This window comes from Melospiza georgiana, chromosome 9 (genome assembly GCF_028018845.1).
Source record: "Melospiza georgiana isolate bMelGeo1 chromosome 9, bMelGeo1.pri, whole genome shotgun sequence".
Taxonomy (NCBI): Eukaryota; Metazoa; Chordata; class Aves; order Passeriformes; family Passerellidae; genus Melospiza; species Melospiza georgiana.
The window spans coordinates 10,223,631-10,345,526 of NC_080438.1; the positions used below are offsets into that span (position 1 = coordinate 10,223,631).

General features: G+C 40.0%; 2 protein-coding genes across 2 annotated transcripts; one reads left to right on the forward strand and one right to left on the reverse strand.

The window, feature by feature from the left end:
• Nucleotides 1-18,012: 18,012 nt before the first annotated feature.
• ATP6V1G3 (ATPase H+ transporting V1 subunit G3) lies at nucleotides 18,013-29,144 on the reverse strand. Its single transcript, XM_058030390.1, has 3 exons — nucleotides 29,063-29,144; nucleotides 21,676-21,776; nucleotides 18,013-18,444 (listed from the first exon to the last, which is right to left on the reverse strand). The coding sequence occupies exons 1-3, from the start codon at nucleotides 29,142-29,144 to the stop codon at nucleotides 18,271-18,273; spliced, it is 357 nt and encodes a 118-aa protein (XP_057886373.1). The 3' UTR covers nucleotides 18,013-18,270.
• Nucleotides 29,145-52,285: 23,141 nt separating this feature from the next.
• PTPRC (protein tyrosine phosphatase receptor type C) lies at nucleotides 52,286-108,276 on the forward strand. Its single transcript, XM_058030192.1, has 28 exons — nucleotides 52,286-52,360; nucleotides 84,704-84,736; nucleotides 87,558-87,590; nucleotides 87,825-88,052; nucleotides 88,591-88,728; nucleotides 89,551-89,694; nucleotides 90,329-90,463; nucleotides 90,988-91,146; nucleotides 93,197-93,393; nucleotides 95,083-95,143; nucleotides 95,805-95,913; nucleotides 96,756-96,787; nucleotides 97,941-98,056; nucleotides 98,580-98,670; nucleotides 98,767-98,843; nucleotides 99,071-99,107; nucleotides 99,519-99,616; nucleotides 100,491-100,616; nucleotides 102,024-102,181; nucleotides 102,563-102,698; nucleotides 103,238-103,387; nucleotides 103,832-103,922; nucleotides 104,267-104,400; nucleotides 105,240-105,374; nucleotides 105,688-105,810; nucleotides 106,244-106,422; nucleotides 107,086-107,221; nucleotides 107,982-108,276. Exons 1-28 carry the CDS (start codon nucleotides 52,294-52,296, stop codon nucleotides 108,252-108,254), a joined length of 3,396 nt encoding a protein of 1,131 aa, XP_057886175.1. The 5' UTR covers nucleotides 52,286-52,293; the 3' UTR covers nucleotides 108,255-108,276.
• The last annotated feature ends 13,620 nt before the right edge of the window (nucleotides 108,277-121,896 follow it).

The window sequence follows — 121,896 nt, forward strand, 5'->3', positions numbered from 1 at the left end:
GAGCAATAGATATCCTGTTTATTTTAATCAGTGTTAAGAAGAAAACATTTGAAATAGGAAAATTAGACAGTGACTATTAAATTGGCATTTTGCCTCTACTGACTTGCCAGAAAAAATATTGGTTCTGCTAACAAACCCAAAGGCAAAAAGAACAGGTGACTTACCTGCTGTCACTCAGCAGGTGAAAACCAGAGATGAGGCACTCGTTGTCCTAAACCCATGCCCAGTCCATTAGCTCAAGCTTCCTGACATGTAGGCTGTTAGCAGAGACAGATAATGGGAGGAAGAAAAAAATCTGATGATTCATTATTTGTATCTGCCTAATCTTTTCCAGGACAGAAAAGCCTTTCGCTCCTTAGGACTTGTCTGCAAAGAGGTATTTGCTGTTATGATTCTGGCAGTATAATAATTATATTGCATTCAAAGCAATTTAGTCTGAACTGCAGATAACTACTTCAGTACTAAGAGTTGCAGCAGTGTGACTGTAGCAGGTTAGTGCCCTGTTACAGGCAGGATAATTGCCTCAGTAAATCTCCCCCATGTTGACAGACCTTTAGACAAGCAGAGTGTTTCCCATAAGTGGCCACATTTCAGAGCACTGACTTGCCCCCAGTGCCAGTGACACTGACAGTTGATTTTTGAGCAGTGGTTTATGCAGACACCCCTGAAGCAGCACGTGGCTGGATTTCACACCCACTGCGTGGTGTATGGTTGGGTGCCTTGCTTTGGGAATTGGGCAAAGCAAATGCATACAATGTGCTCCATAGGACAAACCAGTACAGAGGCACAGCTCTTTTGCACCAAGTGATTTTCCAGTACTTTTTGCACCAGAGGAAAGGTTGCAGTGTGTCCATTTTATTTGAATGCACAGAGGATGCTGGAGGCTGGATCCTTTGCTCCTGTAAATAGATGTTTCTCCATTCTCTTTGATGCCTTTATGTTACACTGTCACTTGATAATTGGTTTAATTCTCTGGCAAAAATCTATAAAAGCCTTCTACTTTTGCAAGTGAACACTAAGTAACTGTACCAGTTCAAAAATAGCTTAATATGAACACTAAGAACCCTTCCTCTGCTAATCACAAACATACCTGAGTTTAGTTACATGTATATTTGTATTCTCCTATCAGTGGAGTTTTTGGGAACAGTAGTGTTTGAGATGACCTGGGCTGGATATCTGTGCTGGCACCCTTAGCTGCCCTGTGCAGCAGTGCTGCCCTGCTCAGCAGTGCAACCTGCCACATCCTGCCAGACTCCAGAGAGTCGTGTGCCTCAGTTCTGGGATGGTTATTGCCTGATGTGCCGGCCTGATGGAACTTGTTATCCTCTTCAAATGGCGTCTACTCCAGCAGGGAGAAGGAAGGTGCAATATTTAGAGCTGCTGTGTCCCTCAAAGTACTGCTTTTTGGGGTGTTCATGTGGTGGAATAAGTGGAACCTTGTGGATGATTGCTGGAGGCTGCTGGGCAGCTGGAGTTTATGGTGACGTGCTGGGGGATGCAGCTGCAGCCAGAGTGCTGCTCACCATTGACTGCTGCGCTGTGCTGGGGCAGGGACACCAGCCCCAGCCCCCTGGGCTTCTGTCCCCCAGGAGCTCCCCCACAGCCTTGTTCCTCACCAAAGTCAGCAGGCAGAAATGTGTGACTTCAGCAGGTACTGGACCATGCAAAGCCACTCAGTGCTAGAATATTTGCATTTTGTTGTTCGGTGCCGTTAGAGCAGATCTCGCCCCATCACCTTTATTACTGAAAAATGTAGCCATTTGATTTGAATATCACATTTCCTCTTCTGATTGTTAAGCCATTCCTAAAATAGACTTGGAAACCAATTTGCAGTTTTGTCCCTGGAGCTCTTACACTGCTTGTGGGACAAAGGGCTTTGTGTCAAAGAGATCTCTACCTCCAGCACCAGGCTCAAAGAAAAAATGATAATAAAACACTTTAAGGAATGCATTTCACAGTTTATCCTTGGTGTGAATTGTTTCTTACACTGTGAACTTTTTGGACTGTAGGGCTGAAAATTTTCCTTCAAGTCTGTCATGGTTTACAACCAATAAAGATCTCAGAGCAGACATGGCAAAGCTTCTGCTCTGAACTCCAGAGAACGTGGAAATGGAACTCTAATGAGTCCGTCTGTCCTGTGACAGCTTTCCCAGCAAAACAACAAACTGGCCATGCTCTGGTTGAGGACTGGAAACCCTGAGGGGATACTAATATGGCATGTACTCACTTCCTGATTAACCATACCTGCTGAAAAAGCTTTTTTGTTCTTGGGATCTTATGAATTGCTCCAGTCTGAAGGATTATATTACAGAGCAGTTCATCAGTATGGCATTTCCTGGAACATATTTAAAGAAATATGGTGCAAGTGCATATATTGGCATAAAATCTTCAACCTTCGTGTAAATGAAATATTACCAAACCCAGAAAACAACCCCTACAAAGAAAAAAAGCCCCAAACCATTAATGGTCTCTGAGGTGTCTAAAACTAGGTGTGGACTAGGTCATAAAGTGCATTTTGTTAGTATGATACTTTCAGCTTTCTTCTGAAATCAGTTCAAATTGCTGTTATACAGCTTTATGTTTCTGGCTTAATGCTGACATTAGCTCAGTGTTCCATTCGAGGACTTAGATGCTTCTTTGCAATGAAATGCAGAATTTTGACAGGTTGTCCACAGCTCTGTGGTCGCACATTTTTAAGGTGTCCATGCCTCTCAGGTTGAATTCAGTAGACTCTGGTATTATTCTGAGGGAGAGCTCCTATGGTTTTGTGAATATAGTTCAACCCTCTGGCTGTTCCACAGCCTGGATACCTTTGGAGAATTGTTGTATAACTAGCAGGTAGATATGAAGCCTTCTGAGGCTGGTGGGATTTGTTTTCTTCACCTTCTGTGGATGTCTGTGCTGCCAGGTGACTTCTTTCCTCCTGTGCCTTGTGCAGCCCTGCAAGAGGAGGTGCAGTAAAGCAAGGGCAGCTGCAGAGGTGAAGGAGCATGGGTTGGGAAGGGCTCTGGAGGGACTGTGTGTTTTGGAGCACAGAATGCAGACAGAGAACTTAAAAACATTTTCAGACTAGTTATAAATCAAAATATGTAAGTAAGCTCTTGAGAGAAGGTCCAGCAAGCAAAGAGCTGTTCACAAAGAAATATCTGCGATAATTTTAAACTGAGGGAACGGAAGAGAGCTGTGGGTTTGGTGTGGTTGCTTATCACCAGGGATAGAGGCTAAATTGCAATACAATCTGATTGATTCAGCCTTGTTTTCTTCATGTGAAATATTAATGAAAATTCACACATACCATGTTTACATTTGTCAGATAAAATTCTCCCAGAATTACTTAGCTGCACTTCTAAGGGCTGAGCAGCAGTGCTTACAGTGAAAATACTGCTTCGGGCTCCAGACCAGTCATTGCAGCTCCCTAATATTATAGAAGCTGCCTAAACAGCAAGCAGCTGCAGGTACAGGAAAACTGGCAGTGTCAGCAGTTCAGAAAGCCATGGAGTGGTGCTAAAGGCATGTCCCTCTCTGCTGAGGTGTGGTGGTGGCAGCAGGGGGGTGCCAGCCTCACGATTCCCCCATGGGGAGCAGAAGCTGTGCGGAGGGACACGTGCTCTGGAGGTCTTGAAAACGTGTTTCAGTCACTAGCCTAATTACAGCATTTCTGGCTAAACAGAATCCCCAGTGATACCCTACTAGTGACAGAAATGATGTTCATTTTCCAAAGCCATGCCAGAGAATTTATTTTTCTCCTTTTAAGCAGCTAGTTTTAAAAGGATTGTATCCAACTTGATGCTGGGAGCAAATTGCATAGAAAACCTGTTTTAGTGAGGAGAAAAGTAAAGGGAAACAGTCCCTTATTGATAACGAATGAAGTAAATGTGAATGAATGAAATAAATTATTTAATACTGCTGCTGATTACTTTTTCCTTGCAACTGCATTGTGTAACATCAGCTCCTTGTTTGTTTGAGCAGAGCAGCAGCTGCAGCTGGTGTATTTCAGGCTGACTCCCAAGCAGGTGGTGGCTCCTGTTTTGTAACTTTCTCTTCTGTTTTAAGCAGGCACAGGATGCTGTTTTAGTGAAGATGTTGAGCATGGTCTACGGACACTTTGGCACCAATTGAAGATCATTTTTTGTACTGGTGGCAGTTAGAGGCCTCATGTTTAAACTAAGACTCCACAATCCTTGATATCATGAAAACATAAGTGTCTTCCTTCTACATGGGCACAGCCCTGTGACCATGGAAAGCATCAGAGGAACCTCCTTGCAAGCTCAGAGGTTTGGCAATGGAACATTGGCAACAGGACTGTGCCAGTTGTCTGTGGCCTTTCCTGCCCTGATATTTTGAAAGTAAGTAAATAATGAGGAGGAGCAGGAGGATGGATTCATACCTGAATGGATTCATACCTGAAGCTCTTTGGAAACTGGGGCACAGAGAGACTGCCTACAAATACAGTTAGTTTTCTAATATTAAATAATTACTATTGTCACTTCCATTTTACAGGCAAGAGATGGAGAAGCTATGTAAAAATGCAAGCTTACCATTGCAGTGTTTTTCACAGAGCTGAAAGCAGATCACAAGACCCCTGAGTGTAGTACCAAGCTGAGGGATGGTCTGAAGAGGCAGGGAGGTAGTGGCAGCACACCATCAGAAGAGGCATCCAGAGCTGTAAAGTGAGCAGTGCCCATCATCCCCATGCATTACTGAATCAAAAGGAGCCAGGAACTTCACAAACCTACAGTCAGCCTGAACCATTGATCCACAGAAGTAAATGTTTTTTATTCAATATAAGGAAGAAGTAAGTTACTGTAATTGTATCTTGAACTTATTTGCTAAGACTTTGAAATGTTGTTGTTCAGTCTTACATAGTCATTGTGCCATTCACAGCGCAAATCTGGGCAAGGCAATATCAAGGCTTAAGTTTTCCATCTGACTCAGACCAGGAGTTCGTCTTAATGTCTGAAGCAAAGGTGCCTTCCCTCTGGTCTGGGAGAATATGGTAGCTATCAGGCTGCTACAGAGCAGACCTCTAGTTTTTCCTTTTTCCCCACAGTTCTTTCCCTGTCTGTGGAAAACTTAGCTTTACCCTGGCACTAGGCCTGGAATTGAGGTTGTGTCTCTCAGGTGACAATCCAAAATCTCTCATTTCTGTCCTCCCAGCCAAAATATCTGCCATGGGTCCATGTAAGCACAGAAGAGCATGAAAAGCATCTGGAGGAAAAGATGCTCATGTAGAGGGCTCTGCCACGGTGGTTTGGGTGCACTGTTGAAAGGGCAGGTGTGGGTTCAGGGTGCCTCCTGTCCTTTGGAAGAACGGAGTTATTACCAAGTGTGTAAGTGGCCTACACATCTCCTTTGATTTATAGCAAGCAATTATTTTCCTTTCTTTTTACCACTTGGAAGTGAAGTACACTAGCACAGCAGAAGGGCAGGCGAGAGTTATGCTGTTTACGGAAAGAAAAAGTTAAAAAGAGTTGAATTCCAAGCAATTCTACTGTTGTTTTCCAGCCCAGTTTTCAGACTGGAAACTGGCTGAAAAGTGACAGTGCAGCTGGACATGAGGTTGTATGGCCCACGATTTTTAGAAGAGCCACAAGCGATTTTGCAGCTTTTCCATCAGACAGTTGGTACAGACGGCAAGACTTCCACAGGGATTTGCTCCAGGTCTTCCCCTGTGCCTCTTGCAGGTACCATGGGGAAGCCTGGAATAGCTGAGCCTCGGGGATGATTTAATTCCTTGCTTCTGCCCTGTCATTTAATCTCCATTGTTCTGCCTTTTCCCTGTGAATATGGCTTCTGACAGTATGTTTGCTGCCTTCTCCATCAAGATCACTTGTGCCTTGCTCTGGGGACAAGTGACATAAAGCCCTTCTTGCTCAACAAGCGAGGCCCCTTGTGCTGCCAGTACAGAGCTCTGACTGAATGCAAAACCCAAGCTGGTATTGCTCATACTTAATCAATTGTGTCACTGCTGAGGTATTGGTAATTCCTGTGCCTGCTAGGCAGGCTGGGAAAATAGTAAGGAATGGTCAGGAAGAAAAATCACTTTGCAACAACCAGACGTGCAGAGTCTGAAGTGGCAAAAATTTATGGCATCTGCTTCTTGGGCCTGAGACAAGATGACTCCATGCAATGCAAGGTAAGCTCGTCTTTCTACTTTTGTGCTGCTTTCCTCTCTAAATCTCAAACATCAGAGTTTTCACTTCAGTGCCATGGATGAAACTGTTGATTGAATGCTCTCTTCTGTTGGGAAAATATTTGTTTTTTGCGTGGTAGAACTATTGCTTCTCAGAGCAATACTTGTTTACTGAACATTTTAATTATTGCTTATTGAGAACAGGATAAATGGAGCTTGAAGTCCATAGCACTAAAGTTATCCACAGAGAGCCTAACTGTGCCTGTTACTGTGCTTAGATGATGTCAGCAGCATACCATTTACCTAACCCATAAATGTCACTGATGTGATTTGTGCTGCTGAAGAAGATTTGGGGAGAAATTCTAACACGCAGTGAAAGAAAGAAACCTTTAAGGAACAGATGGACAGGCAGGATTTTCACACTCACTGTTCATATATAAGAGCACAGAGAAGCCCATATTTAAGGCAGCAGATTTCTGCTGGGGGTGAGCACATCTTGCACATCCTTTGGCACCTGTGCCAAGGAACCACCTTCCCATGGCAGGCTGTGCCCACAGCAAAGCCCTGTGTGAGCCTGGTGGGCCTGAAGAGGTGCCAAGTGGGTGCCAGCTCCATGTCTGCCAAAAGAGTTATCCTGCCAGCAGGGGTAGAGATGGCATGGCTGGGCCAGGGGAAGGGCAGATACCCAGACACACCAAACTGCTCCTTTGAGCAGAGCTTGCTCCTGCCTCTGCTGGAGCTATGGGCTCATGCTGTGCTTTTTCAGGGATGTAGGGCACTGGTGAGGGACAAGGGGAAGCTGCCTCTACCAGCCTTTGAATTCCAAGTAGAAATTTTGCTGTTTGAGAGGAAGAAAAAAGTCTTGCAAACTCTTGTGCCCTGCCTGCTCTCAGCCTGTGGTTCCCTGGGTGGGCTCTGGACAGAGTCACTTGTGACTCTGAACCTGTGCTGCAGCAGCATCTGCAACTCTGCCTGCAGCTTCTCCTCTGAGCTCCCTGCTGTGCAGCCCCTGGGTCCCCCTTCCAGCCCAGGGGACACCTTCTACTCCAGAGGTGCTGTAGAGGGCAAGGGGAGGTCAGAAGGAAAGCTGGGATATTTTTGATTTTTTTATTTTTTACAGTCTCACAGTCAGCCATGAGACAATGTAGGTCAGTGCAGGGCAAGGCTGGGGACATTATAGGTGTAGCTGCTCTTTGTGCATCAGGGTGTCACACAGCATGTTCCACAGCCTGTTTTATTTTTGGAGGGGTAGCATGAGGGGAAAGTTACACCCTCTGAATTTAATTCTTGATTTATGTGTGTCAAGTTGGGTGTATGTTTTTTTCCTTCTGCTTTCCCCCCTCCTTTTAGGGGATGAATTTATACTTCTTTCTGGTCTCCATCCTGTTTGATGAATTCATGGTGCCATCTGCTGATTAGAGATGGAATTAGCACGGAGCTCTCGTCTGGGATAGCATTCTGCACTACAGTTCAAAATAGAATTTAATTGTGATTAAACAACATTTTTAAACATGGAAAGCACACAATGCATGGACTTTCTTTTTCTCACCAGAAAAGCTCAGCACCTCTAAATTGCCTTGACTGCTTTGGCATATATTCCTGTCTGTGGAGGAGCTGGAATAAGATCTGTACCTCCAAAATGTCATTCTAAAAGCACAGTGGAGGCCAAAGGATTTCTCCTTGCCCCTGTGCTCAGAGCATTTGTATACTTTTGCCCCTGCTCCTCCTCTCAGACTGAGAAATAGGTCTCAAAAATATTTGAGCTTTTTGTAAAAAGGGAAGATCATGTTTTTTCCCTTTTTTAAAAAAACAGCAGTAACAAAACCCAGCAGAGCAAAATGTATGCTTTGAATTTGTTTGTGAAGCAGACAAATTCTTTCCCCTTTTATTTGAAATCAGCAATATTATGCAATATGATCACACATGCAAATCTGCAACTTAGAAACCCCAAACAAACAAACCACCAGTGAGTGAGGAAAAATTGATCTTGTCTTTACATAGATTATTTCTAAATTTCAGATTTCCAAAAGCTTCAAATCTCTTGACTGGGAAACAAATAATTTGCCAGTTCTACTGATGGTACATGAACAGGGATGAGCTTTGCTCCTGCAGATCTCTCCTCCAGCTGTCTCGTGCTATGATTGTCTTTCCTGAGCTGACTGCTCCTTCTCTCCCAAGCTATCTATTTCTCCTGAAGCAGCCAGCTCTTCAGGAGTTTTATTCCTGTCCCCGGGCAGATGCACAGCATCGCCAACCTGGCAGTCAACCTGGAAAACAGGGTATGGGGCTAGAGTAAGGGATCCAGGACACCTCCCATCCCCAGGTGGCTGTTGTCTTTTGACAGGCTCTCTATGAAGAGTGAGCAATAGAAAATGTGTGGGAATCAAGGGGAAACATCTTTAAAAAATATATGTATTTCACAGAAAGCAGAAGAGCTGAGAGGCTTAATTGAGATACTTTTGGCTTTGCTTCTGAAGTATCTGGTTATTTTTTCATTAGAAGAAAACACAAAATGTATCCAAAATGGCAAACATTTTCCACATAGGCTTTTAAAGTACAGTCCCCTTTCTGTCCTTTTTCTGTAAGCACAGTGATTGCTCATAATAGCTTGCCTGTGTTCCTAAGGTTAATAGATAAAATAGATAAGAGATAATAGTGTTCCATGTAGCGGTGCTTTAGGGAATACTGTGAATATTGAGGTAATTGGGGAAGTCTGTAATGGGGAACAGGGGGTCACTGAAGAGAAGTCAAGGTAAGATTAGAAAAGCTGAGCTGCAGATCTCAGGAATACTTGATAAAGGTCAGAACTAGAGGCCACCGGATCACTTTCTCTTGAAATACAGAGTCAAATGAAAAAAGGAGAGGGTAGGACTAGAGCAGCACCCATTATTTCTGACATCTAATTATTGTATACATATTGTTATTTTAATAGGATTAGCCAGCAGTAGTGGTAAAGCAGAAGTCCCTTCCCTTTATATACCTGAGAGATTAGTCAGCCTACCAGCAGTGCAGTGTCATGCTTAGAGATGGGCATAAAAGATGATGGATTGGTTAAGAAATAACTTTGATGGTTTCCTTATCTCTTTGTACAATTAGGTTCAACTTTGAACAAGCTGTTAATGGCAGGTGGTGGTGAGCCAGCTACAAGTTAAGAACAGGCTTGAATTATGCTATAAATGGACAACCAGTATTTACATGAAGAATGTTTGGAATTTGGATGGTCGTTATTTTTAATCCAGGTCAGACTTGTTAAATTAAAGTCTTTCAGTTAAAAACAATGCAAATGGGATTTTTTTATAATGGGCCTTTTTAATCCCACCCCAGGGATAAACACATGGAATATTTTTTGCTTTCTAGTAAGTGTAAGAGGGACAAGTTAGAATTACCTATGGCTTCTCAGTTTAAAATGTTCCTCAGTCATTCTGTTGTATCAAAGCCCATACAAACTCTGTTGTTTAATTGGAATAATTTGTGTTTGATGACTCCTGGGTACCACAGCCATGGAGCAGGACTGCAGTGAGGCTGGGACTTGGAGCTGAGGTCAGAAGGGTTGGATGGTTTGTGTCTGCAGGAGTTGGTAGCACAATGTGGCAAAAGATGAATGGGGAAGTCAGAACACAAAGAAACAGAGATGCTGTTAGGTAGTAGCTTCAAAACACAATTCTTTTTTGCCATGCTCTTTTGGTAGGACTACTAGGAGTGTAGAGAAGGAAAATGAAGCAATGTGATGTGTGTCTATGATGAATTCCTGTTAAAGAAGGAGAAAGCATCAAGATAATTATTTGGAAAAGTAATTAGAGGATATTGGAAACTGGAAGCATAACTTAAGTGGAAATTAAGGACGTTATGGTGGGAATAAATTAGGGTATACATTAGACATAAAGAAAAGCAGATTGCATTTTGTGTGAGAAAAATCTTGGCCTGATGAAAGTGATAAGCCAGGAAAGTTTTGGAGTGCCTTATATTTTTGGTTTTTTTCACTCTTCACAGTGGTACTAGTGGCTGTGCCAAAGAGACTAACCAAAAAATCATTACTACAGTATGCCTGCACTCCCTTGGTGAGATACATATGCTTAATTTGAGCAGAGATCCTGTGAAAGGCAGATGAAATCTGTGTACAGGATTATGAAGAGATGACTTCAAGTTTTTCAGTTAAGTCAGCAGCGTGATCTTTGTAAATAAGCCTTCTCTGCCTCGTTTTATTAGAACAAATACACAAAAAATATAGGGTACCCCATTGGTGTGTGACAGCCCCCACTGTGCAAAGGAGCTGGATATTGCACATCTAGCAATTTCCTTAGGGCAGTAGCCTGAGGCTTTAAGTCAAGAACTGGACCTCCTACAAACCCATGCTGTTGGAGTGTGCCTCCTCTCGTTTATAGGTCTGTGTTAACATTACTCTTCAATTCCCAGCTCTTCCATAGACACGCTGAAGTCTGAACACCAGGAGCAGCCTGTAAGGTCAGCAAATGCCTCTGTCTGTGCCACTGATGTTCTTTTCTCCACAAGCATTTGTAAGCACTGCAGTGCCAGCTCCTGGGCTGACTCCTGCCCTTGGCTGCTCTTGGTGCTCTGCATGCTCCAGTCTTACACGAGCTGCTGAAGGGAAGCAGGGCACTGAAACACAAACTCAGGCAGCTCATGCACCTTCACACTGATCTTCACCTTATGTGGACCTGAATTTACCTGGCAAAGGAATAGTTAAAAGACTTGGAGCCAGTTGCAGATGAGTGAGAAAACAAAGAGGCTCATTAAACTTTATGTCTGCAAGTCAACTGTAAACTGAATAGTGCCATTTTTCTTAATGCTTTGAATTTTAATTGCATGCTGTCTTTACTAGTAAACATTTAATCTTACCTTTTCCACATGGAAACAGAGAATGAATCTCAAGTTTAATTTAAAAGCTGCACAAGATTTTGAGGAGCTGGCATCCATGTTAGTATGTAGGATACAAGTTTGCTCTTCATTTCAAGGACAAGGAAGATATTTTCACTCTGAAGTACATCAGGGACTTGATTTTACTATCCACAAAGCAATTAGTATATTAGTAGATATGACTATATTTGGTGTTTGCTGACAAGTCCACATGCTTCTGTGCACAACATATTTTCTTCTGAATACAACATTCTTCTTAACCACCAAAGAGTACAAATATTGGTCTTAGTGCTTGAGCAAGTCACATATCAAACAAGTGAATCATTCCTAAACACCATGCTTTACTGTGGAATTGCTGAATTTCTGTGCAGATCAAAGCTGTGACAAATTTTCATGTTTCACTGAACACGGCTGTACCCATTTGTTCTGTTCAAGCAGACTTGGTACAGAGAGTATTGCAGTGTGCTTCAGAATGAGTTCTCTTCATTAAAGCTATTAAAGCTATTCACATTGAAAATAATAGAGCACAATTTTAAGCTTGAGCTGATTGAAAAAGTTTTCATGGAAAGTCCTCTCAGAAAGTACCAGTTTTCCTGAGAGGCACTCCCACTTTGAAATTCTCTTTAGTTCTCTGGTGTACCCTGCAGCCTGTGTCATTGACAGTGGGCTATTTTGGGCAGCAGAGAGCCTGCACACAGACCTGGCACAAACTGTGACCATGCACTCATCCTTCTTGTGCCTTCTTAGGCTGGTGACTCCCTCCATCACAAGGTGTTTTTCTTACTGAATCTAGTTAGGAGCAACAGCATCAGCAGAGCAGCAGATGTGCTGGGACATTGAGCAACAGCACAGAAAGTGCCTCAGCTGGATGCAGAGCTCACAGATTTTCACAAACCTGTGTTGATTGCTACCCTGTTGGTATCATCTGATTTACAGAGATTCCCAGTAGCTGACAGTCAGGCCTTTGGTGGTTTTCTCACAATAGTTCTACAAAAACAAAAGTTTGGAAGGGATATTTCCAGGTCTAAAATCCTTTATGATGAATATTGGCTCTGTTAGGTAGTGATTAAGTGGAAACTGGTGAATCACTAAGGCTTGAATTTGACACAAAAAAGTAGAAAAGTAGTTTTTGTTTATTTTTCCAAGGTAGATATATACTTCTGTTCAGAAAGAGAAGCCGAATGAATAATGAAAATTACTTGAACTTCTTGAATACAAAGGATACATATGGGATGTATATATTTGCTCATATACATAAATGTATCAGTCAAAACTGTAGAAGTTAGTAGGAATTGGAAATGAGTGTACTTATGGAAGTGGGTGAGGATTCTCCAGACTCTTTACCTTGGAGTAAATTATTGTCTCAATGTCACTTTTGTGGGTGACTCCAAAGGATATGGAAGAAAAATGGTTTAAAAACAGGAGAAAAGTGCTGAATGCTGATTTGCTTACTCCAGAGCTGAATGGAAAAGGCATTAGGGAAAATACTCTGAATCGATTTGGCAGCCTGTGCCATAAGAAACATTACCCATAGCACATGCAGACAGAGCAGTTAAATGTCAAGAGGAAACAATACTTTGTTTTTTCCTTGAAACTCATCTTAGTAGATATGTTGTTAAGAAGTGTAAATCTGTTATAAGACACAATTATTTCACTTATTAAACATTCTTTGCTTATGCTAACAGCTGGGAAACCATGTGTAAGAGGTAAAACATATCCTCCTGATGCCTGAGGAGCCAGGTGTTTGGAAAGTCAAGGCTGTGTGTTCATGGGCTGGTAGAAACAGCAATGTTGGTGTGGGGTGCAGGGCAGCCACTCTTGGAGAAGAGACGTGGATCAGAATTCATGGCAGGAGCAATTCTGAGCACCCACATGCCCTGGCAGTCTGTCCTTGCTGCTACATCTCACTTCTGTACTTGGAGCTGCTTCCACACTTCACCTTTATTCCATTTAAAACACAGGTGTGAGTCATCCTGCTGCCAGCAATGGGACTGCTCATTTCCCGTGAGTAAGTCTGCATGGAAACAACACTGACACAAAATGCTAGATTTATTTGCCAAAGACACACATGGTTAGATTACATTTATGTTAGATATCTCTTTTTTCTACCCGTCTCTTTTCTACCATAAATCAGTGCCACAGGATTGTTAAATAAATATTTACATGAAATACATAGAGAAGGTTATACAAATTAGGTTATATTGACATTGATGATCTGTTTTATATTAATATTTATGCTCTTTGGTTTGTTACAGGTGAATTATAAATACTGTGTTTCTTAAAGCTAGGTTTATTTAATAGCAAGTTTTGAGGTAATTTTCCTGGCATATTTTGTGGAAAGCTTGTTTTTGGAGCACAACTCTACTCAAAAATCCTGTATTTCCAAAAGTGATAGGGAAATTTGGTAGCATATTGGAGTCTGATGCCCCTGGAAATCAATCAGATCTGGGGCCAGAGGAACTTCCAGGAATCACCCAGGGTCAGGTAGTTCAGTTGTGGCATATCTTTCATAAAATTAATGAGAAATCTCAGTAAGTTAATAAGCTTGCAAGTCATCAGATTTTCCACATGCAGTCATGTAGTGCAAATGCAATAGAGTGTATTAATAGTACTCCAATGTAACATTTTCCAAGTGTTTTGTAGTAATACTGGTTGGGTCATGTACTTCTAACAAGCATTAATGTTCCTTGGGGAAGACTCAGAGTATAAGTGCCTTGTAGTACCATAAAATGTGGAATAATCAAATCTGTGAAGGACAGGCCACAGTGAAGCTGACAGGAATGCATGATGCTTGTGTATTGTGGAACACACATCCCCTCTATTTCAATGAGGATCTGGAGGAAATTATTTTGAAGAATATGCATTGTATACATTAAGCAGAATGTAATTTCACATAATGCTCAAATTTCCTACTTAATCAACATGTGGCCGTGGAGGGCTTCCAGAATAGAAAAGACCTGGAATTGCTGCTGTTACCCCAAAATCTTTGCCCGGTGTCCTTTGCTCCCCTTGTGTTTATTTTCAATAGCACCAGGCTCTGCACTGAGTTGTTGGACAGTCAGGGCCAGAGTTTGGAGAAGGTGATGCTGAGGTGCCACATGGGTACCATTTCCATCAGTTAGTCTTTTGGTGAGGACATGCTAGAGTGCGAGCCTGACTTGTGGCTGAGGCTGAACAAGAATTGTGTCTTGACAACATTTGGTTAGTCTGCATGCTGTTATTTTGAGAAAAAAACAAACCTATAGTTGAAAGATGCATCCAGTTAAGAGAAGTTCCAGGTGAACATAATGTATTTGCATTGATGGACCATTGGGGTAAGGTTGATTCTTCCTTTTGTAAGAACTGTTCAACTGTTCCTATGTCTTTAATTGATGGCAGAATTACCTAATAGCTAACAGCCAGTGCTGCTGCAAATGACTTTATAGCCTAACAATGTCTTTAAATTTCAGCCCCAGACTCAGTCTGATGTCTGACCAAATTTGTGCCCAAAGTTTGACCCTGTCCCCTGCTGCAGGGATGCCCAATATATCCTTACACATAGACATCTTCCCTGCTTTGTCTGCACTTAAGGATGCTTCTGGGCAAGGCTGTGTGTGAAAGTATGGATCTGCAGGTTCACATCTCCTGTGACTGTATGTCATGGCAGTCAGTTGCCACCTGCCCTGTGGTGGTTCCTGAGCTCTGCAACAGCAGAGCATCCTGTCCCAACTTAGAGGGAAACATTCCTCACAGCCCTGGAGCTACAAAATCTTTTAAGTCAGGGACTGAAATATTTTGTTCTGTTAAAACTTCATACACACACACTTATACCCTACATATGATGATTTACAAGAACAACTTATGTTTTACAGATTGCATGAACTTCCAAGTATATTTTAATATGGAAACATTTCAGTTAATATCATAATCCATGTAATGGATTAACATCTGGTTCTGATTTCCCAAACCTCGGCTTCCAAACTCTTCAGAAATTAATGGGAAAGTCAGTAGACAACTTCAGCACAGAGTGTAGTATTAATTCTTCATGTCTGTTTCATTTTACTTTATTTAGACTTGAAAGATATTCTGTCTTACTGGCATGAGTTCAGAGATCTGCCCTCATCACCCATGAATGGGAACCACATCACTACATCCTCATATATTATAACTCAAAGGAGAATTTTGAGGGAGAACAGCCAGAGAAATTCAGCCCAATCCATGTCACGAGCTGTATGAAACAGTTCTTGTACTTTCCACTGGTATGAGCCTTTGTTGTTATTTATGACCTAGTTGTTAATTGAGATACTTGAATCAGCAGATTTAGAATTTATTTATTAAAGAAGTCTTCATTTCCCAATAGAAAGAGCCTTATTAACCCCTGTCCTGTAAGCCAGTGAAGAACTGGGCCAATCTAGAAAATTCAGGTTTGTTGTTTCAGTCCTAATATGTCACACTATGGAAGATTTGCAGTTGATTTCAATGGTAATTATGAAACAAAAGAGGAAGGTTTATATAAGTGCTATCTGTGTGTGGCTTTCTGTGTCTTAAAATCTGTTTGTGTTGTGACGTGAGATATTGCCATTTTGTTTGGCAACTGCATTGGTGCATACTAGGTAATACAGTGTCAGGACACTGTGAGTACTGGGGGCTCCCATGGGTCTGGGAATATCCCCAGGAGATGAAAGGGCATTTGTAATCATCCCTGGTAGGTGACTGCTAATTCAGAGTAACCATTTTAACCTTTCTTTTATGCATTAAAAATTTTTGAAATTAACCATCCTTTTTTTCCTTTTGCATGGAACAATTTTTTGCCATTAGCATGAGTATGTAACTGTCACATACAAGGTATTTTGTGCCCTTATAAACTCAGCATGTGCTTTTTTGGCACTCCAATATTCCCTTGCTGCAGCTGGTAATTTATGTTCTTCATTCAATATAATCTTGCCAAATTATATGAAGTCTAGTTTGACCCTTCCCTCTGTACATCTAAAAGTGATGGTATGAGCAATTTTTTTATGTCCAGAAGTAGGACTGAATGTAGAGGAGAGTAAATTCTCAGAGTGCTAAATGCTCTCAGATTTGTATCTTGAGATCAAAGACCTAATCTTATCAAATTAATTCCTTTTTCCTGAGTGGTAGCCACGGAGTAGCCAGAGTTCAAGAACATAATCATGTTCAAAAAAGTTTCATAACCTAAGACATGGTGAGTACCTCAGGTATGCAGGTGATAACAAGGATACATGGCTGTGACTGCAGGGCAGAGGATATTTAAATAAGAGATGTGTCCCTGGCCATTAGGACCAGAAGGGTAGACAGCCTTGAAGGCTTTGCAAGAGAAGCAGTTGGTGAGAGAAGACAGATTTTGGCAAGAATGAGGGAGAGAGGGATTGTAATAAAAAGAAGCAGGGAAACAAGGAAGACAAAGCTTTATTCCATGTAACTTGGGTTGCTGCCCACCAGGCTGTGGCAATTTTGCTCTCACCATAGGGAGGTGGGAGTGTTTTATCCCATGCAGTTGCCAGTGGGAGCTCCATTGCTTCAGTTCTGCAGCTGAACCTGCAACATTTCTGTATGTTTAGAAGTGAGAGCTGGAGGCAAGGGTGCTGAGGTAGCCCAGAGGGAACAGAGCAGTCTGAGCACTGCAGTGAGACCCTGTGAGGTGTTAGTGTTCACCTGGTGACTCTTTAGGCTCACAGATCTGTGTTTCACAGCTGAGCACTGCACTGGGGCTGCAGCCATGACCCAAGCTGGAGGCATGTGCCCCTGGGCTGTGAGACAGTCCTGACTGTCCCCAGCTGTGCAGGAAGGTGCCTGCATTGGGTCCTGCACATGGGCTGGCACTGGAGTGCCTACATCCTCTCAGTAAATCAAAGCCTATCACACATTGATTCAAAGCCCTCCTAAATAAATGAGCCTTTCAGCTGATGTCAATAGGATTTCTAGTTTCTTTCCCATTCCTCAGCATCCTTGGGTCCCCAGGGAATATAATCAAGCACAGGAGACTGTAACAATCAGGGCTTGGAGATTATGTGGTATCCAGGCACAGCCTTGAGGAGTTGTGTTTGCTGACATTAGGTTGACTACAGCTTTACGGTCATTTTACACATGACAGCACATCAACTCTGTAAACCTTGCTGGAACAGGAGATTGCCTATGACTAGCTGCTGTGAAATGGAAATGATTTCTCTGTCTCTACATGGACTGAAAATCATGGCTGCTGTTTGCTAGTCATTGCCATTTCTCAAGCTTCTAATTTAGTGTAATTTTGTAGTGGAGACAAGGCATTAAAGGAGCTCACAGTGCAGGTGTGTATCAGATCCCCACTTGATCAGTGCCTCCCATCAGACTGAATGGGCTTCACCTTGAGAGCACAGATCATATTGTATTTTCACAACTTCAGCAGAATTTATTCCAAGGGAAATCTGTGCTCCTGCACAGAGAAGTATTACCCAAGGTTGCTTAGGGTAACAGAAATGAGCTGTAGCTGATGTGATTTCTGGTGGACAACCTGTGGATTCAGGATTTAGCATAACTGGTGTAGAGTTTGAGTCCTTGGGTTCCTGTGCTTTCAGGGAAACTGTATGGAAATAATACATGTGCTAGCCTGCCCTTTGCACCATAGCAATTTTGTAAATAATGATTATGCCTGTTCTCATTTTTCAGATTTAACAAAGCTATATAAAGTTTGTGGTGCAGTTAAATTTTAGTATAATAATTTAAGTATGGATTTAAGCATAGTTTTGTACAAGTTAACTACATTTTGCTTTAAGCCAGCATAGAAAAATTGAAATGCTTTGACCTATTATTTTTGACCAAAATCAAATGTTCCTGTATGGTCCATAACCTGACCACTCCATGTGTCACAAGAAAAACAGAAATGTTCCATTTTTGTTTTTTGTGATATTCTACTTCACATGACTTGAAGCGCAGTAAAGATTAGGATAAACAGACTTTATGCAACATAATATCCAAGTACAGAACATTTTATAAGACAAAAGGAACAAAGACTCACACTGAAAACCTGCTGGTGCCAAATAATCATTTATTTTGCTGTTGTTGACTTGTCCCTGCCTAAATGACAGGGGCTTAGCCACAGGAAACAATATTTCAACAAATGCTTGTGAAACCCTGTATAATTCCTGTCACATCAAAAGCCTGTGTGAAATTGTGTGCTTTTGGCTTCAGTGCTCTTTTTTCTCACACATACAGAAACAATAGATGAGAAAGTATTTATGCTTATCAAGAAAGAAGGCTACTTTGCTTTGCAAACACATCAATGAATCTTAAACTGCAGGTCTGAAGTTTGGGTGAATTTCAGGGCTGATGTCAAATATTGTGCTCAAGAGCTTTTTCATCATGCTCTCCATGTTCTTGTGGTAGCTGCTTGTGAGGTTTCGGATGGCTTCTGTTGTTTGCTCTTCTATTTTGGCAGAGAAGTTACCTTGGGAGCCCATTACCTGAAAAGCAGAAGACCTCTGAGCAAAATGAGAGGTTATATATAACCATGTTTATTGTACTTTTCTTCATCATGTAGCACAAGCATAACACAAACACATAATAGTGCCTCTGAACCATGAGGGTTTGATCTGGGTTCAACTGGAGGCATAAAAACAGGATTAAAGGCAACTCTCATATGCTCATTAGCAATGGGAATCTCCCTATGTAATGAAAGTTTCCCAGCTCGCTGTGGGAAAAACATTGTGTATGTTTTGTCTTTTATATGGCTCATTTTAATTTGGTTTCTATTTTAATGACTAGGCAGCTAAGTTCTATCACTGTGTGCCTTCGTTTGGCCTCACTGAGAGTGCCTGTGAGTGCAGCTAAGGACCAAACATGGAAAAGCCTTCCTGAAAATGCATAATTACAGTTTCAGAGTACTTGAAATGTCTTCAGCAGTTAGTGATGTATAACCCTCAACAGGCCTCAGACAAGGTCTTTTAATGTTACATTTTCTTATCTGGCGAAATACCAGACAGCTTCTGGCACAGTTAATATCAGGACATTCGCTTAGAATTTAATTGACTCTGGACTCACTGAACATTTTAGCAAGGTTATGTTATAAACAGATGCACACGTTCCAAATCTGTGACTTTGCTCCCTCCTCCCCCACTGCCCCAACATCCCTTGAATTCTTCCCTTATGGAAAAGTCCTTCAGATACCAGCAGAGAAACTGATTTCCAGCTAAAGAATTCCATGTGGAGAGAAGAAGACATTTCTGCATGCTGGCAGAGTAAGAAAGGAATAAGTAACACATTGTTCTTGTTTCTGCCACGGTTCTCTGGGGTGGACTAGCAGGTGGAGCTAACCTGTGGTATATTAGTGGGGTACCTAGAGCATGACCAGAAACAAAGGAGGGGTCATTGGCTCTATTTCCCATGTGATTTCAGCCCAACTTAGCCCTTAAAAGAAAGAAAAGCATCTTTTGCATAGGCCACCTTCCCTTTTCCATTTATCAGTACCTGGCAACATAGTAAGACATTTGTCCATAATCCACACGTAAACCATTTTTCAGTTTGGAAGAAATGTAGGTTGTAGACATAATAGTAAGTATTGGGAAGGGATTATAGTTTTCTATAATATCTATTTTTAGCTGACATTTTATTAAAACTTTTAGACAAGTTGCAAGGGTTGCATGTGGGAAAGGTTGTACAGCTTAGACCAGATTTATGGAACTGAATTTTTCCACTGGGGAAAGTAACTTTCTAGAGATCCCAGATGGTTGCATGTTATCCAGCGACTGAATAGTTTTGAAAAGTCTCAAGAAAAGTATTATAATTTTAAGAGGAGCCTCTACAGACCCGCTTTCTTGGCTCATGCTAATGTTGTCATTTGAGATAGTAAACTCTTACACTTCTATGTGTTTTCCCTCTCTTCTTCAGCTTCTGAGTTTGAGGACATTTTTCTTGCAGAATGCAGGCAATGCTCTGCTTGGTTTATGATTTTTGCTGACCTTGAAGGTTTTTCCCTTATTTTTCCCATACATACTTTATGCTAGTGTAATTTCAAAGCTGCTAAAATATTACATTGGCTCCAAAGCCACAAGAAAATTCAGAACTAGGCTGCACATCTCTAGAGTTAGGTGACCTCAATGAGTGAAAAAACAAAACTGGTTTGAGATTCAGGCAAAAAATTTTGCATGTTTTGAAAAGAGATTTTGCGTATTGTCATTCTAACCTCAATATTTATTTTTCTGTTGTTGTTCTTAATTATGGATGGATATGAAGCCTCTCATAGTATAAGAAAATTTCCTCCTCTTTGGATACAAGTGACGCAAAGTATGAGGAAGGATGGCATTAGAGGAGACTGTGACAGAGAATTAAAAATCCTTGTGTCCAAATACCCAAGAAAGTAAACTGAACCAGGCATCAGAGCTCCCCCTACACTGCCCTGCTGGAGCTCCTGGCTGCCTCCAGACACAGGTTAATAATGATGGCATTTGTCTGGGAAGGTGAATGTTCGACATAATGGGGTCAGGGAACGTGGAGGAGGACTGCAAGTATCTTGTACAACATGCTGTCATTTGAGGAGCAATATGTGCTCTGTCCTGCTCATGTGAAACCTTCCGTCGACAAATAGTGGCCTTTCCCTGCAGCTTTAATTTGGTTGTGGTGAAAAAAATGGAGTTGACAAAAAAGCAGCATCTTTACTCTTCTGCTATCAGGACCTAGAACAAGAACTCTGGCTTGACTGAAAAGGTGAACAAATGTTAGAGGTATTTATACTTTATTTTGGTATCAGTAAACAACAGAAACTGTACACTTAAGACATTTTTATCTGGCCTTTGTGACAGTGTGTCTGGGGGTTGGCAGGGTATGATACCAATACTTTGTGTGTATAGATGTTCCTAAGGGTTGTGATCCCTGCCAGAAAATGTTGTATGTAAAGTGTGACTGAAATGACAGGTTGGTAAAACAGATTTTGTTTGACCTCTTTGGCTTTTTTTTGCTTTTTGTGCCTGCTTTTGCACAAAACTTTCCTTGTCATTGCATGATACAACCTGGGAAGAAAAAAACAAGACCAAGAATGTAGGAGGAAGGTCACCTGGTGAAAAGAGAATGGTTTGTGAATTTCATGGAAATACTAGAGAAAAATTCAAGATGCCATAAATGTATAAAATGGGTTTATTCAGATAGGAAAATGTATAAAATGGGTTTTTTCAGATAGGAAAATATCGAGTCAGACCACTTTGACTATAGAAACAGTGAAAACCTCTGAAGTTTTGGTGACTTCAGTTGACAAGGGATGTAGTCTTATATGTAATGAAAAGAGACAGCTGAAGTGGAACAGAAATGGAAAGAAACATTTTAAACTTTTGTTTTTACTGACACATCCATGTTAGTGAATCCTCCAGTTTCAGGACAGGAATTATGTCTGTCTGTGGTTATAGAAAAAGGACCTAAAAGTATTTTTCCTTAAGGGACATACATCTTCAAAGCATAAACATGAACCAAATATGCAATCTGGACCATTTTAGTGGCGAATGTCCACAATTTCTTCTACAAATGCATTCAAAGCCTGTGAAAAAGTCCAAATGAAGCATATAGACACTGCAGATGACACATCCTGTGTTTAATCAGTATGACCACACTGGTTTGCACGAGTCTCCAGGTAATACTCTTGGAAGCAATTTGGTTTACCATTGAGCAGTTTGGTAAGACAAAAGAACACACACAGGTTTCTTACTTACATTTGTTTCCTTGTTTCTAAATTCCTTCTCCCTCTGTAGTCTGTAGTGGTCTATCTCAGCTGTGGCTTCTTCCTTGGCCTGCTTCAGCCTTTTACCCTTTCCTAGAGGGGCAAGAAAGAGGCCTTTATTTCATACCTTCCCTGTATCCCCAAAGATGAATCTCTCTAAATCAGAGATACTTTAGCTGCCATAGTAGAACACTGACTTTGCTGAAAGTCTTGTCCATTGGATTTATTTGCACAAGAATGGTCAAAAGAGACAAAGTGATTTATTCAGAATACCTTTTGACTGCAAGCAAGGGGTCATGCAAGTACCCCTCTTCTGAAACTAACTTCTGTGCAAAAGCACACCTCAAGTGAAGAGCTTCTTGATTTACTGATAACAGAAGTCTTTCTGCAAGTAGACATCTTTTTGCAACACAAATGCCTTTTTTTCTAATCACAGCTTGGTGTTTAAATAAATATCTATCTTTTCTTCATCAGCAATAGCAGCATCCAGATAACAGATTTTAGTTGTCACGGATGGGAAAAGACATTATTCTGTAAGATTTCCTGTATTGATTGGTTGCCAGAATCCCTTCATCCCACACCAACTGGATTCTGCTTAGAGCTGGCAGATATCCAAAACAATGCAAGATGTCTTAACCACTACCAAACTGAGTTGCAACTTTCAAGCTTTGTCCTTTCTTCCCCCACTCTTTTCTACTAACCTTTGTTAAAAGCAGAGGTGGGTGACTAAGAGAAGGAGGTCAATTCTTTGCCAGTGCACAGAAACCATGAAAGGGATTCAATGTTTTTTTGCTTTTCATTTTAAACAAGAAGGAGATCTGTAAAGTGACATTTCAGGGTGTGGTGGAAACTAGAGCCTTCCTCCTCACCAGGCATGCTTGCATACCTAATTCTGTTTGCTGTGAATAGTTTGTTTTAGGTAAAACACTACGGGCTCGTCAAATCAAGAGCGTGTAAGTCACTGCAGGACTGGACATAAGATCCTTCCTGGATCTAGCAGGGTTGTCATGTAAAGAACAAGAGTAAATAGTTTGATGGAAATGTGATGTTTAAGGTTCTACATAAAGGAGCTGGCAAGCTTGTCATAAAACCCCTGTGGGCTTCTCTGTCATTTATAAAGTCAGTAAAGTTGCATGGAACTCCTCAGGTCCTCAGGATTCTGCTGCACTACCTTGTGAGGAAACAGTAATTTTCTAAGTGTACACCTCTTGCATGGAATGTTGGTATGCTATACTTGATTCCTGGGCTGGTGCTGATTTTTGGGGTCTCTTTCTGCTGTACAGCTAGAATTTTAGGAGTGGGAGGAATACGGTTGGTCCCTTTTCTTAACAAGAGAAATATCTTCAGTGGCTGAAAAATTGCTTAGTTGCTTAAATTAGGATATCACAAGAATATGAGAGTGGCAGCCTAGGCAGCTGAAAGAGCCATCTTGATCTCTTGTGGCACACTGATTTATTTACTTAAGATAACAACCTATTTAACACCACTGAGCAATACAAACTTTTTTTTTAGGCTCTTAATTCAAGCACAGAAGACAAAAGATACCTTTTATCCTTTCCTGAAATCCTACAAAACATTCTCTGTCTAGACTAGGAAGACGAACATAAATATTTCTCATTTTCTTTCTCCAAGCTGTTACACTGGTTTGGTTACATCTGAGCTGGGCTTCTCAAGCCTTATCAGGAGTGTCATATAGCAACTTGCTCCCACTGAGCATGGCATAATGAGGAAGCTGAAGCTTGGGAGGAAGACTGTTTTAATACATCTGAGAATCAGCAAAAGCCTGGGTAAAATACCTGATTCAGCAGGAAATTACTTCTCCAGCTGATTGCTCCTTCCAAAATAATTATCTGCAGATGGGTGAGTAGAAGCAGAGAGATGCACAACATGGGAATTACTTTTTAAATCTTGATTCCTGGACTGTTGGCTTACTGTGGAACCTTGGGGGTGGCATGTACACAGGCTTTCTACAGGAAGGAGCAGCCTACTGAGGAACCACATAGCTTTATTGACTCCCGGTCCATCAGTGCAGGGCTCTCACGTGGGGGAAATTATATTTCTCAGAGTCCTTCTCCCTTGAGCCACTGTGCTTATGTATGAAGGAGAGACAGGCTGTTTTAAACCTAGTGGGTACTTTTCCAGAGTTTGTATTTGTTTGAAAAAGGCTGATTTCCCCCAGCTTCTCCCACTCACTGTATGAAGTGTTGGGACCAGGATGAGCAAACTGACAGATCTGTGTAAGAGCCTGACATAAGTCTGGACAACAAAATTTGGAACCAGGTTCAAGTCTGTATTTTGAAATTTCCCTTATTCTCCTCTCCAAATTTGGAGCTGATCAGCCTTTTTGTAGAGTTTCCACTTTGTAGGAGTGGAGCTGAGGGGTGATTCTCTGGAGCTGGCAGTCAGGGGGAGTGACTACGATGAAGCTTTGCCAATTTCACCAGCTGAGGAACTGGATCTCTATAGCAAATTAAATTATTTCAAAATCAGTGGGATTTTAATTTCAAATTCCATCTGGGGGGCCATCTGTAGTAAATATGTTGCATATTTGGCCACCAGATAGATAAATATATCCATTTAAAATACAGAAAATGGAAAGAGATTAAGTATAAAACAACGGTTCAGTTGCCTCTGACAATGTAGACAGTGAACCAAAGAGTGTATATATACACACATACGTGTCAGCTCTTGACAGTGCTCTGGTGTAAGCACAATACATAGGGTGTCACTGGAGGGTGGCAGCCATTTCATTTTTCCATGATGCCTTTAGGATTGGCACAGCAGGAACCTGCTGCTTCCTATTTAATTAAGTGGAAAAGCTGTGAGTAAATTACTGCTAGTCCAACAACGTTGTGGACAGAATCGGCAACTGCCAACATATGCGATGGTGCATATGCTGCACCTGATTAAGTTAAGCAGAAACTAGAGCTTAACCTGCTGTTCCACTAGGGACAAACCAAAATTAATTAATCAGTCTGTTGTTAACCACTTGTCTGCTACCGTAGCTGTGCAATACAGGACCGCCTTTTCAAAGCCTTACTGATCTGCTGGGCTGGTTCTCTGCAGAGCACAGCCGAGCTGAAATCAACCCTTACACACTGAAGGGGATGGTGGAGCACTGAAATTTGGCCAAAATCATGCAAAAAGAGGGAAAGAAGTGCTGGAGGATGGGCAAACTAGCCTGGGCCTATGACATTTCCTCAGGATCATTGAGGTGAGGTACAGAAAACCCCAAATTTGAAGAGATTTTTTGCCACAAAGGTCATGCTGTGGGAGCCAGGATTGCTGGCCCTCTGTCCCTCCTTCCATCCTTGAAGATGGGGAGCAGCAAAGCAGCTGTGCTATGCCTGGTTTCCTTGTCCACAGCCTATAAATTTTTAGGCATTGTGTTAAATTGGCCAAATTTAAAAAAACTTACTGTGACCAATCAGCACTGTACAGGATTTTCTTGCCTAACATGGCAAGGGGTTATTAGCATAGAGAAAGGCTGTATTCTTCTTTCTAGGTATTTCTATGATGTTCATTAAACACTTTGCTCTGGTTAGATCCACAAGAACTGGTGTCTTTTAGGTTGTTGGAGTATTTTAGATCTTGTAAAAAAGACAGTAGGAGGCAAAAATGTTGCATTCTAATTTGTTCAAACACTAAGTTATCTTACTTTCCAAAAACTGCAATGCTAAAATTGGAGTTTTGTTTTCAAACATACCATCTAGGCTCCTAGCTGAATTTCTGCATAGAAATCAAGTCGTTTGAAGAAGCTGCCAAAAATTAATCATATTTTCTTAAAATAGAACCATTTCAGTTGTCTTTGGTAAATTGTCTGGAAAATGGGATTTGGGGATGTGCATTGTGACAAAACAATTTTGTACTTTTAATAAAATAGAGTAGAGGCAGCTGAACATTATGTATAGCTTTCTCAGTAGATAAAATATGTCTTGGATATTGTCCAAGAGAGCGCCATGGATATAATTCTGTTTACAATATCTTATTTTGATTAACATTTGGTTTTAATCTGTTTTTTTATAATCTTTCATCTGAGTTTTCTTTTTATTAGGCATGAGAAATTCAAGGGAATATATAAAAATCTATAGGAGAACAAGTTTTGCTAAGCCCAGTGTTCATGACACATTGTTTCCCTTGTTTTACCCAAAAGGATTTTCAGGAATTGATGTCTTGGCGCTGACAATGCTCAGTTATTCTGGGATCTAAATTGTGCTTAAAGTAAAAATTATAGATAAAGCAGCACCATGTTCAAATTGTCACAGGATTGCAGACTGGTTTGGCTTGTGTTTAATCAATCTAATAATTTCAGCCTTGCACATGTTCATTTAATTGATTATTTAAATATTAACAATTTTTCAGGTATAAATGATATCAGCTAATGATATCATGCCAGAAAAAGGGTATTGAGCAAGAAGTAAGAAAAAGCATGTACAGAGGATCTTTAACATAATATTTTTCTTTTGTTTTGTGTGTATCACTATAATTTTATTCACTGATTTTTTTCAGTTACTTCAAGTGGCTTTTGCATTACTAACAACTGCACATATGTCAGCAAAAGCTAGGCCCATTAACTGTTTATATACAATATTATGTGTGTTCACACTACATTTTGATTGGTTATGTGAGTATCAACTGTAAACACGGAAGGCTTTGCATCAGGGTAGTTTTGCCAGTCCCATTTCCTTGCAAATGCCTTTTCCTGGTGTGTCCCAGGAAGAAGCTGCCAGCTGCTGTCCCAGTGCCAGCACAGCAGCCAGACCCACGGTGCAGTGGTGTTGTGCAATGCCTGCTTGGGGTGACAGACGAGGTCACAGGGCTGGGAGGGCTCAGTGCTTTCCCTGGCAGCCCAGAGCTGCAGAGCAGGCCCTGAGCAGCAGCTGCTGATCCCAGCTGGAGCCAGGTGGATCTGAGCTGCCCATGCTGGGGTGAAGCAGCACCTCCCTCCTTGCTCCACCCAGCTGAGTGTGCACAGGTCAGCCAACTGCACTGCACAGATCTGTTGCATTTCATGTATTGCTTTTCCGCTTAGCTTTTATGCTCAGAGACAAACTCTGCAATCCTTTGTTTTGATCTAACTGCAGAATCAATGTGGGGAAGACACTGCTGAAGTAACTCCAACTTAGAATAGCCAGACTTATCTCTAAAATAATCCCTTTTGCCCTTGTCCCACAGTATTTAACTTATGCTGGCATAGTTATCTAAGGTGGTGTAGTGACAGTGGTATGAAAATATTTTAATCAGGGACAACATGGGCAGTTTGTTTTGTAGCTTCACTGCAAGCTTCTTTCAATGTTGAATATAATGGTTGTCCAGGTATCTTTATGCTGATTACTTACAGATTACCTTTAACGCTTGGTTTAGAACAAAATCCAGGGTGGATTTATTTAAACTGTTTGCCCTTGATCAACGATTTTTGGAAATTCTTGAGGTTTTTCATGGAATCACACTGAAGTGCTGAGGCTGGAAGGAGTCCATGGGACACACTTCCTGATGGAAGCAAGGGCAGCTTGATTGGGGCCATATCCAGTGGGTTTTGAATGTCTCTGAGAATGGAGATTCCCCAGCGTCTGGGCAGTCTGTTGCTCCCTCACAGTCACTGGGTTGTTTTGTTATGTTTAAATTTGTGTATTGAAACTTTAATTTTCCTTAATAATTTTTATAAATGCAAAAAATTATGATTTTAAAAGTAATAGAAAAGAAAGCCATAGTGATGATCTATTTTTACTCTGAATAATTTTACTGATAGCAAAATTCTTAATAGCTGTTTTTCTGTAGCTGGTTAATAACTCCTACTGGTGTGTTAGTGTTGAGGTAAACACTGGTAGTGGTTTAATTCAAGTTTCTGACTCAGAAGGGTGTGAAGATACTTTATCTGTAAGAAATCCTGTTTTTATCACAAGCACTCCAAATGAGGCTGAGGTGGTGACAAGGGAATGTGTCTTTTGCAGAGTAGAGTAAATGCATCCATAACTGTGTCTGGATTCTGTAAGACATTCATCTTTGGTCATCAATTTTATGTTATAATTTCTCTTTTCATTTTTGGAGTTTCTTAATTTATGGATTCATCCTTTTTAAATGACCGTTGTAGAAAAAGCTAAAGTGACTCTTCTGGTTTAAAAACAAACACAAATCAAATCAAAGCCACAAAAAACCCCCTCCAAACCCAAAAGTAATCCACTTCAAGCTAAGACCTGATTCTGTAGTCTGTGTTCAGGCCAAACTCCTTCCACTGAGGCTGTGGCTTTCCAGGTAGTGTTCCCTCTTGATTTGAGGGGCAGTGTTTCCTTTGCCCTACATGAGAAGGGAAAAACCATCCCTCCCAGAGCTCCTAGTTTGGCTGTGGAAGAGGTCAAAACACTACTTAACTATCCCTTGCCTTCAGGTTTCTGCCTGAGAGTTCTGTTTTATGAAGGTGGGAGGATTTGCTTTAATCTCTACTGTCTGCAAGGCACAGGCAGTGCCTGGGTGCTTAGTGAGGGGACTTGCCTTTCTATTTATTTTTGTGTGCTGCTGTTCAAATTGATACATCACACTAAAGATTAATGAGCATACAACAATGCTGATTCACATGCAGAAGGGATAGGGAAACTATACAAATTATTCTGTTTAGCTTCCATTTCTCCACGGAAAACAATATTCCTTTAATTGTGCTCTTGCTCCACATGACATCAGTGACATCCATTTTCTTTGTATTCTGCTGCTGGTTTCTGAAGCAAGATCACTCCAGAAAACAGCATTAATATTCCAGTGCTAGTGCAGGTCAATGACTCATGTGGTTGTACCTGCACTCAGGAGAATAATTGCTTGTACCATGTAATAAAACTTCTGTGAATGATCTATTACAGTACTGAGAGTGCTCACGGTTTTACTGTGACTTTGATTACTATCAGGGTGTTGAAGTCTCCCCTTAGTTTTCATATAATTTTTTGAAGCCCAGCTTCAATTAGGAGACAAGTTACTGGATTTTGCAAGTAAGGAGGAAGACCAAAAACTCTTAGCAAAACCTATTAAGAAAAGTAAAGAGTTTGGAGTCTAGTCCTCCAGAGCTGGCAGCCAAAGGCATGTAAGATTTTAATTTAAATAGCAAGGCAGTAATGGCATTAACAACACTGAGATAAAGGAAAAACAAATGCAGCTGACAGGATGAATATAACAAAGAAAACATTTTTTAATGTTTTAAGGCACATGTACACGTAGACACAAGCACAGGGGATTTTAAGCAAACTCTGAATATTCAGGCTTGAGTAAGTGCCTGGCTGCAGTCAAGGCACAGCACTAGTGCATGTATACAGATGAAATAATCTTTTTCTGTGAGCTACTGTTATTCTGAAGGGCTTGCACTTGAGAAGTACAGTAAAACCAGGCCAACTACTTACTTTTTTTGGCTTCCTCCAGTTTGTCCTTGGCACGTTTTTCTGCCTGCAAAAGCTGCTGGATTCCCTGAGACTGGCTGGTCATGCTGCTTGCTGGGGCTGGTGAACTTCTGTGGAGACTGGAGCTCAGAGGGAGTTTTATACAGCTGCCAGGCTCTTCCTTGTGTTTTTTGTTCTGTGTGTTATTGCAACAAGCTTCCAGATTGTACCAACCCAGCTGGCTGTGCCTGGATTGCTGCTGGGCACACAGGCCTGGGAGTGCAGTCAGAAAAACACAGCAGTGAGGCTGAAGGGAATGTCCTCCTCTCCTCAGGGTCACAGAAAACTTGAATCTCTGATTAACACATTGGGGCAAAAAAGAGCACTTCAGATGGCTTGTATTTTAACGGGGATTTTTTTTGTTTAGGCTCTTATTTCTGAAGCAGAATACAGTTAATCTTGTCTAGGAACTGAGGGGAAAACCATTTTCTTGGAATTTCCTTTAAATAAAACTTCCCCTCAAAGTGAAAAATCAAGTTCAGTTAACAATTAATTTTGGTTGAACACCAATAACTGCTTGCAGGCCTCTGTTTAATGTTACTTCTCAACAGTACTTATTGGGCTTTTCACTCTAAAAAAATATACAATAGGAATGAATTCACTGGGGACTAAAGTTTAAAAAAGCATTTAGTGATTGAGGTATGCTCTGCCTTGTAATCTGCCATGATGGAGGTGAGTGGAGATGAGATGGACTGAGAAACTCTGGGATTAGCTCTAAGACCCAGACTTTTGCAAGGTATGAATGGTGGGCTTGGTTTTACTTTCAAGTCATAATGCACACAACAGTCAAATGAATGCCTGTGCATGACTGTAAATGCACATCCCATTCCCTACAGAAGGGAAGAGTGGTTTGTGAGCTACTGCATGAGGAAGCAGCATGTTCATCTTCTGAATCCTCATAAAAAAAAAAAAAAAAACAAAAAATCCCAGCTGTTACAGGTACTTCAGCCATTGCATAGGAGAGGGACATGTCATGTTGCATAATTAAGATAGATTTATTTTTTGTAAAAAAATACCTCACAGCATGAGTAAAGTTTATTTATTTCAGGTTCTTGATAAAGCTCTGCCAGGACTGGAGATGACCTCCTGATATAAAAGTTTTTTTCATGCTGCAATTCTATACACATAGTTATATATTTATACATGTGATACAATTTCTGCATATATTATAAAATATATTTATATAAAAATTATTTGGTGCTCTCTGTTAATGGCTCTTATTCTAGGGCCCTTTGTTTTCTGGGGCTTCCCAGGGCAGCTGTGTCATGCTGCTACTTTGCTGTGCTAGGCTGTTACCTGTTCCTGATGAGGAAATATGTTTTTTTCCCCTGCCAAATAGCTGTAGGTTTGAGAGAAAATGGAAGGAGAACCCTCTGGCCCTATTATTGTCTTTGGCAGTGCTCTGAAGGACAGCAGCACTGAGACCTGGAAAAGGAATTTGTTTTGGTTTTTGTTCTATTGTTTCTGTGCTATTGCAAAGTCAAATTTCACTCAAGCTCCGCCTTTCTTACAGTGTACCAAACACTGCGTTTATTTCTCAAACACTGAGTTTATTTCTTCATCCAGGAGCTGCGTGACATGTTTGCTTATCTCCAGCACTGAAACCAGAGGTTCACTCTAACTGCAGGACAGCAGACATGGCACTGTTTTTAGAAGATTTTAATGCGTAGCCTTGAAGTTTATTTTATTCAGACACAGAAGAAATGATGATCAATTCTACAGAAAATGTAGAAACTGTAGGGTTAGGAAGCCATTTGCCACTGTGATTCAGCTACCAGTGATATTACTGGCAGAGAAAAGCAGAAGTGGAAAATGAAAATAAAAAATGAAGAGATCTGGTTTACTTGGGGCAGGAAACTTGAGCTTCGAACTTTAAAGCAGAAGTTACTTAAAAATTAAATAGGAAGTGGAAATGTCAGGCTTGTCTCAGACATCAAAAGTAAATCCCTTTCCAGGCAAAGGGTCTCGTCAAGCAAATCTCACTGCTGCGAGAAATGTTACAGAACTACTGGCAAATTAAACTGCTTCAGTTTCTGGACTTGGCTGAAAACATTATGGGTGAGACCCTTTGAATCTTCAGAGCAGTTCTCAATAATTATAGTATTTGGGCATCACTAATGATCTGAATTTTGACATTTACAATCTATTAATTAATTTTTCATAGAAAATGATTCTATATGATGAATTTTTAAGGAAAAAAGATACAATCTTCAAGAGACTATAAAGTTCTTCCATTGTGAAAAAATTAATATATTCCTTAGGCAGATCATTTGAGCTGCATATGTCACAGTTCACATTTTTAATATTTTTCTGAATTTAAAAAAAGTCTCAGTTTATAATTTTCCTTGTGGCTGGTTTCCATACAGTGGGGTGGCATGCCATGCTGGCCCTCACGGCATCAGGCAGGTAGTGGCACACATCTGCAGGGGAGAAGATGATAATTTATTTTGGCTGGTGCTCATACACATTTTGTTAGACTCCACACGAAGTACTGCCACTCAGAGCTAATTTCAAAGCTTGTCTGATGATGCTGGCGATGACCTCAGATTATGCTGACATGGCACCTCTATGTATCCCACCTCATGGATAATTCATTAAAATAAAGTAGGTTAAGCCATGGACTGGCCAAACAGGCTCCTACTTCATCACACAAACCAGTAAGAAACTTCTCTGTGTTGTAGTTGCTGGCTTTCTTTCCAAGTCAGCTCCAGACTCATTTAATTAGAAAAGAGAAGCTGATGTGGTGACTGGCGATGGGGGCAGGAGAGGTGTTAGTTACCAAAGTGAAAGAGGACAGAAAAGGAGTTTTTTTTTAAAGTCTCTTTTTTCTTCTCAGCATTTTGTCTATCTATCTTGGCCTCTAGAATTTCCTGAGCCTTTTCTGGTTATCCCAACAGACAGAAAGGGAAAAATGGGCTCAGTTCTGGCATTCTTACTCCTTCAAAGCAAAGCTGTAGAACAAGAGCTCTTGAAGACTGTTACAAGGGATAAGAGACCCTGCTGAGCTCTCCCTGCTGACCCACAGCTTGAACAGCAGAAACACTCTAAATCAGGCATTTAGAGTTTAGATGCAGGCTGTGCAGCTGCTATTTTATCTCTGCAGTGGGAAGGCCAGGGCCAGTGGCTGAATTCACCCCAGGTAATTTAGATTATTTGGAAAAAATCTGTTTGCTGTAACTCAGATTGAGCCTTATCTAGCATGAGTTTACCACCTTCTCAATCCACTTGCTACTGAGCAGCCAAGGTAATGCTGTGGCATCCTTTTATTGTGGTTTAAGTGTGCACAGACTCTCCTGTATGTAGGAGGGCAGCAGGCAGAGTTTCCACTGAAATGTGTTGAACTTGAAGGTCTCCCATGCACTGTCTCTGTGGCTGTACTTCCCAAGGCAAACACTTGAAATCTCTTTTTTTATAATTAGGAACCAAATTCTTTCCAAATGAGCTGCTATGACTGCTAAGTAGCACACTGCTCAGGATGCAGATGTTGATTCACTGATAAAGCCTAAAGATCAGCAGTGTGTCAGGCAGGGCAGCTGCCTTGGGTGCTTTTTTGGGTTTGTGTGCCTTTTGTTTCGTTGCTCTAGAAAGGCCTAAGTGAGGAAAAGCAGGGTGCACACCTGCATGGCTTCTGCAGCACGGTGGGGGCTGTTCCTCCTGAAAATGGAGCACCTTCTGATGCAGTAGGATCTGTCAGGCTGAGAAAGAGAGATGGGCTCCTGTTAGCATCAGTAGCAAAAGCTCTTTGTACACAAGCATGGTTAAGTATGCAGTGAAAACCATCACACATATCTGAAAATTCTGGCCTTTTCTCTCTGAATTCAAGACCCCTGCTTGCTTACATTAGAAGAAAAAGTTATGAAGTTTGTACTGAAGTTGTAATCATGTCTGCAAGCTAAGATTCTTTCTGCAGCCATTTTCTGACACTGAGAGTTTCACTCTGATGACCTCACCACAGCTGACTTCAGCAGCCTGAATTTCACGCATCAGCCTGAAAAATATGGGAACAAAAAGGTATGCAAAGATGAATAAATATTAAAATATTGCTAGAGGCAGCTTGCTGCCACACTGTCTGGGTGAACTTATTGACTGCTGGCCAAGTCTGCAACACAGCTCCAGCTTCAGCTGGTGTAGCACTCTGATGACCCTATACTGAACACATACTTTAAACCAGCTCATTTTTTCCTAAATTTGGCCTGTGTCTTAATGGAAATAATTTTTTTTTGCAACTATAGGAGGTTTCACATTCAGAGACAGCCAGTGTGAGCTGTATATTTAATAAATTTTCCTAAAAATCTCTTCAACATCCAGGAAGAAAGAATAAAGAAAGTGTCCTTTTAATAACTCTCACTACCCATGTGAAAATTTAGGTAAAGCAAATATTAATTTTAAAAAAGTGCAAAAGAAACTGCAGCAGAAAAAAAGCCATAGTTTCTGTGTCTGTAACTTCCAGGTTAATTTATAATTTCACTGTCATTATGGTTGTGGTTATTTCCTATTCTCAGTTTATGGCGTGATCACCTCAGCCAGCAGATCACATACTCCCCCACAGTGGCATGGAGGAGAGAATCACAAGTGCAACAGTGTGAAAATGTGTGCGTCACGGTATAAAAGCAGTTTTAAAATGAGGGGAAAGGGTAGGAGGACACAAACTGACCAACAAGAAGTCATTTCTGACCTCCCACAAGCACAGCAGTGCCTAGCCCGCCTCCAAAGAGGGAATTCTGAGGAAGGGCCAAACCCCAGCTCTGTGGCTGAGCTGGCACTACGTGACACCCCTTTGGTCAGCCCGTGCTGCTGTCCTGGCTGTGCCCACTCCCAGTTTCCTGCCAGCCCCATGGGACACAGAGCTGAGGAGCAGAGAAAGCCTTGACACACTGCAAGCTCTGTTCAGCAACACCTCCAACACTGGTGTGCTATCAGCACAATTTGAGCTGCAGGCTGGCAAGGTGCAGGTTGCAATGAAGCAATTAACTCCACTGCAGCCAGCCCCAGCACACAGCTTCATTGCAAGGAGTTTTCTTTTTTTTTTTCTTTCCTTAGTGCAGCTATTTGCTGTCTTCTTTCCCATTCTTCTGCACCATGACAGTGCCTCTTCCCTTATTACATCCTCTCTATGATTCTTCACATTGCTGCCTTTCCCAAAAGCAGTTTGTAACGTCATCAGTGTATTTGTGCACCCAGGCAGGCAGGGAGGGGAAGTGGGGAGCCATGTAAGTATATTTTAAACTGTGTAGGCTAACCAACAACTCATATCCGTGTCACAGCTCAACATTCACTTGAAGAAAACTGAGTGTACTATATCAGAAAAGTTCAGCTCTGTCTCAATTTAGACTTGACAAGATCAACAAAGATACCACAAAGAAAATAGTTCAGCTTTGCAGCGTAGAGGAGCTGAACCTATGGTCCTCTGCATTGTACTTAAGTGCTGTTGCTTTGTGTATAGCTTAAGATTGTTTAATAAATTTTCTAACTTGTAACACTACTTTAATTTTCTACTCAGTCTTTTCACTGTATTTCATTCCAGCTCTGAGCAACACCAGCTTAAACTAAAAGTGAGAAAAAGGAGTAAGAATTTCCTTTCTTGTAGTGAAAGTATTAATACCTCTAATAGGAAGAAGGAAAGCTTTATTTGGAAAGGTAAGAGAGAAAAGATGGGATGGAAAAAATGAGAAATACTGGTAACCTTTCCCTTAAGACTAGAGTGGAAGTTGCTTTAGCTAAGGTAGTCTGTACATTTTCCTGATGTTATTCTGATACAATTCTGAAGGTGAATGGGGTGTTTTTCTCCTTACTTTGTAAAATCAATTTTTAATTAGTGCTCCCAAACACTAACATGTACATGTATTTGTGTTAGTACATGTGAGTACTGAGATTTAAAAATCTCTACTCCACCACTTTCCAGTGACCTCTAGGATTTTTGGTGCAATTAAAAAAAAATAAAAATAGAACTTATCCTCCCTTTTTAAAAGAAATCAGAACATTAACTAATTTTAGCCTATCCACCACTTTACATCACATCTCTGGTATTTCTGTTCTTGTTTCTCTTGCTTGTCATGTGGCTGTGAGAGTAGTGAGTCTTGTCTCAGGCAGTTCCTCATTTTAGAGGGGGAAGGATTTGTGTAGTGCAGTGCAAATACTTTTTTTTTTTTCCTTTTTTTGTCATTCTCTTGGTAGCTCGTAGGGACTTGGGTTTTCCTCTGCAGAACGTAATTCTGCCGGTGAGGATCTCTGTATGATTTAACGTAGAGTCTCTCACAGACTTGAAAAAAGGTCAGAATTCACGATCAGTTCTGCTTTTCTTTCAAACACTTCACTTGCCAGTACCGTCAGAGTTTATGAAGCACCACTATAGCGTGTTAAACATGTCCGAAACCTGGCCGCCCACACGGCTGCGTGCGGGCTATGGCTGCGCCTCCCGCCTGGCCTTCCCCGGCCCCGGGCGCCCTTCCCGCTCGGCCCCCGCCTGGGGCCGGCCCGCTGGGGAGGGAAGGCAGGGAAGGCAGCCTGGGGCCGGCCCGCTGGGGAGGGAAGGCCGGGAAGGCAGCCTAGAGCCGGCCCGCTGGGGAGAGAAGGCCGGGAAGGCAGCCTGGGGCCGGCCCGCTGGGGAGGGAAGGCCGGGAAGGCAGCCTGGGGCCGGCCTGCTGGGGAGGGAAGGCAGCCTGGGGCCCGCCCGCTGGGGAGGAGCGGGCAGGGAGGGCAGCAGCCTGGGGAGGAGCGGGCAGGGAAGGCGGACAGAGCCGCGGCCGGGCCGGGCTGGGCTGCCGGCGCTGGGAGCGGGGTGGCACCGGAGCCGCCGGGGAAGCGGGGCCCTCACAGCGCCTCCGTGCAGGAAGGACCCGCCTCGGCTCCGGGCTGTGCTTCAGCCCGGGCTTGTTTGAAATTGTCCTTGGCTGGGATGGGAAGTAACAGGAGTGGTGATCCCGAGATAGGTCAGAGGTGGTTGGTGTCATTGTCGTGGAATAGACTGAAAAAGGTGCATTTCTGACAATAATTGTGCTTACAACGGTGAACCGTGGAGCCTGGGCCACCATGGAAGAGCTCCCTGTGGGCCTTCCTCAGCTCCTGTGCGGGGAGTTTGGCTCTGTATTTCTGTGGTTATGGCACAAAAGTTCTAGGGGTCAAACTTTGTCTGGGAGAACAAAGAGAAACAAAAGATTTTATAGAAGAACATTTTGGAAGATCCTAGGGAATATTTTCTGGCTCTGCAGAGAGCCACAGGATTTTTGCTATCACACAGCATTTAAAGGGGAGCCTCACTGCTGTCTGTGCTATTTTGAAGTCATAACAACAACAAGCTGAATGACTTAAAAAAAAATTTTTTTAATATGAAAGGGAACTTCATTTACATACAGTTAATGTTACTATGAAAAGTTTGCTCTAGTAAATATGGGTTCTGGTAGGAGCTGCTGGAATCAAAAATAAAGGCAAACTATTATCAATTTGGCAATTCTGAGCAGCTGCCTATTTTATCTTTTAAATAAATGCCTGGATTTTGGTTTTGTTTGAGAAAAAATTTGAATTAGGCTACTATGAAAGCACAAAAGTATTCTCCCTATTTCTGTCTGAGGATACTGTGAATATTTGCACTGCTCTTTTTTGACGCTATGGGTAATGGCAGAAGCAGCATGGATTAAACCTTTCTCACAGAGCATGGCATAGACTGTAATAGAAGTCTCTCAAAAAAAATAATTGCTTTGAAAAACCTCAAAAGATACATTAAAAAAGAGGTTTCATGCTTATGGTTATGGTAACCCTTGATAAAAGCTACACAGTGTTGGCTCTCAAAACACTCTTGAAATTAAATTAAATCCATTGAAATTCTTTAGTAAAGGCCTAAGAAGTGATAGCTTTTATTCTGTCAGTGTGCCCTACTGGATCTTTCCCTTCCAAGCCACCTGAGATCCTCCTCTTAATAGCAGAGATGATTGTAGATATGTGTCCCAGAATCCACAGCATTACAGCAGTTCATCTGTCCATTTCACTTCTCCCCCTTTTTGAGGTAGGGGTGAGCACTGTATGCAAAGTACTGAGAGTCTCAGAAATTACTCTTTTTCTCCCTCTTTCTGGCCACTTGACTCCTCTTTGCCTTCAGAACAAAACCAGCTCTGCTTTCATGAAATAAGCTGTGACAGTACACATCCATTCCTGCATTTTGCCCATGCCAGCAGCTCCCTCTCCGTGCTGCTGCCCAGGGCCTCATGCTGAGTCTGTCCCCAGCTGCAGGTGTAGCACTGCAGCCTTTTTGCTGGCTCCTACAGCCATGTTTTTAATGAATCCCACATGGGAAGAAGAGGGACAGACATGGTGATGAAAAGACAAGGCTTTCATCTTGCGAGCTTCAGTGAGGTGCAGGGGCTCACCTGCATTTGTCAAATAAATGTTGTGCTACAGTGTCAAGTGGGGATGTTGTGCAAACTGACTGTAATAGCAACAGGTTGATATATTTTTCATAATGTGCATATTATGTCCCATATACTCCAGGAAAAAACCCCAACAGGAATGTGTGCTGTTACCCTGGGGACTGCTCTGAAGCATTTCTGGTAAAGCACTATCATTTCCTTGAAATTTCCAAGCATAAATTACCCCCTCTTATTGTAATATCTTTGATATCAGTGTTTACTTCTGAGTCTCTCACATTTCTGTTTTTGCAGCTCTGCAGTATGTGAAACACCTGTTGTTAGAAGTATTGATGATACTGAAGAAATAACAAGGCTCTGCAGCATAGAAACCTGTGTCAATAGGTATGTGAATTAAAGGGTAGGAGGGGAGCTGACGGTAAGAAGTTCAGAAACCTGACTCTTTACAGTAACCTTGACTTCCTCTATATAAAATATTGCTGTTTTGAAGTTTACAGGTTAAATATATAAAGGGATGACTTGGCTGTGGGAACTTTCCCCTTCCTCAGACAGTATCTGATAAGGTTGCTACTGACAAATCAAAGGTTTGTATGAAAATATGCTTATGCCTGTGGTTAGGTGTGTGTTATCCTGTTACTTGGCTTACAAATCTTCATAGCAGCTTTGCAGCCTACCTTGTCAAAGAACATGTTTGTTTTAGAAAACTGACCTAAATAATAATTTTGCAAGGAAAACCCCTAGAGTTCTCTGCAGGAGCATGTTTTGAACACATTGACTCCTACTTGAGAATGAAATTGGTTTAGTTGCACACCTACCAGCAGTTTGCTTGACCCCTGAGGCAGCAGCACAGAGGCATCCTCAGCCCCCAGGGTTCAGAGCAGTGAGTGCCATGGTGTGACAGGGCCTTTACTGCAGTCAGTGCACAGCCTTGTCTGTTCCCCTGCCTAGAGAGGATACAAAGTTGACCCAGTCCTTTCCTGCGCCCCATGATGTCTCTCAGGTTGTGTAACAGCTGCAGGTAGCAGTGGGGAAAAAGTGGTGAAGTTTAATTTCTAAGGTTTGTTCAAGGAATATAAAGAGGAAAAACTCCTGCATACATCTAGGCTGTAACTGCTAGAGTTAGTGTACTCTAGCTTGCATTAATATCCATGTTGGGAAATGGAGAGGCCTTAGAGGCTCTATTTCTTCCTCTGTAATCACCCAGAGCTCAGTTAAATGTTTTCAGGCTCGTGGTTTTCAGTCATGTTACTGAATCACAGGCTCTGCACAGCAGCCATACAGCAGCCGGCTTTAAAAGTCCAGCAGAGGAAAGTCTAAGTACTGGGGAATGGCTTGAAGATTTCATTGCGTTTACTGCAGTGATTACACAGACTCTCAAAGTTCAGTTTTAGTAGTAGGTGAGGTGGCAGTAGGCTCTGTGTTCGGAGGAAACCCTCATATTAAGGAGAATGTTTCACAGCAGAAGTGTTTCAGACTCCCATATAAATAGGAAATAGGATCCAGAGTGGCATAAATGAAAATAGATTCCCTGTTACTAAAGGAGGTGAATGGAAATGAATTTAGATATTGTGTAGTCTTATCTAACGTCTTGGGTGTTCTTACCCAGGATGTTAGATAAGACTAAACAATATCTAAACGTTCTTACATGGGCAAGCATTGCCAGATTAAAATACATTATTGTGTGTAGGTTGAATGATACTGCAGTGTTTAGTGGGAAGAGATTTCTTTGATGAAGTCTAGAGAGCTCCCATGCAAAAACATGGGATCCTCATTCTGCCATGTTTTGCAGTGTGGAATCTTTTTTCAGTGTATACTGGGCAGTTATGGATCAGGGAATAATCTTTATTGGATGTGTGGTGGTGGGGTGTGCATGTGCTCATGCATCATGTCCACAGCAATGTTGATGAAAAGCTACCAGTGCTACTCTGTTGCAAAAATAATTTTCAATCTCTAGCCCTCTCTCTGAAACATCTTCAGGATGATTCCACAGATAAGGAGAAACACAAAGGTAGGATTCAGAAGGCAAAATTTATTCATAAACTAGAAGGGGAAAAATCTTTTTAAAATAAATAAAAATCCCCCAACAAAATAAATGCATTGATCACTTTGAACTACCCAGCTAGACCTGCTGCTTCTGTCTTCTGGCTGTTCTACTCCTCTCTTCCTGAAATATCATTTAATAAGTTCACAAACTGATTTAAAACAGAAGACACCACGGAGTCCTATCACAGGGAAGCATTAGCTGATGATAGCAAAGAGTGTGTTTGTTTCAAATGTATTCTAACTAAAACTAAGAAGGATGGGACAGGCTTTTCATCTGGATAGCTCTGTGTGGAATGGTGCATGAATATACAAGCATATATATGTGTCTAAATAGACATAGGACTAGTCATATTAATGTCAGAAAAAGCTGCTCAAATACATGGCAATTGGTCTTTAGTGTTTATTTGGTGCATTATAAATACAATTTTTCTTTCATATAGACTGTATTTTCAAGTTCCTTTTCTTTCTGTCCTTCACCTCACTGGAGTATTTCCACCTAAGACCAGCAGGAAGTCTGTAAAATTGCTTTTTTTTTTTTAGCTTTTTTTTAGTGTTCTATAGTTTTGGTGTAGATGAAAGAAATAATGTATTTCTTTGAAAAAAACCCAAGGAAAATCAGGACCATTTTGTTCAATACTACATCACTGTTTTCAGTAATTGCCTTGTACAGTTTGCAAGTCTTTCCACTTTATGTAAATACATTTACTTCTGAAAATCCCTTCTAGCTGTGAGGTGGGGCCTTTTGAAGGAGGTGTTCTTTTGAAGGTTTGAGGGTCTCTTAAACACACATTTTCTTTCTTCAAAGGAAATCTTGTAGACTCCCTGTCACAAATCCTTCTTGTTAGGAATTCTGCTTGAAGAACTGTTTGAATTTCAATATCAAGTATTTCAAACAAATACATCTAATGCCTCAATACATTTTTCTTAGGGTCAGTAAGTGGCCCTAAATAAGAAAGGGAACCTCTGATAATTTGAATTCTATTCCCAAAAACTCTTTGAAGAAAAGAATAAAATAAAATCTGAGCTTTTTTTTATAGTTAATCCTGGAAACCAGGAAAGGGGAAGTAACTGTAAACTTCCAATTTTTGAAGCTGCTTTCTCTGCTTCTTTATTTTGTGCTCCCATTCCCTTTATTTTTGTAAGATGAGTGAGTGGTGAAAAACTGTAACAGAAAAGAATGCAATAACTTAAAGGTAGGTTTTGGTCTTGACTCCTAAACAGAAGGAATAATTAAGTATAAGCATGAGTGTTTTTATCAGTGTAAGCTGTCAAGTGAATAACAGTTTTATTTGAGTTTTCTGTAGTGAAATCCTGTTCTAGAAAATTTTAATGATAGCAGGACAAATGGTTTGTTTACACATCACGGAAAAAGTGAGTCCATAAGACTGTAAGCATTTACCTCTGAATTTTTATTGAAACTAAGAATGGATATTTTTCTAGATATAAATTTGAAAATTTACAAACGTTATGATGCAAAGATTGTGTAGGCTACAAACCATGAAAGAGAAAAGGTACTTTTAAAATTTGGATATGGAGAAAAAGAATATAATACTCTCAAGAAATGTGCATAATAAAAGCTAGAATTGTGCTCAGTGTCTCTGCATCTGTGGATGTGAGGAAGTACATAGCTCATCTTGGTTTTAAAGCCTTTAGCTATGAGACAATTAAGGAAGAACATAGATTTCTTAAAAGATTGTCTGGTTTTTGTTACAAGATATACAGCTCAAGGACACCTTGTTAAGAAAACCAGAAGTATACTTTCTTCTTTAAGTCCAGTCTCATTTTTATAGTCAGGGTCTCCAGGAAATAAAATCATAAATCTGGAATGTTATAAAACACTTTCCCATAATTCAAGGTCAGGTTATAAATCTAAGTTGCCATGTGTCCTGCTAGATATGTATTTGCTCTGGTTCTTAGAACTAAAAGGTTGCAAGAAGAGACCCTTTAAATGCTATTGACATTAATTTTAGCAGCAAATTTGAACATGACCCTTGCTGAGCTGGGCACTTTGAGCTGCTTAAAACAAGTATATGCTCAGAGGTTCTTGTGCAGCATGGAACACAAAACATTTAAAGGATTCATCTTTACCTGATAACGCTTCCATTGAGAAATGGCAACTAGTCTGTAACTTCATGCATCTCTACATAGTCATATACATGTTCCTGTATGTACCTACAGATACGCTGAGAATCCTGTGGATCATTGCCTTTTGGAACACTTCTTGGGACTTCACAAATACCTGTAGAGCTGAGGGTAGGGCCCAGCAGTGTGACGTCTGGGTGGAGCTGGGTGTAGTAAAAGCACATTGCATTGTACTGGTGTCCTGTGCTTTCTCTGCTGAGATTTTTACAGCATCCTGCTTGCATATGTACAGCTCTCAGTGACCACTACTTCTTGCTCCATGATCTGCTTTTCTCCTCTGCTCTCCTCTTCCCTCTCCTCTCCTTCCCTCCCACTCACAATTGCATTGCTCGACCAGAACACGAGTGTGCTGCACAGAGCTGGCGGCCAAAGGGTGCCTTTCCCTGAGCACTGCTCTGTCCAGGCACAGCTGGGGAGAAAAGAAAGCCTCTGTCAGTGCTTGTCCCCAGCTTAGGAGAGGGACAGCACAAATCTCTGCACTGGCAGTGTATGTCATCCAATGATGAAAGCGTTCAAATTATTCCACATAATCCTGCAGAAACAGCCATAAAGCGACAGCGATATCTTTTTAAACATAGAAAACTTGACCTCACACTTCAGCAGGTAAGGGGAGGAAGAGATACTGGTAACTGTGTATACCACAGGTAGATTAAAATATGTGATTGAAGTACAAGCCAAGACACGCTGAGAGATAAAATGCACCCCATCAAAGGTGCTGCCCCAAAGTGTTTTGGGAGAGCTGTGTAATGGATCATTTTGCTCCATACAAAAGTCCTGTCCTGTCAAAAGGGAGGTATTGCCAAGGTGAAAGAGCAGCCAGGGGCCAGGAAGAGCGAGAGATGTGCTCTCAGCACTTGGACTGGACAGAACTTCAAATGTCTGCACACTTCTGCAACATCTCCCCTGCCCCAGAGCAGGGTTTGTAGGTCCTGCAGCACCTGGGATTCAGTGTCAGGTGTGCTTTAGTTCAGTGCAAGCTTCAAATCACCCAATGTATTGTGGCAAGGGCTAAGAAAGCAGCTTATCAGTTGAGGAAAACCTGAGGCATCTGTCTCTAAAAGTTTTGCCAAATCTGTAATATAGTCTTTAGATGAGAATATGCATGGTATTTATCTGTCTCTGTACTTTTCTGCTTTCAGTAAGAAAGTGCTGGCACCTGTGGCAGGGAGATTGGTGAAAAGGAGCTTGGTACCTCTGATGTACAGAATGAAAGCTGAGATATCAGATAGGTTGTTCCCAAAGGATCAATCTTTAAATCCAAACAATCCAAAGGTAAGAAGGCATGGACTCACCTCAAGTGTTTCAGTGTGTTAAATTGAGGTTGGGGATTGAGGGCCAGGATATCAACACTGCTGTTTTCAGCTCCCAGAGTATTCCTTACTTCAGGGACCCACAGTGGGCTGCATCAAAATGCCTTAGCTGATCTCCAGAAAGTCCATCTGCAAAGAGAGCTACCAGAGACAACATAAATGAAATTGTGGCTTCACTGATGTAGCTGGAATTTCACTTAGCTGGAAAAGAAGGTTATATTCAGTTCCTCAGTTATGACTTTTGCAGCTCCGCATCATTTCTGGGCCTTGGTAATTATCATACAGGAACCACAGAGTGAAACCAGCTTGGAAAGCTGAGAGCAGCAGTGATTTATGGGCCAAGCTGAGGCAAGAGCAAGAAGCAGCAGTCAGAAATTTTTATTGTTTTTCAGTTATAGCTTTATTTGGTCTAATAGTCTTAATCTAGCAATCTTGAAAAACACTGCTGGTGACCTTTCACAACAGTAAAGGTATTAAATATATCTGATGTTGCAGTTAAACAAAACTTGCTTCAGCTACATACATTTTTTACAAGTACAGCATAAGAAGTACTGTCAGTAGTTTAAGTGGGTATCTGCTGGGATTCAAGATAAATCATCTATTTGACAGGATTTTGGGGTTTTGTTTTTCCTTTTGAGCTCTTACTTGTTCAATAAATGGTTGTAGGTGGTTTGGATTATTGGTAGATAATTTATAAAACTGGTTTCACATAATTTAACTATTGTAGATCATGAAAAGCAAACTATTTTGCTCCTTAATTAGTCTGAATGTTAATGAAAGGATAGAACTATTTAAAATAAGTAAATAAGAATAGATGCATGATCTTCAGAGAGATCCCATGGTTGTATGGTTATACAAAGAATATGTACATTTTCAGCTGCTCAACTTTCTGACATGAGCTAGGCCATGTATACAACCCAGGCTTCCTCAAAACTACTTTTTCTACTTCCTGTTACCTCTTGGAGTAGAGCAGAGGCCATTGTGGAAGCAGCAGAGAAAAGCTCTTCCCACCTTGTTTTTGAACTTCTCTTTTCTCACCCTGCTTGTGTTCCTCATGCAGAAATATGCACGGAGCTTATTTTCCTCAGGACTGGTGTTTTGGTGCCCAAAAATTGTAGCAGTATGTGAAAGGTATTTCCAGCTACAATACAGTGTCTGTAAGTCTGACCTTACAGATTCATGATTCAAGAAGGTGAACTGTCTGTGAAGAGTAGTGAGATAGTTTAGGATTTTTTTCAGACTGATGTGGGAAGTTTGGAGAAGGGGAGGTTCTGAGAGCAAGGAGTAGCACCAAGGATTCTTTGATCAGGGACAGTGGGTGGCAGGCAGGTCATGTTTTGTTTGCTATCATCTGTCTTTAATTTGTTCCTGTTTACAGTAGAAGAAGGAAAAGAAAATGAACAGGTTATTTGCTTTTCCTAGACAAATTTATTTGTGAATCTGTATTTTTCCATGGTCTCCTCCTCCTAAAATGACAATGTGCTGATGGAGTGGGTAAAGTCTCTCAGAAAATTCACCCCTCCAGAAAGTGTCTCTATTGATCAGTGTGGAGCAACTTTCTGAGCCTCAGCAAACTGAAAATTAGGCTGGGCTATGAAACTAAAATGAGGTTCAGATTGCTCAGCATGAAGGAGAAGCCTTACATTTTGTTTACCAGGTTGTAGGTTTGACAGACTGACTTTGGTCTAGGAACTGGCTCTTTAATTTTGGTTTGCATCAAAATAATTTTTAAATAATGCCTCTGTATTTTTAACAGAGAATCTCATAAACTCTAAAGAAGATCTTCTTATGAGAAGAAGACAAAAACAGACAGAGACTCTTGCTAAATAATTGTTGCATGAAGTTTCATCTTCTGTGATATTTCCTAACCTACTAAGTGTAGGAAGTAACACTTGCTGTAAGGCAGAAAGAGGATGTGCAAATATTTTATGCTGATCTGGAGAGTGAGAGCACATTACCAAATTAGTATATCAGCCTGAGCTTGGTATGGGAAAAATGAGCTATTCTTGATAACAATTTATATTGCCAGCATTTTATCACTTTTTAGAATAAAACTTAAGAAACAATAGTGATACTATGTTTTTTGCCTTTTCTTTTTTGATAGAGACTAGATTTTTGGCAGTGTACACATGAGCACATGTTATAAAACAGTTGTGAAATTGTGGTGTTTCTTAGGGTCCTGTTTTATGAGAAACATGGAAAGGGTTTTTTTTCTTAAAACAAATGACTCTGATACTGTTTTGCTTCTCTTGTGATTCAGTAGTTTACACTGAGAATTCCAGGTGTTTGGTGAATATCACAGCATGGGATTACCAACCTCCCCTCCTCCCCTTCCACCATCCTTTTCTGGTTATTTTTGGCTCTTCCAATGCACTGTATGCACAGATTGCATGTATTTATAAGGCCTCAGGAATATGTTTCTTGAGCTTTGTGACCCAGTTAAAATAGCCAATTTGTGCAAAATGTCTTTGAGTGCTTATTGTGAAATCTCCTTTAGTGAAATAGAAATTAGCTATAAAATCCAAATAGTAAAAAAAATCTATTTATTTCAGTGCCTGTCTTCCCAATGCACTCTTTTCTCTTACCTGTTGTAAGTCACTCAAATATTTGCTTGACTCTGCCAAAATTGGTTGTGCACGTGTCTACTGTTTACATGATTGTTATTTTAAAAGTAAATATCCAATGTTTTTGCACCTCTGTTAGCTGACTCTAATTATGCCCATTAACAGGAAGTGATTAAGAAATATTTTCAATTACATGAATGACTTTTGCATTACTCTTTTACTTTAAAGTTTAGAATTTATTGTCTTTGCTAAATATTCTGGGGTTTTTTTAGTGTGAGAATAAACCAAGACATCCAGTGCATCTTTAGACAGACTTTTGTTTTTTCCAGAGTATCAGCACTATGAAGTTGTGACATTTTAAGGTGGCTTGTAGCGTGTGTGAAACAAATAAACTGAATGGCTTGAAGGCATGGAAACTGAGGGAGGGAGACACCGACCCTGATGTACCCTGCAGGTAAATAAATCAGTGGGATCATTTTGGGTTCCTAACTGTTTCAAATTCAAAGATGACTATTGTGAGTTTAGATTATAGAAATCTCCCAGACTCTTGTAGATTTACAGCAGTAGTTCCTTGACAAGCCACTGAGGGAGAAGTAATGCCTGCCACATGCTTGTTCTTGGAGACATCTCTCTAACCCTTTTGGACAGCCCCAGAGAGAAAATCATGTCCCAATGTGAAGAAGGGCAGGAGATGGGCTATCAGAAGATGACCGACAGCATCACTGTGAGCAGACCGGCCTGCTAGGTAAAGATTTGTGGTTTATGCCTATAAATACCTACAAAATACCAAAGGCATTTTGTGCTTCTATACAGTAATGACTACAATCAGCTGTGGGACTGCATCTCCATCCAAAACATAATCATAGCTGGGATGTTAGAAAAACATTTGCTATAGGGTAATCCTGTGTTTTATTGGAAAAATGCACACAAATACTCTTGGCTATAAGCACTGTCATCTGACAGATAGTGAAAGCTTGTAGAGCGCAGCTAATGGGGTGTGACAATCAATCTGGCACCCCAGGTGAGGAGCAGTCTGGGTGGAAGCAGGACACAGTGGTAGAAGCAAAGAAAACAGAAGTTAAAATCACAGTTAAAATTTCCTGCCTGGGAAAAACAGAAAAGGGGGCTCAGAACTCACAGAAAGCAAGCTGGTCTGCTCATTTACAACAAAGACTGGAGAGCAGTTAGCTCAGAAGTAGCATATTGTAGGAAGATAGTCTGAAACATGGGTTCAGTAGCCTACCCTGACCCTGGTCCTGGCTTGCTTCAGCTAAAGTTGAGCATTAAAAAAAGATGAAAAAAAAGAGCCCACCCTGTGTATTACCTTCAAAATAAACAGACTGGTCATTGTATTTGGTGCAGAGCACACAGGAAGCAATATTCAAGAGATAAGGGAATACCCAATGATCTGCAATGAAACCAGAATGTAAAGACTTTGGAAAAGACTAAGCATTTTCTTCTTTTTCTGTGTGGGTTCTTTTGTGTTGTCAGGTGCTACTATTGCTTTACTCATGTTCTGTCAGGCCTTCTGCAAACATGGCCCAACTGTGACTTTATGGTGCAGGTAAGATAGCATTTACTGCAGAGTGTTATGTAATTAAGTATACTTCTGCATATAGTTTGGGAAAATGAACCAGCAGGTATAGATTAGCTAGTACCAAGCCATCAGCTGAAGGCAGGGTGGGTTTTGTGCACATGACAGGGCCCTGCACAGAGGGAGCTTGTTTAGTACCTCTAGCTGGGGTGGTATTCCTGAATTTCAGCCTGATTGTTCAGAGGACAATGCTCTGCCTAGAATTCAGCTCACTGCCCTTTAAAATTGTGGTTCTTCATTTGTTGAGACAGTCATATGAGTGCCTATACAACCCAGAAGTTGGTACTAGGAAATGAAACTGGGGGGGAAAAAGCAGAGGAGGAAAGAATCTGCCACTGTTGAAGAGCTCTTCAGAATGAGAGTTCAAGAAGAGGTCCAGGGGAAGCAAATATTCAATTAATTGTCATCCCTTCTTTTCATTTTCCCTTTCAAAGTGAATCATGGAAGGATACAAAGAAAAGATGCTACAGATAAAAATGTTTATTTGATGTTTTATAATATAAAACTATCTCATTCACTGGGCAATAGTTGAACACGTTATACAAAGCTAAATCCTGAGCTGTTCTCAGCATCCAGCACCCATTCATAACCAGGAGGCAGAGCAGATGGTCAACACAAATCTAACAAATCCCAGGATTTATGGATATGCTGACACTGTTTAAGGGTAGCAATTCTAAGTGAGCATGTTAAAAGAAGCTATTCAAGAACGTTCATTTCACAATAACTGAGCCCACTGTTATCTTGCATTGATTTTATGTGTAAGCAAGAAGTAGGTGCCTGGCACTTGCAAGAGCTTCTTGTAGGCTTCTTGCTCATTTTGGGCCAGATTGTGCAGAGTGCCTCAGGGATACCAGAATACGTTCTCTGTCCTGAGCAGGTACAGCACAGATCATGCAGGCAACATATGAAGTGAAGATGTCAAATCATCCTTGCCTGAGGGTTGATAGCAGCAGAGCAGTATGCTTGCTCAAAGAGCTCTATTGTTTACTCTTGACCTTAAAATAATTTGATCCAATATGACACATTAAGTAGAAATGTTTTCTTTCTTCAGGAAATAGTTCTTGGCAATTGAAAACAAGCCTGGAAAAGTATGTAAAAAATAGATTTCTTAGCAAATGTTCAGTGAAACATTAAGACTGTTATAAGATATGTTCTCTAGCATGAACAGGGTTTTCACAGTAAGACTGTCAAATTAATTTTACTGGATAAAATGTGTAATGCAGGTAGCCCCCTTGATTTAAACAGAGTTGCCCTTGGGGTAAATTTATCCTCTGTCCCTTAGTGTTTGCAAAAGCATGTGACTTCAGTTTCTGTGAACTGCTAAATTCTGATATGCAGTGTGCTGAACATCACTGTAAGTGAGCTGAGTCATATGAGATGACTTCAGTGCAAGGGAAATTATGCAAAAAGAAATCTGCATTACTTTAAATGCAAATGATGTATGGAGTATGTAGAGAATTTACTTTTTATTTAGTTACATGCTTTGTAATTTATTCTTTCAAGGCCTCTGAACAAAAGGAAAACACGAAAACTAATTCGTACTACATTTTGTAAACACATTAACAGAAAACAGCATTAGGTTTAGGTACCAGTGAAGAACACCATTGCCTGAATTAATCTTCCCCCTCCATGCCATTATACCCTCCAAAAACCAAATAAATCCCAGTTAAAATTCTTGGTGATGGATGCCAAAGTGAAACCATAATGACTTCAATAATCTGGACTCAGAAGCTGTGTTGTGTGAGGAATGTGAATGCTGCAATGTTATCTGGCTAAACTCTTTGGGAAATGAACACAGGGTGAAATTGAGCAGCATGAAAACATATGAAGAGAGAACAAAAAGAGTGAGGTTTCACTAGCATCTTTCAGTCCTGCTTCCTGTGTTAAATGTGTGGCATTAAACACACTGAGCACTAATGGTCATTTGTGGGTGTCAGGGTGCAGGGGAAGTGTGGCTGTTGGTATCTGGTGGCAGATGCAGGGTGGGCCAATCTTTGGGGGCAACCTGTGACAATCAAACCTGAGGCACAGATTTATTTGACTTGTGGCTGTATTAAGATGCTGTTTATACCCTGGTTACTGCTACTGTTGCCTTGCTTTAATATTTCCAGTCTATTTCCTCCTGGCTCAGTAGTACCAGGCAGAGATAGGGAATGGTTTGGGGAACACTCTTGGAGTAGAAAAAGGGACTCTCTGAATAATATCTCATGGTTGAAGAGTTCATGCTTTTCCTTCTTTTAGGGTAAATAGTGGTGAGCTTTATGGATGTTCTCTACTTTGCTCTACCATTCACTGGAATAGGAGGCAGCTCCTTGGCTTCTCCCCAAAGAATAATAAGGTATTTTTTAGCTGCATTAGCATATGGTGGGGTTGTTCTGGGGCAGAAGTGTCACGCATTCGTGCTTGCCCCCTTTCTCTCTGTCACACCCTACAGTCTGATGCCTCTGGGCCACACCACTTACAAAACAGAGCTACAGAAATACCTCCTGGTAGAAGGCAAGTTAGCAGGGACTGTGGAGGCTATGAGAGACTTTGGTGTCTCTCAGCTAGCTCAAGACTGTTTGGAATCTGGGCAGAGCTTTTGCACAGTCTAGCATCAGTCACTGAGCACCTACAGCAGTTTTGTCTGCTGTCTGATGAGAGGCTGTGCACGTAGATGGGTGTGTGGAGTGTTTTGAGGATCACAGCTCCTGGCTCCAGTGCTGTGGTCTTATTAGCAGTGAGAGAACCAGACCCTCCCTCCCAGGTTACCCAGGGGGATGAGTACAAAAGAGAAAGACTTCCAAAGAAATAGGTAACTTTAGCAGCTGCACATTTTTAATGTCATTTTAGAAATCCTTATTAATACAAATGGATGGTTCTGGCTTTGATTCTTTCCAGGACAGGGGAAGTATACTGCTGTAGTTACATACTGACATAATCATGTTGGCCAATTAAAAATTCAGGCTCTGTCCTGAGAAAGGGTTTATTTTAACTGTCCACTGTTTAATGTGCAAGTGGAGTAAATTAATTCTCTCCTTCCCTCAAAAGGAGAGTTCTGGATTTAACCTTGGGAAAGGAGACTGCAGTTTGGAAAAAGACTTCACGAGTTCTAACAGAATCATAGAATGTTAAAGTTGGAAGGGCCCTTGAAGATCATCCAGTTTCAACCCTCCTTTAGTGGGCAGAGAGATCTCCACTAGACCAGGCTGCCCAAGGCCGTAGCCAACCTGGCCTTGAACACTGCCAGTGTTTGGACATCCACAACCTCCCTGGACAAACTGCTCCAGTAACGATCCTCACACTAAAGATTTTCTTCCTAATATCTAACCTAAATTTCCCTTCTTTCAACTTGTACCTGTTATTCCTTGTCCTGTCACTACACTTCTTGGTGAAATGTCTTTTGGCTTCCCTCTAGGCCCCTTCAGACAAGGTCTTCACATGACTTTCTTCAGGCTAACAGCCACAACCTTCCCAGTCTGTTTGCATAGGGAAGGTGCTCCAATCCTCTTATCAACTTTGTGACCCTCCTCTGGACTTGCTCCAACAGTTCTGTATCCTCCTTTTGTAAATTTGTAACTTTGGTCATTAATTTTAACAGCTGATATTTTATGGTTAGCAGTATACCTAGAACAGTGGGATCACTGGAGAGTGTGATGTTTTCACTAAATAATATATAGGGCATAGTGCAATATTTCAGTGCTGTGGAAGCTCTGTAAATATCTCACAGCCAAAAAAGATCCATTCTGCAGGAATTTGTCTTGGGGTTGCAACTAGAGTTGAGTGGAGATTGTATAAAACTACTGGGGAAGGTCAGGTGGGAACGGAGCCTGGTTCTCTTTGAGAACCTTTATGAGAAATTCTTCACAGGCTGGCATGCACTCTGCCCATCAGATGGCACATGTCAGCTGTGCTGGTGTCCTGCTTTTGTCTAGGATAAAAGGGACTGAGATGTCAGGGCTGCAGGCAGTGTATGGCTGTAGTCCAAATTTAATTTGTGACAACTCCAGAATGATGAGGTTATTTTATATCAAAATTAGAGTATCTGGAGTGTCAATATCATTGGATCAGTTTTGTTCTGAACACATTTAAAATATAATTATTATTACAGCCACTTTGTATACAGACATACTGCTTAATGAAAGCTAAGATTTTGGTCTGTGGTGTAAGACTTGACTCAAAATTGTAGAAGATGTATTTAATCTTCTGAGGAGTTTGATTCAGTCATGTCATTTGTGAATTAAGTGAATTTTTGCAATTTTTGTGTGTTGTTAGGAAGTCTCTGAAGGACTTAGGAATAGGCAGCACAAAGGTATTCTCTTCTTTATCTGTCTTATGACAGAGTTCTGCTGATTCTTTTAGAACCTTGGAGATCTTCAATAAGAGAAGCAATCAAACATTTCTTCCCCTTGTAATCTACCAGATAAGGGACAAAACATTACAGAAAACAGAACTGGACTGCCTCTATCCATTTGTTGTGTATGACTGTTATACCCAGAAGAACATCCTTGTAGAAAGATTCAGAAATACATCCCACCAAATCACAAAATAGTTAGGGGTTGGACTGGGCCTCTAGAGATCATCTAGTTCAACCCCATGTTTCAATGGTTTTCATTTAATCATCATTACTTCACCTGAGGATGCATTTTTATGAAGGCCTTGTTGTCAGAACAAGTGTTTTGGTGACTCGTGGTTAGGGTTTCTCTTTCTCTCAAGAGAAATCTCAAGAAACATACATAACATATATGGGAATCCATGAATGTGAGAAGGAAAGTGCACATGATGGGAAAAAAGTGACTTTGCTAAATCCAGTCCTATGAAAAGTGAAGTCTTGTGTAGCTCCTAAGTACAAGGGGAGAAATAGCTGAAAATAATCTACTTTAGTTGAATTAAGGAAGCTAAGTATTACTGCAGGAACCTAAGAAAAACCCCTTTGACTTCCTGGAAACTGAAAGAAGTTTTTTTGAAGAAGTAATTGTCTCTGACATCACTAAAGTGCATTGCGAGTTTGCAAGTGGTTAGTTAGGGTAACGGAGGAAGCAGCTCCTTCACAGATAAGCAGGCAGTGCAATGTATGTGCCTAGTTAGTCTCCTTCTGGGTTCAAGTTTTGTGAAGAAATTCTTTTGCAGACAGATAACATTTATTTTGCTTTCCAGAGAGACACATGCTGTTTCATAAGGATACGCCTGATTTCCAGAAATAACCATGTTTTTGTGGCTTAAACTCTTAGCATTTGGTGTTGCATTTCTGGGACAGGATGCTTTTCTCAAAGGTAGGTCGCAAACTGATCTTTCTTTCTCTCATTTTGATCCCTCAGTATCCTCTGTAGATGTAAAACCAGTGAAAAGCTTTGCAAAGTGCAGAAATACCATCTTGGTTCAGAAATTAGAATGCAATTGTATGCAGTGGTGTAAGAACCTTGGTCAGGAGGACTGGTGCATCATGTATGAGGCTAAAATGTCTCCCGCGTGGTCCCGTGTGAGAGTCAGACAGACCATTTAAAACAACAACCACATTTGTAGCTGAATTTGTAAAAGAATACATTTAGGTCTCTTCTATAAATCTGTTCCGTGTAGTTTTCATGTTTAGCTTCATCTCATGATGTAGTACTGGTTTTCTGTGTTTAAATCCTTCAAGAAAAAAGTCTTCCCATCAATGTTAGCCACTCCCTGATCACAGAATCTGCTTACAGTTCCTCAAGTTTTGATTTTTTTTACTGCTGGAGGGTCAGTAACAAGTTCTAAAAGTTTTAAATTAATCTCTACTATTGGTAAATTACTTATTTTGTAAAACATTATTTATTTTCTTTGTAAAAACTGCTCCTTAAATAGTCTTTGGAATATTTAATTACCTTAGTGCTGGTGAATTTGTTGCTTGACTTTTTAAGAGAAAGATCGAGCTCAAGAGGATGATCTTGCAAAACATGTTCGATGTTACAGATAAAGAGTAGCAAGAAAAGCAATTAGTCTTGAGGTAATACTTAATGTAAAGAAAATAATTTTTTTTTCCTGTTCAAGAAAATATTTTCTTCAGAAGAAAATGCAACATTTTATGTATATGTTTCTTCCATCAGTTTAGCTAGTAATGTAATTTGAGATAGTTGATGGCAGACACAAAGTGGCTTGAAATATTTTTTCTGAAATGGCAGCCAGTTATATGCAGGGCTGAAATATCTTTTCGTTTACATTGAATTTATTCATGCTTCTACCCTCATGTTCACTATAGTAACTCCAGGTTTATACTGATGTAAGCAACAAAATGATCTGCCTTTAGTTGATAACCAGCTAAGAAGAGCATTTGAAGCCTGAGCATTAGCTCTCTTGTCCCTCAAAGTCTCTGAACAGACAGCACTGCATAAATCTGGTTGGTAGCTGCTGGAGATTATAAGAAAACAAGTGAATGCTGCACTGTAGAGGAAGAGAACAAAAGCTCTTGCTTTTCCTATAGTTTTTTTTTTAATCTGCTGTCCTACTTTCCATTTTATAAGTCCTTTTGAGACTTCCCACTGCTACCTTTTCTCCAGAAAAGGCAGGTTACTGTCTGCTCTCAGCCACCTCCACAGTCAGTCAACGTGTTAGCTGACAGAGAGGGCTGGAAGACAGATAAATGGGTAGTAGCTTTTTATTTCAAGTAATATTTATTTTTCTCTGTTCACAACAGTAGTCCGATGTGAGCCAGTTCATCCCTACATTTTCTAAACTGAAGAGCCTCAAGGAAATATTTTAACTCCTCTTTACTACACTTAATTAAATCTCATGCTGTAGTATCAAGTACAGGGTGACAGAGCCATTATACTTCATATTTGCTGTGCAGATTGCTGTGCCTTGTGGCCAAGGGACACTGGGCAGTCTCTTAGGGAGGGGTTTGTTAATGGAGGAGCAGCAATTTGAAAGGATGGCGTAGGCTTTGGTTTTATGGCAATCACATGTCAGGCAGCACTTGATTGTAAGTGTTTGATGGGCATTTGGACTTTTGCTATTGCTAAAATTATTTTCCAGCAACCTATTGTACCTAGTGATTTTGAAAACTTAGCAGGAGAAATTTCAATGTTGTCTTACTTCCTCCACAAGCTCAGACATCCTATAGAATATCACTTAATTTCTGTAATCACCAATTCACATTTTAGAGCATCAAACTACATTAAACCAAACAAAATAGAAGTTAGAGCCTGCACAAAGGCCTTTTCATGATGTAAATCCCTCAAATAAAGAGCATGTGTCCAATTAATTTTTCTGATAAGAAAGAGACATGTAGTGGTAATCAAAAACCCTAAAAAAACGACTAATACCCCAAAGCCCTCCCCCAAAAACCCCTAACCCAAGCCAGAAAAATCAGAAAAACACTTTTGCTTCCCTTTAGAAAAAAGAAATGCTAGCAGAACAAGCACTGTTTCCATTAAATCATTATTTCAAGTTTCCCCCCTTCTCCACAAAAGTTTTAGCAATTTGACAGCTTTCAAAAGCTTTCGCCCAGTTTTGAGCCACTTCCTTTATTTCAGGAAACTAAATAATTGCTTGATAGTTTTGGGTGTGACTTTTTTTTTTCCCCCCCAAGTTAAAAGTATCAAACTTCTGCAGGCACTCTGTGCTGGTTTTGTCTGGGAAAGTGTACTGGACACAGTAGCTAGTATGGGTTTGTGCTGAAATCCATGTTGATAATAGAGGTAGATAACCATGACCTGCCTTCCCATCCTTTGGTGTAATACACAGACACCACTGCAAAGTGTTCATGAGATGTCCACCACACCTCCATTGAGTCCATTTAGTCCATGACTTTGGGCTCTGTGTTGTGGTGATACTCAGGACAGGAGAGGTGATTTGTTTTGTGGTTATTGGGCATCAAAGCCAGCTCAGTTTGGGTTCCTGGTGCACTTGCTCTGTTCCTTCTAAGGTTTTTTCCTCCATAGGTTTGGATGGTTCTTGTTATAATAATTCCTATAACATGCAATTCAAATCACAGGTTACAACAATTTAAAGGTATTTCTACTACAATCTCTTACCCACTCCCTATTGGGTTTAACAATGCAATGAACTCTTCCCCTTGCCCTTATTCCAGCTTGGATTTACCCACAGACTGCAGTCCCTTAGGGCTGTATGTACTCCAGGTGGAGCCTTGTCTATGAGGCAGTCTCTTCAGACACACCTGCTGGTGTATGGGGTTATCCAAGCCAAGGAGCTCTGAGGGGCAGCTGTTCCAGCACAGTCCTGTCCACAGCCCTGACCTTTGGAGATAGACCTGCCCCAGCACGGCCTCACCCACAGCCACTGTCCCCTCAGAAAGCAATCCTGTCCAGCCTGGCCTTGCTCCTGGCTGCAGTCCCTGCAGGCTGCTCCTGCCCTGCTGTGGGTTTGTCCATGGCCCCACCCTTCGAGGTGCTCCAGCAGGGCCCCATGAACAGCCACTGGTGCTTCAAGGTGTCCCTGCTGCAGCACAGAGCTGGCCTTGGCCCCTGAGGCCTTCAGGGGTGCCCCTGCTGTCCACTGACACAGCCACGGCCCCAGCTACAAGCACTTCCAGAGGTACCTGCTCTGCTGTGGACTTATTAATGGCCAGAGAAGCTTCTGGATATCCTGCTCCCGCATGGGCTCAGCCACAGGTCACAGTCCCTTTGACTCAAGCTCACACTGGAGTTCCAGTATGTCCAGCACTGCAGCACAGAAACAGCAGCGATGCCCTGGCCATGTGCCAGTGCCTGTGCAGCACCATGGCTGTCCTCAAAATGTCCTCAAGCACAGCAGAGTGAGGGGAGCAGCAGCACCACAGAGGGAAAGCAAAAAGCAGCCACAGATGAGCCCTGCCCTGATGTACTGTAAGGCATCAAGCCCAGGGCAAGCACAGGAGCAGCCAAAGAGCAATAACAGCTATAAATTCCATCTAACACATTCCAATCAAAGCTCTTATCTTGAACCTTCTGAGCCCTTTTGGGCATCAAAAGGAGCTGTTGTGGTTTAACCTGAGGTGGTAACTCAGCCCTACACAGCTGCATGCTCACTGCCTCCCAGTGGGATTGGATGAAAAGGTGAGAAAAATCATGGGTTGAGATAAAGAGAGTTTAATAGGTAAAGAAGAACAAAAAGTAAGGAATCAATTCACTGCTTCTTCTGGGCAGGCAGGTGTTCAGCCATCCTCAGGAAAGCAGGGCACCATTGCATGTTACTTGGGAACAAAAATGCTATCGCTCTGAATGTCCCCACTTCCTCCTTCCTTCAGCTCCCAGTACTGAGCATGATGCCATATGTAATATCTCTTGGGGCAGTTGGGTCACTTGTCCCAGCTGTGTCTTCTCCCAGCTTGTTGTGCACCCACAATCTCCTTCCATAGTGGGGTGGTATGAGAAGCAGGAAAAGCATTGACTGTGTAAGCGCTGCTCAGCAGCAATGAAAACATCTCTGGATTATTAACCCCATTTCTCACCATAAATCCAAACATTGCCCCAAGATAGATAATGTGAAGAAAATTAACTCTACCCCAGTCAAAACCTGAAATTCTGGTCATGTTGTCTCCATGCTCGAGCTGTGCAAGTTTCCAGCTGGAAGTGTTGCATTTTCTTTTCAGATAGCTTATCCTATGGGTCTGATTTTCCATTAAAATCTTTTTCACAGGCCAGTCTATACCCTTGGCAAGAGTCTTGCCAACTGAATTTTTTAAGCAGTGGGACTTGGTAATATTGGTTCATTTTATGCGTGGGATAAAATATAAGGGGAATTGCTCTGGCAGGAGAATGTATATTAAGGTAGGAGAAAGTGAAGAGCATCACCACTGATGCTGTCCTCTTACAGATGCCCCACTGCAGGTTCTGTTTGGGACTGTTCTTTTTTGTTGTACTGGTACACTCGAGGGTTTCAGAAATGCATACCCCAGAGTCCTGTGCTTAGGGACCTCTTAACCCTTTACAACAAACTGCTTTACACACTGTGCACCACCCCAGTGCTTTATTCCCAGTGAATGGAGGCAGGGAGAGGTGTGCACACAGCTGCCTGGCAGCTCTGCTCGCTCCCTGGGCTGGCCAGACACAACTGCTGAGCTGGAAGGAGTTCAGTTTCCTCCTGGTGTCATACCTAAGCTACAGGCAGGACACAGGTTGGTTGGAGCTCAGCAGAACTCTGGCTTAACAACGTACTTTCTGGAATTAGATACAGATTTTGACTAAATATTTGATTTATTTTTACTCATTAACCTAGGCCTGTTCAAACATAACAAGCAGATGGCTGGGTTGTGGATGTGCTGTAGGTTTATCTGTTGATGCAGACAGCACAAGAGACATTGGTTCTGGACTAGCGAGTCTTTCTTACATAGTAGGGAAAAGACATCTTCGGTTCATTTTTGTTCACTCACATCAGTATATTGATATACTAAGAATATTTTACCAGTGTATTCCTAAAGCCAAAAGAACTGTCATGCAGAGACCAGTTCTAAAGAGGGTCCAGCTCTTGGTGGTTTGGTATTTGGAACCATTTCCTTTAGTTTCAATTTGGTGAACTTTTATTTATATATTAAGGTTCTGAAAAACAAATCAACAGCAAGCATATTAGAAATACTGCATGTATAATGAAATAAGGCAGAAGAAATGGGGGGAGGAAACAGGATGAAGTGATTTTCCAAATGTGCTGAGTGTCAGGAATCAAGCTCTGTTTTTCTGACTCCAATGACCTCTCTTCAGAACTGCCTGCTAGTCCAGTAGCATGTGTATGCATTAAAGCCGCAGTCTCCACGCTGAAGATGGGAATACATTGTATATATTTTGTTTTCCTTTGCTGGGCAGCTGCATTGTGGTATTTATTGAATCCTGCTGGGAGCTAGGAGAGAACAGCAAACCATGGAAATGTTTCTTCTCTGTTTACATTCTCTATCTACTTTAGGAGTAAATATTCAGAAGCATAAATCTGGTCTGCCAGGAAGGCAGAAGAAATTCACCCACGTTGAAGTCTGCTGACATGGCTTGACTCTCTGTACTCAGTCAACTACCTGGTGTAGTTAGCTCAAGTATCTCTGAAGTGTCTGCATGTTAGAGAAGGGCAGACTTAGTCATCCTGCCTTCTTTGGGAGGCTGTTCCTCCTCTGCTGCCAGTCCTAGGGTGAGAACCAAAGTGGGGAGAGCACAGCACGGGGGTGGCTGCAGAGATGGAACCCAAAACAGCAGAGGAGTGAGAAGTGCTGCAGGAAGGTGTGAAGTGCTGGACAAGGCCTGCCAGCATTTCAGCTCGGTAGCTGTGAGCTCCTCTGAGCCCCAGCAGAGGCTGTGTGTTACAGGAGTGCATGGCTTAGGCAGGGCTGGGCGGGTGTTCGTGCCTGCTCAGAGCAGATGGGCTCCCCGAGCTGGCTGCTGGCGCTGTGACTGCCACTCTGCCTGTGAGACAGCGATTGTCCCCGAGCTCTGCTGCTTCCTGCATCCTCCTGAGACACCCATCGCTCACACTGATTTATCTTAAGTCCTATACAACAGAAATCAAGCAGGCTTTTTCTTTCAGACAAACTTATTAAGTGCATCCACTATATTTTGGAGGAAGTAGTTGCCTCACAAAGCTCAGTTTAGGCCCTGAAACACTTCTGTGCAAAAAAAAAAGATGAGAAGTTTTAAGGAGTGGCAAAACTCTGACTTCCTCCTGTAAATATCAAGATTAAAATAACAGATACAGTTACAAAAGTTGTTTATTTCCCTGCAACTTGACTGTTCTTTTAGCCTGCATGTCCTGATGTATTTCCAGGCTATCCATGCACTTGCAAACAGGTCTTTTTCACTGGTGTTTCAGTAACTGTTACAGCATTTTATCTATTTCTAGGCTTTTTTCCCTTTCAAGTAAAGCAGTTTGGGGCCTTCAATGCCAGGATTTTAGAAACTAGCTGTGAGCACTTCAGTGCTAGCTTATATTATCCATAGTGTTGTATAGCTAACAGGATCCACTTCTTTTCTTTTATACCACTACTTTGCAGTACTGTTCTTGCAGTTATTCCCTCTGTGTCAGTGCCTTCTCGGCTGGCCTGCTTGCTTAGGTTTCTATTCTTTAGTTTCAAAGACTTCTCTCACAATCTGTCTGTTCTTCATTCATAATCCCACTGCCTTGCAAAGAGCTCTAGAGGTACCTTTTTTAGGGCATGAATGACTTTTTTGTTGTTTCAAAAATGTGGACTCCACCGAGGAATATTTTTAATTGCCTTTTGAAATAGATTCTTTTCCTGACAGTAAGAGAAATAATCAAAATAGCTGTCTAATAGAAAAATGAAGCCATACAATGAAGCTCTTTGTAAAATATATAAGGAAATAGTAGTTAGTTAACTGGAGCATATGTCCTGTATGAGTTCAAAGATTTTTACACTCAGAGAAGTATATAATACAGAACCTCAGCTGAGATGTAACAAAAATATAGGGCTAGCATTGCCTTTCCAGGTAATCATGCACACTGCAAAACTGAATTGAATATTTAAGATAGTATTAAACTGAACTGTTTCTGGAGGCTTGTAAGTTAAGATTTATGTAGGGAAAAATAGGGTAAGATAAACAACAAAGCAGAGTCAGGCTTCTAGAATAAGATCTAAGAGACAGAAGTCAGCTGCAGTCTAGGCTGTCTCAGAAACTCCTGGTGTGAAGTGTTGCTTTCATTTCTCCAGACTTCAGTTTCATCATCTGTCAGACTGAAGATAGTAACACTTACCTTGCCGAAAATGTAGAGTCCTAATTCCTTAAATATTTACAGGTATGCTTGTGTCTTGCAACATGTAAACTACCACCAATTAATGTGATGAAAATGACTGTGGATTAGAGTATTTTGGCTAGAGTATCTGAGCAAAGAAAGCAAAAGTATGGGGCAAATGACTTGTACATAAATTTATACCTTTTTGTCAGTCCTAAGGCACAGGTATTGTCAATGGGGAGCTGATAGTTATGTGCTGAGTAAAGAACAACCCATATTGTGCTTAACCCTAGCAAATCTGAAATTCTGTAAAACATGATCACATCAACTTAGTGTCCATTTTACCCATTACTGGGTGAAATATCTGAAGCTGGTCAATGAGTTCTTGAGACACCAGAACAGGACCACCAGCCTTCCCATCTCTGTGGATGAGCTGAGGTGTGCTAAACAGACCACAGCTGCAAAAGGATTCATGTAAGAAACAATCCTCCACACCTAAGGGTAAATACAATAGGAAGCCTGTCTAGTAAATTAGGTGTTTTAGGAGTCTCAGTGGTAGCAGTTATAATCCTGAACAACTGTTCTAGAGAAGTGCAGGCCAAGTTGACTTTGTCAGCATATAATGTAAAATCGTACACTCACGTGACCAAAGGAAAGATGACCAGTGCTGCTACTGCAGCAGTTTGACTAACCTCTTAAGATAGACCTTTGATGTCTAAAATGAATGCAAAACCACATGTGTATGCATCTTAGAGAAATCTTCTGGTTTTAATGAGTTTTGGATAGAGTATCTGGAGCATTTCTTTATTCATATCATACTTTCTTGGAAGACTTTAAATGATGAAACGTGTATTTTTTAAATTACGTGGATTTTTTTTATTCGATCCCTGATGGCAGTAAGAGATGATTGCCCTAGATCTCTTGTATGCAGTACACAAGGTCCCTCCTCCCAAAATGCAGTGTGTGAATATGCATGCCTGTGCAATGTGTGTGAGTGGAAGAGTGCTATTTGGGATATCTCAGACTGCTTAACAAGTACAGAAAAAAGCTTGACTTGGTTTGCAGCTTCATTAATGCTGCTGTGCTCAACTGTGCTGCCTCAACAGAAGTGAAAGATGTTTCTACATCCTGTACACACCTGCAGTCTGGTGTCTTAGTCTGAGGTAAGAAATGTGGTTAAAGTTTGAGGGAAAGATGTGAAAAAGCAGAAAGAAATATGCTTTAGTAGACATTAGTAGCGTTTTTGATTTTGCTGTCTGTCTGCTAATGAAATGACAGAAAGAAATGTTTCTGAGAGATATCCAATATTCCTGCTCTTAGAAAAAAATGTATGAATAATAACAGTTTAACCCAGTGTCAGCTTCCTCTCTACAGTTTAGAAGGTTTACAGTGGAATGGTGCTGAATACAAGGGAGGTGGCTCAAGGAAGTGAATGTGTATTTTGTAAAGAGTTATATGACCTTGACAGTAACGGATCAAGGCTTTGTAATACTCAGACATGAAACTTTCATAAAACCCTGTGTTGTTTGGATGCCAAATTTAGCATTTTTTACTTTTCTGCAGACTGGTTGGTTCGGCCATGAGGATTTTGAAGTGATAAAATATTTAAGTTTTTTCTGTGTAGTAAGATATTATTTATAGAAGCATACAGTTCTGGAAGTCATCTACAGATGCCTTTTGAATCAACACATGATGCATTAAATTAATTAGAAATCATAAAACAGTTCAGGAGAAAAATGGCAAGATATGTGCATCAATTATTGCAAAAGATAATAAAAAAGCAACAGCTGCATTTGTCTTCCTCCTGTAATTAATGCTCAGTTCAGTGGCCTGCTAAGATGCAGTTTTGCACTGCCCTAAATAAACAGGCAAGTGTTTGGTGCAGTAGCTGGTCGAAGTTTTTGTGTTAATATTGGAAAGAAAACCATTTACAATGTGGATGTCATCAAGTGTGTTGTCATTGTGGGAGGGTGCCTTAAATGGCGAGGGAAGGACTGCTTGCAAACCATGGCTTCTAAAAACCACACTTTTCACCAAGCAAGGGAGACATTTTCATAACAAAATGCATGTCAGTAATGCCATTTTCAGTTGCTCTCACTGCAGGTGATGCTCTCTGTTTCTCTTCACAATAGAATTGCTGCTCACCTGAGTCTCACCTCAGTGGTGACGTCAGTGGAAACTATGAAAAGGCTTTTCAGTGTCCTACAGAATTTATTTTATCTTTCTGGTTTTGCTGGTTTGGGTTTTGGGGTTTTTTTTGTTTGCCTTTTTTTTTTTTTCCCCCTTTAAACCTACTGGGGGTCTTTGAACTTCAGGTGCCTGAGAAAGTTGTTTGGAAAAGATACCCCTGGCTTTGACTGTAAGCTCCAAAACACTTGGGAGCTGTTTTTATATAGAATAAAATGATCAGATTTTCAGAGGACCTCCATGTGTTGGTCACTGACACAATATGAAAAATTGTGGTGTTCAGCTGCAAGTTAATGTTTTCTGAAAGTTTTTCTGAATACTTGGAAAGGAAAGAAAGAGCTACTTGGGAAGTCAGGAAGGAGCTGCTCCTCTGTGTGGTTGTGACTGTCTTACTTCTGTGTTTCTAGGAGGGCTCTTTTCCATAGCTGTGGTCTTGCTGGGCCAGGTGCTGGACAAATGTAGGATGAAGTCTGGCCTTGTCCTCGAAGAATTTCTGATCTGATTCTGGATAGCATGGATATTTCTTAAAAGGGAATGCTATAGAGGTGAAAGGAAAGACTGAGAATGGAAAAAGTGATAGCAGCATATGTGGCCAGCCAGAGAACTTGCACAATCCCCTGTGCTGTTTATTTCCTTTTCTGAGAAAGGGACATACAGCACCTCATTCAAAGCAGCATGCAATCAATTATTCCCAGAATTCAAGATAAACTGTCTTACACAGGCCCATGTATTGCACATATCATCACATTGTGCTCTTTAAACCTTTATACATGGCAACAACTGGTGTAAGTATTCCTGGGATAACACTTAATGATAAAACTACTGTGGGTAAAAAGGTAGCTTTTCTCTTGCTGTGTGGAAACAATAAAAAATCAGGTCACATACAAAAGCACTATATTTATTTGCAATGATTATTTTCTCCAGCTGTTGAATCCTTTCATTAACATATTGCATTCCCCCACCAGTGAGTGAAATACAGTAAACAAACAACAGAGTGTGTGGATGATGTGTTACAAACATACACACACATTCACTGTCTGGTATGGGAGAGCATGTAATCCCACCCTCCTGATTCTCAGTTCTTGTAGCTGTTGCTCTGCCTGCAGGAGATGGGCTAACATGAATAGCATCTGGATGGGCAAGAGAGGTTCCACATTCCACATTCAGTTCAAAAAAATTTCAGGTTGCATTCAGCACTTTCATGTCTAAGTGCTCATAAATAGTAATAGCAATAATAAATTATTTTGACTTGTAATTGATCTAACTGATTTATTTAGACTGTAAAGGAAAAAAAAATAAAAAAAAATCATATTTCCTCATTATCAGAGGGTGTATTCTGTAGATGCAAGATCTGTAGATGCAAGATCTGCAATTAATTCAAGTGTGACCTGGATCTGTAATACAGTACAGAATATCTTTTTACAGATATCTACTGGACACTACAGAGAGTTGGGGGGTTTTGGTTTGGTTTTTGTTTGTTTGGTTTTTGTGGAATTGGTTGTTTCTAATTGCAGTGTAAGATTTCAGGGTCATAAGGACTTTTGGGTCCTGGATGGCTGCAAGTTTGAATGAAAAGGTTTTGTATAAAATGTTAAGCATTTGGAATGGTTCTGTTTGCAAATGCAGTAGTTGATGATAAGATACAGCGGTAAGCAGAGCCTTGAATGGAGTTGTGTTGTGTAAGATGTGTGTAATAACTGTTTATTAATATAATCTTTCTGTAAAATCTGATCTCTTCTGTTATGACAGCCTTTCCTCGAGATAATGAGTAACCATAGGGGGAAGGAAACAGGTACAGTAACCCTACACACTTTTTAAAAATTGCTTTAGATCTCTAAGGTAGTGTTTGAAGAGCACTGCAGTGATAGAGTGATAAAGCTGACATATGGCTGATACCAGATCTTTGCAGTGGTGGTGGATGCAATCAGTATTTTCACTGAAAGAAGTTCTTCAGAACTTCAGAAAGAAGTTTTTCCTTTACTGGATTCTCTTTTCTGTGAAGAGAATGAAAACCTGTTCAGTGTTTTATATCTCTGTTGCTCAATGTACAGTTCAGGCCATATTTACAGAATTGCTGCTGAAAACTTTCTACAACTAGAAATACTTGTTTCTTTTTATGTTTTTTGAAGCTGCTGCTGCTGATCTTCTCTAGCTAAGTGCAACACACATACAGATTTTGATACCTGTGATGATAAAATGGCCCAAAGAGAAGATCAGTCTAATAATCAGAAAAATTAACTGAAGTTAGGGGTGCTTTAAGGAGAGGGGTGCTTGTCTCAGATTGATTTTCAGTTTTGAAAGGTCACCACTTCTGTCAGTCAGACTGGTATAATTAGGAACCTGTTAAATACAGACCAATTATTAATGTTTGCTGCATGTGAAATTTAGTCTGAGTACATTACGTAACATCATGCAAGAATTCTTTGATGAGAGCTGGAATATTCATCCTGTTAGCTAAGCCACCATTTCCCTACTTAGCTGTGAGATCTCTGTGTTCTGAGGGCTCTTTGCCTCCCTCACTCCATGGCTCAAGCACAGGATCAGCTCTGCAGGTGAAAGGTATCTTCACCACCTGCTCTGGAGCTGTGTTCTAAGCTGGACAAAAGAGCAGTCTGTGATCATGGAATGAAACCTTCCTGTGAATGTTCAGCAGTGTTAGGAAAGGAAAAGGACTGGCAATACAAATGGATATTTGCCAGCTCTTGAGTATTCATCGTTGCTCCCTGGACAATGACTTTGGAACAGCTTATGTGTGTGTGATTTTGTTATAAAAAACAGCCCTGATGCTGGTAAACATTATTTGTTAAAGGAAACGCAAAAGAAAAGAGCCTTGGGACACCTGTTCATCATAGCAAATTTTCACCTCATAGAGCTGATATAAAACATTTCTACTTCATAAATGGACTTCAGTGCACCTTTCTAAATATCTTACTGTTCCACAGAGCTCAGAACACTTTATCAAGTAAAGGTTATTTTACTTTATAAAAAGACATTTCTTTTCTTTCCCAGGAAAGAAAAAATCAGTAAATCAGGAAGTTTCTCATGAAAGACTAAATTAGTACTGCAGGCACAATCACCTTTTGGCATTAGTCTAAAGAGGATGAAACCCTACTGGCTTGTCTCCAGCATTTCTTCAGTGATAGCATTTTTTTCACCCTTTTCTCTTTTTTGGCTTTTTTCTTTTTTAAAACTAGTGCTCGGCCCATACTCATAGCTGTCAGAAGTAGTGCAGAAGTCTAGTTAGCCCTCTAGTTAGCCCAGGAATCCTGACTGATTCCTGCTCAGCCCTTTGTCCCCTGCCCCCAGCTCCAAAGCCAGGGAAGAGCTGATTGGAGGGCCAGTGACAGAAGCTGTGGAATCTGCTACCATTGTAATTCTGAGCATGCTTGGAAACAGTCATGGAAATAGTGCACTTCATTTTCTTAGTGATTATATCTGATCTGTTTTTGAGGGAAAATCACTAACACTCTCTGATTCATTAGGATAGGTAGCATCTTTGTCTCCAGATGAGTATGAAAGTTACCTGACCTTTGATGGATATTTTGATAAAAGCAGACACACAGACCTAGGCACAGTTTCCAGGAAGTGTAGGCAGAACATTCTCATTCTTCCAGTCTAAGAAAGAGTATAGGCAATTCTTATAGGTGTAGGGGGAGGAATTCTGCTTAGAGAAAGGATTATAGTGCTCATGGAGCTGATATAAAATATTTCTACTTCATAAACAGACTTAGGTGCACCTTTCTAAATATCTTACTGTTCCACAGAGCTCAGAACAATTTAGTAATTAATAGTTATTATTTCTGTGTTAAATGGAAACATTCAGATAGCTGACTTCCAAAAGGTCACTTGAAAAGCTGCTGAAAAAAAAAAAGAAAAGCTCTTACTTTTGCTTAGTAAGAAGCCAAAAAAAAAAAAAGAGGGTCCAAAATGAATAAAAAAGGAGCATTTTTAAATCCAAACATTGAAGTTGATTGTTTGTGACTGTAATTTCGTAAAGGAAGTCACATAGTTTGCAGAAAACTGAAGCAAAAAGCCATATTGAACAGCCCAAACAGAGAGTATAACACTGATTAATGCATGAAATGAACCATTAATTTAATGAACCCTCTTGGTCAATCAGCAGCATGGTAGGAGGCCTGTAGATCACCTCAGCCAGTTGCAGAAATCCTGGATCAACCTTCTGCATAAAGTACTTGTCATCCAAGTAAGGGTGGACACAAGAACTTAATGTGAAATTCAGCAAAGACTACTGCAGGAGGACTTGAGGGCATTAATCCTTTTTCCTGGGAGAGAATTTCTTCATCTTCAGAAGAAAATTTCTGCCTAATTCCACTCAGAGTTATTAAATTGAGCACAAATAAAAGGGTTGTTTGGACAGTTGGGTCACATCAGAGGGTGGCATTTTTTATTGAACCTGAGCAAGAGTAAATCAAGACCAGAGTGATGTCAGTGATGTCTCAGTAATTTTATAGCAGGGCTCAGTATGTTTAGCAGCTCCATTTATTTTCTGATCTGGAATTATTGTGGCATTGCAGGAGGCAAATGCAAATGAGAATTAACATGATCAGGATGATGGTAGGTCTTAGTGAGGCAGATTGTTATAGACGTTACCATCTACCTTTCTTGTGAAATAAGTCCAACCCCCAAATCAAACAGCTGTGCTGGTGCTGCAGGGTCTGATCCAGGGCTTAAGTCAGAGTGACACATTTCGTTGAGTCCTCTTTCAATCTAAGGGACTGTAAGAGCCTTTTCACTGGAGGTGGAAGGTGTTGCAGAGTGTGTGTTGTTGCAGTGTTGGTGCAGTCATAGAGGAAGATGAAAAGCCTCACTACAGGAAATGTGATCATTAGGGAAATGATCTGTCACAAAATTCATTGTGATGCCATGTTTCAGGACAAAAAGTGCTTCAAAGCTTTTGGCTCAAAAACAAGCTCAAATCCAAATCCCTATGACTTCTTGTCATATAGAGACAGGAGATTTCACTCATAATAATCCTGGGAATGGCTGACAGTGTGTGATGCTGAGTTTTTGAAATGTTAGATGTTTCTTGACCACAGATTCCGTCTAGATGCTTCACAATGCAGTTGCTGGAGGAGAAATCAGTTTGATTGCAAATACATCCTAGCTTGGTCTCTCTACTCATTATCTTTATAATTCCTGCTGTTGTTTTAATATTGAAAATTCTTTCTGAATTTCAGCTCTTTGATGATTCTTTATTAAAAGGAATTAGATTTAATATTGTTTTATTGTCCAGTGCTTGCAGTCTTACTGGGAGTCTTTCTAATATTGTTTTGATGGATTTATTAATATAATGATCAAGTTGGCAAGCATCAGCCCAGTTTGTGCCTTCTTCACAGGTGAAGCCTTGTTATGGGGAAAACAGAGGAAATAAAAGAGATTGCTTAGTTTCTCAATTTGGATAGGAATTGTCTGCATGCTACAGAAACAAAAAAGAAATTTAAACACCACAGTGGGCAGATTTTCCACATCTGGGAGGTTCAAAGGGTTTTGTGGAGATGCAGGGGTTGTTCATCTTCTGCAAAACAAATTCTGACCACTTTCCTGCTTACAATTTCAAGGACACACCCAGGTCCATTGCACTACCTTTGTGCTGTCAGCAGATTAATAATTAAACAGAATGAATTTTCTGTATTTCTTTCCACTGACATTTATGATATGTCTGTCAGGGCAACTTTATTGAAATAACTGATTTTTGCTGTTTTCTAATATTTGTAATTTTGTTATGCAGATATTTTTTTTCTTTAATAATAAGGGGTTTTTAAGTGTAAATTAGAGAAACTGATTAATAGGGATCTTTTCAAAAAGCTTAATTATGCAAACTATGAAATAAAAAGAAATCTATAAAAATGATAAGGTAGGAGAGGAGTATGGTGTGACATCCTTGCCTGGCTGTCAGCCCTCTGGCTGTCCAGGAAGTCACCCTGACACACGTGGCTGCTTCCATCTCTTCTGCAGGTTTAGGCTTCCTTCATGTAGTGGGGCAGATGGAGGTGCTTCCCCTTTGGTGTCAGGTGCTTGATCTGGACCTGCAATCTTGGAAGCATTGTCAGGATTGTTGGTATAGTGATATTCATCCATTTCTACTGCTGCATCAAGGATGGAACTTGAGGCCATTTGGATGCCTTTCATCATACTCTTGGGCAGTGTGCAATTTTTCCAGTGATTGATTTGCTCTTGCTGTAGTAAGTCACCACTTTTTACCTAAAAAAAAACCTCATGGCTTGGTTTAATGTCATGTTTTAACTGATACCTTTTCACAGAGGATATATTCTACTTTAAAAAAGCACAGGTAACAATGTGCAGATGCAGTGATTTGTCTTAATGGACTGAATAATCCTCCATTCCCAGTGCTTGGGAGTGCACACTAATTGAGTTTGCATTCTTCTTTATGAGGACAAGGCACACATTTGTAGAATCTCACTGCAAACACCATGAAGTTAGACTGGAAATTTGGCATACAAAGAAGAGTTAATTCACTGAGTTGTATCAAGCTCCCAGCATACCTAACCAAAGGACTGCTTGCACAGTTTAAGGCAGTGGCAGAGATACACCATGAAGAGCTTCTGTATTATGAGAAGTATTTGGAGTTAGTATTGTAAAAATCTATGCACACTTAGAAAGTGAGAGATTTGAGCATGTTACATAAATGCAATGTATTGAAAGTATATATGCTATCTTCTGGGTGTAATTTAAACAGTAAAAGTTACATCTCCTTTGAAATCCCCAGTGCTATTTGTGCAGAATATGAGCTCTGGTCTTCTCTAGGACAAGAGTTTAAAAGTTAGCTCTAGGAGAAAGCATTTCAGAATGTATGGAAAGAAAGTATACAAATATAAACTGAAATCCTAGAACCTTTCAGGAAATTATGACAACACACTGTGCAAGTGTGTGCCTCAGGCTAAATGGAGAGGGAGCAGTAAAGCCAGAGAAAAAAATAAAGGCTGGGTTATGAGTGTTTGTGTAGGTAGGAGTGGTTTTCTGAAGATCAAAATCCATCTAAAGAGATACTAAATAAAGATATCTACTACTGTGGATAAAATTCAAAGTAATTATTACCAAAATGAAGAAATTAATTCAGGAAATCATATAAACCATAATTAATTAACATATTATTCCAATGTATGAGAAAAGCTGTGAATAGCTCAATGGATCTGCAAAAAGTACTAGAAGCAATAAAACTGAAGACTAAAGTGCCTTTTTACCAAGTTTTCATGCAGTCAGCTCCAGAGAGATTCCTGTTCAGTGCTGGAAAGTCTAAGGCAACAGTAGAAGGCAGGGTTGGCTACAATCTGTTAGTGGTGTGAGGAGGGGGCCCAGCAGTTTAACAGCACAAGGTGTTTGCTTCTGGGAGCACTGGGGAAGAGCAGAAATGGGACCTTTTGCCTTCTTTTTTAAATTTGTTTTTTAAACTAATGCTAGATTTTCTTTTAGGAAAGAAAAGCTTATGAATAAGCTTAAAAAAACCCAACTTGTGGGTGCTGTCTTTAGGAAGAGTTTCAGAGCTGAATGTTGTGGAATTCACCCAGCATTTCTTGCAGGACTTATGAATATGAAATTCCAATTAAAAAAAAACCATACAGCTGCCTGAGCATCAGCTGCTTTGGTAGAGGTAGCCAGGCAATCATAATTTTAATAATGGTGGCTCTTTGGACTTTAGATAGATCAATGAAGTTTCCGTAGTTAAAAAATACTTGAAATAGTAATAGCTGAAGGATAAAAGAAAGAAGTACTTAGGATGTTTGTACTGGGCAGCTCTGCTCATCCTGGCCCAGGATAGTCTCTGGATATTCTGTGCAGTGCACACAGAAGGGAAATGACAGTCTGTTCTTAGATATTTGCCATCCCATAGTGTACCACAAAGTGTGTGTCATTGTGATGGTTGTCTGTGTTGTTGTAGCTAAAAAACACTCTAAAAATGAAGAAAAAATGAATCATTAGGGCAACTACACTTTCTGGTTCTTTAGTTTTGCAAAATTCTGTGTCTTCAAACAATGTAGGCTGAAGTGTTAATGCTTCTGTCCATTGCCACCATTCCCCTTAGCTTAGTGAGGAAGTTTACTCATTTGTGGGTTGACAGGCAGCCTTGCCTGGGAAAAGGAAGGTGCTTGCTGGCAATGCAAGCTGAGAGCTGCTTTGCTAAGTGCAGACCAGTGCTCTGCTAAATGGAGATAAAATTCAGGCACCCACATCCTGTCACACCATTTAGTTCTTGCTGACTGCCATATACCAGGAAATTGAAATTGAAATAAGTCCATTAGTTCCAAATGCTGTTAAAAAAACAGCAAAGACTAAAAAGTTATACTTGATAGGCCTTATACTGTGCACGGTTGAAAGTGTGCCTTGGTAGCTTAACCCTCTGCTCATGCAACTCTTCCTGCTGACGGCAGAGGAAGAGCAAAACCAGCTCTGGCTGCTTCTCTGCCATATTAGGTTTGCAGGTGAACAGGAATAAATTCACAAAACTGGTAGCTAATGCAACTCTTCTTGTACATCTGTAATCATTACTTGCTGCCAGTTCCTGTATCTGTTACCCTTGTACCAAAGATGTTGAATATGCAGCTTAAAATTATTGAAAAATTCAACTGTGTTTGATTTTTTAAATACATATATGTTTCAGATTAAGTTATTAACCAGAGAAGTAGGTATTCTCCTTTTATTACTCTATAATGTTAGCAACTTTAATTGAACTTTAGCAATAAGTTATTAAATAGGGCTGAGTGGTCTATTTTGGAAATTCTTCTGAAATCAGTAGGTCATTTGAAAAGAAGTACAAATTTTAATTGAGCTTCTTAGTTTACTGAAGTCAAACCTTATTATCTCCATGAAAACTGGTCAAGACCAGGAAGATAAACATAGTAATATGGTTATGCATCACAGGCTTGCTGGGCAAGCAAATCTGAACTACTGTCTCTGTATGAGATTGAACTAATCCTTGTGATCTGATCACCTCTGAATTTCAGAATTTCTGATCCAGTTGGAAGAGAGATAGCAAACTCTCAAGGTTCCTAAATGGCAGTTTAGGTGGCAGGTCTGAAGCAGCTGTAAGTTCCTAGTGAAACTGGTGCAAGAGCATGTCAGTTTTTGACTAGTGTTAGACTGAACACATCTTTCAGATTGTGCTGTGGGGGTATCATCAGAGTTGTGTTTCCTGAGTGTGTTGTAATCAGATGCACAAAGATAAGATAATGAGGAGCCAGGCAGGTAGGGACCAGCCCCCTGAACGTGGGGCCATTGCAGTTTAGAGGTCACCTGCTGAAGGAGCATCGAGTCAGGAGCTCCTACATTGGCTGGCAGGGAGGGCAGGAGGCAAAAAATAGGGCAAAAAGCAGCCAATCACATACGGCTTTTGCAATTTTAAGCTGCACAATGGAGAGTGGCATTGTTGGGTGGCTGTGCAGAAGGCACTGGCGCCCTGCAGCTCTTGCCCAAGCCCCCAGCCCCCTCTCTGAGCCCATTCACATGTTAGCTGTGCTCCATAAGCTGTTGTCAGTGTCAGCATTAACACAGAGCCTGGGAAGAAACAGAGGCAGACATTTTGTCAAACTTATGCTACAGACCAAACACATGTAGCAAGAGTTTTATCTGCTTTTAAGTGTTAAAATAATTCCCCTGCCCCTTCCTGCTGATGTGGTGGACTGCAGTGGGTTTTATCTGCTTTATGTGGTGTCTCTATATCTCTGCCAAAGCAAAACTTGGAACTGACTAATGGATAAATACCAGCATTGACTCTCAGCTTTGTCCCCTAAGGTCTGAAGGCAGAAACAAGACAATGGGAGCCCTCCCATAGTTAAGCCACTCAAATCTAACCTGAAGCTGATTTAAACTGAAAAGGGAGTTAGATTGTGTGGCTGACTGGCTGTGATGAGTCATAGCCAAAAAGGACAGGATTCCACAGTACAGCAATGCCAGCAGAGAGGCCCCTGAACAAGCAGTAACAGCTCCTGGCGGAAGCAGGACTTTTACAGCCGCATTCAGGAGTGCAGTGCCAAAGCTCATTAACTTTGATGAGGTAAAAGATGACTTTCATTAGCAGCTGCCAGTAACTTAAAACCGAAAGACAAAACAAGCTTGGCAGTTAAGCTATTTTAGCACTGTGCACCTTTGCACAAGTAAAAGCACTTGCACTCCTGGCTGGAGGGCCCATGCTCTGGCAAGAGGCCACTATTCCTCATGTAATGTAGACCAAAGCCACGGTCAAGTAGATTGCAGTGGTTCTAATGTGAGAAGTTCCTCATGATACCAAGTGCTGTGGCATCCCACTGAGCCATCAGCCACTCATCTCTGCAGAGCCAGCTCCTCTATCTGCCAGTTCCCAGTCACTCATGATGTGGGATTGAGCAAGGGGATCTCAGCTCAGTGTAGGAGATGTTGGGGACCATTAGTGGCACTTCTTGCATTCATTGGACAATTCTGTTAATAAGTTCCATTTCCATTCATCAGAGAATCCTGTTCCTTTGGGGTGGCTGTTGGCCTCATACATGTGCCAAAAATGAATTAATAGCCTTTAATTCAATTTTCTGTTACACCATCTGCTGTGGCCCTGGAGGGTTGGCTATTTGTACCCTAACAGAAACACATTATATCCTTGGTACAGGGTTCCATTCCCTGATCATTGTGTTCCTTATTTTCTTGAAAGTTCAAAAGTCTTTGTAAAGCTTTCTTTTGACCCTGTCAACCTTGAAAACAGTTGGACATATCTTTCATTGCATTATTTCAGACTGCTTTGTGCTCTTGTCACTGCAGATAAGGTTCATTTGTCCTTAATTTCTTTGGGTCTTGCTTATGTAAATGTATATAAAGAACATATTTTATATCCAAAAGGAAAGAAGGATCACATTGTGTTAACAAGGCAGAATTTATTATTTGTCAGCAGATGAGCAGAGCATCTTGACCATGGAATTTCTTGACCATCATCCTTGACCATGGAATATCCTACAGAAGGATCTTATGTGGCAAAATGGAAATAAAGAAGCTAGAGTTTTGCTTTTTTGTAGATTTTTCAAAGCTTATGCTCATTAGGGTATTCTTGATAATCCTGACTAAAATGCTACAATCTCCTTTTTTTCTTGGTTGCCTGCTAATGTTGGGCACCATTAAAAATGGTCTTTCATATTTTTAATATTAATTAAACTAGCTTGAAAGTTTCTGTTTCAGCATCAAGTATAATGAAAACTGAAAAATTTGGTAAAGAATTTGAGTGAGGATGCTGTAGGTTGTGCAGGGCTTTGCTCATAGTTGTTTATCCAAGTACTCCTAACAGTTTACACACTGGTGCAGAGCAGCCCATGGAATTCCAGGTGATCCCACACTTGAGGTGGTCTCTGTGCACCAAATGGAGGTACAGAGAAGGCTCATGTGCTTTCCTGAGCCAACAGAGCTGAGTGCTGAATTAAGCACTGCCAGTGCCTACTTCCTGCTTCTATGTGCTGCTGGGGGGTTATTAAGAGATCTGTTACATGCCAGACTCTATAGAAGTCTTGATTCACATTATCTTTCTTCAGACTATGATCTTTTTTCAAGTTGTACTTAATTCCTACTGAAGTAAATGACAAGTAACAAATTTCTGTGCTTCCTTGAACACCTACCAGAAGGTTTTGTCTTTTTTAGTGTAGTTATTATCAGTTTGTGGGGCATACATATGAAATGTAAAATAATAGGTGCTGAATAATATCTTCAAGTGCCTTAGTCTACACAACTGAAAAAAACTTATATATTTCCATATTAAAAATTAAAGAGCAGTAAATGTTACCAGTTCATGTGGCCATACATTCACCACTATTTCAACCAAATGCTGTAAAAGTATAGACTTAGAAAAGCCTTACCCACATTTGCACATACTTGTGTCTTTCTGCTTCAGCTTTTTCATCTGTCATCACAGCAGACTGTACACACACTAATTCCAAATTGCTCCATCTGGGGATGTGTGTGTACAAACTGATGCTTGTGTCACAAATCCAATTGGGTTTCTGACCTCCCACCTCCAAGTGGGATTTGTTATTGTCAGATATGTAATGCTGCCATATACACATTTCTTATTATTAGACATAAGAAATGTTTACAGGTCTGTGGTATTTTCCAGCTTGTGAATAGCTGTGCCTATATAAAGAGTGTAAAATTATTTGGAGCATGAAATTGGACGTTCTCTTAACTTTGGCCTGAGGGCTTTCTGTGGGCCCCTATAAATTGAAAGGTCCATACAATTCTTTTCCTAAATAAATTCCTGTCTAGCATCCTTATTCTTTGATTTTTCTTTTATTTCCCAGACCATTAATTTAAGACCTTTAAAATAAAAAATTATAATAAAAAAGGAAACTTGAAATCCTAATGAAAATTGCCTTCCACAGGCAAAAGATGGAAGCACAGACTATTTTTGTTCTTTTTGCCTTGAATTATTTAAAGAGATACTGAAATCAGTCTTGTTCAAATCTTGAGGAACACGAACTTTAGATTTTTGCTGGATTATGGGACACCACAATCCCTGTGAGCAGAGTGGAGTCCTTCCGTTCTGTGCCTTTATTTCTATTTCCTGAAACACTCAGCATACAGTCTTTTAGAAAAGGATGATCAGCACAGGATTTAAAGAAAAATTAGATGAACTGTTTTCACCTCTCTTTGCTTGTGATTATCAGGTGGTTCGTTAAACTTGGATCTCACGTCTCCTGTTTGTTACAATGAAAATAGCAAATGGAGAAAGAGGAAAAAAAAAGACACATTTAAAATGCAGTGAAAGGCCCAGTGCTGGGTACCAAAATTACTGATCTGGTTCCAAAAGAAAAATAAAGAAGGAGAGGGACCAAGAAATCACTTTCACTTAATGTTTTTATTGAATTCCAGAGGAGTTGTGTGGACTGTGCTCTCTTCTGAAATCTGTTCATCATTGCTTTTGATGTGACATGAAGTAAGGGCCCCTTCTTGACCTGCTCAGCTGCTCAGCTTCCCTGAAGGGACAGAACCCAGGTTTTGCAATCCAGATTTTGAGATAGTGAGGAGCTTTTGTAAGTGTGTGCAGGGCATTCTGGGGAGCTCAAGTTCAAGGAGTTTCTCTCTTTGCAGCCTGTTCCTGTTTATGCAATCAGACGGATGTGGGCATATTTTTTTATGTCACTTTCAGATCCCTTGTCTGCGAACTTCATAATTTTAAATTATTTTCTAATTGCAATATGCCATTATCTCCACTTTGCATGAGATGTTAGAGAGACATAGACATGGAGGGTACATAGAGCCACTCATTCAGTTAAGTGAGTAGAAAGTGGAATTCCTGGGTAGGACTTGGTCACAGTTCCAATTTGTTTCACTAGCTGAAGACAAGATGGATTTCAGGCCACACATCAAATATAGGACATTTTGATTAATTTAAATAGTGTAATTTCTGCTTTTCACAGAATCCCAGAATTAACTAGGTTGGATAAGACTTTTGAGATCATTGAGTCTAATCTATGACATAACACCACCTTGTCAGCTGGACCATGGAATTAAGTACCATATCCAGCCTTTTCTTAAACACCTCCAGGGAAATAATAAAAAAATGAATGATAAATTTTAACAGGCAGTGTTCTGGAAGATAATGATATGCATCACTGAATGTATTACTTTCAAAATGATTTTTGCATGAATAATGCTGGTAGAATCTGACCCTTACATGATGATTCCTATCAACATTTTCTGTGTATAGATTACTGTGTTTTAAATTGCACCCTAACAAGAATGCAGTTGATTTAGCTGTTGGTCAGTGAATCCTGGCTGTCAGACTATTTTATGGGAAATAAAAATGTTTTTCAGTAGCATATTTGATGAAGGATATTCAATTCTGATAAATTTTGGCCTGAATGTCTGGAGGAAAAAGAAAAAGTGAAGATAGTAGCCAAGTAAAATCAGTGTCCCTTGAAACAAAGAGAGTTTGCTGGCTGCAGCTGGCAGCCCCGGGAGGGCGAGGAAGCTGCCCAGCAGGCAGAGTTGGTATGGGAACGGTTCTCCACTGAGCTGCATGATTTTTTTCCTCTGTACTCTCTATCCTTTCAAGAAACAGAAGCTAGTTGTCTATCAGCCAGTGCTGGTTAGGATCTTCTCTTCATGCTGGAAGAAATCTGGGTCATAGGCGATGACTGAGACTAGCAGGATAGTTTAGAGCATTGCTGCTTGAAGATGTGAGGCTGGGACTTCACCTCATGGAGCACAGGGACTGCTGAGGGTCCTGTTAAGCTTGGAGCAAGAAGTCACAGAAATACAAATGACAGATCATTGGAAAAGGAAATTTTTGTGCCACATCTTTATTCTGATTTGTGAATCTTTCAAAGGCTGAGGCTTTGCAGGCAGAGTAACTAAGCACAATAAAACCCTCCAGTGACCAGAGGTACTGAGCAATGGCTCATGCATTCTCTACTGTGGAATGCAGCAACTAGTTTTCTTTAGGCCTGAACTGCACAATCATCAGATAATTCAATTAAAATGTAGTGTTTAATTCTGTGAGTAGATAAAGGCAGATTCTCCCTCAGATCTTCACTCTGACTCCAATGTGCCTATTTGAACCACGAGACCTGTTCTCATCCAAGACAGCAGCTGAATCCCCCAGCCCCAGCATTTGACTCTGTGATAGGGTTGTTTCAGAAGCACCAAACATCGCTGTATCACTCAGAGCAGCACTCCTTTGAGCCAGTTGCCATCTCCTAGAAGTATCAGAAATGTTTTCACAGGACTGTCTGAAAAGTGTGATTTTTGCAGCAGTACTGAATTACCTTGGTGAAAGGAAAAGCTCTGGGAACGGTGTAACTGCAGCTGTACATTCACCTGTGTCACTAGGCCAGAGGAGCTCTGCGACTGCAGCCTTGGGGGCTCTGGATTCTCTCTGTCCCCAGCTGCCTCTGCTGAGGGGCATGACACTCAGGTGCTGTCAGTGCTGCTACACCTTTGCAGCAGTTATTCAGTATTGCTCTCTGGTGAGCTGTTGCTCTTCATTTGTCACACTCTGGTCCTGCTGGCTTGAGTCTGTGTGCCACCACTGCTTACCTTGCCCTCAGCCCTTGGCCAAGGTGAAACCATGGAGCTCCTGTGGTACATTTATATATCTTTTATCAGTAAAAAATCTGCAGTGCAACAAAGATTTTTTGCAAAGGTTTGGTAGGGTGTTTAACATAGCAGTGGATCAGAGACAAATATTATTATGAAAGGGAATAACTCACAGGCAGATGTCAGTTCTTGAAAAAAATGTTCTTTTTAAAAAGCTGAATCTTTTTGAAAATCACTGATTAGAGTCCTCACTGGCATAATGCTCCCAGTAAGTACAGAGCTGTTGATCCAAGGATTTCATGCTAATAGAACTCTGAGAAACAGAAGGTATTTCTGATTTCAACAGGCTTTATGTTATCAGTGGCTAAAATGCTGATTTTAGAATCCCAGACTCACAGAAAGACTTAGGTAAAACTAGACCTTCAACATCATTTACTTACAGCCTCCCCTACTCTACAAATGGTACTAAACTGTTTATGGTTTGAATTTGAGCTAATGAAAGACAGTTTAGAGAAAGTTGATTTTGTTTTTTTGGGCAAAAGACCCATTTTCTATTGCTGGCAAAATTACATAAAAGTTATAATCTATCAGGAAGATGTACAAAACCAGATAATGCTTTAATCTTGAAGAAACTCAAAGATATCTGTCTCTGAGAAGCAGAGAAGTGAGTCAGATATTCAAATAAGCCATGGTCCAATGAAGGGATTGAAATTAAGTTTGCCCCTGCCTCACACTCTTCACCAAGTCAGTCAGTCAGGCTGCTCAGCTGTAGCCTTTTTTTTCTGATCAAAACTCTTGAGAACTGAGCTGTCTTCTGCTGTTCTCCACAGCTTCCTGTGACCAATAGAGTCAGCAATTGCAAAAATCGTGGGAGTACAACTTGAGAGGATGATAAAATAGGTGTAAGTTCTTTCCTCCTCCTGCTTGCCATAAACAATATACATCCAGCAAATCCAGAACCATTCTGTCAGTGCCATTAAGCAGAGCAATATGGAGCAAGTGTTTCTGTTCAAGGTAGATGGGGGAAAGGAAGATCAAGGAAGGATCCAGCAGGGCTGGAAAAGTCATGACTGAAGTTAGAGGCACTGGCCCTGGGGAGCAGAGAAGTTTAGCATGAGAACAACATGAATCTGGCTCAAGACTTTCTGTGCACAAATACTGAAAATATATAAAGGGTAAAGCAAATATGAACACAGATTTTTTTGCATGTTGCACAAAATTGACAAACAAATATCACAGCCAGTCTTTCATTCCTCATGCAAAGGTGTTTCTTAATGACTGTGGAGAGTACCCAGCATTTCACAGCTGAAGGAACTGTTACATCAGGGTTTGATATTCTCCTTTCTTGCAGACAATTCACATGGTGACAAGGACTCCCTGCAAAGCAGTTTGGACTTCATCCCAAAGATTGCCACCCCTCACTGTATCATATTAATGAACCTGTGCAACTGAAAGTAATTACAAATGCAAATGTGATGAAAAGGAGTTTAATAGGGACGTTTCATGACTGCACTAGAGAAGTGGTTTAGCACTAAGATAAGTCTGATTGCTTGGGCATGTGGGTGCTATGGTAACTCCGTTTGCATTTGGAAGCACTTAAGCTCAAAACCACAGTATGCTGCACCCTCTTCCTTTTGAGCAGGGTTCTGTAGAAGAAAGGCAGAAGTAAACAGCATGAGAGAAACCACAGGGCAGCAAAGGCGTCGTTAGCTGTAGCTGTGTGAGTGGGTTACTGCAAAGCTGTCCTGTGAAGGCTGAAAATGTCATTTAAAGTCTGGTGCAAGTGATAGAAAACCCCTCCTTCTGACTGCTAAACACACAATAGTCCTGGGTATTTATTTTAGGTTTGCAGGAACTGTGTTGGCAAAAAGAATTTGATTTGCTGCTTTTGGTTTTTGTTCTACTTCAGGTTTATGGTTTTGAGAAATTCTACATATCATTGGTAACAAGTATTACTTCCATTAAATTAATGTTTCTTCAGGGAAATTTCTCTTTTGCTCTGTGTTTTTATTTTCCTTTGGAAAAAATATACTTCTATGTTTCTTTTGCATAATCAGAACCAGAAAAATACTTTTTTTTAAAATGGTCAGAAATATTCAACATGTATTGTAACATTGTGTTCCTCCTTGTATCAGTCAGTTGTGAATTTTTAATTCCCTCCCTTTCTTCTGGTTGTTCCCTTTGTAATTGATTGTTGGCTAATTTGAATTTTTTGCCTTCTCCATAGCTGTAAATGCTGATTAATGCTCACAGTTGACTCTGAACTTGAGAAGGATAGGGGTAACTACAGTCTTGGAAGGTGGACAGCAAGGAGAGGGATTTAGAACAAGCATTAATTTCAGAGGTCAATTTTCACAGATTGCCTAACACCACATCCTATCACTGGCTGTAGTTAGAGCAGCTCTCACTCCTGAGCTGGGCTCTGCAGGCAGACCACGCCTTCCCACTGCAAGTCAGCCCTCAGCACTGGCAGGTGCTTGGGAACAAAAAGGCCTTTGACTCTCAGATAATGCCTTAACCAAAGGTTACAGGGGCAGGAGAGAGTGCCAGGATCAGGCTCTTGGGAGTGATGCACTGTGTGAAGGAGTTGCTCTGGGAGGCAATTAGTAATGAACTTGTGCAAAAAGAAATATTTTGAGAAATCAGATGGAAACTATTTTAGTTATCATTTTGACAAGTCAGAATGGACATTAAACCCAGATATCAAAAGCAAAAAATTGGCATTTCTTAATTAGAACACTTTAGAATTTCTGTTAAATGAAAATTTACAGTTTCAACATTTTAGCCCTAATTTCTGGTGAAAATAAATGTTGTCAATATTGCCTGTGGAAAAGAAATTGTAATGTTTATTTAGTTCTAACTTCTATGATTGCTATAGGGCTATGAAGACTTTTACCAATTAGACAATGAATAAGTTAGAAGTGAAGTGATCACTTCATCTTCAATTTAACACAAGAATATATTTTTATTTTACGACCCTCAGAAATGTCTCTGTCACCTGAGAAAATTCTATACTGTAAATCAAATGATTAGTTATTTTTTGACTCAGAGCATGAAAAATTTCACATATTTTTAATATGAAGTCTATATAGCATTCTTTTACTCGATTTTCAAAAAGCAGCAGTTCATCCAGAAACTGGGAATATTATCAGTTTTTTCTTCCCCAGAATTAGAGATAAAGAATAAAGTGTAATTCTGTAGTCTCTGGTTATGAAAGCATTTCAGCACATGTGATCCCACCTATAAAATTTGAGGGCTCCTCTGTGGTATAGAATTACTCAGATGTTTAAGTGTTTGTTAGTTTATTCTTAGGTCTGCCCAGATTTGGTTATAAAGTAGCAATGGATCCCAGTTTTGTGTTTTCAGCAAAAATAGCAGTAGCATCTCTGGCCTGATGCTCACTTACTTTAAGGTCTCGTTAGCTGGTTCTGGCAGCACAAGGGAGCTTTAAAGCAGGTGTGAATTACATCCTATCCCACTTGAAGTTTAAAAATAAATCAAAGGGCGGCTGGCAGCATTTTGTAAGGCTCCTTGCCTTACTCACCCTTCACCTCCCACCAGGAACTGTTCTTTTTTTTGCAATTTAGAGTTGGCTGGCAGGGGAGCTGCAATGTCTGTGCTGTTTGCTAGGAGACCCCCTCAAAGAGCTTTACTCCATCTGAACAAGTAGACCACATCCTGTTGCTTTCTGTGCAGATGTGAAGAGCCCTGACCCTGCTGAAGCAGTGCCGTTCAGCTGTGAAAAGAGGGAAGGCAGAATCTGGACTTACATTGGTTGCTTGGTGTAAAATGCTGCCTGGTGGGGGTTGCTAGGGTCTGTCCAATGTACTAAAGGCTGGAGAGATCCTGGGAAAAGGGCAGCAGCTCTGCAGAATCAGTAAGCATTTTTCCTGGCTGCAAAACGCGGCTGCCAACTGTTTTACAGACACGAGGCTGAGAGGAAGGATTACTTCCTCTGCCCCCTCCCAGCTCTGGCAAAGACATGAGGAGTGCAGCTGGATGTGAAGAGCCAGCTGGTGTGGCACCAGGCTAGATAAAACACCAAACACACTATTAGAAGAGCATCCTCCTTCCCACATTGCTCTGTGCTGTGTGTGTGGAGGAATGCAGTCCTGCAGCAATCCTGTGCTCAGAGCAGACAGCCTGAGCTGCTGCCATGCAGGTGTAGCCTCCTGGCCAGTCCAGCAGCAAATACAAAGCCAGGTCCATTTTACTCACTGCAAATTAAGCAGTGGAATAGAATTAAAAGATGTGTTCCATGTCATCAGCTAATGGATTTCTGCGCCTATAAACATGATAGCATTTTTAGGCTCTTAATGCTGATTCAACAGGATCTCCATCTTATCAGCTGGAGTTTGTGTTATTAATAGCACATGCACACAGGAAACATGTGCTGGTTCTTCCTACTGCTCAAGAAGATCACACCCTGGACTTCCTTGAAACATATTTTTATTTTTTAGCATATTGTAGGTCCTAGTTGTCTTCTGTTGAGTTGCTTGGTCCTGCCAAGTGAAAACATTTTTCTAAGACAGCAAAAAGCTGTCTCCTTATACAACTGGATTTCTTATACAGGTGCAACCACAGCACTGCAGTGAGTGCAGAGTCAGTACTGCAGAGTGATGCAGCAGCTCCTGTACCTCCACATGTGACCCAGAGAGCCTCCTGTCCTAGGGGTTTGAGAGATTGGCTTTTTTTTTTTGGTGGCCTGGATTCTTTCATGATTTTTCCATTTGCTCTTCTTTTTGAACATCAAAAGTACTTAATAACACAGTATTCCCATGTTTCACTCACAGGGCCAGTACCTGTTTGGGCTTTCAGGAGAAAGGGTGATGAACTCATTTGTTATAGGTGTATTTTGTTGTCATCTCAAACCTTTCTTTGAAGCAGCAGCTGCATTCTGTCCATTGACTGGTAGGAAGGAGAATGACAGTGATTAGCCAGGCTCCTAGCTGCCTGAGGGATGAGCTGCTGGTTATACCTTTTTCCAGGGCATGTGATTAAGACCAACTGGTGGCCAAATCAAGAGAAGGGAGAGGGAAGCTTAAAAACTTACTATAGTAGTAGGAACTTTTTCTATGCTCTAATTCTTCCATATGGGTTATCTGATGTTATCCTTGTTATCCTACACATATCATCTTAAGAATGTCTTATGGTTGGATGCAGTTTAAGCTCTGAGAAAAATTTTGGGGTAGTTCCCATTTAAACTCAGACCAACTTGCTTAGTTTGGCAATCATCAAGCTTTTGTACTGCACAGCATGTGTTTGGGGGATTGGACATCCTCATTACATTTTAAAGATATTTTTGGATTTCAGCTTTCAAGTTTCTAGAGTTATGTTTTAGAATATAAACATGAGCAGACAGTTTTGTCTTGGTTAGTCTGAGGTTAGCTCAGACATTGTTAGTGCTGGGACATGTTTTTGAAAATTAAGAGTAGCAATATACCTATTAATCTCAGAGTAACAGTCTGGAGTGTTGAGATTCTTCTTGATTTTCCTTCATTTTACCCAGTACCTCTCAAAAAGGTTTCATGGGGAAATGCTTTTGCTTTTCTTTTTGAGAGGATTTTTTAGTGTTCTGGTGCCACCTATTGAATTCTTTTCAACTGCATCTTCTTCCATTGCTATAATAAAGCATATCAGGGAAGGGAATCACAGGAGAGCAGGAGACCCTTGAAATGCTTACAAGGGCATAAAATTGCCATGAAGTTCTGTTAAAGTGATAGTTCTTGGTTATAGGCAGGATAAAAGGGCAATCTCAGACTATTATTTCCCATATTGTTTTAAGCTACTGCTCTGAGCAAGGCAGTGGGACCAGGTGATCCTGTGAGGTCTCTCGTAACCTGGAGTTCTATGACTATGTGTAATGTTTAGCTTCTCTCTATGGGAGTGAGCAATAAACCTGACACTCCATTTAAGCTGTTAGCATTATTCTAACTTTACAAGGGGAAGAATGGGGAAAATTATTTTCACAGGAATCTTGAGGAAGTAAATGAGGCAACACAACCCTGACAAGCTTATGATCCCTCTTATCTTATATTATCTCACTTTACTTGGAAGAGGCAATCTTGATTTGTATCATTTTGTTTCTATTATGTTTGCATCAGAGATCAGTAAATAGCTTGAAAAGTATTTCTGAATGTTTCACTAATCTGGGCAGAGTTTAATTTAGAGTTTAATTTTTCTGCAACTTCTTTTATTCTGTTCAAGGAAAAGTTTTTAAGTGAAAGTTAATCTGTGACAATGCTCATGGAAAGTTAATATTTGGCTTTAGGTATATTTGATGTGCTAAACCAAAGTAAGATCTGGAAAAGGAGGGGGGAATAATTGATGACTAACTGCCAGCTTTCAAACACTGAATTGAAAACCATGAAAATACATTGAAAATTTATTGTTTATGGAAAATACAGATGGATATGAATGTTAGCTTTTACAGGGTTCCTTGGCATTTTAATGCATATAGTTAGAAATCATGCAGTTGTTGTAAAGAAATGTTGCAGGCAGGAGGTTTCAGATGCTGAAGGTACATTGAAAGTTCAAAGATCACTTTTCAGTCTGCTATATTTTAGAGCTTACATTCTTACAATTAAGAGCAATGTTATTTTAAAAGTTTCATAAATGTTATTTTAAAAGTTTCATAGGATTTTATGCAAACCTCATAGACCCATATGCTCATCTCATGGACCAGATTTTAGGCAACACTCTTCCCTACTTCTGTAAAGACATAAATGCTGCATTACTGTTTTCAGCCGAACTTCATTTGACTTCTGTTGATGCTTTTTCTGTAAGGTATCAGGCTACTGGCTTTTTCCAAATTGTCAGCTGTAGTAAGAGATCTTGCACAACAACAAATTCAGTTGCTGACTAGAAAAGCATTTGCAAGACTAGCTTTTGTGTACATTCATATTCATATCATGGCTTAGACACACTTCATGACAGTTCTGAGCACCAAGAAATTCTCACTCCCTGCAGGTGACATTGCCATCACTGGTTGAGTGTTTTTAATGTCTGTTGCCAGCCTTCTGAACTGTCCATGAGAGGTGGAGAACCCATGGTGGCCACTGAGCAGCCAACACTGCTGCTGTCTGTCGGGACAGTAAGGAGAAAATCTCTGGAGTCCCAGCGTATCTGCTTATGTTGATCTTCTGTGCCAGAGATGAGGGACATGATTTTGATGCTGATACATGAACAGGATACTTATGTATCCCTCACAAGTATGACAGTTTCTCACATAAACCTGGCTTTTTGCTTTAAAGGTTAAAGGAGTTTATTTTCAAAAGAGTAAAGATGCAGCAGTTGTGAAGTGTCATGAAGTGAAGCTGAAGTAACAGAGAAATGATAAACAGGGAAGTTCTACCTGAAAAAATATGTGACACAAGAAAAAGATAAATAAATTCCAAGAAACAAACATAGTAGGAAAGATCTGGTAGAAAAAGAGGAAAAGAGGAGGAAGGAAGAGCCAAACAGTGGCTGGAAGTTTTTTGGACGGGGCCCTGAGCAGCCTGATCTGCTGTGTGGCATCCCAGCTCATGGCAGGAGTGTTTCAGCTAGGTGATCTTTAAGATTCTCTCTAACCCAGACCATTCTGTGATTCTGTGACTGTATACTTGGTATTTTGGTCGTCTGGTTGTTGCTATATCCACTAAATGTAACTTAAGAATGTGTAATTTCTCAGGGAAAGCTTAGCTGATATTTGGGAGGAAGGAATGTGTCTTTATATATTTTGGCAAATTCCTTGAAAGTTTAAGTTACACTTTCTCTCTTTTTCTCTTTTTCAGGGGAGGAGACAGCAACGACCACGCCTGGTACTGGTAAGAAACAATTTACATGGCAGAATTGCATTGATTTTTTTTTTTCTTCCTTGGCAATTTCTTCTTTCATTTTCTCACACACAATTACCTCACAGAGTGTTTAACGCCTTTTCATTCACCCAACAAAATGAAATATGCTGTCTTAATAGGCAGGAATATCAGACAAGTCTGGTTTTGAGTAATGTATTTAGGTATATTTTAAAATATAGCATGAAAGGCACAATCATAACAAAAACAGAATACACTCACTGGTTGTTCTTCTGACACCTGTTGAATCCCCTGCACTTTGAATGTTTGATGTTTCTTTGTTTCGTTAAATTTTCCCAGTGTGTCAGTATGGGAGTGCTGCAGCCCTGCACCCTGGTGGTGTGGGCAGCTCTGTCCCTCTGTCCCGCGCGGCCGGGCACACCGGCTGGAGCGTGTCCGAGCCCGCTGTCCCTCTCACCGCAGGTGCCAGCCTCGCACACAGCACGCACCTCTCCCCGCACGGCACGGCCCCGAGCAGCCCGGCTCGCAGCAGCGCCCCCGCTGCCCCCACCGCACGCACTCCCTCTGCCTTCGGGGATGCTACTGCAGGTTTGCTCTCTCCCCGTGCAGCCACGCGCTGCTCTCAGAACTCTAGGGGGAAACGAGGTCGTTCAGCACCAGGGTAGCCTTTTCCAGCTCTTTTTCATCAAATGGAAAAGGTGTCTGTGCTTTGGCATGGCGGCAGTGCCAGGGTAATGTGCAGGACCTGGTATCGGAGGGCCGAGTCTTGCAGTCGCCATGTTAGCATCAAAATGCCAGCTGCTGCCAACAAGGCTGCCCCCAAAGCCAGAGCAGTAGGAATGAGCCTAAAAGAGAAAGAATATACAGACTGGTCAGTGGTTTATAAAAAGGGAAATAAGTAATGAAGTATAGTAAGAAATACAGTGAGAGAGCAAGGTACGTGACCCAGCAAAGGAGCACGACCTAGAGTTGCTGTTTGTGAAACAGCACAAGCACTGTTTGTAATTGTGTTTTATTGTAAGACTATAGAAAAATGTTCTAATTTTCCCCAGTTCACAGATTGTAGTACTGTTTTTATTTTGACTTCATCTGGAATTATGGCTAAGTGTTGACCAAAAAAGAGTCATTGTACATACAGAATTCATTTGTAAGTGGTGTAGTCCTAAAAATTTGCTTTCTATTTAAATACTCTTTTTAAAAAAATTAATATATCAACATCACTTTTCTTTCAGCAGTTTTCTCTAAATTACAGAAATCCCCCAAGAAACAAAACAAAAACAGAGAAGTGCTGTAGTGTAAGACATTTCTGATGACAAAACCATATGGAAGAATGAATTTCACTTTTTAATGCTGATATGTTGTTTATTTTCTTACAGATGATTACAATTCAACATCCTTGCACAGCACCACCTCATCAGTCAACATGCCAGCAAGCACTGGGATGAGCCCCACTCCCAGCTTCACTTACACAATAGGTGACAAACTTGCACACAGTTACCACAGTTCTGATACATCAGGCACAGAAAATGGATTTGAATGAGGCTATTACTTTGGAGTGTTTTTAACCTAAGCATACAAATTAGACATACAACCGCATTAAACTTAAGGATGTTTTTAGGAACCTTACTAACTGTTTATGAGAATATTAAAGATACCGGATTTGTTACTTGTCAAGCAAGTGCAAAATAGAAATTATTTCCACACAGTGGCATATAATAGGAGGGTAAATTTGTCAGTTACTGTGTCAGTGCTTCTCTTTTTATTCACAGAAATTTGTCCAAGCAGCAAAAAAGTGTGAATACATCTGAGATCTGTGTGCCTTTCTGTCTTCCAATGTCTTCCCTTTGGTTTCACACAGCAGTAATACCTTCTTGGGATCTAGTAGTTCAGTCACTTACAGTGATTTTAGTTGCCATTGGGCAGTAAGGAATAGTCAGGTCAGCAAAATATATGTATGTGATTGTGCAAAGAGCCTCCAGGAGCTGGACACTTTCCATTTTGAACTGTCCTTCGAGTAGCTGTAGGCTGCTGTCTGCTCTTTGACAAATTGAACTTAGCTTTTACTTGTGGCTGTTCTACCCCTTACAGTCTTGGTGACTCTCCAGCGGTCCCTCTGTTTGCCCTCTCCTTAAGGCCACCATCCAGCTGGTGACTCCCAGCCTGGAGGCAGGAAATCTAGGGCCTACCTTCTATGAAAAAATTAGATTTTGGTGTGGCTTAGTGACACCTTTACCTTGGGATATATTAAGTAACTGTTTCCAGGATGAAGTCCTTTGCTCAAGATTCTCTACAGAAAATAGCAGAAAAATTTCTTTTGGATATCCTGGTGTAAAAGTAGTCACTAAACAACCTGCACTGTTGTATGAATCTCTTTCCAAAGGTAGGATGGCAGTGCAAAAAGCAGATAAATTTTGTTTCTTTAGTGACATTTTATACTACTCAGTTACCCATTCCACAGCATAGATATCCTGGAAAACTGCTGTAGTTTATCATACTGCTATGAGAGCATGTGATTTTGGAATATTCTTGTGTAATTTTGTACTCGGAAATGTTGCTAATAACCTGTTTGATTTCTAGTTCATTGATGTCATTGGAAAATTGTGAAAGACACATGATCCCTAAAAATAACTAGTTAAAGACTTATGTATAACTTATGTATAGCTGATGTTTTCTTCCCTATTTCAAATGTGAGAGAAGTGCTAAACACATTTACTTGTATTGAATATATTGAAAAAAGAGTTTGGGGCAGTACTGGTCACCCTTTTCCAATGCTTTGTGGAAAAAATACCCAATCTGTTAAAACAGACCTTCATATTGTTTTCTTTTTTTATAGAATCTACCACAGTGAAGCCTGAAGCAACTTGTGGTAAGAACCATACCCCTTATTCTCCTTCAGTGTTGAAATGTGACCAAATAGTAAACTCAGATACAGAAAATTGGCAAAGCTGATAAAGCAGCAAAAAATAAAACTGATCAATTAGCATGTATAACTGGTAATTAGTTATTTTATAAAATGTCTTCCAGTTCTGGAAGAAGTAAGATTAAAGTTATTTAACAATTCTGGTATTTCCAACTCCATTTACAGTAGCTTTTGTTTTAGACATTATTGAAGACATAAAAGACTCTAAGAACCACTCTAACATGGGTGAAGTTTTCCTGAAAATTGGCACAAAAGACACAGAATACATTATTCAGGGGGATGATGGAGAAAAAACTGTGAGTTTCAGCGACCATTCAGTAGAGCTTCCGAATTGCCGGAATTACACTGTCAAAGTTAAAAATGGCACGTGTTCAGATGGTACTTCTACTTCTTTTCTTGTTCCAAAAGGTAGGTGTACAAGGCTTTTAGTAGTTTATTTTCTTATTTTTTTTAAAAATTCATTTTTACATGCAGTAATTCAGCTTCCCTATATTTCTTTGTGTATTCTTGTTGCTTTTCAGAGAATCAGACAGAAATTTTTCATATTTTGTCCATGGTTTGCAAGCTATTCTGAAGTTGTATATTAAAACTTCGCAGTATTTTCTCAAAGAACAATGAAAGCAAACAATAGTTTTTTCATTCTAAAGAAAAAAGGGAACTTAACTTCATTGGTAAACAACAGCAAGACCAGCCAACACTTCAAAGCTGGTGTTTATGCTGAATGTTTGCACTAAAACATTAATTTATTATTTGAATACCTGTGTGTCTTTATCTCATGAAGGCTTTTTAAAATTTTGCTTTCCATTTCTTATTGAATTCTTTGTATATCATTCTATGCTGATTGTACCTTCATATTGCAGAACTAGTCAAAAAACATAAATGAACTGTTATTTAAAGACTCAATATAGCCAATGTCACAATGATGTATAATATTCTTCCATTGCAGTCACCAGTGAATTTCTTAAAGTCGAGGACTCAACCAGCACATCTGCCACATTATGCTGGAGTAGCTCACTTGCCTGTGCTACGGTGACTGTCACCTGCAACGGGATATCACTTCAATTTCTTCCAATACGTTCTGAATGTGGGTTATTTATTTATTTCTCTTTAAAAGCATTGTTGATGTTGTCTTTTGGTGAAAGACTGGCAGATTTAAATTAATTGTGCCAGTCTGAGGAAAGGGTAGCTCAGAATTCCTGGGATTGCCAGTTGGAGGACTATCATCCCCACAAGTGCAGATCTGGGAAAGTTCAAACCCAGAGACCTCTTTTGCTGAGTTCAGCAGTTTCAAACGTTGCATGAATTCTGGAGATTTTGAGGTCCTGTTTGATTTTCTGAAAGGGTGCTGAGCAGTTTGGAAATGCCGCAGTCTGTGCTCGTGCTGTGAGCTGATCCCCTGCAGGCTGCCTTGGCCAGTGGCTGTGCAGGCTCCTGGATGGTGTGAGGCCAGGCTCTCTGCTCTTGGAGTCAGCCAGCCTGAGGACATGCTGGCTCAGAGGCACCTCGTGTGATAGGGCAGATATGGATGCTGAATGGCCTCATGAATGTCCCAGAAACATGGGTGATGAATGTCTGGGGCTGGAGATTTCCTGCTTCAGGGAGCTGAAGATCTAGGAAGCCATTCCAGGGTTCTGCCAGACTCCCCATGACATTTCTGATTTCTGTAGGAAAGCTGTTTCCTTGGAAAGTCAATTTTTGACTTTTACTGATGAGAAGTAAAGGTCTTTGCAAACAAAGTTAGTATGTAAGAACCTAAAATCTAGTCATTGGATCAGGTTGTCCATTTTTCTGTTTGGAATATCATGATAGTTTATGACAAATTATATCAAATAAATACGATAGGGAATGGTGCCGCATACTTTAGGAGCTGTGAAAAATATTTATAAAGCTCTTCTTTTGTCTACAGATTCAAATTCTAGAGGTAAAAATCAAACTTGTGAAGTGCTGAAAAATTTATTGCCAAACCGTCTGTATGACTGCGTTGGATTCATAGATTTTGAGGAAAAAAATGTTGCCAACCAAAGCTTCAACATACGTACAGACTATGGTGGTAAGTGTAATGCTTACTTCTGGTTTACATTCCACATATTTCTGGGAACTCCTACTATGAAACCCATTCTCTGGGTTTCCTGGGGTTAAAGATACGCTTTGAGCAGCATTCTCTGCCACACTCAGCTTCTCCTTCAGCTCCTCCTTCCTGGTCTCTTGCCCTAGTTGTTGTTCTTTCATTGCAGACCCTCTCAGTCTTCCAGCCTGAGCATTTCTTTCCTTCTATCAGAGACTGTGATTATTTTTTGTTGTTGTTTTGGAGACTGAAAACATGGTCAAGTATATGGAATTTTGAATGAAGATGCACATACAAAAAAAGTGCAGACCTAGTCTGAGACAAGTCTTAAATTCTTGATTTGAAGACATAGGACAATTTTAGTAAAATGTGATGTTGCTGTATTCACCTTGTCCTGAATTAATTAAATGTATGAAATTACTGTAATATGATGCTTTTACATATACTCAGTTTATACTTATGTATAGCTTCTTGAAATAGAGTACAAAAAAAATTACATATTGTTGGTATCTTGCTTTAGTGTCAGATGAAATTTCATCTAATTAATCAAAATAGGTCAAAAGAGGAATACTTTTATTTTCATTCATTGCAAATTATTGTTATCTTTCTTTTACAACAGTCCCAGAAGCACCACAAAACCTTCAAGTAGTACATAAAAATATGTCAGGTGTAGCAGTCAATTGGACAGCACCTGAGAACACTTCCAACGGTCCCATAGATGGCTACTTCGTGCGTTTCTGGGGGGAAGGCATAAGTAAGTAATTAAACAATTTATTGCATGTACATAATTACAGAGCACCAGGCAAAATGCACTGGTCAAGTCCTATTGGACTCTCTTTACACTGCAATTTATTCTAGACAAATGTTAGAATTTCCTTCATTTAAGGTTGTTCCAGTTGAATTTTCAGTTGAGATTATTCAGTTTACCATGTCAGGACATGACCCTGTTACCCTTCAGTTGGCACAAATGCATAAACAAATTTAGATGGTTATAGCCAGGGGATTGTCTTCTGCTAAATGGCCACTCCTTCCAGATATGCTGGTCTAGGCCATCTTACATTTCAAGGAATCTTTATATGTAAATACTCTCTATGTATTTATGTATTTCCTCTTCTTCCTGAGCCTTCACTTAGCATTGGTAAGCAAAGCAAAGCAACCAGAATAAGGTAATTAAATTAGAAGTACACATGACAGTGGTTTCAGGTAGCTCTGATAAAGTGTAAGAGTTCCTGTGCTCCTAACACAGATTTAATTAATTTCATTAATTTCATTTTTCAGATTCTGATCCCAGAGAAATCAACACAACTCACGATTCTTTCTATGAATTTAAACCTTATACCAGAGCTTCTGTATCTGTGACTGCATATACAATCAACAAACGCAATTACAAACTTGAAGGTAGAAGCAAAAGCCTTGAATTTACAACAGATGCAGGAGGTAAATCTGCTTGCTCTTATGACCTAGGCTGATACTAACACAAAGAATTTGTACTTTCCTAGTGTCGTTCATTGTATTTCATACATAGTATTACTATTAGCCAAGAAACTGATTAAAATTAAAATAATGGTACTGACATTCATGTAATTAGTGTCCCTTTAAAAATTACTTAGTTGATCTATTTTTTAATTATGCCCTTTTTATGATTATTTTTCTTTTATATATATAATTTTTAAAAGAATATTTCATTATTTGAAAGTCTTGTGAAGTCTTTAGGAAGCATTATATCCCAATATAAATAAAAAAATTGAATTAAACAAAAAGATAATAAAAAAGTTTAATTTTTTTCTTTGTGACATGAAGACTTCTGTTGTGTAGTTACTTTTGTAGTTTGTTTGAAGTAGACCCAGGCTACACCAACACTGTCCATCTGTAATGGATATCAGTTAGTTTGGATGTACCTGTACACAGCTTCCAGCATTAGGTTAAGGATGAAAAAATGTGTGTCATCCCTTCTGCTGACAGAAAGGTCTATGCATCTTTTTGGGACTATCCTTTCAAATGTATAGTTTGAAGTATACAGGGATCAGAATTGTCACCTGAAGCCCCACAAAAAAAAAAAAAAAGGTGATAAATTAATTTACTGATAAATATAAACAGGTTGATCTGAGACTTCACTGTAATACAAATTTAAATATGGCTTTAATTTTTAGGCAGCCCTAATATGGGCATGACTGTGGTTCTTTTCTCTGCAAAAATCTAGTTTGAGCATATTATCTTTTGAACCCCCCACTTTCTACTTTCCACTCATTTTAATAACTCATGTGAAGATTAAAGTCTTCAAATAAGTTTATGGATGTGCCAACAACCTCATTTCCCTTATTTTTTGTGAAAATAATGAGTTGCATCATGAATTAATGGTATTGATTAGACCTTCTCAACTGTCACAACAGTTAATAACAAGTCAGGCAGGATGTGGAAGAGTTTTATGGTTTCTTGAACTGAAGAATATAACAGTGGAACACAAGTCCTTGGAAACAGGAAAATCCCTACATTTTATAAAAGATGTTTTCATCTTCAACAAACATTGCCTCCAGAAATGTTAACTTTCTCCTTGTCACATCTCTCTCAGCAGCATGTGGAATAGGAATCTAACAGATCTGCTCTGTGGATAAAAATGATCAGCTATGATGTAACCTCACATTCAGACAAGTCAAATATCCTGCCACTCCTCACCTGGGATATTTGATCTGCTTTTAGAGCCTTATAGGTCTTTGCTCTTCACATGAAGAAAAAATCAGCTGCAGTTTTTTGGTTTTATTTTTTCTCAATATGCTGTTTTGCAAGTTGACATGATTTTTTAGAAAATTTCCATGGTGGTGTTCTACTGAAATGTGGCTACTGAGATATGGCTTCTGAAATGTGGCTGCCTTACAAAGGCTGCCTCATTTACTTTCTGAAAGGTTTTACCAGCTCATAGTGAAAGGTCCCTTGGCTGTGCCCCTCAGTCTGAAGCCTGCAACATTTGCAGCAACAGAAGAAACTAGAGTTTGAAACCACAGATTAGACTTAACAGATTCTGTATCATTAACAAGTTCTTGTGGCTTTAAGCCAGACTTAAGTGTAAGGACACTGTTCTAAATATTAGAATATACTAGTGACTTCTGGGAGAAATTTCATTTAAAATAGTTTTGAAACAAATGTTCACATGGAGAGCTCTTTTTTTCTCCTGTCTTGTCTGTTGCCCCATGTTCCTCAAATGAGAAAGTGATGTCAGATGTAAGAGAGAGTTGCCATCTCACTATTTTTGCAGTCTGTCAGTAGAGCATTTCATTTCCACGTCACATCTGTTTCAGCTTAGATAAGCTCATGATTAAGTCAAAGTTGATTATTTATCTTGTTACTTATTAAATTGGGACTGAAATTTTTAAGGAAGAAAATATATGAAGTTATTGAGAGAAGACAGGAAACAGACATGAGCACATACAGCTTGAAATGTTGAGCTTGAAATGATGAGAATAGAGCAAGTAACCCTTTTTTTTGTCTACAGTACCAGAAAAAGTGAAGCACGTTAAAACAATATTGACAGCTGATAATGCTGTCCAGATTACATGCAAAAACCAAAGTGTGTTTGGACCACATGTAAAATTTATATTGTTTTGGGAGAATGAAGAAAAACCTGATAATGAAAGCAAATGTGAATTTAAAAAAGAAAATCTCCTTTACCTCAAAAACTATACATTTAAGGTAAGTTAGCTTATTGCATTAAAATATATAAAATATTGCTGCATTTTCACTGTTTAAGTATATTATGCTTGATTTTAGGGGAAAAAGGCAAATTTGGTGGCAGACAAGAAAATTTTTAATCTATAGGCCTCAGGTATAAAAAAGTAATAATTATTTTGGAACTAAAATGCATCTGTGCCTAACCTATCAAGCAATCTCTGGTGTGCTATTCCACATAGGTTCTAACAGCAAGAAAAATTCAAGCAGAATATACTGTACTTGGCTCATATGATTTAAACAGTTTCTTGAGTATGACAGATATTTTAGATTTTAAAACATATTCCATTTAAAGAATGAAGATGTTTGGTTCTTCAGGGCCTAATTAGTGTAAAGCAGTTCAGATCCTTTTGCATGCCATTACATCAGCCTCTAACAAGCCAGTCCTTGTGTCCATACAAAATATAGCATCCTCTGTTTATGCCTTCACTTTCCTGCAATTTTCTCTTCTGTCAGGCATTTCACCCTTTTGAGGTTGCCTGCAAAACCAATGGTCTTGTGTGATTCCCTTAATATGGCCAGTAGGAATATTTCTTATATCCTGATAGCTCCTCTCAGTTAAGTTTAGGCAAGAAAGAAACCAGTTTATTACTTTTAGGAAGCAGTTTCACTTATTCCCCACAGTCTTTTCCTCCTTCTCTGACTTTACCTGCACAAATGCAGTATCAGGGAACTTGAGTTATCTCAGTTTCATGTCAATATTTTTTCAGGCTTTTCCCAACAGATGCTGCTCAGAGAGCTTTATATTTGAAAAATTAAGATGTGGTCCTGTAGGAGCAAAAGATCCTTGCATTGTCCCAGTAGCACAGAACCACTATGCCAGTTAAAGGTTTTTGTTCACCACTTTCTGTGAGTGGTTTTCCTTACAGGAGGAATTTGTTTCTGCACCTCTAAATCCTGGCTTCTGCTTTGCAGATATTTTGCTTAATTTTTTCCCAAAAACTGGAGAAAGCCTTATGGGCTTAGCTGGTAATGAAAAGACTCTGGTCAAGTTATAGAAAATTCACAAGGAAAAAAAAACCCCAGTGTGAAATATTTGACTGCAAGCTGTCTTTTAGACCTGATAGGAATTTCCATTAAGGAAATATAAAAGATCAAATAAGTATTAAATATATGACAAAAAAACCACAGTTGAACAATGTGTTTTAACACCATTTAAAGTACCCAAAAGTTAAAGATGCAAGAAAACACCCTATTTAATTAAACTTCTATGAATTACCTACCCATACATAAATTTGTACTAAAACCATCAAATTCAGTGGACTATTTGTATATTTACTACTGCAGCAAATGAGGTTTTTATATATTGCACAGTTATTTTTCAGATTTAAGAGGCTTAATAAAAGATAAAATTGATTTTAATTTGAGATGCATCTGTTTTTTATTTTTTAAAGTGTGTTTCCTATTTTTCTAAATTCTTTTTCCTGTCAGCTCCATATTTTTGCATCCAGGTCTTGCTGTAACTTGGGTAGAAACGTGATCTGCACCATAAATGTCCATACAGAGATTGACAGCAGACACTGCTGTCAATGAGGTTTTCAATAGAGGGATGAATTTGAAAAATCCATTGTAATTTGTTTTTTAAGAATTGTATGCAGAAATTTTTACTTGTTATATCTGAACATCTCTGTTATTGTCACCCATTACATGCAGATCTTTGTCTTTAATGGAGAACACAAGGGGCCAGCAGTAGTGGGGAGTATAAAAACCAGATGTAAGTAAATATGTACAGCATTTTTCCCTTTTGATTTTAGCATAATATAAATAATATAAATTGTCAATTCAGTTAAATTACTCCTAATTAAAAATCCAAACTTCCTGTTTTATAGTTAATATTTGATCTGCATTTGAAAAATATCCCCATTCAGTATTAATATAGCAGATCATGTTGACAAGTCATTAATCATAACTCAGAATTATTACACAGCTGTGGTTTCTTCAGGAAACATTCAAATGCAACTAGAAAGTAATTTCTCTGACTGACATGATTCACTTTTGGATGATTTTCCTGTGTTCGGATCCTGCATTTCAGGAGCTGAACATCTGTGACTTGGCAGAGGTTCCCAATTCCCAGATCAGGAACAGCTGAGAGCTGAACTGTACAGGTCACACAGAGCAGGAGACAAGCACAGTAATGCTGAACCACTGAGTTGTAGCATTTTGGCAGGTGGACATGGAGAATTTAAGGGAAAGTTTTCTTAATGAAAACATAAAATTCCCTCCTCTACTTTGGTATAGCAAACTCAAACCTGTTTATTTTTTTTCTCAAAAAGGACCCCAAACCAAAAATTGATGAGTGCTGGTTCTAGGGAGTATACAGGTTTCTTTTTTTTAAAGTAATTTTAAAATAATATATGTATTTTTTCTGTTGGTAGATAATTCTAGAGCCTTGATTACATTCTTGGTATTCTTGATCATTGTGACTGTAATTGCTTTACTGCTGGTTCTGTACAAAATCTATGATCTTCACAAAAAAAAGCTTAGGTAAGCTTCATGTTTGTCTCCCTCTCTTACATAAATGGATGGGGATGGGTGTGGCTTTGGTTTTTCCACAAGATTACACAGTGGGTAATGACAAAATGGTACAAATTTGATGTTTCATTAATCCTGGGAAAAGGTATCCTTTTACCTTTAAATCATTTTAAAAGAAACTAATTTTTGGTGTTTGTCAGCAGAACAAATATAGTGAAATAGATTTAAAATCTCACTGCTCTACCCTTGTTTGGGGTGCAGAACGAAATTACTTGTCCCTTGTTTTGTGAAAAAATCACAAATATCTGGAAAACATTTCCTTCATGATTTAAATCAAAAGTAATGAAAATAATCCACACTTTCTTGGAACTCTTTTAAATACTTGTTCACCCTGAACAATAGCTCAGGGAGGTGTTGTTATTACCGTGCCCTCTCAATGGCTCAGCAGCTCTGTAGCACAGAGGATGGCAATAGAAGGATGGCCATTGCATTCCCTGATGCCTGTGGCTACTTAGCATTTCAACTTACTGTATTTTGTGTATGTGTTAGTTTTCTGTCACTAGCAAGAGAAGAGAAGATGGTGTGAGCAGTCACTTCAGTGAAGAAATTAAACACGGGTTTGTTGTAGGTGAGATAGGCAAAGTCATCCAGGCACTACAGGTTTTTGATGTGGCCACCTTGTTTCTCTGCCTTAGGGCAGGAGGAGGAGGAGGATCCCAAGCACCTCTGCATAATCCCAGGTGTAGAACTCTTGTTTCACAGACAGCACTCTTGTTTCATGATTTTATTAACTTATTATTATATATATATATCTTACTAGTCAAAGCATTTACAGGTGCTTTTGCTTCTTCCAGCAATTCTTCGGAAGGCGTGAACCTTGTTGCAGGTGAGTATCTTTATATATTTAGCAATTCATATTTATTTCCATTTAGCAAAAGGAAATAAAATTAGGCTCAGGTCTTGCTACCGACTTTGGGTTATTTTCATTCTAGGTTGCATACACAGATTACAGGTATCAAAATGATAACACCTTATGTGGTGGACAAAAATACTTCAGTAAATACATAAAAGAAGTATTTATACTTGAGTGAATTGAAAGTTCATCAGTGTTTGAAAAATTCGTATTTATTAGTCAATTAAAAACCCAGTTAGTTATCCCAGACAATGTTTGATATGTTTAACAGTGAGAATAAGTCCAGAATAAAATCCAGTTTAAAACATGATTTCCCTTTTCTGTGCACCTTTTTCCAAAACAAGAGACTCAACATTAGCCAGTTATTTTTTACTGAAAAATTTTGAAGACTGTCAAATCCCAAAGAATGGAATTTTTTTGCACCTTTTTGCACAAGATTTCAAAACCTGTGAAGAAGGACACGATCAGTCAATACCAGAAAGTTTCAAGAAAAAATAATTTAGAACACTAAAATTTGCAGAAAATAAAGAAAACATTAAATGGAAAGTAGGACTTAGTTGAAATTCAAATCCATATGCTTAGACACAACTTTTCAATGTAAATGAAAAATTAATGTATGTCTAATAAGAGGTGTTAAAAGTTGTTCAATTGGGTTTTTTTCATTCAAGATGATACTGCAGATTATTACAACTCAGAACACAAATTGGAGAAAATGTGGAAAGTTAGGTGATGCATGTTGTTCTCTTTTAATCACTGACAAAGACTGAGCAGAACTGAGGCAGAAGGCAAGGTTGTGGAACTCCTGTGGCTGTTGAGGCAGTTGCTGTGCCCTGAATATGGCAGTCACCATTTTGTGCAAAAGTATTGATGTGCTGTCCCTGCATGTGACCTCCTCCAGAGGTGTCTCCAGTCAGGCAGCAGAGCTGGAAAAGTTCTCTTATTCCCACAGCCTGTTTGCTCACAGCTGCCTCAGGCAACACCAGTTGTATAAAAATAAATACACCAAGTTAAAAGAAAGAGTTTAATCCTTTTCTTAATTTGTCTAGCAGTTTTAGAATCATGTTTACTGAAGTGTAATGAAAATTTTCAACATCAGCAAAAATAAACATTTGACTTATTTACACAGTTAAAGATGATGACAAGCAACTTCTCAACATAGAGCCAATACCCTCAGAGCTATTGCTGGACACATACAAGAGGAAGATTGCAGATGAAGGAAGGCTCTTCTTGGAAGAATTTCAGGTTTGTCCTTCACTCAAAATATACCACAGGTTTTTATCCAAGTGGTTGGAAGAATTCCGTCCAGGAGCATGTTTGAAGTACATGTACTGTTGTATTTATACTAGTTAGAAAGAAATGATGTAGAAAGGTCAAATAGTCTAAGCTAAGGTCAAATAGTCCTCAGTTAGTTTTGCTACCAGTCTCTCCCCATTGTAAGATGAAAATACTCTTTTTTTTCCTGAAGGTGTTCTTCAGCAAAAGTATAAAGTATGCAGTCTAAGTACCTCTCATCCTAAAGTGCCTTTTAATACATATTTTTAAAGTTTTGTCTTACTGCATAGCCATGGGGATATAAATAATATTTAATTGTGGAGATATATTAAGGAGAAGATTTTTTTAAACTTTAGATAGAAGAAATGTATGAAGTAATATCTTATGAAGTATAATGTTACCTTCCAGATTCAGTAATTCCAAATTATTTCCATATTCATTTGACTATTTTAAATCTAGGCTTAACTAATGAAATAAATTTTGTATTTTACAGAGTATTCCTAGAGTCTTCAGTAAATTTTCTATAAAGGAGGCCAAAAAGAGCCATAATCAGAACAAAAACCGTTACATTGATATTCTTCCATGTGAGTATTTGTAATAATTTTAACATGGTTTATATATGTTTGATTTGTCACTGCCTTGAGATAATGTAATTGTTTTGGTTTAAATGATTTAAACAGATGACCATAACCGTGTTGAGCTCTCAGAGATGCCAGGAGATCCAGGATCCGACTATATCAATGCAAGTTATATTGATGTGAGTGACTTTTACTTTAAAAAAGTCTTAGACACTATGAAAGAAATCCTGTTGTCTGTGCATTTGAAGCATCAGTACCTTGGAGGATTTCCATTGGGGTTGCTTTCACCTTTGTAATGTATTTGGTATTATTGAATTGTTGCATATTGAATTTTTTTTTAAAGTTGCAAACCTTTGAGATTGTTCATGCTTCTTTCTAAAAGTTGGTAACAATGTACTTTTCACAGGGCTTCAAAGAACCAAGAAAATATATTGCTGCACAAGGTAATTTAAAATCTTAAAAGAATATGCTTTCTTTATTCACCCATTTTTTTGAGTAGTAAAATCCTATTAGTAATGAAATGAAAAAATGAAAATCTGACATTTTGAAATTTAATATGACAAATTTGTCAATGAGTTTTTGCTTAGGAAATTTTGTGACAATTACTTCAAAGGCAGATTTCTCATGTTGTATAATTTTACACTAGAAGTTTTCAAATTTCATAGCTATGCACTAAAGATTCAGATGAGAGTTTTTAAATGCTGTAGTCTAATGGCTGCAGCCATAATGAAATTAAGTGTGTGACTGTTTTTTGTATGATCTCTGGTTAGCTCTTCAGATTGCCTGGCTAAGCATGCAGGTGTTTTTCCATTTGGTCGCACTCTGAAAAAGGCCCCTAAATTATCTCCTTCTAGGCCCCAAGGATGAAACCACAGATGATTTCTGGAGAATGATCTGGGAACAGAAGGCAACCATTATTGTCATGGTGACTCGCTGTGAGGAAGGAAAGAGGGTGAGAAATATCTGTCCTTCCCTCCTTCTATCATTCCCTCCCTCTTTTTCCTGAAAATTAAGTGCATTGCTGCGCTGTGCTGAATTTCATACTCTTCTTAAGTACTTTTTTTTTTCATTCTGTGCTGTTCTCTCATTGTGGCAGAACCTGTGTTGGAAAGCATGCCAAAACAGTGTTGCCTTATGAATTACGAGTCTTACCAGAAAATATTACTTTAGTCACAGCAGTATGTAGCAGAGGGTGAGCTTCCAAATTATAGCTAATTAATCCAGAAAAGGGCTCAAGGTAGAACTGTAGCTCCTCATAGATCTGTCAGAAAAGGTATGGTTTCTATTTTTCTCCTGTCTATTCTGATAATCTGGCAGTGCTCTCAGTAGATCCTAGAAAGAATATTTTAGCTCTGTTGCCTTTTTTAAAGTGGAAGGCTGGGTGCTTCTGGCCTGCTTTTTTCCTTATTCCAGGTACAGCATGAAGAAGGGGAACTGCTGTTTTAACTGCAGTTAAAGATGTTGACAGCCTGCAGATCTGCAGCACACCCAAGCTGATGTTATAGGCAGGCAGGAGCAGCAGCCCTCATTGAACACTGAAAAACAAGGCATGGAAGTAGCTGCAAACATTTCTCCAGCCATCAGGCAACAGTAGCAGTCACTCTTCATTGTTTCACTAGTGTACAGGATTTTTTTTTTCTCCACTATACATCTGAAGTTAAATACCATGGCCATAAATTTCAGGTCAGAGATCTGAGTTGTTGGATATTTGGAATTGAAAAGTTGGAAAACTGAGTTGCCATTTATTTTAAATTAGGTTTTTTTTCTAGCTTTCAGTTCTCTGCTACATCACCACATCACTTACTTTACTTTATCTCTCTTCACAGAACAAATGTGCCCAGTACTGGCCATCAATGGAGAACGGGACTGCAACGTATGGGGACATCATTGTGAAGATCTATGAAAGTAAAACATGTCCAGACTATGTCATTCAGAAACTGCACATCACAAACGTAAGTTGAGTCAAAAGTGTGAGACTGACTGGAACTGGAGTGTCAATTTGGAGTCTGTATTTTAAGAGAGAAGAGTCAGCGCTCAGTGGAAGATGCTCTGCTGACTTTCCTAAGCATCATGTAGCTTAAGGGAAAACTTAGACGTAGATGCAATTTTTTGCAAGAAATATGAGTTAGATATATATTTCCCAACTTCAAAAGATATTTTTCCTTAATCCTCTGGAACCTATATTTAGGATTATACTATTAATATGCTGCCAAGTGGTAAAAAATTAATATATACACTGTGGAGTATTGATATATTTAGTTTGTTCTCTAACACAAAAAAATTGCTGCTTTGTGTGTATCTCAGCATAACCCTCTGCAACTAAAATCAGTGCAACTCATTGGTAAGCATCATTTCCCCTTCTGATAATTGTACAGTGGGACAATCACAAATTCTGGTGTGTTTATAAATATAAGTGTTTTAAAATCGCCATTTAGAAATGTGTAAAGTCATTAAGGGTGGTTAATTGCTCTCTTTCACACATCTGAAGTCACATTAGTTGCCCTATGTATAATTGAGAACAAAATTTGCCATCAAAGGCTAAATGCTCAGTTCAGGCCCTTTGCAAAAGAATTTCAATGGTAATAAATGGAGCCTAAATCATAGCTAAAAGCATTCAGTCTCAAAGAGTAAATCTGCTGGCAGCTCTTCAGCAAAGCAACAGAATCCACCCATCTTGATTCATGATTACAGCTGGAAATACCTATTCTGCTGTCTCATATTGCATTAAAATTCACTCAGGAAGTGGTCTGATTAAAAGAAAGCTGTAACTTTGTGTGGTCAGTGAGCAGGTCAGGATGTTAAAAATTACCTATTTACAAAGACATTACTCTGTCCCTTAAGAAATGAAGGATTGCAGCAGGTTGAGGGCTGATATTTTTAGAACTGTCCGCTCTTTGTTCAACTGACATCATATCAATAAAGATAAAATGGATATTGGTTGGGGAATTGAAGAGTGGTTCATGGCAAGAAAGTGGAGACTTCTGTAGTTCTGGTAGAATAGTGATGTGTAATTACTGAAACCATGGCAAACAATTGCATGAATAGCCACAACTGGATAACTCAACTATGAGTAAGAATTTTGAGGTTAATTAATGAAAACATGCCTGTACAGGTGTATGAAATCTTGGCCAGTAAACAAATGTCATTAAGGGTTTTTTCTAATTTAGTTTTATAATCATGGTTATCAAAATTTATGTCCTTTCTTTTAGTCTAGCAGCAACATACCACAGTCCACTCAATAGTCTCATGCTTTGGGCTTTAGTCTAGTCATTTAGATTTATGTATACATCTGTATACACATACTAATGTATATATAGGTTGATATATATATAAAAAAAACCACACTTCACTTTTTCTAGGGAAGGGAAAGGACAGCTGGAAGAGATGTCACTCATATCCAATTCACAAGCTGGCCAGACCATGGAGTCCCTGAGGATCCACATCTCCTTCTCAAACTCCGACGCAGAGTTAACGCCCTCAGCAATTTTTTTAGTGGTCCGATCGTGGTTCATTGCAGGTAAATATACATTCTTCTTTTAAAAATTTGGTAATGTTAAATGACTGTAATGAAGCTATTCAGAACAGGGATCTGGCAAAAGTCTTTGTCTGATCCCAGATTTTGTGGGATTGCTTTAAATACTTGAAAATGAGGCAGTAAAAGATACACCAGGCCTGTTTTTGAAGGATATGAAAGAAATTCAGGTTGATGAAACCTGAGGATACACAGACTTTTGAAAAACAGCCAGATCAATGTTGAGCTGCTCTGGCTATAAGCGCCATATTTGGCCATGTTGGCCTTGCTTTCACTAAAAGATACTAAAAATGCAAGCTGATGATTGTTTGTGTTGCCAATCAATGGCGTTGCCTGTGGATAACCAAGTCCCTCTGTGCGCGGCAGTGCCGGCGTTGGGCGCACGGGGACGTACATCGGGATCGATGCCATGCTGGAGGGGCTGGACGCAGAGGGCAGAGTGGATGTTTATGGATACATCGTGAAACTGCGCCGGCAGAGATGCCTCATGGTCCAAGTAGAGGTATCTCCCTGCAACTCCTGTCACCACTCTCCTGGTCTAGGGCTTCAGCAGTATTTCTCACAAGTGCATTGCTCAGTTCAGTTGAAGCTGTTCATAGAAAATACATCTCTGAAAAGTATTAAGAGGGAAAAAAACTTCCAACATAATTTTTCGATTTTAGGAACTGCAACTTTTTAAGTTCGTACTTTAGAAGAGGAAGCCAAGGAGAACAGCTTTTTGGCATACAATTCATAAATGCAAAACTGAGCTTACAGGGTCAAACTGGATTTTAAAAATTCTAAATTACCTCTGCCCAAGTGCAATTTTCATATGAGTTGAGTACAACAAAAGTTATGGACTGATGCATTGCATGTTTTTAACTTATTTCAGCATTTTAAAGTTTTAACACTTGAATTTGATATCTGTTTAATATTAATGCTTAATATTAATAACACCACAGGAGTAATAGCTTTTAATAATGATTTTAAAAAATTGTTATGATTTTTTTTTTTAACTCTTTAATAACTTCATGTGTAAACTCTTCAAATGGGAAACACCAGTCACAGTACATCCTTATTCATCAAGCACTGGTGGAATACAATCAGTATGGAGAAACAGAGATCAGTCTCTCAGAACTGCATTCCTCCCTTAACAATCTGAAAAGAAAAGACCACCCGAGTGAGCCTTCTCTGCTGGAGGCAGAGTTCCAGGTAAATAAGGTTTGCATTCTAGTAGTCCTTCCTTCCCACTTACGTTAAAAATGGCCTTGCACAATAGTCATGACCTAGAGAGATAACACAGGTTAATAGATCATTTAGGTGCTATTTTATTTCTCTGGCACAGAAAGTTTCTTTACCTTCATGAAAAAAAGCTGTATGTTAATGAAGCTTTATTTCTGCTTTGGTGTTAATATATTTAAGACGGATGGAGCTCACAGAATGATTACTTGTGTGTGTGTTCATGATTTCCTGTGCCATTGTACATCATGTAGCAGGCATTTTTAAATGGTAGTTCAGATGTTACCAGAGTTTAAAGAACTAAAGTAAGGAGAGAGGCACTGCGAGATGAAGGCTGCGTGTGAGAGTCCTGAGGGGAGACAATGATGTCAAGAACCATTTCAATCGGGTATAATATCAAATATCCTCTTTCTTCAGCGAATGCCTTCCTATAAGGGGTGGCGGACACAGAACATTGGGAATCGGGATGAAAATAAAAGCAAAAATAGGAATGCCAACTCAATTCCTTGTAAGTATTTTCCATTGCCTTATTTTATCTATTTTCTTCTATTAGAAAAATTTTGAAAAAATGAGCAAATCACCTTATAGAGTAGTATTTGATTAATTTTCTGAACACTGTGAAATTCCAAACTTCTTATAGTGATTAAAAAAGAAGAGATGATTTTTTACTAATGTGAATTATTGGGAATGTTTATTTCAACCAAGGTGGCCTTGGTTCTGCAGTTTATTGTGAAAGGACTGGCCTTTTCTATTCCCTGGCCCCCACAAATGCCATTCCCAGGGTGTGTGCTGTGACAGTGACCTTTTGTTTCACACAGATGACTTTAACCGGTGACACCTTGTCTCACACAGATGACTTTAACCGAGTGCCCATCAGGCACGAAGAAGATTGCAGTAAGGAGGCTGAGCATGATTCAGATGAGTCCTCGGATGAGGACAGTGACTGTGAGGAATCCAGCAAATACATCAATGCTTCCTTCATAACTGTATGTATTGAGAGGATCCACTATAGGCATTTCACAAGCTTTCCGCTCAAACTCTTATTCTCTTGTTGGCATGACAATAGAAAAGAATTTAGTCGAATAAGGGAGATGGAGCTGATGGCTGATTGGCAAATCCATCTATGTTTAAAACCATTAGCCTTCACCTGGCCTCATGATAACATATATTTCCATTAGTGGGCAACTGTCTACAGGTGGAACCAGATTATATTGTCCCTTTTAGTGAAATATGACTATAGTTATTCACATAGACCAAACCCTACCAGTGAAAATTGGAGCCAACAATTTTTTGGTATCATTATATATCCAAAGAAGAACAATTATTGGTCGTAAATTAAGTCACTGATTTTAATGGAATCACTCGCTAAGTTCCATTTATCTGAGTCCTTTGAAATGCTGCACAGTTAAGATACCTATTCAGGGTAAATGTATCTTTATTTTTAGGAAGCTCAGTGTGAATTGACTGGTGTACCACCTTTTATGGTGTAAACACAATTTCTTAGTGGTAAAATCAAATGGCTGTGTAAAACAGAATGTTTTACCCCTTGAAAATATGCTTTTCAAAAAATGACAGGGTGAGATCTCAGCCACTGCAGCATCAATATATCTTGTTGTCAGTCTGAAGTGATATTCTTAGGAGGACTGAGGTTAGTGTCATTTGGGTAGTAGAATTCCTGTAAGACCGATTCCTACTGTGAAAGGCATGTTTTCCCTATAAACAGACAGCATTAATTTATTTCACAGGGTATTCCTTAAATGATGAGTTGTATTGTTTGACAATCATATTTCAAATGAATTGAAGAAAAAAATTATTTCTTTTATAGGGTTACTGGGGTCCAAAAGCCATGATTGCAACACAGGGACCACTGCAGGAAACTATCTCTGACTTCTGGCAAATGGTGTTCCAAAGAAAAGTCAAAGTCATAGTTATGCTGACAGAGCTGAAGGAGGGAGATCAGGTGGGGGCATTGTCTGCACACTGACACACTGAATATCTTCTACATGCAAACAAAACACTGCACTGCACTCTCTCGTTCCCTTGCTCAAATGTTTTCCATAGGGTGAGGAATTTGCATTTCCAATACATTTTGCCTTATCATTTACCTACTTAATTTACTTTCTAATGAATTTTTCAGGCAAAAGTGTATGATGCCATATTTTAAAATACCATGGAACTCCTTTAAAGTCAGTACAGTCTCTAAGTGCATGTGGAAGGCAAAGTAAAAAAGGATTTAAGTGCTAATCACTGACTTGTAATTTTATCCATTTTAGGAACTCTGTGCACAGTACTGGGGAGAAGGAAAGAAAACGTATGGTGGCATAGAAGTTCAAATGGCAGATGTCAACTCTGGTCCTAGCTATACCATACGTGCATTTGATGTTGCACATCTGAAGGTGAAAGTTTCTTTGCAAATTCTGAAACGCTGTTTTCATGGAGTTTTTAAATTTAAAACTAAATTTATAAACTTAGCCTCAAGAAAGAGAAGAAACAGTTCCCTCTGCAGTTCTAGGAGCTCCTGCTCTAAGAAATGGAAATATTTTTCTCTTCCAGACCAACAGTCAATCATGAGAAATGCTATAAATTATCTCAAGTTTTCTATTTAGTGAGTTGCTGAGATGGTGGTAGGGGAGTCTCAGGAGATCAGCTGTCTTTTGTACTTTGAACAAAGCTTGGATGTCTACCTACCTCATATTCATGAGGCAGAACCATCACCCTGCAGTTCCTCAGGAATATAGTTCTTCCCTTGTTAATCCACAGCAATAGAGTTACTGTGTGAATCTGTATTTTATCCTGAACATTAACCACATCTCCACTGCTGTTTTGCAGACAAAAGAAACTCAGAAAGTGTATCAGTATCAGTACCATCAATGGAGTGGCTGTGATGTTCCAGAAACCCCCAAAGATTTAGTCAGCATGATTCTCAATATTAAACAAAAACTTCCAGCCAGACCAGTCACTGAGGACAGCAGGAGAACCCGCAGTGTCCCACTGCTTGTCCACTGCTGGTGGGTTTGAATTCAGCACACACATTCACACATTCACCTAGCTCTAAGTTCTGGGTATACATAGCAACCATCATTTTGGGATGCCTACCTTTTCTAACAAGCCTTTCCGTGTGTCTGGAGACTCAGCTTTCCCAAGAAGATTCCTTGAATTGCTCAAGCTTGGCCTTTTGGATTGTAGTGATGAAAAGAAAACACACTTTTCTTGGGCAAGTGTGGGCACACAGCAGGTGCTATGAGCAGCTCCTCTTGGCTGGTGCACCTATTTTGTGGGGAAATGCTATTTCAGAGTGCACTTGCAGGGCGTACTAATGAATATCCAGTAGAGTTTTTAGGATCATCTCTCGCTCCAGGATAGAAGTGCACTTTTCTAGGACCATTTCCAGGAATAGCCTTGCATTCCATCTAAACCAGAAGATAATCCTGCTAACAATAGTTGAGACTGTAAGTCTCAAATTTCCCTCTTCCCTTAAGTGGTACTTCAGGGATAAACTATGTTCTGTGTGAATCCTACATGTATACTTAATTGTGACAATTTCAGTCCAGTAAAAAATACTTTGGAAATATAATTCAGTATAAAGTTTTAAAAATATATCTTAACATTTAGTCAGAAGACTTCTGATTTTACTTTGTAAATTTACATGTGTATTTTGCATCATCTTCTAGTGATGGATCACAGCAGACTGGTGTATTTTGTGCTTTAATGACCCTTTTGGAAAGTGCAGAAACAGAAGAAGTAATAGATGTTTTCCAAGTAGTAAAATCACTTCGTCGCACCAGGCTGGGAATGGTCTCCACCTTTGTAAGTAAATCTTATGAATTAATAGAAAAAAAAAAGACATTATTTACCATGATCACTAATATCCCCATAGCCTTGGGCATAGTTTCTGTATAGGGAGCACTGATTCTAATCAGAACATTCACACTCCACCATTTGGGCAGCGGCGCTTGCTGGTAGGAATGAAGGAGTCTGAGATATGCAGAGCTGCAGTTCTGTACTGCCTTTGGCAAAGGGTGTACAGTATCAAATTACAAATGGCATAAATTGCTGCTCCTGCAGGTGGTTCAAGATGTACAAGCAGTGTCCTTTCTGCAGCTGGGAGATGAACTCCATGTGCAGGCTGGCAGCCACTGACTGTTTTGTTTAGTCACTCCAGAGGAACTGTGGCACACACTGTGCAATTACCACAAACCAGACCTGGGTGTCATCAATATGGACAGGTTATTACATGGCCTTCCTGACTCAGTATAATACATGTTATTTGCAACTGAGGTACTCTAAAAAACATATTTTTGGTACTTTATGAACCAAAAGGGCACTGAGTGACAACTTGGAATATCTGATGCAGACAGTTTCAGAGATGTTATGTACACATGAAGTCAGAATAAACCATAGGAACGACACTCTCTATGCCAAAAACTGTGGAAGTGCTTCATATGCAGTCTTGCTTGTCCAACTACATGCTACATTTCTAAAATGTAAGAGAAAAAAGAAAGAAAGGATTAATTCTTGGACTCAGAGCATTCCATTAACTAACTAACTTCTTCTCTTTATTTTTAAGGAACAATACCAATTTCTGTATGACACCATTGCCAGTACCTACCCTGCACAGAATGGACAAATAAAGAAGAATAGCCAGCAGGAAGATAAAGTTGAATTTTGCAGTGAAGTAGGAAAATCAGATCAGGAAACTGATTTGATCACAACTGATCTTGCCCCACCACGGCCAGAGGAAATTGAGGCACCTGAAATATGTGATGGTTCTAAGGCTGCAGATAGCACTAAGGGAACAGAAAGCTCTACAAATGGCCCCACAACTGCAGTTCTAACTTAGAGCTAGATTAAAAAAAAGTGCTTTTTTGTCTGCAAAAAACTTAAGCAAAATGGGAGGTATAAGATTTCTTCTTCTTCCCACTTTTTTTTTTTTTAAATGTTAGTTATTTTTGGTTTTTGAAAGGTACAAATTTAAAGGAATACTTGAAACTTGTAGAGAGTGACAAAGAACTGTGGAATTTTAATTTTTGTGTAGATTTGCTTTTAATACTTCTTCAGAAATCTTCACTGTTTTTTACTTTTCCTTTTAAAAACATGTACAGTTTAATACTATGCTGAGGAGTGCAAAGCAAAATTTTTTATTTCTGTAACAAGGAGAAAAGCAACTCAGAACAAGATTATTAAGTTGCAAGAACAGGTCTATCCTCAAAACTATTAGCAAGTAAGTGAACCTATAGGTAAGCATATATTCTAGTATTTCAGGACTAATGAGAGCATTAATAATACTCATGGGACTTGTGGGAGTTTGCCAAACAGTTTTAAGAGTTTATAATTTACATCATGTGGTAATTCCAAGGAATTTTGGCTTACAAAGGATGTGTAAGTCCTCCCATATCAATGCAGAATAGAAATTTTTGCATTTTTCTAAGTGTCCTCAAGGTGTCCTTATTGCTCCACATATATTAATCTGATACTCCTATAGGAGTTTGGAGATTGGCATTTGATCATTGAAATGGTTCTGGTGGAAAACACATCCTGTTTACTCTTAGAGCTTAAAATACTGAGTGCTTTCATATCTATTTCTTATGCTTACATTTATTTAAAGGACTATTCCATAAATGCCTCCAACCTCTTTTCAGAATTGGAAAATACTTTGATAATTTTACTTGTAGATTTTAACTGGTACAGGATATTTTTTTTTCATAATGATGTTTTGTATGTTACAATTTTGATATTTTTACTATTTCTTGCTGGATTTTAGCCAACTGTTTTTAGAACAAATAAAAAAGTTAATTAATAGTTGACATAATTAAAATTATTTTGCTTTTTAGTACTATGCAAACTGATAATTTACTTCTAAATGTATAAAATTTCATGCTGTCTTATACATGGATAAAATTCACAAATGTCAGTAGGAAAACACATCATTTAATTCTTCTAAAACTGTGTGTGTACCCAGGTAAGTGTCATGACTTTCTCAGAGCAGAGGAAAGAGGCTTCATTTTATTTTGCTTGAAGCCATCAACAAAACAGTCACGCAACAGATTCATTGCCCCAAGTTTCTCACTGTTCATTCCTAATTTCTCATTACAAAACATAATTGAAATCACTTAGAGAGCTGTCTAAACAACATGTACAGTCACACTTGGTTAAAGCCCTGATTTAATTGTGCTGTTAGCCTAGATCAAATATATCATTCACAATTATCAGCTTGCTGGCAGCCTTGCTTCAGTAAGTGGCAGCAAGCAGACACAGAGCAGGGGGATTCCCCTTGGCTGTCAGCTGAACTCCCTTTTCAGCAAGGACTTGTGTTAGGTGATAAACTAACAAAGCTGAAGGGGTCATGTGGGGAGGGACTACATGGGACAATAATCTAAAATATACTGTAGGCCCAAAATCTGTTAGCTGGTTTTAGAGGACCTAAAAATAAAATTGTAAATTTAGCATACCTTGAAGATCAAAAGTATAAAGACCCTTTGGTGCAGATTGGTTCACTAGTGTTCATTGCATGTCAGAGAACAATAAATTTCTTTCCCTTTGTTTAAGATTTGGCAACTGTAAAACCTCTCACTTAGAAAAGCTAAAAAGTGAGTGCTGCTGTCTAATGTAAGGCTGTGGAGACAGAGACTAGTCACACTTTTAAAAATACCTGAAAGTATTTCCCAAATCAAACATTACACCACACATTTCTTGTTTTAAATCTGAGGGCAATCATATACTTCAATTCCTTGAGAAATGATTCATATGTTTTTTAGGCTCCTGCAGCACTTAGGCTGTAAAAACCTTGTGTAATTATAATTTATTTAATTTTTTTCTAGAATGATTTCAATGTTCTTTTGCTGGTATTTTTTAAAAGAGAAGAATGCCAAGTTAACTCTTGACTTCTGCATGTACTTTGAAAGAAAAATCATTAACTCTGTTAAATTTTCCTTCATGTATGTCTTCATTATTAGAAGAATGGAGCTTTACACTGAAACTGCCCTCATGTCCTTATGTGAACCACTTTTGCAGTAAAGTTCCTTACAGTCACAAGGAGGTAAACTGAGCTCTTGGCTTTTAATTATTTTCAAATTAAAGAACCTATTGTAGAATTAAACCTCATTAAATCCCAGTTCAATGACTGAAGGAGCCTGTCTTAACACAGTTTAGAAGTTCTGATTGCTTGCAGGAACTCTCCATGTGTGTGCCAGGGATGCTTTTTTGCCTTCTGTATTGTCCTTTGTTTCCTGAACATCCATGAGGGGGTGACACAGAGCTTGCAGAAGGTGTCCTTATGCTGGATGCTGCACAGTCACTTGGCTGATTCACTTGTAGGATTAATCTCACATTCCCCAGGAACATGGTAAAACATTTTACAGGTGAGACACGAACCCTGAGCGAGAAAGCTTTGCTAGGAACTGCTTTGGCTCTATCAGGGCAAGAACAATAGTGTAGCTCACTGGCTTTGCATAGCCTGAAAGTTGAGAAACGGTCTCAAAGTAAGATGAAAAAAGTTTATCTCATGAAGTGCAGCTAAACCACAGAAAATATGCTACCACTGCCTCAAGCTGAGCAAACCCCTCTTGGAGAATGGTTTAGAATCTGAAGTCCAGGATAAAAACAACTAAGCAACTGATGAGCTGAGAGGACTTTGAGCAACAAATAAAGATAATCAAGTACTAATGTGACCAGAGGGACTAAATTTCTCCCATGATTTTCTGGGTCGATGCTGACATAAAGGTGCGCATGTAAAAATTACAGTGCTGTGATAGTGGAATCCAGTGTGGGAAGATGGGGAAGAAGGACCTTAGAGTCTACACAAGATTCTGCTCTCAGGTAACTGCAGTGAGGAGTGAAGTGTGAGTGTGTGCTTTTGTTTAGCTTTTTCCTGTTTCTCATGCTCTGGAATGAACAAGGCAGTTACATTAAGACCTTTCAGAGGCTGTACATTATGATGCAGCACAAAACAGGGCCAGCACACAGAGCCCTGGCAGTCAGGGTTCTGGGAGATGTCAGAAACCGTGCTGCTCTCCCACAGCCCAGCAGCCAGTGCTGGATTTGTGCTCCTGAGGGAATGTCTGTGCCTGCTCCTTTCCCCCACACTGGTGCAGATATTGTCCACAAACCCGCTCTCTCCGCTTCGAGCCGGCTGGTGCTGCACACGCTCCGGCGGCACTGAGCTCACTCCCACTGGGAAAGGGAGGGCGTTCTGCCCCTTGCCCCCAGGATGGGCTGGGCACAGCTGGTGGCCACAGCAGGAGCCGAGGGTCGGGGCAGGCCTGGAGGGTCCCCACCCGTCCCAGCCCCGTGCTCCGGGTTACCCCGAGGACACCCCCTGTGCCGGAGGGCTGCTGGGGGAGTGAGGCAGGGAGTGTGTTCTGGGCTTTGCTGCAGGCCAGGAGAGCTGGGTGGAATAATCTGGTGCGAGAGGCACAAACTGTGCTGGGTAGTGGGTAGAAAAGGGAAGAAAAATCCTGCCATCCCATTGTGAGGTGTTTGTTTGTGTGAGATAGCAAAGAAAGTAAAGTGAGTGCTGCCTCCAGACAGGTGTTTCATTAAGCAAGAAGTTGTATATTTAACAGAAATTCCATGGAAAAACTATCCAGCACCAATGCTTATCTCTTTGACAAGGAATCTTACTTCTGTAAAGGCCCAGGGTTTTTTCTGACATGGTGCATTCTACAGATTGCCTCTAAAAGAAAATCAGAAATTCCCTGAGGGCTCTACACAGCTGTACCACAGCTATTTTTCCATATGTAAAGCAACTGTTTGCCAAGGACCAATGTGCTGGTTTTGGACTAGGGAGAACTACAAGAAAAGAAAAGGGAGTTTCAGTTACAGAACATTTCTGGGTACATCAGATCTGCTTCAGAAAAACCTCAAGTCTTTGGATAAATATAGTCCAATTTTTTGGAAGGTACGGCAACAGAGAATATTTTATACAAAAGCCGAAGTCAATCTGTTTTTTCAATGTAAAAAGAAGGAGCATGATTCCAAAAGTAATGTGCAAGTAGATGCTCAAAGATCTTCTTTATAGTGATAAAAATATTATTTAGGAAGGATACTTACTACAAATTATAGTAAAATACAGCTTTAAATATTTTTAACTTTGAATAGTTATGTCCTAAGACTCAGAATTGCCAGCATCAGCAATGCGTACTGTTACTAAACTTTCTAAAATTAAGATAATAAATAATTTTCAGAGGAATAGGCATAGATCTACTTACAGCTGGGTGTCTCTTCAATCCCACATCTGTGTAGTGCCCTGGCAGGCAGTACTAACATAGCTATAAGTGTGACTGTCTGACACACAGAGGGAAAAAATAAAAGGAAGTTTATTTTGGATCAGTTTCAGCACTCAGACTCAAATTTTTGCTTTTGGAGATGAACCCCCCGATAGCCTGACCTTGCCTGGTAGTCAGCTGGGAGTCAGAGCTTGCACATGTCAGTGTTGCACAGAGTCCTTGGGGCAACCCTTGTGTATTTTCAGAGCTTCCCGGCAGGCTGTGCTGAAACTCTTCAAACGCCTTCTGCTCACTTCCAAGCCTCCTGCAGTGATCCAGCTTGCTCCATTTCAGTAGCATGGAGCCATTTGAGGTAATGAAGATGGCATTTGTTTATGCAGCACTGCAGAGCTTGTCTCCCCAGGACCAAGCTCCAGTTCAGACACAGAGAGTGTGCGTGCATGTGTGTGTGTGTGTGTGTGTGTGCATTGCTCTTTGCCTCAAGTGTGAGATTCCATCCCCAGCCAGAAATCCATGAGCTGCTGATTTGGCTTAAAGGAAGGAAAATTGGAGAAACAGGAATGATATGGTCATCCTGTACTAACTTTTTTTGTGGGGCAGTGCAGCTGGTGGTCTTTATAAGCTGCTTTTCACAGATGAATTTGCAAAGTAAATTAAAGGTAAGGTGCAGGAGACTGCATGGTTACAGAGCACTCCTGTTGTCACAGACTAAATCAGCACTGGCATCAGGGGCTAACAAATACATATTTGTTAGTTCTCCTGATATTGCAATAGAAGTCAGTGTGCATGTTCTTCAACTGCAGTGAAAAATGGTAAAAAAATGACAACAAAAAATTACCACTGGAAGATGGTGTTCTTGCCAAATGCGGACATTTGGTAAGAAATGTCAATTTTGAATATTTTTTCTTGAAGAATAATAAATAATTTTAATCCTATTTTTGTAATGTTAATATGTTATTTTGAGAAAACCAATATCTTGTTCTGTGTTTAGCACTATAGTTCCTTTTACTCCTGCTATTTTCTGAAATACTTAAATATATTATTTTTAATACATCATTATGTCACTGATACCCCTTCAAGACTAAAACAGTTCAGTATCATTAAGTGTTTCCTTTTTCTAGGCTGCTTTCTTAATATAATTTCTATTCAGCAATAAAATGAAATTCTGACTTCATATATTGATTTAGCATAAATAAAATTCTCACAGAACAGGAATTCAATTTCTTAAATGGCATTAGTAAATTATTCCATAAAGAGTTATGTCTTATTTCAAAGAGAGCAAGGCATTTCCACTCTCAAATAACACCTTGCTGATCTTCACTTGCAATGGAAAGAGTTTTTGTGGCAGTGCAGGGCAGACAAGGCTCACAGCTCCCTCACAGAAAGCTCTGCTCTCATCTTCACAGTCCAATTTGTTGAAGACTCTGACTCTTCCTTCTGTAGCTTTTTCTCAGTTACTGAATTGTGGTCTCTTCCCATTTGAATAATTTTGTCAGCTTTCTAGGTTTTCTTCTGATTTGGAACCTCCAGCATTTCACTGACCTGAAGATCTATCTGTTTACCACAGCAGCTTTCTGTTTCCATCTCCCAGCCCAGCCCTGTGCCCGTGCTCCCTGTCCCTTTCCCCCCATCCTGGGTGCCAGGGAGCAGCAAGAGCTGTCTGCCCTGCCAGGGAAGCAGAGCCCAGCTCGAGGCCAAGCAGGAGAGGGCCAGCCCCACATGGACACAGTGTCACTGTGCTGAGCAGGGTGAGCAGAGCAGGGCTGGGACAGTGACCAGCCTCACTTGTGGCACGGTGCACAACTCCGTGGGCCCTGCTGTACTACTTGTGAAGAGTGCAGATATTTTAGGTCTTGACATTTTAGGTGTAGATGACAGAAAAAACTACTGATTCCTGTAAAATCAATGCCACAGATACCAGCTTAATATTTGGACTTAAACTCCAAATTTTATTGGGAAAAAATATTAGTTTGGGATTACCTGTGCAGGTAGAGATGAGAAAGAAGCAAGTCAGCTAAATTTATTGCCTTACCGTTATGATGCTCATCATATTTTCATTCAAGGCCCATTTCCACACAGAGCTACATCTGCATCTTCTGCCTCTCTATCATATGGTCAGCTGAGGTTTTATTCTGAAAGTTTGTTTCATACAAAATAGGAAAGAAATAGCCACAAAGTAGATATCATGCAGGAACAGCTTTCTGATGGGGTTTTGGCTTCAGACTTGCTAATTTTGAATTCCTAATTCAAAATTCTAAAGTCATGAATGGTGAACTGCTGCACAGAAATGCATTAGAAAGGACCTTATCTCATTTTCTGGTCTTTTGTTGAAGCACAAAGCTATATAATGTGCTTTATAAATGCTGCTGTTTTCCAAGACCGCTGTTTCCCCCTTTTTGGTTTTAACAAATGGGAGAGTGGGCATATGAGTTACTTGTCCTTTTTTCCTCATTAGACCCAGACAGGAAGGAAAAGGTTCCTTGTCCCAACAGATGTATGTACCCAGACAACATCACAACTCATGACAGGCTACACTACAAGTAGGTGGTTAAGTCTGGGCTACAGTAAATTTTGGTCTTAATCTGATTTGAGTTTTAAAGGCCTTGAAGCCTAGGCTGCTGTTCTAGTCTAATACAGAGTTGAGAGGCACAGCTATGAACTGACAACATGTGTGAAATCGTGGTCTCTGCCCTGTTCATACAGGAAAAGTCTGTTCTGCTGTCATGGCAATAGCTCTGAAAATCAAACTGCTTGTCAGCAGCTGAGCACCATGAATGTAGATTGGTTTTGAGGACATCAGGACTCATTTACAAGGTTGTTTGTACTTGTAAATGTCATTTTTGGTGCATACATTCCACAGCCTTCCTGTAGGCACCTCCTCCTAGTGAGCAGCTTCCTCAAAGCGAAGCAGAGCCGTCCTGAGGCCAGCAGTGGTGCCAGCTGCATGGCAGGATGCTCCTGGCAGGAGGCACTGTGGGAGAAGGAGAAAGGCAGCTTGAACTGAGGTGGCCCCACGCTCACAAAGAAATGCTCTGGAGGCATCAGATGAATGCCATTAGCAGCCAGTTCAATCTCTTCTCCCTTTTCTCCTCCAGAGTGTTTGATGGAGCAGGTCGGTATGGTCTTCTGTCTATTTGTGGATTTTTTGTTTTGCTTTAGTTCTTTTCTGCATTGCATTTTTTAAAAATTGCATCTAGCACTCTATTGAAGCTTTTGCTAGTAGCTAAAAATATAAATAAATCAGGAGTTTGTTTAGTTTAATTCCTGCTGCAAGTTTTTGCATCCAAGTGTCATTATGAATCAGTTATTTCTTTGCTCAAAACCATCAAGTATAACAGCATCCAAGGTAAATACTTAAATAAATCAAGTTTGATAAATTAAGTAGTTAAAACTTCAGAAATCTAAGATAAATAGGAAGGAGAGAATATTTTTATAAGGTTTATTCAGGTTTCCTTGGCAAGACCTTGATCTACAGTAGACATCCCAGCCAGTACTTTCCCCTGCAACCTGACACTTTTGGCTGGGAGACATCACAAACACAACCGAGTGACCATGTGATGGTAACTGCTCTGAACAGCTACAACTGTGTGCTGATGGCTCCTCTGAAGTGGTTCACAAGCTGAGATCGCATGTAAAGGCCAGTTAGAAGGTAGCCTGGATAACCCAGCTCTGGAATGAAAACAGGATATGTCTCTGTGGCAGGGTAGCAGGCTGTATGCAACAAATAAATGCAGGTGTCCAGCTATTCTGCTGGACTTCTAGATTGGAAAAAAGACACACCATATTTAGATAGGAAGAGTTCTCTCCTTTTAGCCAATTACATAATTTTATAGCAGCATTTAAGGGAAAAATGCAGTGTGCACGAATTATTTTTATGGCAAATTAATAAAATCATCTGATAGGAAGGAACACATTCTCTCCCTTTGCTCCCTCAAACTGACTCCCTACTTGCTGTCCTGTAAAACTCCAGCATAAATACTCTGTAAGGCTGCCCCTGATCCTCAAAAGATCAAAGCATCCTCTTCATAGAGGGCTGAACTGTGCAGGGCCAGCAGTACATGCTACAATAAATATCTGAGCATCCATTGTTTATCAAGGACTAAGGAGAGCAGAAGGTTATATTAAAGAAGAAAAGAGCAAATTTTCCTGCTGTGAATACTTTGAGGTAAAGGACAAACCCAGTATGTCAGAGTTCAGCGCTGGAAAGGAGAGCTCTGGAAAGAGAAGATGTTTCTTTCTGTCCAAAGAGGGGATGCTGTGACAGTAAGTGTGTCATCCTAGTCCTCTGTTAAAGAGCATTTTCGATGACGTTAACCAGACTTCGGAGGGCAGCTGTTATGAAGCACAGCTCAAGAAACTGTGCTGCCTCAAGGCCTTGGAGCAGCCTTCTTACTTTTATATCTTGGCTAATGAATAGGCTGCCCTTTGGCAACTGTTATATAAGTGAGAGCTTTTTAAACCCAATGCATTTCACATTCTCTTGAAAAACAAAATTTTTGACCCAACAGGATAATGCGTAAGCAATTCCCTGAGTTATAGCCTTCTCTGCGTTTTCCCAGTGTGGGTTTTTGCTCCATAAAGCACATTGTGAGCATGGGGAAAGCAGTTCCATGGGCAAACTGCTTTTGCAATATTGCTTAGAAGTGTCCGGTGATGTCAATATGATCACAGCATTCTTCTGAGCCAGGACTCTGTCCTACATCAACTGAAATTAGTGGGATCATTTCCAACGATTTTGCTGTGCAGTAAGTTGGGATTTGAATAAGAGAAGCAAGTATGAATAGATTATATTCAACATATTTTTCTCCTCAGTACCAGAGAAACTGATACTCACAAATACTTCCTCTATGCTGAAAGTTTTCCTTCTTTAATAAGCTCTTTCTTCTCCCCAAAACTAAGGGAAAAACAGGTCATCCACATAAAAATGTGCATTTGGCACACTACTTGTCTTGAAACAATTCAGTTCTTGGATTCTGCTGCCCTGCAAGTGGAGAGCAGATCTGGCTACACTTGTAGTGGACTCTTAACATTCATGTTGTGCTTAAAAAAAAGGTAAAAATAATAATCTGTTTCAAGTTTTACCTGGAACCCACTGTTAAATTGGTCCTTGGCCAATGGCAATCTAAGAATATGCTTTCCTGCTAATTTGGTTCAGTGATAAGATTGCTTGCCAGCAGTACACAGTGGGGGAAACTCAATGTGGTTAGCCCTGGTTACCTGGCAAACAGGCGTGCCATTTGAACAGCCAGTGGGAAATTCCTATTGACCTGCTTATGCTGCTTTTTGGAGTCATACACTTGTCTCTTTTTCAGTGCTCTCTTCCTCTGCATTAGTTGTTCCTAGGGATTATTTTTTGTGCCTGTAAAAGATCAAAGCAAGAAGCAAGCTGAATTTGCTCTTAGAAGTGGCTTCTGTTACATCAGGATTGAGACCAGTAGACTAAAAATTCACACACAATTTAAAAAATTCCAAACCCCATCATCACAGCTACAACTTCTGGTGCCTCATGGTTTATTTTTGGAGAGAGACAATTACATGAGTGTAGTTGGAGGACACACAAGTACCTGTTACAGTGTCAAAACCAGGCGAGCGTAATTAAATGTGCTGTTCTGGTGGGCTTGAAACCTATTTGCAATCAAGCGAACCAGTGAGCTTTTCAGCAGATTTGGCTTTCTCCCCTCGGGAGAGGTTGAGCACTGGGACAGTAGCCACGTTTCACTGCTGCTCCTGGCTGAGGCACGTTGACAGAGATGTGTGGGAGTTTACACAGGGTCCACTTGCACCAAGCCTTGTTCTGGCCAGGATTAATCTCCCATTTTTATGAGCACAAAACTTCACTAACATTTACCCCTAAATTTAAAAAAAATATCAAGAATGTACTACTAAAGCAAATATTTTACATAAATAAATATTTATTTAATCTTTGTTGGCATGGATGAAGAGAACGCAGTGTTGGAGCCAAACCCTTCATGGCCTCCTGGATGTACCTGGTATTAACTCTTTCAGAGGAAAGGGGAAGCGATGAGTCACCCACTGATTTGCAGTTTCTTTTTATTTCCCATCTAGCTCGAGCAAAAATGCCAAAATCTTGAATGCTGTTAAGAGTCTGAGTACATTGTATGTGAAATGTGAGATGCAGGCTCTGACAGTCCTGCAGCAGAGCACAGCACAGGGGCTCCCCAGCCAATGGAGAGCCAGTGCACTTGGAGCTCAGCAATCAGATGCAGCGTGGCAGTGCTATTCCAGCAGTCTCATCAGAATTAATTAGCCTGGCTGAGAGGCAGGACAGATTTTGCCTGAGCAGACTGCACAGACAGAGCAGCTATAGAGCCTGGTACCTGAGCCAGTTTATTTGGAGCAATACGGAAGTGCTGTCAGTGCTGAGAAAATTGTACTGACTTAAATGGTGCCAGATCACACTGTTTATTAGATCAGTTGTCTCAATGACATATGCAGAAGGCTGTATCTAAAACAGGTTTGCTCCTATGCTTTTCCTTTTTGGTGAAGATTCAAGAGAGGGAAGAGTCTGAGTATCCTGCTTGAAAAATCCTTCCCTGTGAATTCAACAAAAAAGGTTAATTTGTAGTAAAGCAGTTCCTCATATGCAAGCACATTTATTAAGAATGGAAGAGAAGTAGGAACATATAGATATGCATTAAAGTATCAGAGATCTCCAAGATTAATCCATACACTCACTAATCTATAATAACTCTATTTTACTTAGTAGAACCCTTTAAATGAATGTTTGGCAAACAGGATGCCTATATTTTATTCCTGAAATCTACACAGCTAAGTAATAGTTAAGGATATAGAGTCACATTCATTAGCTTCCAGGAGAAAGGAATTTGGGAACCTAATCTGATGTTAAGATCTTTCCAGGTAACGTGAGCCTTTCATCTAATGGGGTTCTTGTGTATATGAGCTGTTATTGCCAGGCACAGTAACCCCAGCTATGAGCAAGGGCTGACCTGGAGAGTTATCTGCTCCTCAGGGAACACTGGCGGAGGACTCAGCTCCTTCCTCTGCCCTTGTCTTTGCTGTGATTCTGGACAAGTCACTGGGAAAAAAGACACAAAGGCTATTTGGAAAGTGAGGAATATAATACTTTGAACTAGGGGTAAGTGTTAAGATAAAAAACATTGAAAGACTGTGAAGTTATCTTCAGTAACTGGGGAACAAGCAAGCATTTTAGAAAAAAACTCCACACTGTTATGTGGCTTGTTTTTGTGACAAGCAAAGAGGAAGCAGGACAAAAATGTGAGTACAAAAAAGTATTTTATATACACATGAATACCTATAACTGATGGGATCGGGAGAGAGGCACTGCTCTGGCAGGCTAATCCCTGATTGCATCCTTCACTCTGTACAGTTACTGCTTGATCCTACAACAAAGTCTGTGTTCACAGGTGAGATTTCTGTATAGCTATATACCACACACAGCTGCTGCTGCTGCATTACAAAGTGCTCAGGGCCAGATGCTGCTGTAGTTTGGCAGAGTGGGTACAGAATAGGAATTAGGGCTTTCAGAGCTATCCATTAAATTTACATGTCTGTTTCAATTCAGTTAATGGAATAAAAATCCAAGACTGAAGATCTCAACTATGAATCCCTGGAGAAATACAAGGTAAGATTTAGGTAGCTCAGAAAGGAGCAGATACTGTCTGCAGTTTTCTGTGCAAAAATGTGCTGTAAAAATTCAGTGTTACCTAAAGGGAAAAAAAAAAAAAAAAAAAAAGAACAACCCAGAAAAAGAACAACCCAAACATTTTTTGAGAAGCAGCACTAATGGGGGGACATGTTAACAGGAGTGCTGATTCATATCATTAATGTGGGCAGGCAGTAACCGTGGAGAGGGAAAGATCTGTTGGAACACGCTTCTCTTGAGAACACGCCTAAATTAAGAGGCTGTCAGAGACATGTGTTTCACAGTGTTGGCAACCCAGGTGTAACAAATTTCCAAGATGACTATTAGTGAGTACTAACAGCTATAAAAGCACTTCTAATTTCTTGCTGAATATGGAGGCCTAGCTGGAAGTGGTAACTGCAGCTAGAAGTGAAGAACATGTAGGACACGTGCAGAGTAAGGGCCATTGGCAGGGAACACATAAATGGCATGATGGGGCACAAATCAAGTGATTTGATTTAAGGAAAAGAACCAGGAATTATGAGAGTGGAAAGACCACCTCACACTATCCTACTGCCGAACTTTTAGCTTTCTGTGTCAAGCATTTGTCTTTGACACCAGATCTTGTTTTGTTATGGCAATTCCTATTGTCCTTTCTTTGCTTTTCTTTTGATACGTTTTAGAATCATTATAATTTCCCTGGGGAAAAAAATACACATGCTCTCTTACCATTTTTATTTTCTGAGTGCTACATTTATTTTAATTTATGGACCCATTTTTGTACTGCAAAGGAACCAAAGACTTGACAGGATTTTATTTCCTGAATATGACTGATGCCTGAGAAAACTATGTTTCTATTTCAGTAGGGCTGCTTTGAGGAGCAGAAATGGGAATTAAGCATGACTTTAAAGAATTTAAAGGTCTTCAACTTCACTAATCTCTTCTTATAGTTAGTAGCCAATGATCTGCAGTGGTAGAATATTTAAGAACATGACATGAAGGAAAACAGCTATTTGTGTATTTTTAATAACTTGTAGGTATCTTGCTAGTAAAGGACATTCAGTCCTTTCACCTTGCTGAACTTTTAGTAAGGGTGGAAGAGAAAAGGTAAAATGTTTGATGCTAAACATGGAGACAGGGTTCAAGGATGTTTATTTTACCAATTGGCTTATAATTGGCAATATTTATCATGAAAAGCTTGAACTGACACTTTGGCTACTTTCTTTTCAACAAACAACCCCACTCCTAGCTGTACTTATGGCATACAAAGATCTGAGACTGCTTCATAGTACTGAATAGTGAAAAACATTTTCTGGTACCTGAAAGAAGTGTTTTCATGGTAATTATAAAGAGCTGACCTGTTCACAAAGTGGGGCATCAGGGCAGGTGAAAATGGTGCAACACAGACTTTGAACATGGAAGTCTCCAGACCACATCTGAAACGCATGAAGTGTGTTTTCCAGAAAGCGCTCTGTCAGTCACTGGTGCTGGTAGCAGAACTCTGCCAGCCAAGGAGATCAGGTAATGTCAGCTCCATGGTAATCAGGCTTGAACAAATGCTGGTGGGATTTTTTGTTATTGCTTTTTTTAAACAATCATTCTGAACTCCACACTTATGTAATTATACAGGTTTT

Coding starts and splice junctions, on each gene's coding strand:
- ATP6V1G3 (XM_058030390.1), bottom strand. CDS start 29,144: ATGACCAGCCAGTCTCAGGGAATCCAGCAGCTTTTGCAGGCAGAAAAA. Junction 21,777..29,062: donor ACTGGAGGAAGCCAAAAAAA/GTAAGTAGTTGG, acceptor TTGCCCCTCTAG/GAAAGGGTAAAAGGCTGAAG. Junction 18,445..21,675: donor TTAGAAACAAGGAAACAAAT/GTAAGTAAGAAA, acceptor TCTGCTTTTCAG/GTAATGGGCTCCCAAGGTAA.
- PTPRC (XM_058030192.1), top strand. CDS start 52,294: ATGTTTTTGTGGCTTAAACTCTTAGCATTTGGTGTTGCATTTCTGGGA. Junction 87,591..87,824: donor GAAGCCTGAAGCAACTTGTG/GTAAGAACCATA, acceptor CTTTTGTTTTAG/ACATTATTGAAGACATAAAA. Junction 99,108..99,518: donor AAAATATATTGCTGCACAAG/GTAATTTAAAAT, acceptor ATCTCCTTCTAG/GCCCCAAGGATGAAACCACA.